At 38.9% G+C, this 144,179-nt stretch overlaps 4 protein-coding genes across 7 annotated transcripts in view; 3 read left to right on the plus strand and 1 right to left on the minus strand.

Annotated features, from left to right (window-relative positions):
• The first annotated feature begins 481 nt into the window (after nt 1-481).
• aqp9b (aquaporin 9b) lies at nt 482-23,918 on the plus strand. The gene is made up of 6 exons (XM_061881938.1): nt 482-675; nt 1,090-1,216; nt 6,445-6,582; nt 9,884-10,002; nt 13,713-13,930; nt 19,734-23,918. The coding sequence occupies exons 1-6, from the start codon at nt 574-576 to the stop codon at nt 19,894-19,896; spliced, it is 867 nt and encodes a 288-aa protein (XP_061737922.1). The 5' UTR covers nt 482-573; the 3' UTR covers nt 19,897-23,918.
• Nucleotides 23,919-41,854: 17,936 nt separating this feature from the next.
• Nucleotides 41,855-73,240, plus strand: lipca (lipase, hepatic a). The gene is made up of 9 exons (XM_061881989.1): nt 41,855-42,775; nt 48,493-48,680; nt 52,432-52,611; nt 56,786-56,903; nt 56,966-57,199; nt 66,964-67,206; nt 68,087-68,201; nt 68,355-68,573; nt 69,978-73,240. The coding sequence occupies exons 1-9, from the start codon at nt 42,694-42,696 to the stop codon at nt 70,120-70,122; spliced, it is 1,524 nt and encodes a 507-aa protein (XP_061737973.1). The 5' UTR covers nt 41,855-42,693; the 3' UTR covers nt 70,123-73,240.
• On the minus strand, nt 71,400-104,484 carry adam10a (ADAM metallopeptidase domain 10a). Of its 4 annotated transcripts, none has more exons than XM_061881960.1 (16): nt 104,277-104,484; nt 90,358-90,508; nt 82,605-82,723; nt 82,071-82,190; nt 78,983-79,083; nt 78,611-78,769; nt 77,870-77,962; nt 77,544-77,727; nt 76,392-76,555; nt 76,125-76,299; nt 75,869-76,019; nt 75,200-75,383; nt 75,007-75,118; nt 74,700-74,920; nt 74,459-74,585; nt 71,400-73,759 (listed from the first exon to the last, which is right to left on the minus strand). In XM_061881960.1, the coding sequence occupies exons 1-16, from the start codon at nt 104,326-104,328 to the stop codon at nt 73,656-73,658; spliced, it is 2,217 nt and encodes a 738-aa protein (XP_061737944.1). In that variant the 5' UTR covers nt 104,329-104,484; the 3' UTR covers nt 71,400-73,655. The 4 variants fall into 4 exon arrangements, with proteins under 4 accessions (XP_061737944.1, XP_061737935.1, XP_061737960.1 ...); XM_061881951.1 differs by having other exon boundaries at nt 82,071-82,229; XM_061881976.1 differs by lacking the exon at nt 90,358-90,508 and having other exon boundaries at nt 82,071-82,229; nt 104,277-104,298.
• Nucleotides 104,485-136,230: 31,746 nt separating this feature from the next.
• mindy2 (MINDY lysine 48 deubiquitinase 2) overlaps nt 136,231-144,179 on the plus strand; it is a 59,239-nt gene continuing 51,290 nt past the window's right edge. Inside the window, exons 1-3 of the mRNA XM_061882000.1 lie at nt 136,231-137,184; nt 141,912-141,969; nt 142,477-142,541. Of these exons, the coding sequence (XP_061737984.1) occupies nt 136,345-137,184; nt 141,912-141,969; nt 142,477-142,541 (963 nt within the window). The 5' untranslated portion in view covers nt 136,231-136,344. The remainder of the gene's footprint in view (nt 137,185-141,911; nt 141,970-142,476; nt 142,542-144,179) is intronic.

Genomic DNA, 144,179 nt, shown 5'->3' on the forward strand with positions numbered 1-144,179 from the left:
GTTATTGACTTGTGTGGAGTGCTAAACAGACATATTTGGTCACTGCATGACTGCAAGCTAATCGATGCTAACATGCTATCTAGGTTAGCTGTAGTACATATTGTATCATTATGCATTTAGTTACATTTTAAGTCCTCATATTTAACTGATATCTCATGACACACTATCTGTATGTAATATGGTTTTAATTTTTTGCTGCTCCAGACGGATTTGTTTTTGTATTTTTGGTCCAATATGGCTCTTTCAACATTTTGGGTTGCCGACCCTTGTACACAAAAAAAAGCAAAGCATAGACAAAAAACAATCAGGTTATTATGAGCAATAGTAACCTACAAGTACTGACTGCAGTTGAAATTATGTTTCTTGTGGTATTTGAATGTGTTTCTTTTCAAGTCTGGGACCTATTATTACCCTGGGACGCGTGTACAGGCACAGTACTGCCACTAGCGGTGACAAGTGGGAGTGCACGCAGCGAGTGGGAGGCGACCATCAGCGCTTGACTTCTTCTCTCCTTCTTCTTGTTGTGTGTTTATTGTGTGCGGCGGCAGCACTAACCTGCAGCAAGGGAGCAAGATGGACAGTGAGTGCAGCAGGAGGTGGAAGGCCAGGCTTGCCCTGAGGCGAGACATCTTCAAGGAGTTTCTGGCGGAGTTTGTGGGGATATTTGTCCTGATAGTAAGTACTGTCTCCCTGCACCTGTCATTCAGCTTTAACAGCCGCTTTAAGGCTCGTGCAGCCCGTGTGCAGATAATGACGTGTCTGCTGCTGAACTCACTCTTCAATGCAACACACCGCTTCTCATATTTCTCACCATCTCAGTTAGTTCTACACATTTGTGGGTGTCTTTCACCTCCACCTGTCACCGCCGAAGTTCAATGACTGTGACCTTTTAGTGCAGCCTTCTTATTTGTGGATGACTGCTCTCGCTTTGTTTTCTCCAAACTAAGTGGGGGGATTCTTCATTTTTCTTGAGCTGCCTTTTGGACAAATTGTGCTTGGCAGTTGGACGCGGTTGTCAGAGAAGGGGGCGAGTGTTAAAGGTGCCTTTAATTGGACTTGTTGAAAAGCAGCGTGTTCTGTGTCTCGCAGCTCTTTGGATGCGGTTCAGTGGCCCAGGCCGTCCTCAGTAAGGGGGCGTTGGGGGAGCCCCTGTCCATCCACCTTGGCTTCACTCTGGGACTCATGATGGCCGCCTACATTGCAGGAGGGGTGTCAGGTAAACGCACCATCACCTGGGAACACATTGTGCAGCATTATGTCTCATAAGCAGGGAGTTTTATAGCGTTCATTCTGCCCATTATTGGACTGAGTGATGTTTTTTATGTGATTATCAATAAAGATCCAATCAATCAAAGTTAAAGTACCAATGATTGTCTCACACACACACACTAGGTGTGGTGAAATTAACCTCTGCGTTTGACCCATTCCCTTGTTCACTCCATGAGAGGTGAGGGGAGCAGTGAGCAGCAGCGGTGGTCACGCCCGGGAATTATTTTTTGTGATTTAACCCCCAATTCCAACCCTTGATGCTGAGTGCCAAGCAGGGAGGTAATGGGTCCCATTTTTTTTTTGTAGTCTTTGTCAAGTCTTGGGTCGGAATAGCTCGGTTGGTAGAGTGGCCATGCCAGCAACTTGAGGGTTCCAGGTTTGATCCCCACTTCCGCAGTCATACTCGTTACCGTTGTGTCCTTGGGCACCGCCTGCTCCCAGTGCCACCCACATTGGTTTAAATGTAACTTAGATATTGGGTTTCACTATGTAAAAGCGCTTTGAGTCTCCAGAGAAAAGCGCTATATTAATATAATTTATTTAAATTCAAAAGCAGTCTTTGGTATGACTCGGCCGGGGTTTGAACACACAACCTACCAGTCTCAGGGCGGACACTCTAACCGCAAGGACACTGAGTAGGTGGTCTGGCTTGATCACTACTTGTGTTTAGAGGGGTGGGGGGGTCTCCTTGCGATTGTTTCACTTCCAATACCTATATTGGAGCCTTGAGTGTTGGTGGGTAACGATATAAATCCGATACGATATCAGCACAAATCATACTACATACTTTTATTATTTTGTAGTGTGGAAGGCTATTAGAAAAGGTTAAATCAAGTGAAATTACACTAACATAAACGGTAACCTTATGACAGTTTTATGCCTTAAAAGTGTGGTGCTAATTTTGGTTTTGGGGATATCTAAAGGTCATAATAATTCTTTAAATTAAGGGCATGATGGAGTAAGTTCAATGATGCAGACATCTTTTGTTACTTAATACTTTCTAATATGCCTCTGCCTTGGAGACTTTGTATATGTAAGTAATATACAACTATAACTATTTGGAACATGTTTCTATTGACAAATGTCATGTTTAAGACCACAATATTGTTCAATTAAGGACACTTATTTCGTACGTCTAGCTTGTGTGATATTGTGTGCTAACCTGTTGTGTAGCTGCTAGCTGTAGTAGTTTACCGTTTTTTGATATGCATTAAGGGTTGGAGTTGGGGGTTAAATCACCAAAAATGATTCCTGGGCGCAGCACCGCTGCTGCTCACTGCTCCCCTCACCTCCCGGGGGTGGTCAAAAGTGATGGGTCAAATGCAGAGAATAATTTCGCCACACCTAGTGTGTGTGTGACAATCATTGGTACTTTAACTTCACTAAAATACAAGAAAAAAAACCACTGTGTGTGCTTGTTGGAGGAAATTCAGATGTTGACTGGCTGTAAATATGGTCATGCAGGACTGCTTGTATCAGAGATTTTAGATGCATGCCGATACCATCCGATTGTTTTTGCTGATATACGACCGATATCTGATACTAATATCGAATCGGGACACCCCTACTTATAATTTCCTTTATTCTAAAACATGATGGATACATTGTTATGGCTTTATAATATGGATTCAAAGCCACCACACACAAATATTCCCACATCAGAACGTGCTAGAAAAAATCTTAGACACATCTGCACAGTGTATTGAAATACGATATCACAAAGATGATATTGGTTGAATTCAAATATGTTTACAAAACATTCATTGGTCCAGGTAAGTGTCATGTATTATTGATGATTGATGATTTTTAGCAACTGCGATGAGGTGGCGACTTGTCCAAGGTGTACCCCGCCTTCCGCATGATTGTAGCTGAGATAGGCACCAGCGCCCCCCGCGACCACAAAGGGAATAAGCGGTAGAATATGGATGGATAGATGGATTTTTAGCAATTGTCTGTCAATATAGTAGTGTAGTCATGTACTTCACTGCAAACTAGAATGGTAAAAACATATGGATAGAACATTACATAACATGAGAATATTTGTTAAAGCAGGATGTATGATACATCTCATGCATTAATAATGCCACGAGTTTATGCAGGTGTTCCTAACAAAATCTTAGTTTTTTAGTATATTCTACAATATGTTTGCCTCTAATTAAGCATTTTCAAGCATAAAAAATGCTAAATGAACCAAAAAAATCAATAGTACAATAGTATTAGCCATTAGATGAGTCCAAACCAATCACTGCGCACTGTTCAGTATTGTGGCCACTGATTGGCTCAGCCTTAGACAGCATTACTATTTTGGATTGAAAGAATATAAAGGTGACTAAAGTAAAGTACCACTGACACTCACACACACACTAGGTGTGGTGAAATTACTCTCTGCATTTAACCCATACCCTTGTTCCACCCCCTGGGAGGTGAGGGGAGCAGTGAGCAGCAGCGGCTGCGCTAGGGAATCCTTTTTGGTGATTTAACCCCCAATTCCAACCCTTGATGCTGAGTGCCAAGTAGGGAGGTAATGGGTCCCATTTTTATAGTCTTGGGTATGACTCAGCCAGGGTTTCAACTCACGATCTACAAACCCCGTTTCCATATGAGCAGGGAAATTGTGTTAGATGTAAATATAAACGGAATACAATGATTTGCAAATCCTTTTCAACCCATATTCAATTGAATGCACTACAAAGACAAGATATTTGATGTTCAATATCATAAACTTTATTTTTTTTTTGCAAATAATAATTAAATTAGAATTTCATGGCTGTAACAGGTGCCAAAGTAGTTGGGAGAGGGCATGTTCACCACTGTGTTACATCACCTTTTCTTTTAACAACACTCAATAATTGTTTGGGAACTGAGGAAATTCATTGTTGAAGCTTTGAAAGTGTAATTCTTTTCCATTCTTGTTTTATGTAGAGCTTCAGTCGTTCAACAGTCCGGGGTCTCTGCTGTCAGATTTTAACCTTCATAATGTGCCATACATTTTCGATGGGAAACAGGTCTGGACTGCAGGCAGGATAGGACTGTTTTTTTACGAAGCCACGCTGTTGTAACACTTGTCTTGCTGAAAAAGGCAGGGGCGTCCATGATAACGTTGCTTGGATGACAACATATGTTGCTCCAAAACCTGTAAGGACCATTCAGCATTAATGGTGCATTCACAGACGTGTAAGTTACCCATGCCTTGGGCACTAATACACCCCCATACCATCACAGATACTGGCTTTTGAACTTTGCGCCTATAACAATCCTAATGGTTATTTTCCTCTTTGTTCTGGAAGACACCACGTCCTCTGTTTCCAAATATAATGTGAAATGTGGACTCGTCAGACCACAGAACACTTTTCCACTTTGCTTCAGTCCATCTTAGGTGAGCTCGGGCCCAGCCAAGCCGGCGTTTCAGGATATTGTTGATAAATGTGTTTTGCTTTGCATAGCAGAGTTTTAACTTGCACTTACAGATGTAGCGACCAACTGTAGTTACTGACAGGGGTTTTATGAAGTGTTCCTGAGCCCATGTGGTGATATCCTTTACACACTGATGTCGGTTTTTTTATGCAGTACCGCCTGAGGCATCAAAAGTCCGTAATATCATCGCTTACGTGCAGTGATTTCTCCAGATTCTCTGAACTTTTTGATGATTTAACGGACCGTAGATGGTAAAATCCCTAAATTCCTTTCAATAGCTCGTTGAGAAATGTTGTTCTAAAACTGTTCGACAATTTGCTTACAAAGTGGTGACCCTCACTCCAACCTTGTTTGTGAATTACTTAGCATTTCATGGAAGCTGCTTTTATACCCAATCATGGCACCCACCTGTCACCAGATAGCTGCACACCTGTGGGATGTTCCATATAAGTGTTTGATGAGCATTCCTCAACTTTATCAGTATTTATTGCCACCATTCCCAACTTCTTCGTCACGTGTTGCTGGCATCAAATTCTAAAGTTAATGATAATTTGAAAAAAAAAAAGTTTATCGGTTTGAACATCAAATATGTTGTCTTTGTAGTGCATTCAACTGAATATGGGTCAAAGATGATTTGCAAATCATTGTATTCCGTTTATATTTACATCTAACACAATTTCCCGACTCAAATGGAAACGAGGTTTGTACCAATCTCAGGTCGGACACTCCAACCACATGGCCACAGAGCAGACTAAAGGGTGTTATTACATGTCGAGAGGGTTCTCCTAATGTTGCTGTAAAAACATTAGATTTCTAATTAAAGATTTCTACTTTGCCTGCGATGAGGAGGCGACTTTTCCAGGGTGTACGCCGCCTTCCGCCCGAAAGCAGCTGAGATAGGCTCCAGCACCCCCCACGACTACATGCGGTAGGAAATGGATGGATGAATTTCTACTGTGCAGAAATTCATTTATTGCGGCCATGCCTGGAACCAATTAACAGCGATAAACGAGGGATTATTGTATCTAGTTGCTCTCTTTACGGCTAACGAGAGGGCGATTGCAAGGCTTGAGAGGACAAGGAGGTTAATATATGGAGGGATTCTGCTGCATGACTGGGCCATTGGGCCGCGGGGTCCACAGCGCAGTGGGTAGCTTGTATGGGACGACATCTCTGAAGATGATCATAGGTATTGGACTAATGAGCTTTAGTGGGGCATGGGTCTCCAGAGAAGTAAGTAGTAGGGTGCGGGGGGTCAGGTGTGACGAGCCCGCCTTTTCAAGGCTTCCCTGGCGGGGAGTTTCCCGGTCAAAGAAGAAAACACAATTGTCTTCCCTTTGTAGGCTCCTATTTTGGCCGACAGAGTAGCGCAAGTGTGACACATCCTGGTCACTCTAATGACCCGCGCTCTACGTGTGCCTTAAGCCGCTTCAGACAGATTATGTCAGATGCAATTGGGCCCGCTGCTTCTGGCTGGTTTGTGGCGCTAGGTGTTTGTGAACAGGATGGGGAGCGGAACAATGGCTGCATGCTTGATACCCCCCCCCAGTGGTGTCACCACAGCGAGGTCAAAGCTGAGATCCCAGAGTGTTAAATAAATGAGCCCACACTGTCAGCACAGGATGGGAACTTCTGGGTGGAATTTACCAATACATATTTTGGGGGAAAAACATGTTGAGCCGTCACTATGAATAATTGATCATTATCATTTTAGCCACTTAGATGATTCTTTCAAAACACTTTGTTGTTGTGTTTCTGCAGGTGCACATGTTAACCCGGCAGTCTCTCTTGCCATGGTGTTGCTCGGCAAGATGTCCTGGAAGAAGTTTCCTGTGTACGTGGCCGCACAGTTTTTGGGAGCCTTTGTTGGAGCCTGTTGTGTCTATTTTTTAAATTATGGTGAGTTTAAAGACCCTCTACATCAGGGCTGCCCAAACTTTTTCCAGCGAGGACGACATACAGAAAAGTTATATTGACATAATGTCATGGCTGTCTTTAGTTTTCAATCATTTCTACAACTCTTATTGTTTTGTGATAGAATGATTGGAGCACATACTTGTTGGTCCCAAAACACATTCATGAGGTTTGGTTCTTTTTTGAATGTATTATTACTATTTAATGATAGTTTACTGCATTGATAACATAACATGTAGATTGATACTGAAATATTTAAGTAAGATGGGATAAAAGCTCAGCAAAAAGGAAAGGCGGTAGGTGGGAAGTCGAGAGGCCCTTTTTCAATGTCTGTTAAGTAGATGTCACGGTATGAACATTTCTTATCACGGTTATCATGATTATCTCTGTATTTTTAAATGCTCTCAAAATTTGAAAAAATTACTTAAACTGAAATCTTAATTTGAAAAAAACACATTGAAAATTATTTCCTTTGAAGAAGAAACATTATTGGAGATAAAAACACTGTTTCATGGACCTCAAGTAGAAATTGAATGTGCATATAAAATCAACACAAGCATTACAAACAAAGTAATATGGCATAAAAAAAAAAGATAAAATAAATGTGAACATTGTGCAAGAGAGCAGATTATGGACATGAGATAAAAAAAAAAAAAACAATTTCAGAATTTTGCAAGGTGGCCTTAAGATGTAACTGCACTTTTTGTCCATGTAGATCAAAATGGTGTTAATGTATGAGATTTACTCTTACATGTAGGGCTGCACAATTATGGCAAAAATAATAATTAAGATGATTTTTTATCAATATTGAAATCATGATTATTAATTTTGTGAGGTAAAACAGGCGTGAACGCGACGCCATCATGTAATTTGTAATGTCGAATAAAAAGGCTATAGATACACGTTATCCATATATCTAAAAACAAAACCAAAATGTTTTTCCATCAACATGTCATCTTTTTTTCATTACATGATGCCTTTATCTCTATTTTTACATTCTGATAAAGAGGTATTCTTTAAGTAATGTACATTTATGTGTACATGTTGTATTGGAACAGATCCATTCAGAGTTTGTGCAGAAATGTGTTGTATATGAACTATCTACACACCATAAAATATGCTATGTCACATGAATGTTTTTTAAGTGAATTATATTTTTAAAATAATTACTTTATGAAATGAAAAAAACACATGTATTGTAAAAAAATAAAAAAACTTGCCGTTTACTTTTTGATATCAAAATAAAACACAAAGCAGTTTGGCTAATGAAAATAAAGTCTAATAAACAAGCTTTGTTCTTCAACAACACCAAGAGTTTAGTCAATAAAAATAAACAGGAGTGTTACCTGTCACATCGAATACACAATCTTCACAGCCTGCATTCAATTTATTGCGATGACAAAACATTAAAGCTAACATTTATGTTATTGGTACACTGATAAAGTTTACAGTTAAATAAAGAACGAGTGTGCCTCCCAGTAAACAAACTTAAAACGTTCTAAACAAGTTGTAGCAAAGTTCCCTACAGATTGACTGCAGGATTTTTCCTCATGTCATTACCTCTGTCACAGCTGATGGACGCTGTATTGAGAAAATTAAAGCAACATGAATTAGTTTTCTCCTTCGCTGTATACTTTTAGTGTGGGGACAGATGCATCTATTTCCAGTATTGTCCACACCTGTCGCCATCCAAAAACAGCAGTGCGCTGTTAAACGCACGCCGAGACTCCAGGGAAATGAAGCGAGGAAACAAATCTAGAAACTATTATTGGTATTGTTGGCGACTGTAGTCGTGTTTAGAGACTCTAGACTAGACTAGATTCTGTCGTACCATGACTGTGACGAAAAGTGAGCGCGACGTCAGACTTGCTTCCCGTTGCTGGGAGCCTTTCTCTCATTAAAAGTCGCCAGTGTCATTTTAAATTGTGGAGATCGCTATCCGCGGGTGTATCTGGAATATATTAAAGCACTGTACGTCCACAGCATGGACACGCTGCCTCCGTTCCAGACAACCCTGTGTGCATAGCGTACGTCATCACGGTCTCAGGAGCACTGTTCTGGTGATTAAAATACGCGATTCGATTATAAATCGATTTTTTTGATTCAACGCGATTCTCGGTTCAAAAACGATATTTTTACAATTCGAAACAATTCTGTATTCATTCAATACTTAGGATTTCAGCAGGATCTACCCCAGTCTGCTGACATGCTAGCAGAGTAGTAGATTAAAAAAAAAAAAGGTTTTATAATTGTAAAGGACAATGTTTTATCAAGTGATTGCAATAATGTAAATTTGTTTTAACTATTAAACAAAACCAAAAATATGACTTATTTTATCTTTGTGAAAATATTGGTCAAGCTTATGAGATGTGATGCAAGTGAAGTGAAGTGAAGTGAATTATATTTATATAGCGCTTTTCTCAAGTGACTCAAAGCTCTTTACATGGTGACACCCAATATCTAGGTTACATTTAAACCAGTGTGGGTGGCACTGGGAGCAGGTGGGTAAAGTGTCTTGCCCAAGGACACAACGGGCAGTAACTAGGATGGCACAAGCGGGAATCGAACCTGCAACCCTCAAGTTGCTGGCACGGCCACTCTACCAACCGAGCTATGCCGCCCCAGTGTAAGCCACTGTGACACTATTGTTCTTTTTAAAAAATTTTTATAAATGTCTAATGATAATGTCAATGAGGGATTTTTAATCACTGCTATGCTGAAATTATAACTAATATTGATACTGTTGTTGATCATTTTCATTTTTGTTTCACTACTTTTGGTTTATTCTGTGTCTGGTTTGTGTCTTCTCTCAATTGCTCTGTTTATTGCAGTTCTGAGTGTTGCTGGGTCAGGTTTGGTTTTGGAATTGGATTGCATTGTTATTGTATTGCTGTGTATTGTTTTGCTGGATTGATAAAAAAAAAGAAAGAAAAAAAAACGATTTTTAAAAAATGAGAATCGATTCTGAATCGCACAACGTGAGAATCGCGATTCAAATTCGAATCGATATTTTCCCATACCCCTAATATATATATATATATATATATATATATATATATATGGTATGTGTATATATATATATGGTATGTGTGTGTATATATATATATATGATATATATATATATATATATATATATATATATATATATATATATATATATATATATATATATATATATATATATGGTATGTGTGTATATATATATATATATATATATATATATATATATATATATATATATATATGGTAATGTAACCTGATTTTCTTATGTGTTTTCTTCTGGCAGATGCTTTAATGGACTACAGTAAGGGAGAATTTCTCGTTACTGGAGACAACGCCACAGCTGGCATATTTGCATCTTACCCTGCTAAACATCTCTCCATCCTCAATGGATTTATGGACCAGGTAATAATAAAAACAATATAATGATAATACACCTGACATGGCATACGCGACTAAATATCATATTATTGTTGTACTGTATATTACACATAAACTACTGAACTAGGTAGGACATTGCCACAAAATCTGTGTAGGAGAATTTGGCCAAAGTCTGAATGCTCATGTTTTCCATATGATGTGGTGTGCAAACAACATTATGCAACAATGAGCGTACAGTGTGTAGAAACTACTAGAGCATGTGAGCATAAAAAGGGCACACGTGTAATGTTTGCTGATGAATGAACAATTGTGCACGATGCTGAAAACAACTATTTGTCCTCGATTCGTACGTTAGTATCTGTGTTTTAAGACATTCAAAACCGTATAGGGGAATTTTTTTTAACCATTCCTTTTAGAAGATTGTGAGAATATGTGTTCATAAACTCTACTTTGGCAAGGTATGGAACATCTGCACTTGCTTTTCATTCTCTCACACGTCCAAATCAGCAGCAAAACACCTAATATTCTCAACACACATTCTGTGCTTTTAGAACATTGTACAAAGCATAAAGACATGTAATGTCAAATACACCAAACACAAAAAAATGCTCTGTCGTTTCTGGTCAATCAAATTGCAGCTAAGCACATCAAGTCAGATATCAAACTAAATATTTCAATGAGGGCTTATTATTTTGCCATTAAACTCTGATATGATGACAGTAACCACAAATTCCCAAAAGGTGACTAATTTCCCATGAACAAACATGGACTCATTCTACATACTATATTGACCCGAATAGAAGATGACCCTGAATATCAATCGATCTCTCTTTTTCAAAACTACTTTGTGTGGGAGCAGCTTCACTCTTTTGTTTACAAACTAACCCACCTTAAGGTGGAGCTACAATTAGTTTTAACGCTGAGCTACTGCCCTCTGCTATGGGCTACGAGAAAAAACAAAAAAGGTAGCATAAAGTATTATTTTTAGATAATCTTGGCATGCGCATAATAATCCTGACAGGTGACATGCAGCAACACAAATGCTGATAAAGGTACTATTTTTATGCAGAGTCCGATCCGATCCGAGAGTGTGCATGTGTAACTATCCATCCATCCATCATCTTCCGCTTATCCGAGGTCGGGTCGCGGGGGCAGCAGCCTAAGCAGGGAAGCCCAGACTTCCCTATCTCCAGCCACTTCTTCTAGCTCTTCCCGGGGGATCCCGAGGCGTTCCCAGGCCAGCCGGGAGACAGAGTCTTCCCAACGTGTCCTGGGTCTTCCCCGTGGCCTCCTACCAGCTGGACGTAACTAATGTGAATTTATTTCATGTTAAGAAGTTTATTTTCGACTGTGTCTGGAAAAAAAAATGGTGGTGACAAATTTAAGCTATATATTTAAACAGTGTACATTTTCAAGGGATAAACTTTGTTAATATCGGAAAAGGTGGGGCCTTGTTTCATTTGCAATCTGGGTACTCCTCCACAAACAATCATCTTGCAAAAAGGCTAAAAAATTAGGTTATAAATGTCACCGTGGAGCAAAATGTACACCAAAGCATATTATCTATACCACAAAGGAGTGTTTTAAATGTAGATTAAAATCATGGGCCCCTTCTAAATACACTTTTCACCAAATGAAAAAATATGAATCCTTATTTTTTTGCTTATCTATGACTAAAAGTAAACACACATGCTTTTTACCAAAGAGGTGTACGTTGTTTGTAGCCCACAGCTAGTTTGGCTAATGTTGACAGCCTACTTAATGCTATATATGAAACAGAAAAATAGTATTTTATTCAAATTTACCAGTCTGAAAATGCTGTAAACACTTGCCGGGTGATGGTGTTAAAAGTGATATTTGGTCGTCTCTTTGTTAGCTCGCCAATTATGAGTTCCTTAACTTTGTTTCTGTGCTGGAAATGAGAAAAATCTCACTTTTTTTTTCCTGAAGCAGTCATGTGAATGATTATGGCAGTTACTAATGTAGCAGGTTCGTGCCATGTTATGAACTTGTGAAAGAAAACAACAAAATTTAAGGACAGAGTCTTGCATTCAGCCATGTAAATAAGCTATAAAGATGCCCATAAAACCCACAATGCATTGTGTTTACCACTTCACCCTTTCAAGCCCTATACTATTCTGCGAGTCAGTATTCATAGTTCATGTTGGGCCAGCGTTTAGCAGCTGTGTTAAATAGCAGTAAATAATACGGTACATTTCTAGATTGATTGATTGATTGATTGATTGAAACCTTTATGAGTAGATTGCACAGTTTAAGTTTAAGTTTATTTCGGTCATATAATCAATCAAATCAATCAACCATTTTGTGTGATCAGTTTTACAGTACATGTTATATGTATACAATTATGCACATTTACACACGAAAGAAAAGAAAAATAATGACCAAAAAAGGAATAGGCTGAAGCCAAAGTTTATATTTGCCTATCCTATACCTTCACTGAAGATTAGATTGCCTGGAACATCAACGTAAAAAAAAAATACAAAAATCAATGGGATGAAAGTAATTGTTACTATATTTTATAATTTTCAATTATTTCATCTTTCAATGTTTTCTTAAACCTTACCAAAGAAGTGCATGTCTTCAGCTCATCACTGAGCTTGTTCCACCATTTAACTCCTAAAACTGTAATACATTTGTATTTTATATATGTTCTCGCTTTACCTATTTCAAAAATCGATATCCCCGTAAATTATAGTTTTCTCCTCTAAAAGGAAATAGCCTGAGAATACAAGCTGGAAGGCTGTTGTTCTTTACTTGAAACATAATTTCCATTGTTTTTAAAAACACAATGTCTGAAAATTTTAATACATTTGAACTCATAAATAATGGATTGGTATGTTCACTACATATTCCGTACAATTGACCACTAAATGGGTACACCCGAATAAGTTTTTCAACTTGTTTAAGCCGGCGTCCACGTTAATCAATTCATGGTACAAATATATACTATCAGCATAATACAGTCATCACACAAGTTAATCATCATAGTATATACATTGAATTATTTACATGATTTACAATCCGGGGGGTGGGATAAGGAGCTTTGGTTGATATCAGTACTTCAGTCCTCAACAATTGCATCAATAGAGAAATGGACATTGAAACAGTGTAGGTCTTACCTGGTAGGATATGTACAGCTAGCTGAGAACATGGTGAGTTCAGATAGCATAAGAACAAGTAAATACATTAGAAAAACATTTGACTATTTACATTAGGTTATTTACAATCCGGGGAGATGGGATGTGAATGGGGGAGGGTATTAGTAAAGGGTTGATGTTGCCTGGAGGTGTTGTTTTTGAGCGGTTTTGAAGGAGGATAGAGATGCAGTTACTTTTACACCTGTTGGGAGTGCATTCCACATTGATGTGGCATAGAAAGAGAATGAGTTAAGACCTTTGTTAGATCGGAATCTGGGTTTAACGTGGTTTGTGGAGCTCCCCCTGGTGTTGTGGTTATGGCGGTCATTTACGTTAAGAAAGTAGTTTGACATGTACTTCGGTATCAGGGAGGTGTAGCGGATTTTATTGACTAAGCTCAGTGCAAGTTGTTTGACTCTGTCCTCCACCCTGAGCCAGCCCAGCAACAGATTCAATGGGACTCTGTGTAATAATCTTTGACAAAATTATATATGGCAAAAGTCAACAAAAACTGGGAATAAAAGCAGTGTCAAGTTTGTATCGTTATTCATCTTTTGACTGTTTTTGTCCTGTCAGGTGGTGGGGGCTGCTGCGTTAATTCTCTGCATCCTCGCCATCACCGACTCCAAGAACATAGGCGCCCCCAAAGGCATGGAGCCCCTCTGCATCGGCCTGGTCATCATGGCCATCGCCGTGTCCATGGGCTTGAACTGTGGCTATCCCATCAACCCAGCCAGAGACTTAAGCCCACGACTTTTCACTGCGGTGGCTGGATGGGGCGGGGACGTGTTCAGGTACTCAATACTCAATCTCAATGTTTTCACCCCTGCTAAACTCTTAACCAAATCCGTGAAAACTACAATAGGCTTTGAAAATGAAGTGCATTATTCTAGTATCTAACAGTAATTCAGAAGAAGATTCTTTCACAGAGTTCATTACACTCTCCCTGGACTGATCATGAATGGGGTTATGTGAACCACTATACTACCAATAACCAGGAGCCTTACACAAGACTCCTAAAGGGCCCGCCATCCAACCCAACCCACACACATACACACACACATAGTATATTTACATGCACTACAACACTAATTATTGCACAGATTTGTCAGGGATGCATCGTGTGAGACGACGAAGGTTCTAGTGATTTTAAGTGCAGACGAACGAGGAGGCAGTGTGCAGTATCCATCCATCCATCCATCCATCCATCCATTTCTACCGCTTGTCCCTTTCGGGGGCACAGGGGGTCGCTGGAGCCTATCTCAGCTGCATTCGGGCGATAGGCGGGGTACACCCTGGACAGTAAAAAGGGTATTCAATCAAGTTTACTTCTCAGATCAGCCCACTTGATATTGTCAGAAAAAACACACTGACGGGAGTTCTCGTTCGATAGCGTCACACATCACAACATTATTGTGAGAATTTTGAAACCAAAATAACGCAATATTTACAATAATGTTGCATCGCTCGTTAAGATCCTTTCTCATAGGTTTTGTTTGCTGCTGTGTATTTACTAATGAATGGCATTGTTTATCACTGAAGTTCCACACTTTCTTTTTATAGTGTGTGTTGTATTGTGATGATTTACTACATTCAATATTGTGGATTATGTGTTACCACAAACACAGAAGATATGTAAACATGAACTACAGTGCAATCAAGATTTTGAAAATAAAAAGTAAATGCATTCCATTAGCTGGATTTGTATAAACAAACAAACAAAAAGCGAAAGCAATGGGGACAGACTATAAAGACAACAAAACGGAATGCTGGAACACAGTAAAAACACTTACAAAGAATGTGGAGCAGACGGCGTCCACAAATTTTGTGCGTACTTGATCTCAGAATGGTAAGAATCATCAACAGTGGCCAGTAAATAATGTCTCGACAACCAAATGGTGTCTCTAGCTCCACTTAAATAGCGCAAATTAACAAAAGAAAACAGGTGAGGGGAAAATAGATCAAAGGCAGACGTAAAGCTGCTGCAGGAAAGGAGAACACAAGAAGTGAAAAACCAAAATAAGAGCGCAAGACCAGAACTAAAACTACAAACAGAAAAATACCAAGAAACTCAAGATAAGGCACGATCTGATTCAACAGATCATGACAGGATTTGATTGAAAGCTTCTTTTTGAATTACATGTAAAAATCCGGTTTTGACTTTTAAATATGGGATTAACATATCTAGAACATACAATATCTAGATAAACCCACCCCTGAAATAATTTGATTTCGTTTTAAAAGAAAAGGTAATTTGTTTTTTATTTTTACAAAAAATAGCCAGCAAATTCAATATTAATTAATATTAATTTAAATAATTATATAACCTGTCATTCACTTAAATGGTAATGATAAAACTGTCAAGTTTTCCTTTGCTTCAGAGAGGAAAGTAGAGATGTGTTGATGGGGTTTTTGCACCCCCCCCCCCCCAACCTGTAACACCCCCGGCCTGAAAACAGTTTTGAAAAAAAATAATGATTTTACTCAACAGAACAGCATCAATGTAAAAATATAATTCATTTTAGAAATAATTTAATTAATTAATACATGCCCTTGGTGATGGGCACATGCATGTATGTGCAAGTATAACAGAAGCTAATCAACTTCCAAGAATTGTGCTGGCGATCTGGGAGATTGCCTGTGCTTTTAGCTCAAGAGTCGCCTCTCACACCGTCCCTGATCAGTTGGTGATACAAATCATAATAGTGAAGTGAATTATATTTATATAGCGCTTTTCTCTAGTGTCTCAAAGCGCTTTACATAGTGAAACCCAATATCTAAGTTACATTTAAACCAGTGTGGGTGGCACTGGGAGCAGGTGGGTAAAGTGTCTTGCCCAAGGACACAACGGCATTGACTAGGATGGCGAAAGCGGGAATCGAACCTGCAACCCTCAAGTTGCTGGCACGGCCGCTCTACCAACCGAGCTAAACCGCCCGCGAGTTAAGTCTCCCCAAATCTTTAAGAACAGTGGTGCTTCTGTTTCTAACTTTAATCGAGGGCTTTTGAATGCACCACAGTTACAGGCAATGAAATGCAAGAGGGAAACTTGTCCATAACTTTCTCCTATGTTGCCAGATAGATTTATTGTATTTACATTTTGTCCATAAACATTTTGCAGCTATCCAGGTTGATCGAACCATTTTGTATTTTTGATAGGAGGTGTAGGAAATCTTAGACATTCTTAATTTGATTCAATCAACTCTATTATTGAGCTTCCACAGCTTTATTCATTGTATAGTAACATTTATGACGTTTTGTTTGAATATAAATCACCTATTTAAATGGCAGACAAAAAACATTCAATTTTCACAAAAAACCTAGTGGCCCACCTGTGCTTGGGGCCCCGGTACATTATCCACACTTTGACGTTTCTGCCAATAACACAAGTGTGTTCATCCAACACCAGATCACATCCAAACCTTGGTGTTGTGCAGGTTCCCTGCTTGAGGCCACTCCCATATGGAGGACACTACACACTGTGTTACGGCTCCCACTTGAAGCCAAGCATTCACAGCCCCATCTCTTCCTTTCTGACTATATTTATTAATATTTCAAACGGCACTCGTGCATTTTGAAAATGTTCTGTGAGCTTGGGGAGAACAATATGAAACAATATGAAATATTTACTGATGCGTCTCAGAAATAAGGCTCAAGTATTTGCCCTGCAGTCATACAGTATCTTGACAAATTGGAGCGAACACTACATGGTGCACAGATGCTTTACAGAGAGTTGTGCCACCATCATTTCCCTAATATGGACAGTTAAAGTGCATTACAAATTTAAAGGATAGGGAGCAGATACTACCCCCAAAAAATTGGGCAATACATTCTTCTAATTGTCTGTGTAACTCCTGAACACAAAACACAACACAAACGCTTGAAATGATGAAAAACACACTTGGTTGTATTTTTTTTAAATTATTTTCATTACAGTCATTAAACCCCAAAGTTTGATTCCATAAGTCTGATAGACTTGAAATTTCTCTCGCAGCTCAATGCCTTCAAGGACCGCTGAACAGAGTAGGACACAACACCTGCCACGAGTAATACATATTTATAATAGATTTTATTTTTACGCACTTTTCACTTCAATAAGTCTTAAAGCGATAAAATACAAACCACCATTTAAACAATAACAATTTAGCCATTAAAACAGATAAAATACTAAGACTAAAACACAATGAGCAAAGCATAAGAAACACAAGACATGCAAAATAGTATTTTGTAAAAATACAACCAACTTGAAGCACCACCTGCAGACTAACCATCAAGCCCAAACTAATATTTCTGAATGACTCATACCGTACTAAATTACTGTTACTGTAAAAGACAATAGAGAAGGAGCAAGACCGCTTACTCTACCACTACTTTTACACCACCACTACTTTTACACCATGGATTACTTTTTCCGCCAATTTAATAAGCTAAGATTCCCGTGCAATGCACTTAAATGGATGTCCTCGGTACATTGTTCAGTTAATTGCACATTTTGACACCAAAATACCAGATTTGTCATTTTTCAAGCTACCACACAAATAAAGACAGGTATGTGATATACTGTATGTGTGTGGTACACATTCTAGTTTTATAACATTGCTTGTTTTATTTAAAGGGGACCGTGGCCAAGTGTGCACGCTTTGTGTAGTTAGTTGTATACAATACAGAATTCAACACGTTTGTTTCTTTATATGACCTTATTCAACATTTTTTTAAAAACATTTCCTAATTTCAGCTAAAATATTAACACACAGTAAGGTTAAATGTAAAATGTACTAATCGTTTTTTTTTTTTCATAGAGTGCAGGTGCTGTTGTAAATTTTGTTTTTGAGATGCGACGCAATAAGGAACTTCAAAGATGCATTATCATTTATACTTTATATTTTAGTCAACTAAATTGTCATAATTTGGTGGATTAAAACTAAATCAATTCAGATTACTTAAATATGACTGAGACATAGCTTCGTAAAAAAGTTATGACTAAAACTAAATATAAAATTGCTGTCCGAATTAAAACTGGTGCACCATGATTCGTTAGGCAATTTCATTGTTTTGATGTGACAAGGCTGAATTTATTGGAGGCATGTGAAAGCTTCTGAACCAGGGAAAATCCATAAATTATCCGCAGCTTTGTATATAAAGCGCAGGGTTCTAAGCGTTGGAAAAATGTTGCAGCTTATAGTCGGGAAATTATGACATGAACAGTGTGTGTGTGTGTGTGTGTGTGTGTGTGTGTGTGTGTGTGTGTGTGCGTGTGTGTGTGTGTGTGTGTGTGTGTGTGTGTGTGTGTGTGTGTGTGTGTGTGTGTACGCGTGTGCGTGCGTGTTTTACGCCAAGGCAAATGTATTTCCTTTTTTTTAGAGTATTGATAAAGTTTTGAGATATATTAAAGTATTTTTTGATGGATTATTAATAACTGGACTGGTAGATAATAGGAGTGCAAAAAAATATATATTTGATTCATATCCGAATCGCAACTTTTTTTTATTCTGATTCATTATCGATTAATTTTTTTTTTCTTTTTAAAAAAATAAATTTTTAAAGACTTGTTAATTAAGCGGATTTACTAGCTGTGCGTATACGTCATATGCTAGCTTCCAAGCGGAACTGTTTTGCAAAGGTTTTTATTATAATTTCTATACCAAATAATACATTGCAAGAATCATGTGAAATGAAGAATCGATTCTGAATTAAAAAGTCATCCCTGAAATTTGGAATCTAATCGTGAGTTGTTCTAAGATTGCCATCGTTACAAGATAATATAAAAAAAAAATAATGATAAATTGTGACACTAACACAGTATTCAATTTAATTAAATGTTTCTACTTTGTAAATTAAATTTGCAAAGTTGATAAACTTGCAGTCGTTTGTAATTGAACCAACAAAGTAAAAACATTTGAAATAGCTCATTTATTTAATATCTCATTATTTTGAAACACTTTGATAGTAAAAGTAAACTTCTGCGTTATCTCAAAGTGCAGTGCTGCTCTCTGATTCCCATAATGATAATAATAATCACCAGCTGACTTTAAATATAGTTTTATTTATTTCACAAAATCTGTTAGCTCTTGCTTCTATTTCCCATTAGTACATTTAATCTTATATCCAATGAGTCCAATGCATATATGTAATGCAGACAAATCTCAGCTCAGGCATGGAATTTATTCTTATTTCTTTCCCATGTGAGTGTGAAGTGTGTCGTCACAGCGACAAAGTGACCCAGTGGGTGTCTCCTGTCTCCAGGACAGATCACCTTAACTGAGGCCGCACATAAGTGGATAATCCAATGGCATCTTGCCTACAAAGTGTGTGCTTCCTGGGCGGCGCCCCCTGTGGCTTGTTGACGTTTAAACCTGTATGCGTCTGCTTTCACCTGCTGAGCCACAATGCTGTAGCGACTCATCGTGGTTAGCCAGAGTGACAGTGAGGACACATGCTGCACATACAGACCTGCTTATTAAGACTTTACGCTAAACTGGGATAAAAGGCCCTTTAACCCAGGAAATATTGACAACAACATTCCTGCACACTGCACAGGAAGCGTTCCTGATTGTTGTGTGACTGAGCACGGGTTGACGTTATGTGCTTTCATTACAGGGCTGGGGGATGCTGGTGGTGGATCCCTGTGTTTGGGCCCATGGTGGGCGGCGTGGTGGGAGCTGCTATTTATTTTTTCTTCATTGAGTTGCACCACACAGACGTCCCGGAACAGGAGGAAAACAACGTCCAGCAAAAGTATGACATTGTAACTTTAACTTAAATGGACCATATATGCTCACTTCAACTTCACACCTCATATAAAGCAGAAAAAGCATGTCGCTTCTCCCAGCCAATTCACAAAGACAAGCACTTATGATAATGTAAAAGTTTACTAACATATATATATATATATATATACATACTGTATTTTTACCAAATTTTAATGCACTATTGATTTTCTGCGGTTATTCCAATGATTGATTGGTTTATCAACAGTTATAATGAAATGTAGAAAATCGACCTTCAATGCATTCACAATGGGAATTCTTTATTTTAAAAATCCCATAAAATGTGGTAAATTTATATATTTTTTTAAGTTTCTGAAGATTTTTGTTGTTATTGAAGTAGATTGACGTTACAGCTATATGTTGGCACTATAAAATTGAATACAGTACATTCGGCTGGTGTTGTAGTCAAAATTTAGTAAGAGCAAAAATTGTATTAAATCATGTAATACAGGTATATTATGTAACAATGTAACACATTTCCACCACATTGTGTAACAACACCGCATTTTTTCATAAAATTCTTAAATGCATTCTCTTTTAAACGTTGACCCATTTTGTATAACTTATTTGATATTGCAAAAGTTATTACAAAATGCAGGCGTTGTACCTTTTTTGAATGAAAGGTAACGCCCTAAACTGTCAGAGCAACACAAAATATTTCATCTTCATTAGAATTAATTTGAAGAATCTACACTGGTACAATGTTTTACTGGTCAAACCAAAATCAAATGTAACTTTATTGATATTAATGAGGAATGTAATTGCAAGCCAGAGACAATTGTAACACTAATGAAGTATTACAGACATGAAAATGAGATGTGCACAAAAATGTTGGAAGACTGACACTCATGCAATATAGATTATGTTATGATAATACTATACTATGCATCAGGGGTTCTCAACCTTTTTGACCTCGGGCTCAAACTTTTCTACTACTGAGGGGCCCAATCAAATATTAACAATGCATTAGTAATCTTACCGGTACTCTTGATTTTAATTGTATTCATTAATGCGGACGCTGTATAGATCCGTTGTGGTGAAGAATAGCTGAGCCGGAAGGCAAAGCTCTCAATTTACCGGTCGATCTCCATTCCCATCTTCACCTATGGTCATGAGCTTTGGTTTACGACCGAAAGGACGAGATCACGAGTACAACTGGCCGAAATGAGTTTCCTCCGCCAGGTGACGGGGCTCTCCCTCAGAGATAGGGTGAGAAGCTTTGCCATCTGGGAGGAGCTCAAAGTAAAGCCGCTGCTCCTCCACATCGAGAGGAGCCAGATGAGGTGGTTTGGGCATCTGGTCAGGATGCCACCCGAACGCCTCCATAGGGAGGTGTTGTGGGCACGTCTGACCGGTAGGAGGCCATGGGGAAGACCCAGGACACGGGAAGACTATGTCTCCCGGCTGGCCTAGGAACACCTTCGTCCAGCTCTTCCCAGGGAAGAGCTGGACGAAGTGGCTGGGGAGAGGAGAGTCTGGGCTTCCCTGCTTAGGCTACTGCCCCCGCGACCTGACTTCGGATTAGCGGAAGAAGATGGATGGATATTTAACTTACTTACAGTTTACAACCATGTCAAAGGATATAAAAGCATGTGTTAATCACAAAGTTGATTATTTATTTAAGACATAAACCTTAGGGTTATGTCAGACATATTAAAAAAAATAAGTACTAACCAAATATACTGCATAAGAAGGAACGCAGTCATACCGTTAATAACTACCAAAAAAAATGTACAAATAATTATGCTGTGCTAAAATACATAAACTAAATGAATAATACATTTTTCCTGACTAAACTCTCAAAAAATGAAAATGCAAATGAAAATAGAGCTTCTCCACTTTAGTCATAATTATTGCGCTTGAGAAACTTCTCTGTGGCTTTAGTTCCTGACTTCTTCTGTTTGTTTTATATTGTCACTACTGCCACAAGTGGCAGAAAAGTGTATTACAACTGAGTACCACTGCGGACCTAAGGAACAGATCATTTTTGACAGCCCTCGAGCCGTTAAACACTGCGAAGCACGAAAATAAAAGTAAAACACTAACACAGAAATACAGATCTATAAGTATTATGTATTCCATTAATGACCAATTGCATGTTGCTGTGCTTCCAAAATGTTGTGATAGAAATCTAAATATTTCATGCATTGTGCATGGAATCAAATTCAATGGTTTGATGAAATGCACCAAATTGTTACCTTTTATTGGTTTTAAAAGGGCAACACCCTCATTCTGTAATAACTTTTACAATATATAACAAGTTATTACAAAATGTGTCGAAGTTTATCACAAATGCGTTGAAGAACTTTATTATACAAAATGTGGCGTTATTACATAATGAGGTGAAAATGTATTGCATTATTACACAATGCGTTTTTACAAGGCTGGATTTTAGTTATACACCTTACATTGTATTTTAGGAATCACAACTTTATATATCTGCCAAGTTCATTGTACAGTATTATGACTGCTGTAGCGAGCATGAGATATACCACTTAAATATCTAGTAGTTGTGGTCGTCTGTTGTTGTAGGAATGAGGTTTTTTCATGTGTTCCATCGGTTAAAACTAGTTGGAGTTTTGATTTTGTTGGAAAAACTCCAGCCTTAAAGTATACATATATGTATATATATCATTTTTTTTTTTTTTTTGTACCTGTCCTGTTCACCCATGTGGGCAAATAATATTGTTGCCTGCGTCTGCAGCACATATTTACTGTACAAAAAAAGAGAAGTGTGGGATACTTCTCCTGTTGCATTATTTGTGTTTAACTTCATTAAATGTTTGGACATATTTAGTAATTTGCGCAACCAAACCAGATCACCAGGGGATAGAAAAAAAAAGAAGGGAATTGTGGTGACAAAGCAGAGAAAGACAACAACAGCACTCAGCAAATACAGTAAATATGAATAACACATTGATATTATAAAAAATAATATTGCAGTACTGACAGTTATTATTACCACACTATAAGTATGTTAATATTAATACAGTCGTCCCGTCTATATCACTGTTAATTGGTTCTGGGCATGACCGCGATAAACACATTTCCGCAAAGTAGTTATCAATCATCGAATATGTTCATAATTAGGGCATAACAAACTGTTTACAACCTTCTAAATATGATTAATATTATGAGAACACTCTAGACATTAAATCAAATCCTTTAGTCACCTTTACACTTTTTTAATCCAATACAGTAATACTTCCAGGGTCGGAGCCAATCAGTGGCCACGATACTGAACAGCGTGCTCTGATTGGATTGGTGTCCTCTGGTGGCCACTACTATTGCAGTTATGATATTTTGACTTCATTTACACATTATATTATAAAACAGTGGTTCGCAACCTTTTTTCAGTGATGTACCCCCTGTGAACATTTTTTTAAATCAAGTACCCTCTAGTCAGAGCAAAGCATTTTTGGTTGAAAAAAGAGATAAAGAAGTACAATACAGCACTATGTCACCGTAGAAAATGGATGGATGGAAATCGTATTACAGTGCAAAATATTGCCTATTTCTAGTGGTCTTTCTTGAAGTATTTGAAAAAAAAAGATATTAAAGTAACTAAAAACTTGTTGAAAAATAAACAAGTGATTTAATTACAAATAAAGATTTCTACACATAAAGTAATCATCAACTTAAATTGCCCTCTTTGGGGATTGTAATAGAGATCTATCTGGATTCATGAACTTAATTCTAAACATTTCTTTACAAAAAAAGAAATCTGTAACATCAATATTTATGGAACATGTCCACAAAAAATCTATCTGTCAACACTGTATTTCTTTTCACAGTTTATGAACTTACATTCATATTTTGTTGAAGTATTATTCAATAAATGTATTTATAAAGGATTTTTGAATTCTTGCTATTTTTAGAATATTTAAAAAAAATCTTACGTACCCCTTGGCATACCGTCAAATACCCCCAGGGGTACGCGTACCCCCATTTGAGAACCACTCTTATACAAACATCTTTTCCATATGAGTTGGGAAATTGTGTTGGATGTAAATATAAACGAAATACAATGATTTGCAAATCATTTTCAACCCATATTCAATTGAATGCACTACAAGGACAACATATTTGATGTTCAAACTCTTTAACTTTGTTTTTTTTTTTAAATAATAATCAACTTAGAATTTCATGGCTGCAACACATGCCAAAGTAGTTGGGAAAGGGCATGTTCACCACTGTTTTACATCACCTTTTCTTTTAACAACACTCAATAAACGTTTCGGAACTGAGGAAACTAATTATTGAAGCTTTGAAATTGGAATTCTTTCCCATCCTTGTTTTATGTAGAGCTTCAGTCGTTCAACAGTCCGGGGTCTCCGCTGTCGTATTTTATGCTTCATAATGCGCCACACATTTTCGATGGGAGACAGGTCTGGACTGCAGGCGGGCCAAGAAAGTACCCGCACTCTTTTACTACAAAGCCACGCTGTTGTAACACGTGGTCTGGCATTGTTTTGCTGAAATAAGCAGGGGCGTCCATGATAACGTGGCTTGGATGAAAACATATGTTGCTCCAAAACCTGTATGGACTTTTCAGCATTAATGGTGCCTTCACAGATATGTAAGTTACCCATGCCTTGGGCACTAATACATCCCCATACCATCACAGATGCTGGCTTTTGAACTTTGCGCCTATAATAATCCGAATGGTTATTTTCCTATTTGTTCCGGAGGACACCACGTCCACAGTTTCCAAATATAATTTGAAATGTGAACTCGTCAGACCACAGAACACTTTTCCACTTTGCATCAGTCCATCTTAGATGAGCTCAGGCTCAGCGAAGCCAGCGGCGATCCTTGGTATTGTTGATAAATGGGTTTTGCTTTGCACAGCAGGGTTTTACTTGCACTTACAGATGTAGCAAACAACTGTAGTTACTGACAGTGGTTTTATGAAGTGTTCCTGAGCCCATGTAGTAATATCTTTTACACACTGATGTCAGTTTTTGATGCAGTACCACCTGAGGGATCAAAGCTCCGTAATATCATAGCTTACGTGCAGTGATTTCTCCAGATTCTCTGAACCTTTTGCTGATTTTACGGACCGTAAATGGTAAAATCCCTAAATATTCCTTGCAATAGCTCGTTGAGAAATGTTGTTCTAAAACTGTTCGACAATTTGCTTACAAAATGGTGACCCTCGCCCAATCCTTGTTTGTGAATTACTTAGCATTTAATGGAAGCTGCTTTTATACCCAATCATGGCACCCACCTGTTCCCGATTAGCCTGCACATTTGTGGGATGTTCCAAATAAGTGTTTGATGAGCATTCCTCAATTTTATCAGTATTAATTGCCACCTTTCCCAACTTCTTTGTCACGTGTTGCTGGCATCAAATTCTAAAGTTAATGATTATATGCACAAAAAAAAGTTTATGAGTTTGAACATCAAATATGTTGTCTTTGTAGTGCATTCGACTGAATATGGGTTGAAAATGATTTGCAAATCATTGTATTCCGTTCATATTTACATCTAACACAATTTCCCAACTCATATGGAAACGGGGTTTGATGAATATGCTTTAAAAAAATGTTTTAAACCCGTGATTTGGTGAAGCCGTAATATTTGATATTTAAAGAAGCGAGGGATGACTTTACAATAATCAATATTGACAAAGTGTTTAAATTACCATGTCTGTCACCTTAAAAGTACCAATAAGAGAATATTTGATACATTTGTAAATTATGAGAAACGTTTTATATCTGTGTCCCGTTTTTTACTAATGAATTTCTAAGATACACAGTCATAAAAATTGACACATTGAATGTTGATGAATTCAACTCCTTTGTTACTAAAAATCCATACCTTGAAAACACATACTGTATATGGAATCACTTATTATTTGCAAGTCTGATGCAAAATATCCACGTTTTGATTTGCTTTGGAGAGGGACCATTAAGTAATTTCCATGTGTGTACGCCTTCCATTAATTGACAATAAAAATGCAGATGGTAACTACTGTACTGTAAAAACAGAGCAAGTGATCATTAAAGCTTTTATGTGATCCCTGCAGACATACAATATTCCAAAAGTGAGCTACAGCAACTTCCTCCCTGCCTCTCAGTGGCGGAAGAGCAACATTATTTATAATCTCATGCACTCAACAGACTTTTAAATAGAGAATCAAAAGGAATGTTTTATATTAGATCAATATCACACAGTAATGGTGGTTGAAAGTGTGTTTGGGAAGTGTCTTAATATTGTCTGGAGTCACTTACACCGAGTAAATAAATGTATGCTTGTATTTTAGGCCAGCGGTCATGGAAATTCGTCATTCTGAAAGCACCCTAGGTAATACCAACTAGGGTTGCAAAATTCCTGGAATATTCAAAGTTGGAAACTTTCCATGGGAATTAACGGGAATATATGGCAATTAACTGGAATTAATGGGAATAAACATTGAATGCAACATGCCAGATCTTGCAGCATGATTATTAGCTAAAACAACCTGATTTAATGCAAAATCAGTAGAATTTCAAACCCTGCACGGTGCATTCCTCCATCACGTGTGCAGTGCATTCTTCCATCACATGCACAGATAATTCCCAATATGCTAAAGTTAAAGTTAAACTACCAATGATGGTCACACACTCGGTGTGGCAAAATTATTCTCTACATTTTACCCATCACTCTTGATCACCCCCTGGGAGGTGAGGGGAGCAGCGGGCAGCAGCGGTGGCAACGCCCGGGAATCATTTTTGGTGATTTAGCCCCCAATTCCAACCCTTGATGCTGAGTGCCAAGCAGGGAGGTAATGGGTCTTATTTTTATAGTCTTTGGTATGACTCGGCCGGGGTTTGAACTCACAACCTACCGACCTCAGGGCGGACAGTCTAAACATTAGGCCACTGAGTAGGTCACCTACTCGGTGGCCTACAGACTACAGGAGGGTAATTGACGCCACACTAGTATTTGAGCCCAAGGACTTCATCCAGTCAGGTAGGTTTAGATGTGTAATTGCTTTTTTACTGTATGACTATAGACTAATCCAGCAGACTTCCAATCAAGCTAGCTAGCTGTTCCTGTACTTGTTAAATGATTTTGGGGCCAATATCTCTAGCTAGCAAGGTTTATGTACCACCACAGTCTCATAATGAACCAAAAATATTTCTCTGTTAGCCGTGATGCTAATTTTCTATATGTTAAATCCCATTCATTTATGCTAACAACGTTAGCGATCCGAATGTACCTTTTTTGTGATCTGTAAATGTCAGGGCGAGAGTCAACTTAAAGCGGTTCGTTCTCCCGGAGTGCAACACTGACATCTCCGGACGAAGGCGAGAAGATAGAATTTGATTTATTTAACATAAATCACCCTACTACCAAAATACAGGCAAACAACAAAAAGGTAAGCATGCCCATCACACGTGAAGCTAGGACTTAGCATAGGCTATGGCAGGGGTCGGCAACCCAAAATGTTGAAAGAGCCATATTGGACCAAAAATACAAAAACAAATCTGTCCAGAGCCGCCCAAAATTAAAAGCCATATTACATTCAGATAGTGTGTCATGAGATATCAATTGAATTATGAGGACTTAAAGGAAAGTAAATGAGCTCAAATATACCTTCAAATGAGGCATAATGATGCAACATGTACATACAGTTAGCCGAGATAGCAAGTTAGCATCCATTAGTTTGCAGTCATGCAGTGACCAAATTTGTCTGATTAGCACTCCACACAAGTCAATAACATCAACAAAACTGACCTTCGTGCATTCATGCACAACGTTGAAAGTTTGGTGGACAAAATGAGACAGAAAAAGAAGTGGCATAAAACACGTCTTAGAAAGTCGGAGAAAGTTATACATGTAAACAAACTATGGTGAGTTCAAGGACCGCTAAAATGAGTAGGACAAAACGGCGCTCGCCAAATACTCGAATCAGTAAAGCATATGTAATACAAACAGTGTGCTTTACAACAATTAGGGAGGTTTGTGTCATGTTTGTCCTCCTAGAGAAACATATTAGAACAAAAAATATGTTTTTCCCCCTCATCTTTTTCCATTTTTCATATATTTTTTAAAAAGCTACAGAGAGCCACCAGGGCGGGGCTAAAGAGCTGCATGCGGCTCCAGAGCGGTAGGTTGCCAACCCCCGGGCTATGGCATGGAATGAACCAAACTTACTTGGCATAAACGTGACGCAAACAATGAAGCCAGGACGAGTGATTAACAAAGGAAGGCTTAAATAGTGTCTCTTGATTACAAACAGGTGTGTCCCGAACGCAAGAGGCAGGTGAAAATCATAAGTAACCCCGGTGACTCAACTCGGGAGGTGCAAAAACAGGAACCAGGAGTCCAAAACAAACAGAAAGTAACAAAAACATAATCCAGACCACCGATCATGACAGTAAAGTTCAACTAGCAAATACTAAATCAAAACGTGTAGTTTCCTCTGCCTTCTGTTCTGCTAGCCATTCTGTTGTCATACAAGAATGTAGGTTATAGTTTGATTTAGCATGCTGATTGAGTGTTCATTTATTCATCGAGCCTACTTCTATTCATTTGTGCATCAGTTGAATATTTTTAAAGACTACTCCAGTTGTTTAGCTGACTATTTATATCTGTGTGTGGCATTGCATTAGTGTTTTACAAGAATAAATGAATACAAACAGAATATTGCCACGTACACCATGTGATGTGTGGAGACATTTTACCCCAACCAATGTAGGCGCAAAGGCTGTGTACATTTGCAAATACTGTGCAAAGAGCTACGTCAAAAAATTCCACAATGTTGCAGCAGCATATAGACAAGTGCCCAATAATATAGAATTATTGTAATTCCCCATTAATTCCCATATATTCCCATTAATTCCTATGGATGGTGTCCAACTTTGAATAATAAAAAAAAAGGTCAATATTTCCAAACTTCCCGAGCTTGACTTCCCGTGGTAAATTTCCGGAAAGTTTCCGCAAATTTACCGGAAACTTTACACCCCTTTGCAACTCTAATACCAACCCAAAAAATCAATAATGCCGTTATTCTGCATAACTAAGAATGAGACCAAAACGCAGAATGCGTGCTGTGCGTGGGGCCGAATAAGTTTTTCAACTTGTTTAAAGGCCTACTGAAACCCACTACTACCGACCACGCAGTCTAATAGTTTATATATCAATGATGAAATATTAACATTGCAACACATGCCAATACGGCTTTTTTAGTATACTAAATTACAATTTTAAATTTCCCGGGAGGTTCGTCTTGAAAACGTTGTGTAATGATGACGTGTACGCGTGACGTCACGGTTTTAGGAAGTCGTCTGCTTTAACGGCATAATTACACAGTATTTTGGACATCTGTGTTGCTGAATCTTTTGCAATTTGTTCAATTAATATTGGAGAAGTCACAGTAGAACGATGGAGTTGGGAAGCTTTAGCCTTTAGCCACGCAAAAACACGGTGTTTCCTTGTTTAAAATTCCTGAAGGTGAAACTTTACTAAGGTTCACAGCGCGGTCAAGCAGACATGGATCCCAACCGAATGTCAACCAGCAGGTTTCGGTGAGACAATTGTGGTTAAAAAGTCAGTTCTTACCGGATAAAAGCTGAGTTTGTGCCGTCCATAGCTGCCGTCGACTCGCCTGAGACACTGGCGTCAAGACACCCGGCCGTGGACACACTCCTCCGACTATCAGGTACTATTTAACTCACTAAAACACTAGCAACACAATAGAAAGATAAGGGATTTCCCAGAATTATCCTAGTAAATGTCTTTAAAAACATCGGAATACGTCCCAATGCTATCGCGTTTTTTTTTTTTTTACTCGTTTTTTTTTTTTCTAGTACGTCGCTATCAATATCCTCAAACACAAATTTTTCATCCTCGCTCAAATTAATGGGAAAATTGTCGTTTTCGCGGTCCGAACAGCTGTTTTTGTTGGAGACTCCCATTAAAATCAATGTGGATATATGAGGAGCCATCAACATGTGACTTCATCGTCTGCAACTTCTGGTGAAGGCGAGGCTTTTTCAGGATGTACCAAAATGGGCGAACTTCATCGTCGATTTTCTCTACTAAATCCTTTCAGCAAAAATATGGCAATATCGCAAAATGATCAAGTATGACACATAGAATGGACCTGCTATCCCTGTTTAAATAAGAAAATCTCATTTCAGTAGGCCTTTAAGTCGGGGTCCACGTAAATCAAATAAATCAGTTGTGTTGATGTACAGTGATATGCAAAGTATTCACAGCGCTGCACTTGTTCCACATTTTCTTATGTTACAGCCTTATTCCAAAATGGAACAAATCCACCTTTGTCCTCAAAATTCTACACAGATTACCCATTATGACAAAGTGAAGTTTTTTATTTTGCAAACTTAATAAACATACAAATTCACATGTACAGCCTTTGCTCAATACTCTGTTGATGCACCTTTGGTAGCAATTACAGCCTCAAGTCTTTTTGAAAACGATGCCACAAACTTGGCACACCTTTTGGGATTTTCACCCATTCCTCTTTGCAGCACCCCTCAAGCTCCATCCGGTTGGATGGGAAGTGTTGGTTTTCTTCTCGGATGTCTCTGTACATTGTTTCATTGAGCTTGTGGAAAAATTTGAGTGCTGTAAATACTTTGTGGATGCATTGTATGCATTAAACCGCAGTGGTCCGAGGAAGGCGTAAAATTGAACAGAGAGTTTGAAATGTGTCAGCAAAAAAAAACACAAGAAGTTGACTTTTTGATAGTTTGAACTTTAGGATGAATGATAATAATAAAAGTAATGAAGGCTTTTAAAGTCATTCATTTCCATCCATCCATCCATCCATCCATCCATTTTCTACCGCTTATTCCCTTTTTGGGGTCGCGGGGGGCGCTGGCGCCTATCTCAGCTACAATCGGGCGGAAGGCGGGGTACACCCTGGACAAGTCGCCACCTCATCACAGGGCCAACACAGATAGACAACATTCACACTCACATTCACACACTAGAGCCAATTTAGTGTTGCCAATCAACCTATCCCCAGGTGCATGTCTTTGGAGGTGGGAGGAAGCCGGAGTAACCGGAGGGAACCCACGCATTCACGGGGAGAACATGCAAACTCCACACAGAAAGATCCCGAGCCTGGATTTGAACCCAGGACTGCAGGACCTTCGTATTGTGAGGCAGACGCACTAACCCCTCTGTCACCGTGAAGCCGTCATTCATTTCATGCATTATAAACATCGATGAGGCGATGCCCATTCAAATATATAAAACTTATATAAGATCATGGAGAATGTATGAAGAGTGCGCACGGCCTCAGCTCATCTAAAAATAACAAGTTTACATTCTAACAGGACACGTCAGCTATTATGGATGAGCGCCTTGCTTCTTCACTATGCCTTTTTGCTGTGTTTCTCCTCCAGCTACAGAAATCACTTTTTACATTTTACAACAGATTTACTGTACATTAGAGTTATTCAACCAGCAGCCTTTTGGACGGTGTTTTTGTAACTCTGACCAAAGAAACAGACTAAAATTCAATGTCCCTGTCGAGGCAATGGACATTGAATGTAATATTCCTGCTTCTTACAAAAGATGAATGGTACACTATAAAAAAAAACTGAAAAACTGGCAGTTCAGTCGCCAATCATTTATGTTTTTGCACTAAATTACTGTAAATTAAAAAAAAAAGGGATTAGTGCGTCTGCCTCACAATATGAAGGTCCTGGGTTCGATCCCCGGGCTCAGGGGTTTTCTGTGTGGAGTTTGCATGTTTTCCCCGTGACTTAGTGGGTTCTCTCCGGGTACTCCGGCTTCCTCCCACCTCCAAAGACATGCACCTGGGAATAGGTTGATTGGCAACACTAAATTAGCCCTAGTGTGTGAATGTGAGTGTGAATGTTGCCTGTCTATCTATGTTGGCCCTGCGATGAGGTGGAGACTTGTCCAGGGTGTACACCGCCTTCCGCCCAAATGCAGCTGGGATAGGCTCCAGCATTCCCACTACCACAAGAGGGACAAGCCGTAAAAAAATGGATGGAGGAATGTACAAAAAAAAATTCTAACACTGTTATTTTTACAGTGAAATTCTGGCATTTGAGTTGCAATTTTTACTGAAAATTCTACGATTGTTATTTTCTTACAGTACATTCCTCTAAATGGAAAAATGGGACTGTTCTTTTTTTTAACATTGCAATGTTGGTGAATGAGTTGCCAGTTTTTTTTTACCATAAAATTTGCTATCGTTTTTACAGTTCATTACTATTAATGGAGAAACTGTACCACTGTTGTTTTTATGGTAAAATTATGGCGACTAAGTTGCCAGCTGTTGTAAAATCTAAATTCAGTCGTTTTTACAGTTCATTACTGTAAATGAAAAAACTGTGCTATTTTTATTTTTACAGAAAATTCAGACAGCGGAGTTACCAGATCCCCTTGTGGAATCTGCAATCTGTGTTTTACAGTGCATTACGATAAACTGAAAAATTATACCTTTTTTTTTACTGTAAAATACTGGCTACTGAATTGCCAGTATTTTACTGCAAAATCCAGTTGTTTTCACAGTGCTTTACTCTAAATGTGAAATTAGTACCAGAGTTATTCTTATGGTAAAATTATAGAGACTGAGCAGGTTTTTACCATAAAACCTGCAATTGTTGCTTTTACTGTGTACTACTGTACATGGAATAATGCTGCCGCTTTTTTTTAACGGGAAAATTCTAGCAACTGAGTTGCCAGTTGTTTTTACTATAGAACCTAGTCATTTTTAGTTTGTATTACAGTAAATTGAAAAGTAGAATTTCTTTTTTTACAGTAAAATTCTGGCGACTGAGCTGCCAGTTTTTACCATAAAATGCAAATGTAAAAAGGTACCACTGTTATTTTCATGGGAAAATTCTGGCAACTAAGTTGCCAGCTGTTATTGTGAAATCTAAATGTACTCGTTTTTACAGTGCATTACTGTAAATGGAAAAATATTACCACTGTTATTTTTACGGGAACATTTTGTGTTGCAAATTTTCTATATGTAAAATCTAGTCATTTTTACAGTGCATTATTATAAATGAAAAAAATGCTACTTTTATTTTTACAGCAAATTCAGACCCCTGACTAACCAGAATTGTCCCCTGTAAAATCTGTAATCAGTAAGTTTACAGTGGATAACTATAATCGGGAAAAAAATCACCTTTTTTACTGCAAAATTTTGGCGACAGAGTTGCCAGTATTTTACAGTTGTTCTTACAGTGCATTAATGTAAAAGGACAATTGGGACAAGTGTTATTTTTACAGCAAAATTCTAGTGATTGAGTTGCAAGTTTTTTACCATTAAATCTGCTATCGTTGTTTTTACCTTGTATTACTGTAAATAGAATAATGGTACCTTTCTAAATGGCGATTTTTTTTTTTAACATACTGTAAAATCTAGTTGATTTGACAGTGTATTACTGTACCGTATTAGTTTAAAAGGGACAACACTACCACTCTCATTTTACAATAATATTTTTGCGACTAAATTCCCAGTTTTTTACCGTGAAATCTGTGGTTGTGTTTAAAGTGCATTATTGTTAAGTACTTTTATTGTTACGGTAAAATCCTGGCGACTGAGTTCCATGTGTTTTTGGGTTTTTTTTTTTTACTATAAAATCTGCGATAATTTTTACTGTGCATTGCTGTAAATTGAATAATGCCATTGTTTTTTTTTTCCTTTAAAATTCTGGTAACTGAGTTGCAAGTTTTTATTGTTTTTTTTTACATCGAGAGGAGACGGATAAGGTGGTTCAGAAAACTGGTCAGAATGCCCCCCAGACACCTCACTGGGGAGGTGTTTAGGGTAAGTCCACCCGGTAGAAAGCCACGTGGAACACTTTGGGATTCCGAGAAAGAGCTGGAAAAAGTGGCTGGAACTGGAAGTCTGGACATCTCTGTTAGACTGCTGCCCCTGCTACCCGACCTCGGATAAGCGGAAGAAGATGGATGGATGAATGGTATTGCCTTTTTTTTTTTTACAGTTAAAGTGAAGTGAAGTGAATTATATTTATATAGCGCTTTTCTCAAGTGACTCAAAGCGCTTTACATAGTGACACCCAATATCTAAGTTACATTTAAACCAGTGTGGGTGGCACTGGGAGCAGGTGGGTAAAGTGTCTTGCCCAAGGACACAACGGCAGTGACTAGTATGGTACAAGCGGGAATTGAACCTGCAACCTTCAAGTTGCTGGCACGGCCACTCTACCAACCGAGCTATGCCGCCCCATTCTTGCAATTGAGTTGCCAGTTTTTTACAGTAAAATATTCCATCAATTTTCTAGCGCTTATTCCCTTTTGGGTTGCAGAGGGTGCTGGAGCCTATCTCAGCTACAATCGGGCGGAAGGCAGTGTACACCCTGGACAAGTCGCCACCTCATCGCAGGGCCAACACAGACAGACAGACAACATTCACACTCACATTCACACACTAGAGCCAATTTTGTGTTGCCAATCAACCTATCCCCAGGTGCATGTCTTTGGGGGTGGGAGGAAGCCGGAGAACCCTGAGGGAACCCACGCAGTCACGAGGAGGACATGCTAACTCCACACAGAAAGATACCAAGCCCGGAATTGAACCCAGGACTACTCAGGACCTTCGTATTGTGAGGCAGACACACTAACCCCTCTTCCACCGTGTTGCCCACAGTAAAATATTGTCTTTAAATGTAAAAACAGTATCACTTTAATTTTTACAGTAAAACTCTGAATTCCCAGTTTTTAACCGTAAAATCGTTTTAACAGTGCAGTACTGTTAATGGAAAAATGGTATCCCTGTTATTGTTACGATCAAATTCTGGCAACTGAGTTGCCAATTTTTTACTGTAAAATCTGTAGTTGTCTTTACAGGACATTACCGTAAATGAGAAAATGGTACCGCTTTTTTTTCCAACTGTTAAATTCAGACGACTGAGCTGCCAGTGTTTTATTGTGAAATATACTGTCTTTTTTTGACAGCGTACTGAATGGAGAAGTCTGGCCTTCCAGTCCATAGCTTTCTGGGAATACGGCCATGCACGTACATGCACGCACCCACACACACACAAAGCAAAGGTTGATAATGTTTTCTGGAACCAACCTGCTGATGTGACATCACATATTCAGCATACAGTACATTAACTCTTTCGCTCCGGATAAATGTGATACATAAACACTGCGCTTGACCTTTTCAAAACATGTGTTCAGAGTTACACTTGCAAAAGGAGCAGGTGGATCAAATAGTCATTTGGTCTGTTTAATTTGGGTCATTGGTCCTTGGGAGAGAAAAAAAAAAAAGGTACAAATGCGGGCATTGCCGTTGCACAAAAAGATAATTCAGTGACCTAACTTGGCAATAATCCAGTGAAAAGGTCGCATGAATTTGCTGCCTCACCACAACACTATGCGGCTATTACACCGCAGAGCACAGCTTCCATAGGAGTGAGTTCAGGGTTCTACCCTAAACTGATCCCACACATTTGAATTCATCCAACATGTCTTTTTAAGACACCATTTGAGTTTTTGAAGTGAATAAAGATTCTATCTAGATAACTTACTGTTATGTCCAATGACTTTTGACCATAAGAGAGGTTACAGGAGTTGTCCAAATTCATGTCGAGGGATCGTTTATTGCCTACAACTTGATTTTGGTTTATTTATTATTTTATTTTTATTTATTTTTATTTGTCCTGTCCAGCTTCTCAGGCAAATCATAGTTGATGTAGATGCCCATATCGGTTGTTCAGAGTTATTTTACAAAAGAGAAGTGTAGGATACTTCTCTTGTTGCCTTATTTGAATTTGACTTTATTAAATGTCTTTATATTATTTGGTGTAGCCGGGCCGGAGTAGGAGGGGATAGAAAGAGAAAAAAAAGGAAGACAGAGGGGGAATTGTGGGGATAAGAGGGGGATTAGACAGAGAGACAAAAACAACAATAACAACGACAACAATAGAAAAACATCAGCACATACGATATCAACAAATGATGGTAAAAGTGATAGCAAAGAAGCAGTAAGCGAAATAAATAATAATACAAAAATGACAACGAGCATTTTTACACTATAAATGGAGCATTACAAATACCAATAGAAAATAGCTCTATTGATAATGAACAATACCAGTAATTTTCCTCTATTATCAACAATACAGTAGTTCAAATGCAACAATACATAAACGTAATGATAACGAGAGATAAAAAATGAATTGTTTTTTTTTTTAACGGCCCTGGCACATTTGAAAAATGTGATTTGCTTGGCCCGTATCAGAACATATAAAAGAAGAATCAGGACATTACTAACTGAAAAGGAAAAGGACAATGTTAGAAGAAACAGTTTGAAGAGGATCTATGATTATTTTGCACTACATTTAAAACACTTCCTTTTGGTTGAGATCAGTGGTTACCAAACTTTTTTCACCAAGTAGCACCTTAGAAAACACTTGGATCTCCAAGTATCACCATAATGACCAACATTAAAATACAGTAGTGTAATACATCTAAGTATTAATTACAACAAGGCAAGGGTTTTATTCAACAAGTATATTTAACATTTTGGCCACTGAAACATATCACACATTGTTTGAACAGTAACACTGTGTTTAAATATAGGAAAATAAAACAATGTACTTTTAAGCAAGTGATTCTTTAGCGTACGGCGGAGCCCACGTACCACAGTTTAAAAATTACTGGTCTAGTGTGTGAATGTGAGTGTGAATGTTGTCTGTCTATCTGTGTTGGCCCTGCGATGAGGTGGCGACTTGTCCAGGGTGTACGCCGCCTTCCGCCCGAATGCAGCTGAGATAGGCTCCAGCAACCCTTGTGACCCCGAAAGGGACAAGCGGTGGTCATCTGGTCATCCCATTAGGTACACCTGCAAACTCTCCAATGGATTCAGGCTCTGCTTGAAAATGTTTTAACAGAATTTTTGTCACTGTATGTTGCAAATTGTTTTTTGTGCAAGGCAAGGTTAAATGAAAATAATAAATGTGAAAATAAGTACATCCACTTCACACAGAAGTATCCAAAACTGCGTACAAGCTCATGCTAAAATGCACGAACCTTATCATGTGATGATTTGCCATTGTTTGACACGAGTATCCGACATTGTAACAACATTTATAAGCCAAAAAAGACCAAGTTCATCATAAGTCCCCTTTAAATGTGAACAAATGATTCCACATTAATACTATTAAAATCTCAGCAGTCATGTTCCCTAAATTACTTACTTGATATTTTGTTGAACCGTTAGAACAGACCTGGGCTGTTATTTTGACTCTGGGGCCAAATTTAGAGAAAAAAATGTGTCCGGGGGCCGCTATATCTGATTTTTAGGAACACTAATACAAAACCTCACAATAATGTCTGATTGAATGCTAAAAACGTTATGACAGACCACCTTAAAAAACGTAATGGAATTTTTTATTTTTCTATGAAGGGTAAAACACTGAATATTGACAACACATGAACGTCACACCCCTTTCGATCGACATATTTTACAATCAAGTGAAACGCAACAGAAATGCAACAAATAGTGAAACATGAACGCAAAGGGTTCAAAATAAACCCACTTAAAATCTGATACATCTGATATTTGCTGAATTTCTTATAGGGATCAATAAAGTACTTTGTATTGTATTATATTCTATTGTATATATCACTAAGCTTAAGAACTTCCATCCATCCATCCATCCATCCATTTTCTACCGCTTATTCCCTTTGTGGTCGCGGGGGGCGCTGGTGCCTATCTCAGCTACAATCGGACGGAAGGCGGAGTACACCCTGGACAAGTCGCCACCTCATCGCAGGGCCAACACAGATAGACAGACAACATTCACACTCACATTCACACACTAGGGCCCATTTAATGTTGCCAATCAACCTATCCCCAGGTGCATGTCTTTGGAAGTGGTAGGAAGCCGGAGTACCTGGAGGGAACCCACGCATTCACGGGGAGAACATGCAAACTCCACACAGAAAGATCCCGAGCCCGGGATTGAACCCTGACTACTCAGGACCTTCGAATCCGCTTTAGAACTTTGTTGTGAAAATCTCCGTTCGCGTCTGTGGAAACGCTTCTCGCTCACACTGCTTGGTGCCTCGTCTGAGCTGCTGTGACGTAGATGACCATAGCAACTAATTAGATGACCATAGTAACTAGTACATCATCCATAAGCGCAAATTTCAAGCATTAAAATACTTTGTATAGTTGAAGACTTACAGTCGTTATAAAACATCACTGCACATCATAGACGCAGTTACACTATCCAACTTAAAAATCTAAAAAAATTATTTAGGAATGTACGGCGGGCTGGATTGAAAAACTCAACAGGCCGCACATGGCTCCCGGGCCTTAATTTGCCCAGGTCTGCGTTAGAATGTGCTTAGCGTTGACATGCTATAAGCGTAAATGTCGTAATATGTTCAATAATCTGATCGTAGGAAACTAGTATGTACTGTATTTGCTAATTCTATGCTAAAACGCACACCTGTTACTTTCAGTCCTGTTACCCAAATGATTTATCAGTTACTTTTGTTACGAAAAATAAATATTTGCTTGAGATAGACCCGGGGGCATAGCACCAAATTCTGGGCCAATATACACACGACTCCTAAAGGGGCCCCCACCCTGCCTTAAACTCAAAGTACCCGCCTCATACACACACTATTGGAATGTTTAGATGCAAAAAAAAAAACTTTTATTGCAAGGATTTGGTTAAAACCAGATTTTAAAACACATGTAAAAACCTTAAAGCAGCCCTAAGTAACTTTTCAACCTTCATAAAATATGATCATAAGATTTGGGACAATACATGGACTTACAACTAATTGAATGACACCTCGGGGGGTGGTATAGCTCTGTTGGTAGAGCAGCTTGAGGGTTCCAGGTTCGATCCCCATTTCTGCCATCCTAGTCACTGCCATTGTGTCCCTGGGCAAGACACTTTACCCACCTTCTCCCAGTGCCACACACTGGTTTAAAAATGTAGCTTAGATATTGGGTTTCACAATGTAAAGCGCTTTGACTCACTATAGAAAAGCGCTGTATAAATATAATTCACTTCACTTCACCTCGCTCACGGCCTGAGGGTGCCTGTATCGCTTTTGCTGGCACTTAACGACATTGAGGAGGGTGCCAGGAACCCCGCCACACAAAAAACTACAAATGTGCTGCTTTGCTTTGCGGCATACGTCACTTCCCCTTTAGCCCATCCATTGCAAAGACAGAATCGACCATGTGTGTGTATGTTCTGACCATGGCAGACTTGGTAACAGACCACACAGACAACTATTTTTTAACAAATGAGGATTCACAACCTTATACTTTCGAAGCTAAATATACTGCTGCTTATAGACTTGAGCATGAAGGAAAACTGAGACGTTGGTGGGAGAAGGGGATGAAGCAATTTTGACACTATAAATATAGAACTTGGAGCCAAGCTATTTCAACATAAATGGAGTGCTTACCCAAAACAACAGGAGACGACCCAGGCCAGCTGGACCAGACAAACGACTGTCCATTGAGTGAGTCACGTTAATTTTGATCATAATACACGCAGCACACCATTCGTGTTAGGACAACTACAGTACATACGCTGTCTGGCTCGCTGTGTACAAACAAAACTTGAAATGTTGGCTAATAGTTTACAGATACTGTAATATGAGTGTTCATGTTTTTCAGTCAATACAAACTAGTGTCGTATCGCAGCGTTGTTCATTACAAACTCAAACACGTTTTGTGTTGATGTAGAAGGTAATTTATCTCTTGCCGTAGTTAGCTTTTACGGCTAATATTGTAGCATGCCGATGTGTTACTAGGCTAAAAAAAAAAAAAAAACGAGTTCCTCAGTGTTCGCTCTTACAATAACAATGTTGCTAAAGCTTGGGTATTATACGAGTTATGGAATGTAAATGAAGTATTGTTGACTGTTTTTGAATGCATTTTGAAGTGATTTAAAGGTGGAATTGAGCTCATTAACTGCATTGCTAATCACCTGGAACGACCCAATTTGTATATGTTACAATGAAAAAAGAAAAATAGTCTCTCATAATGATTGTGAATGATAGGCAAAATCCCCCCAAAAGTGCAGTTCCCCTTTAAGAGGGGCTCTAATTAAGTTTTTTAATTTTTAACGATAGGATTAACATATCAAGAAAATACAGTATCTAGCTAAACTCCCCCTAAATATTTTGGTGTTGTTTGGGAAAAAAAGAATTCCAACAAATTTAATATAAAAGTTGCTAGAACATGGATTTAAATAATTATATAACCTGTCATTTTTAAATTACCTAATCTTTAAAGTGTTCCTTTACTTAAAGAGTGTGAGGTAGTGATTATTTGATAAACATAGAATTATCATGAGTCGATAATACAAATCATAATAATACATCATTAGTATTTTAATTGTATTATTTATATTGTATCTCCTGAGAGTTAATTCTCCCACTGTCTTTAAAGACTAGTGTATCGTATTTTCGGACTATAAACCTCACTTAAAATACTTCCATTTTCTCAAAAATCAACAGTGGGTCTTATAACCGGGTGCACCTAACGTACGGAATAATTTTTGTTGTGCATACCGACCTCAAAGCTATTTTATTTGATACATAGTGTAATGATAAGTGTGACCAGTAGATGTCAGTCACACATAAGAGTTACGTGTATACTGCAAGATGACACCAGTAAACAACACCAAAACTTTAAATGTTCCATTGAAAATATAGAATATCTGTCAACATGTTTTTGTACAACTTTGGTGAACTATGAAGCCGCATCGCTTGATGGATTGTCAGACCATTACGACTACCAGCTACATACTCCTCAACATACGAGTATTATTATGGTGTGTGTATAAGCACCTATTAGCAGACATATTACCTGGCATTCTGTTTCTCAATATTATGCAAAACCAACTTGTCTTACCTTCAGGTACATGCCGAGGTGTATTTGGGATCTGCATAAGTCCTGAAAATTGGCGCGGGTCCGCCATTGTAGTCTGTAATGACACCGTAGTCAATAGTCGATAAGATTCTTCTTTTTATCTATCCTTGTGTTGTGGGGCATTCATCCTCTGCTGTTCCCATTTTTAGTATAAAGTAGCATAAAGTTCTAACTTGTTATCTGTCAGTAGTCTCGCTATGAAAGTGCTAAAAACTACGGGTGTAGCGGGTTTACATAATTCCCCCACAGAACTTTAGTTATTAGAGGGTCAGACGTTTTTTCACGGGACACATTTCCATCGTTGTTATTGTTGCATTAGCGAGGCAAGGATGAGGAGATGCTGCTCTGTTATTGAAGTAAAGTCTGAATGTCATTAAAACAAGTAGCTCCATCTTTTGACACATCTTCGACTCCTGTACTTACTCGCTACACCGGTAGAACAAAGAGGAATGGGAGAAGGCGCTGCCGAAGTGGAGGCACTTAAATAAGACCGCCCACAAAACGGCGCATCCTGAAGCAACGGTCAGAAAGGGACTTGAAGATGGTCTGTAAAACATAATTTTGGCAACATTTTGACCACCATCACATGTTATGGAGACCACAAGGAACTGTTTTCAATTTAGAAAAAAATCATTATACAACCCCTTTAATGAGCCTTATAGTCCGAAAAATACGGTACTTTAAATCTGGGGTTCCGTGAATGCACCACAGTTATGCGCGATGATATTCAAAAGTAAAACATGTAGATAACTTTTCTTCTATGCTATTATAACCCCCCCGCCCCCCTCCACTCTAGATGGGAACCGTTTTAATTTTTTATCAAAAGAAAAATGATACAATTAATTAATTTTTCAAACTGAGACTCACTGACTTTGGCTCATTTTCTGTGAAGAACATATATCAGAATACATATGTAATGACCACACACCATACCCCCCCCCCCCCCCACACACACACACACACACACAGAACAGGCCTAGACAGAAGGAGGACAGAGTGTAGGTACACAGAACATCAGAGGGTCAAATGTGCGAGAAAATGAGAGCAGACAGTGTTGACAAACAATATTGCAACAACATATTGAACAGATGTCTATTGTGTTAAGGTAAACATCTGTTCAGTATTTTAATATAAAAGTGTTTGATTGTGAGGCATTAAAAGCCACAAAATGCAAAGGATCCATCAGACCCACACACGCTGACTGAGTAACAACAATATGAAAAATACACAAGGGTTAAATAGTTTAATATGTTAATATATTACATTTAGATTAAAAAAAAATACAATAGTTTGTTTCTTTAGAGAGAGTTTTAACAGGCAAATGGAACCAACTGTGTAGAATGTCCCATAAGTAAAGAATAAATGCAATTTAACCCCACTCGGATGGATGATTTAGTTTTAAGTCACCTACTATATAAACCAGCAGATTACTACAAGATGAAAGTCAATATTGGAATATTTTAAGTGACCTCAAAGATCAAAATAAAGGTCTTTAAAAAAAAAAGTATTTGGGTAGTTTCTTTCCACAGTAAAATACAGTAATAGATACTTGTGTCGTACATGTAGTAGCGAGCAGGTGGGGTTTTTGGTTCCCTTGTACGTTGCACCAAATTCCCTCCCCACTGTTCACTCCGCTGCTATTGCACAACACGTTCGATCTCCATGTGCTGGCCTTAGGCCAATCAGCACTGGCCCAGTCCTGTGTACCTTATTGACAAGTAGTTACCTGTTGTCCTCCTGCTGTTTTGTACGGTAAAGTACAGTGTGCTCTAAGTCGACGTGACCCTGGATTCCGGACTAGATTGACCCATTAGAAGTAGACATCACTGCAACAAGGAGTGTCGCTTAGAGGGCCTTCTTTTATTTGTGAGAGCGTGTGTGTCTGCGAGTGTGTGTGTGTGACGCCATGGCTGTACTCAAAGTGCTGTGCTGCCTGCTGTTAACGTGTCACATGGCACAGGGAAGAAAAGCTAAAGGAAATAGAGCAGGTGAGTGGAACAATGTGAGTCAAGTTTATGGCACAAAAGTAATAAACAGTATCTAATACATTATCAGTTTACTGTTAGTCTTTCATTTATTGTGATAGCAGTTTGCACTACAGAGAGCTGCTTCTAGTATGCAATCCCTCCTGTGTAAGCTAAGTAAAGTAACTATAATATTATAAACTATTTATACTCATATTTCCTCAATAATAAATGTTCACCTATTTTGTACATGGTTATTAAACATGTTTACTTTACATCATGAAAATCAAAAATGAGAAAATCTGTGTTTGGGTATTATATTTGATTGTTACATTAAATGACTTTAGATTTTGTCAGTGTACTTAATGTTGTGTTTTTGAAGGCACACACAATTTTAGCAGCACAATGACATGTCAAATTTTACTTTTTTTTTACACAAAAAATACAAATACAAAATACAAAGAAAATAATTAAAAACATCGTACTAATGTTGTGTTCTTAAATAAAAAATATTGTGTTTCGACACAAACTCAGAAAATATATATTTAACTTTTGTGGCTGTGCAGCGTTGCAAAGTTAAGTTCTTAAAAAAAAAAACTTTGAAAACTCAGGATGCGTGTTTTAGATGTTTTGACATTATTTACTGATGCAAAAAAAATATATAGATCTGACATTCTGTGTTCCTGTTTCTACTTCACATCTGAAAATGTATCAAGCCACTAATGTAATCTACATTGTGCTGCCTGTGCTGAAAGGAAAATAAATATCTCTAGTCAGCTTAAAACAATAACGAGTCATAATTTTTAATTTTCTTCATTTTACAACTGTGTCGCAATTTTAATAACACAATTTGGTGTGGGTTAAAACTTCATGTCTGGAAAAGAAACATTTATCATCTTTAATGTGCAGTAAAGTTTGTACAAACATAATGTAACAAATTGGTAGGAGTGCTAGGACTATTGAAAGTGTCCTGGCTGGTCCACAAAAGTGTTGTAATTTAGATTAATTTATATGTTTATATGAATTTATATATAAAGTCATATGAAGATCACTACCCTAGAATCCTCCCGTATTTATAAACAAAAGTGTACATCCCCATTTTTAGCTGAAAAAGGGACGTTGTTGTGACGATCAGTCACTTCATTTCTGTTGGTTTTCATTGTTTTTGTATTTACTTCCCATCAGTGCTCTTATTTTGTTAAATTTCCTGTTTGTTCCGCGGAGCACTGTTTTCTCCTCACCTGCCGTTGATTGGCAGCCGGTCCACACCGGCTGCCAATCAACATATGTCTATTAATGTTTTCACTTGAGCACTCCTCAGTGCTCAAAGATAATTCTCTGTTTGGAACTTCTGTTTGCAAGACTGCTTCGTGTTTTTGTTTGATGATAATTAAAGTCATCTTACCTGCTCTCATCTCTCCTTGTTCCTGCATCTTGGGGTAACAAAACGGCAGCCATGCGTTTTCCTGACAGTTGTCCCATATTTCTATTACCGTGACAATAAGAAATATTTTGTAAAATGTCAATGGAGTCCATTGACACCAGTTTGCCACAGGCTAAGCCAATTGATGCCAGAGTGCGGGATTGCACACCTGTCAAACTCATTGCTGACTGGCGTCTTTATTTATTTGCCACAGGCTAAGCCAATTGATGCCAGAGTGCGGGATTGCACACCTGTCAAACTCATTGCTGACTGGCGTCTTTATTTATTTGCTTTGTCTTGATGGTCACTCTGCTTCAGCTTGGCGGCAGTTAGTCAGCTAGCTGGCTAACTTGAGTTATTCGCCAAGTTTCTGGTCTTCCTACTCCAAATGTGACATTATACAGCATAGTGACATTTTGTTTTTCAAAAAAAGAAGCAACGTGTTCAGTTAAGAGTGACGGCCATCCCTCGCCACATTCTTCAAATATTCCGGATTTGGAATTTAAACAATTCAAAGCATATCCTAAAACATTTCTGGTCTAAATTCGGTATTTTAAGGCATAAATATAGCTAAATTAAGTAAAAAATATATCAATATTACAGTAGTATTGTCCACTGGAGGAGACCAAACTAATTAAGGGGCTTAGTTGGTAGAGCGGCCGTGCCAGAAACCTGAGGGTTGCAGGTTCGCCTATTGACATCCAAATCGCTGCCGTTGTGTCCTTGGGCAGGACACTTCACCCTTGCCCCCTGTGCCGCTCACACTGGTGAATGAATGATGAATGAATGATTGGTGGTGGTCGGAGGGGCCGTAGGCGCAAACTGGCAGCCACGCTTCCGTCAGTCTACCCCAGGGCAGCTGTGGCTACAGATGTAGCTTACCACCACCAAGTGTGAATGAATGATGGGTTCCCACTTCTCTGTGAGCACTTTGAGTATTTAATAATAGAAAAGCGCAATATAAATGTAATCCATTATTATTATTATTATTATAGAATACTGTTCAGTATTGTGGCCACTGATTGGTTCAGCCTCGGCAGCTTGTGGCATCCTATTCAAAAAGACTTGAGGCTGTAATTGCTGTCAAAGGTGCATCAACGAAGTACTTGAGTAAATACTTCTGTACATATAATTTATTTTCTTTTTTAATACATTTTCAAATAAAAAAAATAAAACAACTTCTCACATTGTCATTATAAGGTATTGTCTGTAGAATTTTGAGGACAAAACATAATTTATTCCATTTTGGAATAAGGCTGTAACATGACAAAATGTGGAAAACGTGAATCACTGTAAATACTTTCCAGATGCACTCTGGCAGCTGTGGTAGTAATGCTAACTCTTTTCTAAAAATGTTCTACAAACTTTGTCTTGTTAAAATAATTAGGTCCTGTCCTAAAAACGATTGTATTGTTGTTTTAAGTTTAGGTTGTTTAATGAACATATAAGCAAGTACTTAGAGATTTTTTTAGATGAAATAACATGTAAAAATAAAATAATTAATTATTTCAGGCAATTAAGTTGCCAACTGTTATTGTGAAATCTAGATGTAGTCGTTTTTACAGTGTAAATGCATCTACTATAAATGACATTTTTTTACCACTGTTACTTTTAGAACAGAATAGAATGTACTTTATTGATCCCTTGGGAAATTCAGCACCACAGATCGCTCACAATAGACAATGATAATAATAAATGATATACTATATTATATATATGATATATAATATATGAATAATATAAATATATTCTACATATATTCTACATCTAAGTGCAGTCAAGGAACATATGCATTATACAGTCTGATGGCTGTCGGTATGAAGGACCTCCTGTGTCGTTCCTTGTTACATTTTGGGAGTCTGAGCCTTCCACTGAACGTGCTCATTCTCTCTGCAAGGTCTGAGTGTAGTGGGTGGGAGGTGTTGTCCATAATGGCTAGGAGTTCTCCTCTCTGACACCACCGGTGTTTTACGGTAATGTTCTGTGTTGCCAATTTTCTACTTTAAAATCTAGTAATTTTTACAGTACATTATTATTATAAATGAAAAAACAGCTACTTTTATTTTTACAGCAAACTCAAACAACTAAGTTACCAGATTTTTCCTCTTTAAAATCTATAAACAGTAAGTTTACACTGGATTACTATAAATGAAAAAATGTTTACCTTTTTTACTGCAAAATTTTGGTGACCGAGTTACCAGTATTTTATAGAAAAATGTAGTTCTTAGAGTACATTACTGTTAAAGGAAAATTGGTACAAGTGTTAATTTTACGGTAAAATTCTAGTGATTAAGTTGCAAGATTTTTACCATTAAATCGTTGTTTTCACCTTGCATTAATGTAAATAGAATAATGGTACCGCTTTTTTTCCAAATGGCAATTTTTTTTAAACATACTGTATAATCTAGTTGATTTGACAGTGTATTACTGTACTGTATTAGTTTTTAAAGGGAAAACACAACCACTCTCATTTAACAATAATATTCTTGCGACTAAATTCCCAGTTTTTTAATTAATTAATCAAACTAAAAGCAAATCATTTTCATAAAATGTGTTCTGTTGTCATATGCACAGCAAACAAAGGCCTGTCACATTTTCTGGAAGACTGTGAGGGGCCAAGTTTGCAGTAGTGTATTTAAAAACTTTGTGATGATAAACTGTAGCATTATGTAGAACAGGGGTCACCAATGCGGTGCCCGCGGGCACCAGGTAGCCCGTAAGGACCAGATGAGTAGCTCGCTGGCCTGTTCTAAAAATAGCGTAAATCGCAGCACTTACCATTGAGCTGCCTCTATTTTTTAAATTGTATTTATTTACTAGCAAGCTGGTCTCACTTTGCTCAACATTTTTAATTCTAAGAGAGACAAAACTCAAATAAAATTTGAAAATCCAAGAAAATATTTTAAATACTTGGTCTTCACTTGTTTAAATAAATTCATAATTTTTTAAAATTTGCTTCTTAAAACTTTCAGAAAGACAATATTAGAAATAAAAATACAACCTTAAAAACGATTTTAGGATTTTTAAGCACATATACCTTTTTACCTTTTAAATTCCTTCCTCTTCTTTCCTGACAATTTAAATCAATGTTTAAGTTTTTTTTTTTGTTTTTTTTAATTGTAAAGAATAATAAATACATTTTAATTTAATTCTTCATTTTAGCTTCTTTTTTTTGGACGAAGAATATTTGTGAAATATTTCTTCAAACTTATTTTGATTAAAATTCAAAAGAAATATTCTGGCAAATCTAGAAAATCTTTAGAATCAAATTTAAATCTTGTTTCAAAGTCTTTTGAATTTATTTTAAAATGTTTGTTCTGGAAGATCTAGAAGAAATAATGATTTGTCTTTGTTAGAAATATAGCTTGGTCCAATTTGTTATATATTATAACAAAGTGCAGATTGGATATTAACCTATTTAAAACATGTCATCAAAATTCTAAAATTAATCTTAATCAGGAAAAATTACTAATGATGTTCCATTAATTATTTTTTTTATTTTTTCAAAAAGATTCGTATTAGCTAGTTTTTCTCTTCTTTTTTTCGGTTGAATTTTGAATTTTAAAGAGTCGAAATTGAAGATAAAATATGTTTCGAAATTTTATTTTCATTTTTTTCCTGTTTTGTACTCTTTTCAACTGTTCAATAAAGTGTTTTTTCCATCATTTATTCTCTACAAAAAAACCTTCCGTAAAAGGAAAAAAAATTTACGACGGAATGACGGACAGATATACCCATTTTTTTTTAACATATATAGATTTATTTATTAAAGGTAAATTGAGCAAATTTGCCATTTCTGGCAATTTATTTAAGTATGTATCAAACTGGTAGGCCTTTGCATTAATCATTACCGAAGAAGTAGCTCTTGGTTTCAAAACGGTTGGTGACCCCTGATGTAGAACAACGTAATGTCACACTGCAATCCTTACAAGCATTACATTGCTCACTTGATGAATCAAAACAATAAAAAGGAAACATTTTGCTGGAGGTGGATCTTTAAGATGTGGGATTTCATGGGGGAAATCATTTGTATGAGAGTAGAGTAGTACTTTTTAGTGAAGACATGTGATTTAGGCTGGAAAAAGAGGTCCTCATGACCTGGAAACACAACAGAGCGCTCCCAAAGAGGCGTTCGCCAGCCCAGTCCCAATGGACTTTTGGAATTGTTGTGATTCCTACAGCACTATTTACTCACGCATAATTGCATCAATGTGTACTCAGTTATATATTTTCTGGAACTCTTCACCTGAGCGCTGACAGTGCGTGCGCCAGTGTGGTACTTTCAGATAAAGTCTTTCTCTGCTGTCTGATCCCTGAGATGTGGCAGTCCCAGACAAGAGAGGCCCCCTAAAGGTGAAAGAGCCTCATGTCAGCAGTTCAGTCTTCAGGCTGTTTGTGGAGGGGGAGGACGACACCTGCACACTGGACCCTCTGCAGCTGCACAGCCTCTCCTCCTGTGGCTTCAACACCACTAATCCCCTCATCATCATCACTCACGGGTGGTCGGTAAGGTCACTTCACCAGCAGCTATAGGAAGCATGGGAGCAAAGAAGTTACTGTGGCTACACCTGCACTACTTAATGAGTTGTCAAATATTCTTCCAATGGTGTAGACGTGTGTTGCAGTGGTGTACAACTGGACTGCATCGTACTGAGCGCTACTTCTAAATACTGTCAAGGTGCAATGCAGTTCTACACCACTGCAAAGTACGACCACAGTGTGTTACTTATTAAAGGAGTACTACAATCAGGAATACATTGCATGAAGATTTAATGGTGACATACTGTTTGGAAGTGTGTGTGTGTATATATATATATATATATATATATATATATATATATATATATATATATATATATATATACATATATATCCATTCCATCCATTTTTTACCGCTTATTCCTTTTTGGGGGTGGCGGGGGGTGCTGTTGCCTATTTCAGCTACAATCGGGCAGAAGGCGGGGTACACCCTGGACAAGTCGCCACCTCATCGCAGGACCAACACAGATAGACAGACAACATATTATGTATATATATATATATATATATAATTAAATATATATATATATATATATATATATATATATATACATACAAACATACATACATATATTTATTTATATATATATATATATATATATATATATATATATATATATATATATATATATATATATATATATATATAAATATATGTAGGTGTGGGAAAAAATCACAAGACTACTTCATCTCTACAGATCTGTTTCATGAGGGGTTCCCTCATGATTCCCTAAATCTCCTGATGATTGAGGGAACCCCTCATGAAACAGATCTGTAGAGATGAAGTAGTCTTGTGATTTTTTCCCACACCTACATATTGCGCTCTACCACGGTATCGAGCACTATTCTCCGGATAATCCAATCAAGACATATATATAAATATATGTATGTATGTTTGTATGTATATATATATATATATACATACAAACATATATATATATATATATATATATATATATATATATATATATATATATATATATATAGCTGAGATAGGCGCCAGCGCCCCCCGTGACCCCAAAAGGGAATAAGCGGTAGAAAATGGATGGATATATATACATGTTTTTTTTCCATGTTAATCCCACGTTTCAGCGCAGTCGTTATAACTCAATTACCTCAATTATTATTTTTTTGATGTTTTTGTTTTATTTTTAAAATACTCTTTTTTTGTCACTGTAATGTGCTACTGTCAGCATGCTGTAAGCATGAATGCAATGTGGCTATATGTCATGTATTTGCTAATTACATGCCAAAAACTCAGTCCAGTAAATTTAGGCAATGAATCTTACAACAACTCACAATTCGACTGAGATACTCAGTGTGATGCTTGAATTAAGCATCGATTCTCATTTGAAACCAATTCTTGTAATACAAGATTTGGTATGAAAATTACAAAAAAACATTTTCAAAGATATTTCACAAGTTACAAAAGCTTGTCTTGTCTGCTGACTTTTGACATTCTCATGCAGCAATTAAGTGCAAAGATGGCCAAAAAATATGGGGACACTAGAAATTACAGCATTTAACATTATTTTTCCACAGTAAAATACTGTAATAAAAATGTACTGTAACATTTCAACAAATGACTGGGAAAATTACAAAATCCTTATATTTAACATCAATGAATTGGTATTTCACTAAAATTGGCCCTAGTGTGTGAATGTGAGTGTGAATGTTGTCTGTCTATTTGTGTAGGCCCTGCGATGAGGTGGCGACTTGTCCAGGGTGTAACCCGCCTTCCGCCCGATTGTAGCTGAGATAGGCGCCAGCGCCCCCCGCGACCCCGAAAGGGAATAAGCGGTAGAAAATGGATGGGATGGATGGGAATTGGTATTTCACAGTAAAATATTGTAATCATTGTCCTCTGCAGTATTACAACAAATTACTGTTAACTCAAACTAATTTGTTTTTTAAAGGGGAACTGCAATTTTGGGGGAAATTTGTAAAATCGGATAAATAACCATTCAAAAAGCGCCAACAATACTCAATTGATTGATTGATTGATTGATTGATTGATACTTTTATTAGTAGATTGCAGAGTTCAGTACATATTCCGTACAATTGACCACTAAATGGTAACACCCGAATAAGTATTTCAACTTGTTTAAGTTGGGGTCCACATTCATCAATTCATGGTAATTTACATTTCATGACTTGAATATTAACCAAGTATTAGTGATATTGTTATTATATCTGTAACACAGACAAACTATTCATAGTGACGCCGTGATCACCAGTTTGTGTCCCTATGTTTACATCAAGTGGTCTTCTGCTGTAAGTTTATTGTACAAACGTAGATCATACATCAAGCAGCATACCTGAAAAGTAGATGGCTGAGGATATAATTCGACACGTTGAGACACTATGACTTTGCACAGTAAGTGATGTTTTATTATGTTTGTTGGCTGTCACAAAGTTTACAATAAGCAGAAATCAGAGATGAAGAAAAACGAAACAAAACATGATATATTTTTTTTTAAATTAATGCTCCACGTATGCTTAAAATGATCAAAATACATAAATTGTTATAAACGTGCCTGTTACTACATTACATATATATTTACATAATGTATATGAAACCCTAATGGAGGTATTTGGATGTGTTTTTAGGGGCTCTATGGGCAGAATTGAATGGCTCCCATAGGCTCCATTGTAAACAGACTTGATCAAATGTATTTGATATTTAAAATGCTTTTTATTATGTCTTTCATAATGATTGTGAACGAAAGGCAAAATTGCAAAAAAAGTACAGTTCCCCTTTAAGGGGTTTGTATACTACATTCCACACTCTTGTACAGTAAGTGGTGATATGTTGTTAGAGTAATAAACTATTAAATTATAACTGTAAAGTTAAAGTTTATAGTTGTAATTTTATTGTAATTTGCTATCAAATTACAATTGTGATGTGACAGCATCTAGTTGTAATGTTTTTGTATTTAACTAATAAATTGCAATTGTGAAGTACAGCATTTTAGTTGTAACGTTATTGTAATTAACTGTAAAACCCCAGCTGTGCAGTAAGAGTAAATTGTGGCAAAGATATTTCACAGTAAATTACCTTATATGTACCTGTAAAAGTCATGCAATTATTAGCCAGTAATTTGCTGTGAACTTACAATAATAAGAACATTTAGATTGGGGGGAAAAAGGCAAAATTTGAAGTTTATTTTGAGAGAGATTGGGAAAAAAGGCAAAAATTGAAGTTTATTTTGAGAGTTAAAATTATCCAATGGCCCCGATTTGGTGGAGAGGCCCACATACCACACGTATTCTACATATGGGGCGGTTTAGCTCGGTTGGTAGAGCGGCCGTGCCAGCAACTCGAGGGTTGCAGGTTCGATTCCCGCTTCCGCCATCCTAGTCACTGCCGTTGTGTCCTTGGGCAAGACACTTTACCCACCTGCTCCCAGTGCCACCCACACTGGTTTGAATGTAACTTAGATATTGGGTTTCACTATGTAAAGCGCTTTGAGTCACTAGAGAAAAAGCGCTATATAAATATAATTCACTTCACTTCACATGTGTTACATGGTGGTAGTTAGACAGTATCATCCAGTACTTTTCTACAAACTACAACTACAATAATAAACGTATTGTTGAATGAATACCTTCAAAGCTGTGCATTATTACAACCTATGTTGAGGTAGAATTTCTGATTTAATTAGATTGTGCAATACCTTTTTTTGGCAGCACTTTGTTTTTTTGCACGTTTCTTCAGATGAATGGCATGATGGAAAGCTGGGTGCTCAAGTTATCCTCCATCCTGAAGACTCATCTTAAGGATGTCAACGTCGTGATCACTGACTGGCTGTCACTGGCTCATCAGAACTACCCTACTGCAGCACATAGCACACGTACTGTGGGGAAAGACATCGCTCATCTGCTGTCCTCACTCAAGGTACCAAACAAAATATACTAAAGTGGAACCTTGATTTACAAACTTAAATGGTTCTTGAACAAGTTTCGCAAACTGAGTTTGTACATTGAAGTAATTTCTCCAAAGGAAACAATGTAAACATGAATAATGGGTTCCAGACACGACAAAAGTCCACATTTGAGTAAAAGTTTGTGCACTTTGAACCCAATATACAAACCCTGTTCTCATATGAGTTGGGAAATTGTGTTAGATGTAAATATAAACGGAATACAATGATTTGCCAATCCTTTTCAACCCATATTCAGTTGAATGCACTACAAAGACAAGATATTTGATGTTCAAACTCATAAACTTTTTTTTTTTGTGCAAATAATAATTAAGTGGAGAGGAGCCAGATGAGGTGGTTCGGGCATCTGGCCAGGATACCCGAACGCCTCCCTAGGGAGGTGTTTAGGGCACGTCCAGCTGGTAGGAGGCCACGGGGAAGACCCAGGACACGTTGGGAAGACTATGTCTCCCGGCTGGCCTGGGAACGCCTCGGGATCCCCCGGGAAGAGCTAGACGAAGTGGCTGGAGATAGGGAAGTCTGGGCTTCCCTGCTTAGGCTGCTGCCCCCGCGACCCAACCTCGGATAAGCGGAAGATGATGGATGGATGGATGGATAATAATCAAGTTAGAATTTCATGGCTGCAACACGTGCCAAAGTAGTTGGGAAAGAGCATGTTCACCACTGTCTTACATCACCTTTTCTTTTAACAACACTCAAACGTTTGGGAACTGAGGAAACTAATTGTTGAAGCTTTGAAAGTGGAATTCTTTCCCATTCTTGTTTTATGTAGCGTTTCAGTTGTTAGACAGTCCGGGGTCTCCGCTGTCGTATTATACGCTTCATAATGCGCCACACATTTTCGATGGGAGACTGGTCTGGACTGCAGGCGGGCCAGGAAAGTACCCACACTCTTTTTTGCTTGGATGACAACATATATTGTTCCAAAACCTGTATGGACCTTTCAGCATTAATGGTGCCTTCACAGATGTGTAAGTTACCCATGCCTTGGGCACCAATACACCCCCATACCATCACAGATGCTGGCTTTTGAACTTTGCGCCTATAACAATCCAAATGGTTATTTTCCTCTTTGTTCTGGAGGAAACCACGTCCTCTGTTTCCAAATGTAATTTGAAATGTGGACTCGTCAGACCACAGAACACTTTTCCACTTTGCATCAGTCCATCTTAGGTGAGCTCGGGCCCAGCCAAGCCGGCGGCGTTTCAGGATATTGTTGATAAATGGGTTTGGCTTTGCATAGTAGAGTTTTAACTTGCACTTACAGATGTAGCGACCAACTGTAGTTACTGACAGTGATTTTATGAAGTGTTCCTGAGCCCATGTGGTGATATCCTTTACACACTGATGTCGGTTTTTGATGCAGTACCGCCTGAGGGATCAAAAGCCCGTAAAATCATCACTTACGTGCAGTGATTTCTATAGAATCTCTGAAATTTTTGAGGATTTTACAGACCGTAGATGGTAAAATCCCTAAATTTCTTGCAATAGCTCGTTGAGAAATGTTGTTCTAAAACTATTCGACAATTTGCTTACAAATTGGTGACCCTGGCCCCATCCTTGTTTGTGAATTACTTAGCATTTCATGGAAGCTCTTGTATACCCAATCATGGCACCCAACTGTTCCCAATTAGCCTGCACACCTGTGGGATGTTCCATATAAGTGTTTGATGAGCATTACTCAACTTTATCATTATTTATTGCCATCTTTCCCAACTTCTTTTTCATGTGTTGCTGGCATCAAATTCTAAAGGTAATGATTATTTGCACAAAAAAAACAAGTTTATCAGTTTGAACATCAAATATGTTGTCTTTGTAGCATAGTCAATTGAATATGGGTTGAAAAGGATTTGCAAATCATAGAATTTCAATTATTTTTACATCTAACACAATTTCCCAACTCATATGGAAACGGGGTTTGTAAATCTGTACACAGTATTGTATATAAAATTAACATAAAAAGAGGGGGATGGATTAACTTTCTGTTTAATAACAAAGTCAAAACAACAATTGTCCTAATTTGCAGCTGTCCTTCCTACATGCACACACACTGTCACTAGCCCTGTGGTGCACTCACAGTTTGAAATCAGAAAACGCTTAAATTCAACAGCCAGGTCGCTACAATAATTAGGAATAAACATGTTATCAATTTTTATCTTGAAATTAAACTTCTTGGCATGCAGCAGAAGGGGGGTGGAGGTGGCAGTGTCGACAACGCTGTGGACACTTCCTGAATGTGTCAAACCCCACACCGCTTGTCCATTGCTTTTTTTGATTTCATAATGAGTGAGCAAAATTCGCAAATTTTGTAAAAAGTCTAAAAAAACAAAAAACAAAAAAAAATGCACACAAAGTAACAATTAGCACAGTAGTGAATGACAGCAGCCCCACCAGTGATGTGTGGTGAACTAAACACCAGGTGAGGCATAGATACTTTGAGGGTTTTTTTTTTATTCTTTTTTTTTTTTACTTCAATTCATATGTGCAGCTCTAATCACTGTTGATTTAGGCTGCACATTAGAGAAACAGCAAAAAGAAAAGGGAGTTATTCGCTTTCATAAAAACGTTATCATGATAATATGATTGGATAAGTGGGTCCTAAAATTATTTGATAAAGTTGTTATTAAATACTTGTAGGTCTCATTTGCTTTTTAACAAAATAAATGTGTATTTTACCTTTCTGTAATTTGTATCTGAAGCAGCAATAGCTATCCTCCATGAAAACGTACTTTGTATGGTCACATTAATTTTGTCCTAAAGTTCAGTTTAGAGAGGTATTTAATCTTGGATACAGTACATAATCCTCCATATTGGCAGACACATTCATTTAATTCAATTTCATTCCAAGCAATAAAACAATATTTTTGCATCTGACAAAACCACCCACACACGCTGGCTTATTCTAATAAAAATGCTATGTTTGTTATAGTTTTTAAAAAAAAGATAAAAGAAAAGGCTGGCTTCCGTTGGACAGACATATGTCTGCTAGCACTTCTCCCAGTGTGGGAGTAGGAATACTGCAGAGGCATTGAACTGCAAGTTGACAATATATCGCCCCCTACCTTGAGGCAGAGGTATTTGCTGCCTCATGGCCTGCCTTCTCCCCGCGGCAACAATCCTGCGCCCCTCGCACGCACGCCCGCCCTCAATACACTTTGCGTGTAGTCGTGGAGGCACCACCTGTGTCTGCCTCACTTCTCGTCTTTTCTGGTATTTTGATCAGGAAACATGGATTTTCCGCAATTTTAAACCATGAAAATTATCAAAATATACAGGAACCACACCACAATCACAAAGAAAGCATGGACCAGAAGAGAAATATTCAAACTTATTTTAATTGATTATTTCCTTTGTGATGATCTCATGGTTAAGCCACCTGGTGGCAAGGTGAGGCACTGCCTCACTTGCCTCACTGAGTCCCACAATGGCTCTGCTGCAGGCACACAAAGAGTAAATGAACCATTTGTTTCAAGCATTTTTCTATCAAGTCTGAGGTTATAAATAAAAGTTTGTACAATCATGGGTTCATAAATTAAGATTCCACTGTATTTGTACAAAAGTCTTAGGACACACCTCCATCCGGTCAATAAATGTTAATCTGCACAGGGGTTAGTGCTTGTGCCTCACAATAAGAAGGTCCTGGGTTCGATCCCCGGGCTTGGGGTCTTTCTGTGTGGAGTTTGCATGTTCTCCTCGTGACTGTGTGGGTTCCCTCCAGGTACTCCAGCTTCCTCCCACCTCCAAAGACAGGCACCTGGGGATAGGTTGATTGGCAATACTAAATTGGCCCTAATGTGTATGTGTTGGCCCTGCGATGAGGTGGCTACTTGTCCAGGGTCTACCCTGCTTCCTGCCTGAATGCAGCTGGGATAGGCTCCAGCACCCCCAGCGACCCCAAAAAGGGAAATGGATGGATGGGTGGTGACCAGATCAGTGTTTCCGTTTAGTTTGGAACATGCTTTTTTTATGTTTTTTTATCCTGGTCTCTGTATGGGTTTGCACTTAAGTGCAATGACAATAAAGTCCATCCATGAAGGGCACCCCGCTTACATCTACAGTACATCTCCATCACACGTACAACAAACCACGCATTCTCATTTAAGCTATATAAATGTCAAACTCTCACAGGAGCACCATGGATATTCATTTGGCAAAGTCCATCTGATTGGTTATAGCCTTGGAGCTCACATATCTGGATTTGCCGGAAGCTATATTCACGGCCCGGAACAAATTGGAAGAATTACCGGTGAGTTATTACATGGTTAATAATTCCAAAGCACATCTTGACTGTAGCTCACCTTTATCCAGGTCTCGATCCTGCGGGGCCCTTGTTTGAAGGAATGTCGCCCACAGACAGACTGTCCCCTGATGACGCCCAGTTTGTAGATGCCATCCACACGTTCACGCATAAACGTTTGGGTCTGAGTGTGGGCATCAAGCAGGCTGTGGCACATTACGACTTTTATCCTAATGGAGGAGACTTCCAACCAGGATGTGACCTGCACAACATTTACGAGCACATTGCCGAGTACGGCCTTCTTGGTAAGAAACTACACTTTGGACGCAACAATGCCATTTACTGTACAATCACCGCAGACAACAGGAGGTACAGTACACCTGCACAATCTGTTGACATCCAATCTATGACAAATTCAGCCTTTTTAAAGACATGTAAGTCACAGGGGTAGTGTAGAATGCACCTTGTGGAGATGTTTGTAATATTTTGATTTCTGAAAGGGATAATATAACAGCGTGTTGCGTTAGTAAGTACAGTTCCACACCGCTGTATATATAATACTAAGTGGGGCCCTATCATTTCCACGTTAACAGATAGCGTACAGAATCACGGAGTTGGCCAATAAAGAGTTTGAAGCGATCAGCTCGGCTCAAAAAAACCCCAAAAAACGTAACTCATTTCACTTTCTTTTTTATCTAGATGTACGATGTAAACTTGCAGCATTTATTGGTACATTGTTATGTTAAAAAATGATTATGCTTTAAATTGAAATACTGTGCAAAATTCTATGATGATGTATTGTATCAATAAATGCAATGATTTTTTGCATTTACTGTAATTAACAGACATTCTATTCAGTGATAGAAAAAAGCTCTACGTTAGAAAAATAAGTGCAAATCAGGGTTGTCCAAAATGTGACCGGGGGCCATGCTAGGACCACGGCGATAGCTAAATGTTTTTGGGCTCTAGACATGTTCTAAAAATAAATGGAATTACAATAAAATAAATACATTTTTAAAAATAGCAACAAAATGTAAAAAGTAAAATAAAACACAATAAATTATTTTTAGATCTTACAGCTGCCTTTGACACAGTTGACCACACAATTCTTTTCTAGCGCCTGAGAGACTGCGTGGGCATTAGGGGGACTGCATTAGAGTGGTTCAGATCCTACCCGTCAGAAATGTCCTCCTCTGTCAGGCTGGGGGACCCCACCTCTTCTTCTGCTCCGCTTTACTGTGGTGTCCCCCAGGGATCTATTTTAGGCCCCATCCTCTTTGCTCTATATCTCCTCCCTCTTGGGGAGATTTTTAAGAAACGTGGAGTGTTTTATCACTTTTATGCAGATGACTGCCAAATTTATATGGAGATTTCAAAAGGTCACGGCCCCCTGACACACCTTCTCAACTGTCTATGCGATGTCAAGGCTTGGTTAGCAAATAATTTTTTGATAATGAATGAGGGAAAAACGGAAATTTAAATTTTTGACTAACTGACTTGGGACCATTGCAAAATTATGTGCGTCCCAAAGTCACCAGCCTTGGCGTCACTATAGACAGTGATTTTAAACTTGACAAACAAGTCAATGGCATTTTAAAATTGTGTTTTTATCACTTTTGTCTTTTAGTAAAGGTTAAACCGTTTTTATCTTTTAACCTTTTTGAACAAGTCGTGTATGCTTTTATTTCAAGTTTCCTGGACTACTGCAATGCACTTTATGCTGGCATTAGCCAAAAAGCTCTCTCCTGGTTGCAGTTAGTCCAGAACGCGGCAGCACGACTTTTAACAGGGGCCAGGAAACGCCAGCATATAACCCCAATTCTTCAGAGTTTGCACTGGCTCCCTGTTCATTTTAGAATTGATTTTAAAACATTGCTGTTTGTTTTTAAATCTTTACATGGACTGGCACCTCAGTATATCTCAGACCTCATCCAAATTTACACTCCTGCGCGCGCTCTGAGGTCCGAGAGCCAGTTCCAGCTCGTGGTGCCCAAGACCAGACTTAAGACCAGGGGAGACAGGGCCTTCTCTGTGGTCGGCCCTAAGCTCTGGAACACTCTGCCCCTCCATGTTCAAACTACTTCCACAGTGGAGTGTTTGAAGTCTCGTCTTAAGACCCACTTTTATTCTTTGGCTTTTAACACTACGTGAGTTGTGTGGTCCTCTGTCCTCTGTTGTCCTCTGTGTTTTTTATAAACCTTGATTTCTATCTTACTGTTTTAATTGATTTTACCCTTTAAAAAATGTTTTAATCATATTTATTTTTACATTGTTTTTATATTGGTTTTATCCATCCATCCATCCATTTTCTACCGCTTATTCCCTTTCGGGGTCGCGGGGGGCGCTGGCGCCTATCTCAGCTACAATCGGGCGGAAGGCAGGGTACACCCTGGACAAGTCGCCACTTCATTGCAGGGCCAACACAGATAGACAGACAACATTCACACTCACATTCACACACTAGGGCCAATTTAGTGTTGCCAATTAACCTATCCCCAGGTGCATGTCTTTGGAAGTGTGAGGAAGCCGGAGTACCCGGAGGGAACCCACGCATTCACGGGGAGAACATGCAAACTCCACACAGAAAGATCCCGAGCCTGGATTTGAACCCAGGACTGCAGGAACTTCGTATTGTGAGGCAGACGCTGTAACCCCTCTGCCACCGTGAAGCCCATTGGTTTTATATTGATATATTTTTTGTTTTTATTCAGTCATTGGTGGAGCATAATATTGTTTTTTAATATTGTTTTTAACATGGCTGTGCAGCACTTTGGAAACATTCTTGTTGTTTAAATGTGCTATATAAATAAAGTGGATTGGATATTAAATTAGGTATATTAGATATGAAGTGAAGTGAATTATATTTATATAGCGCTTTTCACGAGTGACTCAAAGCGCTTTACATAGTGAAACCCGATATCTAAGTTACATTTAAACCAGTGTGGGTGGCACTGGGAGCAGGTGGGTAAAGTGTCTTGCCCAAGGACACAACGGCAGTGACTAGGATGGCGGAAGTGGGAATCGAACCTGCAACCCTCAAGTTGCTGGCACGGCCACTCTACCAACCGAGCTATACCGCCCCGTGTAACACTAACGACTATTGCTTTGTCACCTACAATACAAATGCGCTGATGTTTGGGTTTTTTTCAAAATAGTTTAGCATGAACTGGTACATTATATTAGTTTTAGCATTTTTATTGTAAAAAAAATTTATCAGATTGGCCATCTGCATTCTTTCACTTTTACCAGCCTTTGGAGGACCAAGTTTGGACACTGTACCACAATTAATGGTAAAAAAACTAACAAAACAAAAAACAGAATTCTGGGAAATTAAAACAGAATTTGAAAAAAAATAAAAAAGTATTTCATAGTGCCCTAAAAAAAGCTATCAGTTGTGAGTGTGCGGATGTACCTACAGTAATAGGGCGGTCAGTAGCTGTATATCCCCTGCATACATTTGACAACCAAATGTGTCAAAGATATTCTGATGGGAAGATAGTATTTTCAATTCTATACGTAAATAGAAGTTTAAATAAATAAGGTGAGCATAGTTTTTAGACGATGATAATGAAATATCGTCATGTTGGAGTCTGTGTCTAAAAACAAACATGTCACACGCAGAAGAACTGCTTTGTCGCATCCTCCTCTGCTGCTCTGTCATAACATTTTTTTTCTTAATTGGTGCCGCCACCTCAAAAACAACAGTCTGAGCGACCAGGATGTGCTGAGCCGGTTCATCTTTGCCGGTGTTGACAGTTTCTAGTTGTGTGCGTTCAAGCAGATGAATTTAATTCCCTCCAGCTGAGAGCAAGTGGCTCGCTGATTTGTGGTGTTTTGGTGCCCCTCAATGCAAAACGCATCCGCATGAAATGACAGCGAGCGCCACATTAAAGCATCTGTCAAACTAAGGAGTTAATTAGCAACATGTGCCTTTCTTACTTCCTCTCGCCTCTCCAGCCGTCTGAGGCAAAGCTGCCTCCGGGAGGCTAGGCTGTCTGAGAAATGAGGCCTTTAAAGAGGAAATATTGATGTCGTTAGGGGAGTGACAACATGAAAGGATGAGAGGTGTCATCCTTTGAAGATAATGGTGTCAATCTACACATTGACACCCTTTATGGCCAGCTGTGGTCACACTAAGAGTACTCAATCATGTACTTGTTTTTTTGCTCAAGTACACAAACCCCTGTTTGTGCAAAACATACACAACCAAATTTGTGGAGAATCCCCAAGAATACAAATGATGAATATATTTTCTCATTATGCGCTTTCACAATGCCAATGGAGTGCCGTCTGTCTAAATGTTGTACATCACAGGTGTCAAAATCAAGGCCCCGGGTGGCAGATCTGGCCCACCACATTCTATACAGCCAGCAAAAGCCTGAAAATATGCCTCAATAAGGCACATTGGGCCTGATCTACTAAAGCTTTGCGTGTATTAAAACACATGTAAACTTGATAGCGAACCCAAATCAGATCTTTTAAAATTGTGCGCAGTGGATTGCATTTCTTTAGTACGCAAAATAAGGAGCACAATCCATTTCGAGTTTCTGTTTGTATGAATATGCTGAAAAAATGCTAATCATCAGAACGCCCACAATACTGGCAGGAGAAAATTATCAAACGCAGTGTGATCTATCAAGACAAAAACTGTTTAGCGGCCACTATTTTACTTCTATGTTTAGCACGTCTACACAGGAATTGCAAACTGGCCGTTGTGCAGAAATGGCTGTGAAAAAGAGATTGCGCAGCAGCTCCATTCTATGTATGCTTGTCAACATATTTGGACTGTCAAAAACAAAAACATTAGACATATTGTCTATTCAGTAATATCCATCCATCCATTTTTTACCGCTTGTCCCTCTTAGGGTCGCTGGGGCCTATCTCAGCTGTACTCGGGCGGAAGGCGGCGTACACCCTGGACAAATCGTCACCTCATCACAGGGCCAACACAGATAGACAACATTCACACTTACATTCACACACTTGGGACAATTTAGAATTCACATGACCTACTCAGTGGCCTAGTGGTTAGAGTGTCCGCCCTGAGTTCAAACCCGGGCAGAGTCATACCAAAGACTATAAAAAAATGGGACCCATTGCCTCCCTGCTTGGCACTCAGCATCAAGGGTTGGAATTGGGGGTTAGATCACCATAAATGATTCCTGGGCGCGGCACCACTGCTGCCCACTGCTCCCGTCACTTCCCAGGGGGCGATCAAGGGAATGGGTCAAATGCAGAGGACAAATTTCAATAAGGGGTGTTTCGATCCGATATAAGCTGCAATAAAAGCAGCTTATAACCCGCAACCCTGGGGGGGCTGGGGGTTGCCCACATATGCAGTCCCCTCCAAGGTTTCTCAAATTCATTGTCATCGACGTCCCAATAGGGTGAGTTTTTCTTGCCCCTATGTGGGCTCTGTAATGCGGATGTCGTTGTGGCTTGTGCAGCTACACAATAGCTAAGCACCCATTAACACTTAAGCTACGCTTACGTACTTGTTCACAACCTTTTTTCAGTGATGTACCCCCTGTGAACATTTTTTTAATTCAAGTACTGTTGTGGTTTACTAAGTGGAGGTGACGGCAGACACCAGAGGGCGGTAACGTTCAAATATTATTATATATACTAACCATATATATATATAATAATCAAACAAATGAAAATAAACAATGGAAATGGAGTGTTGCAAAATCCAAGAGTGTGTATGGTGTATGACTGTGTAGCATGTAACCGAAGTGTGTGTTACCAAGTGTTGAACGAGAGAAGAGGAAGTCCAGGGGGCGGAAGCGTAGTCGAGAGGCAGGAGCGAGGCGTCGTTGTCCAGGGGCGAGTGAGGAGTCGAAATACCATGAAGCGCGAGGGAGGCAAGGAAGATCTGGGAGCACAAGAAGCACAGCTTGACTCAGGGATACACACAGGGAATTGGTACAAATGACTATACTCCGGCGCTCGCATGCAAAGCTGTGCCGGCTTATGAAGGCAGGTCCTTCATTACTGGCAGGTGTGGTGATTGTCGGGGAATGAAAACAGCTGGTGGCTGCTGCAGGGCGGAGACGCGCGCCCAGGGCGTGTCCCTGAGGTGCGCTCACTAAAGCACACAGACGGATGAGCGCCGTTGGCAAGGTTCCGAGCCGTAACAAGTACCCCCTAATCAGAGCAAAGCATTTTCGGTTGAAAAAAATAGATAATGAAGTAAAATACAGCACTATGTCATCAGTTTCTGATTCATTAAATTGTATAACAGTGCAAAATATTGCTCATTTGTAGTGGTCTTTCTTGATCTATTTAGAATAAAAGATACAAAAATAACTAAAAACTTGTTGAAAAATTAACAAGTGATTCAATTATAAATAAAGATTTCTACACATAGAAGTAATCATCAACTTAAAGTGATGATTAATGGTTGTTAGTGTTGGTTAGTGTTTTTCATGCCTCCCATTTGTTCTGAGTGATTTCACTTGATCAAATCTTTTCTAATATTCCACACTACAAAATAATGAAAGTATGTACAATGATTTGCGCTGACATCGTAAGATTAATACTCATCGCTCTAATATCTGTATCGCATTGGAAGTGAAAAAGTTGTATCAGTTCACCAATAATTTATGTATTTATCCCTGCATAACAAAATCAGGGCAGCACGGTGGAACAGGGGTTAGTGCATATGCATCACAATCCAAAGGTCCTGAGTAGTCCTGGGTTCAATCCCGGGCTCGGGATCTTTCTGTGTTGAGTTTGCATGTTCTCCCCATGACTGCGTGGGTTCCCTCCGGGTACTCCGGCTTCTTCCCACCTCCAAAGACATGCACCTGGGGATAGGTTGATTGGCAACACTAAATTGGCCCTAGTGTGTGAATGTGAGTGTGAATGTTGTCTGTCTATCTGTGTTGGCCCTGTGATGAGGTTGCGACTTGTTCAGGGTGTACCCCGCTTTACGCCCGATAGTAGCTGAGATAGGCTCCAGCGCCCCCCGTGACCCCGAAGGGAATAAGCGGTAGAGAATGGATGGATGGATAGATAACAAAATCATGTACGCAATATCTTGTTGCATAATAAGATGTTTATAAAGTTTAGAAGATATGCAATTACATGCAAATCTTTTTTTTTATGTCAAAATTTAAATAAAATTTAGCAATGATGATGAAGTACTTTATGAACGCACATATTTTGCCAAGCTTTTACAGGCCAGATAAAATGTTGTGGCAGGCCATATTAAGCCTCCGAGTCTTGAGTTTGACACCGATGCTATGCAGTGAGAATGTAACAGGGCAGAGTGCTAACCTCCGCTATCTAAAACATTTAAAAGATTGATTTCTGCCTTTGTGTTTAGTTAGCAGGCTACTTCTTGGTTAGCAGAAGTTGACAGGTGTTGTTACTATACAAACCCTATAACTAGTGAAGTCGGCACGTTGTGTAAATCGAAAATAAAAACAGAATACAATGATTTGCTAATCCTTTTTAAACTATATTCAATTGATAAGACTGCAAAGACAAGATACTTAAGTTTTTTGCAAATATTAGCTCATTTGGAATTTGATGCCTGCAACATGTTTCAAAAAAGCTGGCACAAATGGCAAAAAGACTGAGAAAGTTGAGGAATGCTCATCAAACACTCTTTTGGAACATCCCACAGGTGAACAGGCTAATTGGAAACAGGTGGGTGCCATAATTGGAGAAAATAAGCAGCTTCCATGAAATGCTAAGTCATTCACAAACAAGGATGGGTCGAGGGTCACCTCTTTGTGAACGAATGCGTGAGCAAATCGTCAAACAGTTTAAGAGCAACATTTTTAACAAGCTATTGTAAGGAATTTAGGGATTTCACCATCTATGGTCCGTAATATCATCAAAAGGCTCAGAGAATCTGGATAAATAGCTGCACGCAAACGATAATATTACGGACCTTCAATCTTTTTGGAAACATTTTTGTTGTTTAAATGTCTTCCATCTTCAACCGCTTATCTGGAATCGGGTCGCGGGGACAACAGCTCTAGCAGAGACCCCCAGACTTCCCTCTCCAGAGCAACATTAGCAACTTCCTTCTGGGGGATCCCGAAGCGTTCCCAGGCCAAAGAGGAGATGTAATCCCCCATCTGGTCCTGCCGCAGGGTCCCCTCCCAGTGGGACATGCAATCAGGACCCTAGGGAGACGCTCGTGAGGCATCCGCACGAGATGCCCAAACCACCTAAGTGTGCTCCTTTCAAAAGCGAAGCAGCAGCGGCTCTACTCGGAGTCTCTCTCGGGTGACTGAACTTCTCACCCTATCTCTAAGGGAGATGCCAGCCACCCTTCTGAGGAAACTCATTTCGGCTGCTTGTATCCGTGATCTCATTCTTTCAGTCATGACTGAAATAATATGATCGGTCATGACCATAGTTGAGAGTAGGAATGTAGATAGCTAGGTTGAACAAGAGCTTTGCCTTTTGACTCAGCTCTCGTTACGTCACAACAGTGCGGCAGAGAGACTGCAATACTGCCCCAGCTGCTCCGATTCTCCGACTGATTTCCTTCTCCATCTTTCCCTGACTCATGAACAAGACCCCGAGATACTTAAACTCCTCCACCTGGGACAGAGTCTCGTTCTCTACTTTTTTAAATATGCTATGCATATAAAGTGGATTGGATTGGGACTGCATCAATAAGTGACATCAGTGTGTAAAGGATATCACTACATGGGCTCAGGAACACTTCAGAAAACCACTATAAGTACCTACAGTTCGCCGCTACATCTGTAAATGCAAGTTGAAATACTATTATGCAAAGTCAAAGCCATTTATCAACAACACCCAGAAACGCTGCCGAGTTTGCTGGGCCTGAGCTCATCTAAGATGGACTGATGCAAAGTGGAAAATTGTTCTGTGGTCTGACGAGTCCACATTTCAAATTGTTTTTGGAAACTGAACGTGGTGTCCTCCGGACCAAAAAGGAAAAGTACCATCCGGATTGTTATAGGCGCAAAGTTCAAAAGCCAGCATCTGTGATGGCATGGGGGCGTATTGGTGCCCAAGGCATGGGTAACTTACACATCTGTGAAGGCATCATTAATGCTGAAGGGTACATATAGGTTTTGGGGCAACATATTTTGCCATCCAAGCAACATTATCATGGACGCCCCTGCTTATTTTGGCCAGACAATGCCAAGCCACGCGTTACAACAGCGTGGCTTCATTGTTAAAGAGTGTGGGTACTAGGCTGACCTGCCTGTAGTCCAGACCTGTCTCCCATTAAAAATATGTGGCGCAATATGAAACCTAAAATACCACAATAGAGACCCGGACTGTTGAACAACTTGAGCTGTACATCAAGCAAGAATGGGAAATAATTCCACCTGAAAAGCTTAAAAATGTGGTTGAATGGATGTCTTTGCAGTCTATTCAATTTAAAATAAGTTGCAAAGGATTTGTAAATTGTTGTATTCTGTTTTTATTCACAAATTACACAATGTGCCAACTTCACTGGTTTTGTAATTCTATTCTATGTTCCCCACCAAGATTTTATTTATAAAACCCCACTGCAAGTTTTGAGGGAATCAGTTTTGTAATGTTTGTATAATCTTTCAAACAGTCCTATTATTTACTACGTCAAAACAGGTTGTATAAAAAAAAAAAAGTCTGTAAAACAACAAAGCTTGTGGCCTTAATGATTGGGACGGTGTGGCGCAGTGGAAGAGTGGCCGTGCGCAACCCGAGGATCCCTGGTTCAATCCCCACCTAGTACCAACCTCGTCATGTCCGTTGTGTCCTGAGCAAGACACTTCACCCTTGCTCCTGATGGGTGCTGGTTAGCGCCTTGCATGGCAGCTCCCTCCATCAGTTTGGAATGTGTGCGTGTGAATGGGTAAATGTGGAAGTAGTGTCAAAGCGCTTTGAGTATGTATGTATGTATATATATGTATGTGTGTATATATATATATATATATATATATATATATATATATATATATATATATATATATATGTATGTACATACATACATACTTTGAGTACCTTGAAAGTAGAAAAGCGCTATACAAGTACAAGCCATTTATCATTTACAATGACAATGTCACTCTTCCATTCTGTCCATCAGGCTTTCAACAAACAGTGAAATGTGCCCACGAACGTTCCGTGCATCTGTTCATTGACTCACTTCTCAACAAGGACGAGCAGATCATGGCCTACGGGTGCAGGGACAACAGAGCCTTTCTCAAAGGCGTCTGTCTGGACTGCCGGAAGAAACGCTGCAACACGCTGGGCTACAATATCAAGACTGTTCATACTGGCAAAAGCAAGAGGCTCTACGTGAAAACACGCTCCAAGATGCCCTACAAGTGTATGTGCAGCTCACCACCATCTTTACACATCTCTTTAGTTGTCCCTTTTGAAAAAGATGAAGCAACTTTGTTAGATGAATGGGATTATGTACTCAGTAGTCACACCCACACACAACATTGGATGGATCTCCACAATCCAAAATGGTCAATACAACATAGCTGCATACAAGATATGCAGTTGTCCCTCAAATTTTTTTGGTTTTCCTAAACATATTTTTCATTATGTTTGCCCTAAAGTAAGCATTTCCACACATAGCAGGGGCAAAATGAACTAGAAAAATATCAATGCTACAGTAATATTAGCAAATCGGCCAGACAAACCCAATCACATCACGCTATTCAGTATAGTGGCCACTATTTGGCTCAGGCTGTCTAGAAAGCTCTCATGATGTTGAAGATTGATTTAGAAGGGAGTAAAATGGCTATTTGATTTATAATTCCTACTTTGAAGAAATTAATTCATCATGGTCATGCCTGGAACCAATTAACCGCAATACACTAGGGATTACTGTACTGTGTATTGATGTTTATTATTTTTGGCTGAAGTTTTTGCAGTGGTGTACAACTGCTACACATCATACGGGATTTAAGTTTTTCTAGTATTTTGCCCCTCTCACATAGCTAAATAAGGAAGCAGTATGAAGCATTGTACATTTAAGTGTTTAAAAAAATATAATATGGTTTAAAAATACCTTTTTAACTCTTTGGGTTTCACTGCTCGCAGGCAAAAGTTCCCGACCCTTGCATATAGAGTTATGTTTTTTTTTTAAATAACAAACTTTTAAAAAATATAGAGACACAAAAACAAACTATATAGGTGATGGTGAATGGAAAATATACAAGTATAACAAGTATTCTACCTTCTTCCCTGCTGTGTAGTTTATCACTACCAGTTCAGGATCCAGTTTGTCCAGTCCATGGAGAGCCCGAAGCCTTTGCTCAGCATCTCTCTCACTGGTACCAAAGAGGAGAGTGGAAAAGTTCCCGTCACCTTGTGAGTACCACACTCCATCGCATGCAATATGCAGCCCTGTTCACATCAAAGGGGAACATTTAACAATGAATAATTCAGTCATGTATGTGCATTATTCTTTTTCAAGCCTACTATCCTTCTTGTTCAGAGTATCAAATGGTTTCTCTCGCCCAGTACAGAGCATGTTTTCGGGAATAAGACCTATTCCTCGCTGATAACCTTGGACAGACATTTGGGGGCTCTAATGTTGCTCAAGTTCCAATGGCAAGGATCAGCTCTGTGGAAGCACATGTGGAATAGGGTGCAGACCATCATGCCTTGGAGTGGACACCAGATCCAACCTCTGCTGACTGTAGGCAAAATCAGCGTCAAAGATGGTGACACACAAAAGCGGTATGTTAAGATTACCAGTGTTACATTGCTTCTCACATAGTAGAGCTGGGGTGAAGGAGTGTCAAACTCATTTTCATTGCGGGCCACATCGCAGTTCAGAGAGCCATTGGTAACACTAAAGACATATATGACTACACAATTGCAGATGCATTTCATTGTGTTTTAAGTACGCTTGTAAAAATTCTGCAGATTTTACAGATAAAAAAACGGGCAGCTCAGTTGCCAGAATTTTAACAAAAAAATGACAATGGTTTTTTAACAGCATATTAAGTTGTGTTTACATTTTATTTCTGTATATAGAAAAAACAAAGTACCACTTTTTTATATATATATATATACACACGTATATATGTGTGTGTATATATATATATATATATATATATATATATATATGTGTATATATTTTATATATATATACATATATATATATATATACACACACATACATATACACACATGTACATACATCTATATATATATGTATATTTACCATACTTGGTCTGTCTGTCCGACATAAATACCACATTTTCTTTTCCTTGCAGTAAAATTATGGTGACTGGGCTACTATTTTCATTTTATAGTGAACAATTTGATAGATAACTTTAAAATTAATAGTCAAACATATTTAAGTAATTATTTTCATTTTAATAAATAAATGATAAATGGGTTGTACTTGTATAGCGCTTTTCTACCTTCAAGGTACTCAAAGCGCTTTGACAATACTTCCACATTTACCCATTCACACACACATTCACACACTGATGGAGGGAGCTGCCATGCAAGGCGCCAACCAGCACACATCAGGAGCGAGGGTGAAGTGTCTTGCTCAGGACACAACGGACGTGACGAGGTTGGTACTAGGTGGGAATTGAACCAGGGACGCTCGGGTTGCGCACGGCCACTCTCCCCACTGCGCCACGCCGTCCCAATAAATAATAATAATAAAACATGTTTGGAATGTATGGCCATAAAACATTTGTTGTATTATAGTATAATATTCAAGTTCAAAATACATGTAGTAGTAGCAGTAAAAGTATTGTTTTTTTGTTTGTGTCAAATGGAAAGAATAAATACATTAAGAAAATGTACATCAAGACATTATTTCCAGGCTTTCGCAGGCCATACAAAATAATGTGGCAGTCCAGATTTGGCCCCCAGGCCTCGAGTTTGACACCTGTGCACTCGAGTAAAGATATGGAGACACGACAGAAAGAAAAGTGAAGTAAATCACACCAAGTGAAAATATGTCAAGTAAATCACACCAAGTGAGAATATGCCATTTACTGAGTCTCTAGCCTGCATTGTCATTGTGGGACTTCAACACCACCTAGTGGTTCCATCCTGCCTCTATACAACTGGTCTTCAACATGTTTCCCTTGTGTGCATTTTTTTTTTACCACTTAGGACATCCTTTTGTCCCATGGAAATTGGTGCACAGCATGTGCAAATGTCACAAGAAACAGTGTTTGTGAGATGTCAACAGGACCCACCGAGGCACCACCACAAGGGGAATCACTTCAGAGACTCACCTGTTCATTCAAAACACTGATGTGCTCTTTGGGTTCCACCTCACATCCAAATGATGTGCAGTGCAACACCCGGAAAGGTCTGAGGATGTTCCTGCTCCTGATAAATAAGACAATGTGTCATTTAATGTTGAGTGTAGAAACATTTGTAGTGCATCCGAAAAGTATTCCTATAGGTTACAGCCTCAATACAAAAGTTCTTGTTTTTTCTTAATACTCTACAGACAATATCCCCTAACCACAATGTTTGCAGCACCTCTCGAGTCCCATCAGATTGGATAGGAATTGTTGCTTTTCCTCCATGATGTCTCTGTACATTCATCTTAGTTTTGTCAGGAAAGTGACTAAGAACCAGATGGTCACTGTCAGAACCACAGCATTCTTTGGAGAGAGGGGAACTTTCCAGTAGAACAAACTCTGCAGCAATCTACCAATCAGGACTGTATGGTATTGAGCAGACGAAAGTCATTTCCGTAAATACAACTGAGAAACAAAATTCTCTGGTCTGATGAGACAAATGATTGAACTCTTTGTGTGAATGTCAGGCATCATGTTTGAAGGAAACCATGAGGCAACACTCATCACCAAGCCAATATTGCCGCTACAATGAAGCATGGTGGTGGCAGCATCATGCTGTGGCGATCGTTTTCAGCGGCAGGATAGAGGGAAAGATGAATGCAGTAATATACATAGACATCCCCGAGGAAAACTAACACTTCCATCCACTTTTAATGGAGCTTGAGAGGAGCTACAAAGAATGGGCAACAAAGACATGCCCAATGATAGGTGTGCCAAGCTTGGTGCATTGTTTTCAAAAAGACTTGAGGCTCTAATTGCTGCCAAAGGTGCATCAACAAAGTATTGAGCAAAACCAAAGGTGCATCAACAAAGTATTGAGCAAAAGCTAGGAATACTTAAAAAAAAAAAAAAAAAAAAACACTTTTTACATTGTCATTGTGGGATATTGTGTCTTGATTTTTGAGGACAAAAATTAATTAATTCCATTTTGGAATGTAACAACAAAATTTTGGGAAAATGTTAAGTGCTGTGAATAATTTCCGGCTGCACTGTAATATTGGCAAGTTCAGGGAATCACAACACTTTACATCAGAATGTTTTGTAAAGTTGTCACAAATTACAGTAGTGAATCAAAATGAAAAACCTATGCAAAAAATAAATGTCATAATCTTTGTGGTCTCCAGTACATGCTGGACAAACCACTTAAGCAGTTTGTGCTGACTTCCAGGGTGACATCAGCGTGCGGTTGACCTCATTGTGTAGAAATGTCATACATTAAAGCTGTACGTGAAGATGATTTATTAATGCATTTCAAATAAAGCAAATACTTAGGTAAAAAGCAAAAACCATTGAAGTTACAGTAAAACATAAAATCAGCACTGCAGTATACGGACATAAGTCCTTTTAAACCCCAAATAAGTGTTGCATCAAACAGAAATTGAAAACCCCCACATTGTTACAACACATGAATGCAAAACAAATGCATGAATTTGGTGGAAAACATGAATGCGTCACTAACATCTCTAAGACATCATCAAACGCACCAACCATTAGCTGAGGTGTTACATGTAGACTGAATGGACTTGATATTCCAGAAGTGAATTTTATTCAGCAAGAGGCATTAAAAGACTAAAAACAAAGTTTTTGTCACATTTATAACATACTGTATTCACATACAAACCAAAAGTGAAGACAAAACCTAAGTTGTGGGGTCACTGACAATACGCCTCAGCTTAAGTTGGATCTGCTGTCAGTGGGCACATTAAGTACAAAAACAAAACAGAATTGTAAAGATTGGGTAAAAGTTTGCTTGCAATTCAGTCAAAGTTGTCTCAGTGACAAAAAAACAGCCAACTCCCTCACCCTTAACACAAAAATCACATAACAAATTTAGATAAATAGTCCATTCATCTATTTTCTACTGCTTGTTCTTCTCGGGATCACGGGGGTGCTGGAGCCTATCCCAGCTGCACTCAGGCTGAAATCGTTGTACACCCTGGATAAGTCACCACCTCATCGCAGGGCCAACACAGAAAGACAACATTCACACTCACGTTCACACATTAAATACCATTGAATATGCCCCACATAATGCACTTTTTTTTGCACATTCTAAACTTACTTATCCATAAAGCTTTCGGGAGGCACCATTTAGGAAATAACCTAACCATTCTTTTCTGTTTTATTAATCCTGAGAGAAACAATCACCATTGAGAGAACTGTACAAGCTGAAAGAATAAAGGCAATACATTAGAAAAAGTTTGTGTTTCTATGGCTTTTCATTTAGAACCTTGTAAAATAACATTGGCAGCACAAGTGTTTTGATTGGTGGTCAAATTTAAATGTACTGTAAGAATATTTCAAGAGATGGGCCTTAAGGTAAGCTGCCAGCTTCCCCTGGTATAAAACAAAAAACAGCCCAGTGAAAAAATGTTACGATCAAGACCGCATAACAGAGCTCAGTGAACTTCTCTTCTGGCTCTCAGGAGCACGAAGCGTGCTGTCCAGTGACGATTCAGTTGCAATGTGAGTTCCACCTCACACGTAGGCATAGAGTAGTCCGTTTGATAATAATAATGACGATGATAATACATCTTATGTATGGAGCCCTTTTCAAAAACTCAAGATGCTTTACAGGGTAAAACATGTAAGACAAGTGCGAAAACAGAAAAGCTTTTTAAAAATACATACAGAAAGCAAGATTAAAATGTTGTGATGTGATGTATTACCAAATTTGAAAGTTTCAAAAAGTTTTGCGTTAAAAGCAGTGTGGAATAGGTGTTTTTTTTAAGTTAGTATCAAAGGTAGTAGTGTCAGCAGTTGTCACGGATGTGTGGGGAAAGCAAGTTCAAGAGGAAGGGTGCGGCAACGGAGGGTTTTGCACCCCCCAGGTCCACTGCTTAGTGTCCTTGTAAGGAGGTAAGGAAGTTTCTTCACAGAAGGTGTAGGGTAGAGCAAGTCTTGACGTAAGAGGGGGCCTGGTTTACTGTAAAGGATGACTCCAAGGTTCCGGTGGTGGGGTGCGGGTGAAGGGTAGCATTATTTAAGGAGAATCAGAACTTTTGCTATAGAGGTGAGGGAATTTGGACCTATTATGAAGATGACAAATTTGGTACACTTAAGTTTAAGGAAATATGTTTGCATCAAGAAGCTGATTCAGAATGACAGTTTAAGAGGGTAGAATGAGTCTTAGGGTTGATGGATTTTGTGGATATGTTGAGTTGAATATCATCGGTATAACAGTGGAATTGGAGACCAACGCTATGAATAATCAGGGTGAGGCTGAGGAGGTGGAGGATGAAGAGGTGAGGACAAAGTGCCGAGCACAGCGGGACGCCTTGCGACAAAGGGGCCGTCGAGGAGGAGCAGTCATAAAAAGATGAACAGTTTCCTGTCTGTGAGATAAGCTGTCAGCAAGATGAGGGCTTCATTTGTAAATTGACTTTGGACACTATTCCTTTGCTTTTGGCAACTCCATTTCTTCCAGTGTAGGCGCTAGAAATTAGCAAGTGACGACTTGTCATATGCTCCCAGTCTCTCAATACCTAATTTCACCCATTTGATAGTTTTCCCTTTGGTGCCGAAAGTTCACCGGCATCCCTTGTGAGTCTCTCTGTTGGTGTCTTCTTCTCTTCAGGGTACCTACAAGGCAACAACAGATCAAAGCTTTGTTTTAGCAATAGTCAAATGCTAGCATAAAGTCATTTTGCGTGCTATACACTGAATATTGACTTTGAGTTCACTTTAACACTTCACTGCTCTTTGGGTACACATTTATCATTATTTTTTTCGTATTTTGCCAGTTTCAATTTCAAGTTCAGTCTTTAAGGCGTGGAGTATGGTCCTGTTTTGAAAGACCAGTGTACGCTAGGCTGGCTCACTCACGCTAAGGCATTGGGACCATAAAGGCTGCGAATTGTCGGCCTTTTTTAATGGATTTCTTGTAGACTCATTTGTGAACTGCTCCTCTGATTTCAGATCAACATTTGCAATATATCACAGTGATTACTTCCAGCTCCACGAGTTGAAGTTGCTCACTGAGTTGACTTCAGGTGGAGTACTTATAAAATGTGTTCATGCTTGGCAGGTCTTTAAGTTTGATTTATAAAAAGCTAAATAATGTTTTGGGGGATCTAAATGTGCCAGCAGGAGACCACTCGCTGCTGTTCTCAGAGCCCGAGATGGTTCATATGGTTCTTACATGTCAGCAATGTACTTTGGCATGATTTGGACACTAGTAGAGTGGTTTTAAAGTCGATTATCTGAGCGATAACATGTAATTCTAAGGTTCTGCTCAGCTGATTCCAATAGGTAGATATGCACTGTCTGTATTGTGTATACCTGGTAGTGGCCTTGGAGGAGGCAGTTTTGGGTTGCTGCTTGGAGTGTGCACACTGCAAACCTTGATGAAGCCAGCCATTACCAATATAAGCGCGATGCACATCAAAAGCACTGCCCACCAGTGATCCTTGACGAGAGATATAAAAATGATATACACTTACACACTCCAATCAAATATAGGATGTATCATTATCTGCAGTGAAGATCTGCATGAATGTGTCAATCTATTTTAGACACTCACCACTATCCACTCAGCAATTGTTTCATACAGTTCTAAATTGAATATGGCATTCTTAAGCCTCGCCAGAGGCCCATCAGCATCCACCAGGCGGCACCTCATGAACACATCACAGTAGCCCCTAAAGTTATCGCACGGTGAGCCGGGCTGCATATTTATGACCTTTTTGTTGAAAAACGGGGCCCATTTCTCTGAGCCCGAGCTGCTACAGGTGCTAGGGTTCACTGCCGACAGAAAGAGAAGTGAGTTCTTACAATGATGGGAGCCGGGCATTCTAAACTTTTAGCGACTTTTGCAGCTTGTCACCCACTTTTCTCCATGCAGCATACGTGACAGAGTTCAGCCGCCTCATTCTTGCTATTTTCACTGGCACAGGTGCAAACTTCAAGACCGTACTTCTCACAAATGGAACCACTGCAGACCTGCATCAAACAAAAGTAATATGCTTAATACAGTAGTATTAAGAATGAAACAAATTACAAGTCAAACTGAAGCTAACTTACTCCATTGAGACAGACTTGTGTTTCTTCATTGCAAGAGGTGAGGTTGTCCTTTGATTGAGAAGTAGGACACCCAGCAATCAAACCGTTGCACGTTCCGATGTTGGCACACTCAGACTCCTTTCTACAAATTTCTGTTGAGTCTTTAAAAGAGCACTCCTCCGTGCAGCATGGGCCTTGGCTTGGACTGCAGGAAATAAATCAAATATTATTCACATATTTCAGAAACATAGTGGGCATCACAGTGACTACACAACAGTAAATTGAAGAACTATTTTTGTTCTTGTTCCTGGCTTTTCCAAAAACTAATTTGTTTGAAAACATGTTTATATTTTGACCAATCCATGCATTGCAGTGCATTAAGCTTCACCTTTTGTGCTATATATATATATAATTAACTTTCTTGAATGCCTTTACAAATATGGAAATTACATTGAAATTAACAGCTAATTTGATGGCTTTAAAGGATTCTCTCTACCTTCTTATTGAATACACCTTCAGTGTCTATTATTGTTTTTACCTTCACATGTTTCAACTTGAAACAAGTCAAGGTAAACAAAGTTTACATCACTACACCTACACCTTGTCTAGATAGAATAAACACAAAGTATGGTCAATTGGATAACATAAGACAGGGATATAAGTATATACAATAAACAGAATACATCTAACCTGCAGTTCTTTCCAGGTTGGAGTTTGCACCTGGTGCCGTCCGGTTCGTTGGCATCATAGCAGCAGGGATCTTTGCATTGATCACTGTAGCCACAGTCACATTGTTCTCCCTCTTCCACAAGTCTATTGCCACAGATGGGTTGTCCAGATACTGTACATTTACATACATACACACAATTGAATCACAACTGGAATCCCAACCTTGCAAAACATAACTTACTAAAGCAGGACCAAAAAGGTAAAATGCAGAATTTACCAACAAAACAGATGTCCTTCTTCTTTACCAGAACCGCACTCATATTTCGGATGCTGCAGTCTGAAAACTTGTTATTGTTGGGCTTGTCTCCAGAAGTGGCGCTTGAATACATGATGTAATTGCCCGCTTCTTTATCTCTGGATACTCCAGGGGTGCACTCAGTCCCGGAGTCATGCTGTGAGTGCATACACATGTTTTGAAAAGTTAAATGTGAAAAGCAACGTTCAGAGGTGCATAATTTCCAGTGGTTAATGAGATAAAACTTACAGGAGAGCCAAAGTTGTGGCCAACCTCATGGGCGAAAGTGATGTGAGACACCTTTAAAGGGACGTGTGAGGCATAGTTCTTCACTGTGATAATACCAGTGTTCAGGGACCTCTTCCTTCCATCAGAGTAGACTCTACTCTTCTCACATATGCCTCCAGAGCTTGCTGTGGTCAGAGTGTATTATTGATTGACAAAGGCCATATGCTGCCATTGGCTGCTTAGGGGCCATAATGCTAGGTCACTACCTAACTAAAGTTTAAATAAAAAACAAAGTACAATTTGTTCTCGAATCCAAGTTAAAGCTTATAATTTTTAATTAACAAAATAAATAATATTTAGTCAAACATTTTGATAGAACTTTACAAACATCTTTAGCAAAAGGCAGCATGTGCATTTATGTTTTTCAGCAGGGGGCAGCATTGAGTGGCCAAAGTCGAATGAACACAAAGCAGGTTATCTTTCAACATACAGTAAGGGGTTCAGTGTTTAATAGTAAATGTCTTAAAAACAAAGCAACTCTCTCAGCCTGTTGTAATAAATAAGTTAACATGATGGGTACAATTTACAGCACTGCCGAAACTGTTATAGGGAGCAACATCAGAAATAGCATTCAGAACGAGACACTTCAGCGCTTAAAACATTAGCAATGTGTATTTCATCTCAGTGTAGTCCATTTATGTATACGATGTGGTTCTCAGGTCTGTAAATGTAAGGAAATCTCCCACCAGCATTGATTTTTTTAAGAAAGTAACAGTTTTGTATCAACTGAGCATTACTATATATTTTTTTCTATTATGGTCTGCTTTACTTTTTTTTAACCATGCAATAATGATTACACATTTTGGAGTTTCCCACCATGTGTTTTTTTTAGCTGAAACAATATTGTTAAACACAGAAATACTTGCATTAAGTTATCCTACATTCTTCTCCAATAGTTAAGCATTACTAAAAGTACATTATTACTTTTTACTAGATTGTGAAGATAATGAGTTACCCCTTCCCAGGGAGGAGTGTGGGCCGGACCCCGGGTCCTTCATTAAATTATTAAATTAAAAGTAAAAGCAAATAAGATGCTTTGTTCAAGGTGTGTGGTTACTTCCCGTTCTAAGTATGACACAGAAAGTTACTGATACAGGGCTTTGTGTGACCAACCTGCAGGAGAGGCGACCCAGGCCAAACCAAGGACGCCTTCGTCAAAGTCCCTGTCAGTGAATACGTAGGCAAGGCAATAGTCATCGTGATTCTGTTCAGAGTTCAGCTCTAAAAACTTTTCCACTCCGATGTTGGCAAAACGAAAAGGATTGGTAATGTCTTTCACGTTTGCTGTGGTGTTTATCTAAGGGGTAGCAGATCAATCAGAAAGGAAGGTGAAGGTTCTCACACAAAGATAACCTGCCATTGGCTAAAATATCAATATATTGTTTTATAAACGTCTTGCATACGAAGACTCAGAATAGATTTGAAAACATCAAACTCACCCTGACTCTTTTCACCATGAAACCTATGTCTCGAATGCCCAAGAAGTTTGTGGCTTTGTAAATGGAGTCAGCAGCCTTAACATGGCTGGAGATCTGTGGCCAAAGTTAAAGTATGGATTATTGCTCATTCATGTATAGGGCATCAAGAGGCAATGTTGTACACTAGTATATATTGTATACCCTTAATTCCTCCAAAGAATAGTGAGCGAGTGATTAAAAGTGTGTTCACACAATGCCAGATTAGATGGCGGTTTGAGAACCGTTTTCCACTGATGACAGAAAGCCTTTCTGAACACAGCACCAACGTGGATTGGCACGGTAGGACCACGGATCTTCCTGAAAGTGGCGGAATCCTGCACTCTTTACTCCGCATAAACTGCAGTCCTAGGGTGTGAGACCGTGATGATTCTGTGTTTATCTCCACCCTCTCCGTATTCACAAGTGAAGATTTAGGAGCAAAAAGTGACTGACGACATAATGGCGGTATTAACAGTTTTATCATGGATCTAGTGTTGCAAACACAGAGGCTGCTGTTCTTTACACGGTGAAAGGTGTTTTAAACAAGATCCATTTCAAATGGTGTCTCCTTATGACGGATGAGTGACAACCAAGCAAAATTTGTGTACGGAGATCACATTCTTTGACGGAACATGGCGAATTGGCATGAACGGCCATCTAAACCAGCAATGTGTGAACGCCCCTTTTAGAACATTAATTATTTTTGTGTATGTGTGATGGTACCTGTGCCAGGACAGCCTCTCGACTGCCGTAGTACTCGTGGAACAAGTGATCGGTCTGAATAAATAATAGGCAAATATTTTTGTCTTTTCCTGTTGCCCTCTTCTTCCTTAAAATCACAGGACCATTGGTGGGCTCCTCTTTTAATGTGCTCACTGCCCTCTGCATAAATAAACAGCATCAGTTGAACATAAAAATAAGCATAATGATAAAATCATCTTAAAGATAATTGAAAAAAGGAAAATTATGTTTTGCATACACAAATAATCAACACACAGGACAAACACAGTATAGGGTACACGAGTGAGACAGTTTGTCGACAAATAAGGATTTATTTCATCAGGTGAAGGGCTTTGCAGTGATGTTGGCACTTACTTTGGCAGGCTCATCTACTGCAGTTGTCTGATACTTCTTCATTCTCTCAAACACGGAGTGGTCAGCGCAGCCTCCACCAGAGCCATATTTATGAGGATAAGCTGATAGAAAAAAAGTACTTATCAAATACTGCACTATCAGTTTCTATGGAAGAGGAAGCAGTGATCTGGGAGAAGTCACACAAGGGAAAGTCTTCAATCAAAAGCATATTCACCAAGGGCTTGTCTCACCACAAACCAACAAATCTATTTCTCAAAACTTCACAAAGCAGAAAAAGATACACCTTTACCACTACAGTACTTAATGACAAACTTGTCTTCAGGCTAGCACAAACTGCATTAATCCTGCTTGTGTGCCGAATGGAACAGTGAAGCGCCACTGTGCCAGCATGAGGAGCTCCACAGCAAAAGAAAAGCCAGAATGACAAAGAAAATAGATCTGAGCGTATGTGCAAGGCTTAATTTGCAAACACAATCTGTGCGTATTAGCAGTGACATGAGCAGTTACAATTAAAAACACATTGAAAATATGGTTCTGAACTAGCGGTGCAACAATTCGCCATTTAATGTTCCTGGCACTGACCAAACAACAAAGATTCTTTGTTTTTATCAGCTATTTGCTTGCTTTGAAATAGACATATCTTCAAAACAGTTATAATTTTTCTAACAGCCCAATGAGCAACACAGTTATAGTATAAATAAATATCTATGAAAAAGTATTGTAGTTTTAGATTTACTGTTAGTACTTGCCTTAAAATATCTTAAGCTGTATTTAGAAAACCAATGACTAGAGCCGCTGAATACATGTATGTTTCATAATCCTATTTGTTGACTAATCGCTAAGATAGTTGATGACGAGTCATCTATCAAAATAATGCGAGTTGAAACCCTAGCCTCAAGGCTACTTACCTACACCTGGAGTGCACATGGTGCTTAATAATGTGTGAATGTACACTTTAGCAGTATAATTTCTGGTAAATAATTTTAATGGACTGGACCTGGATTTTCCTTGCTATCACACTAATGAATTTATATTCATGGCGATATGAATATAAAAATAAACAACTCGTTATCGGTAATTTTATATCCAAATAAAGATATCACTATATAGTATTTTTTCTAAAAATTCTAAATATATTACACACATGAAATGAATGCCAATGTTGCTTATATTTTATATATAACAACTAGACAAAAAATTTAAAAAATATATTTTTAATATCGGCACTTATTTCAACATTGTTTACTAGGCCACATGAATCTAGATATTGAATCTGTCATTTCTATCGGCACTTATTTCGACATTGTTTACTAGGCCACATGAATTTAGAGATTGAATCTGTAATTTCTGTGTCTGCAGGACTGCTTGTCATTCAAGCTGAATTTGGACGACTACATCAAAATCTTTGGTGTTTTTCTTTTTATCACATCGTGATTTTGAGGTAATGTTAGTACTTTGTCGCATTTTAACAATGTCTTTGCACTTAATGTAGTGTCTTCAAGTGATAGAAAAGAACATGTGTTCAAGTAGCTAACAACAGCTCAGTGGAGGCACGTTTTACGGATTGGCCTGCCAATTTTTTTGGTTTGATGTCTTGACTTTCTTAATTAAAATTAAATAGGGACCATTTCCTCTTCAGGTCTTGTTGATTTAACCACCGTGGTGTTTTGCATCCTTGCGACATTGTTGACATCCATGCTCCCGCCGGCTCTCACCATAAAGTTTTTCAAGTGACATATAAATATTGCCCCAAAGTAGCAGCATTATATTAGCCACAGTGAAGATGTTGAAATAACTATACAAACAATAGTTATATCATACAATAACATTTTTATGTCATACTACAATACATATTGTAATATGGAACAGAATTATTTTAGAATTATTGTAATTATTACAATGGGAAACATTGAAATAAACAGTTAAGTTAGTTGGCAACATAACTCAAAATATTATGGGTTGATTTTCATGACAACTTTAGAAAATGTCTGAAATAGGATAAGAAACACAACCTGTTTGGATTTTGGGCCTCATCCGGCTTATTTCTATTATGTTACCTTGCGAGTGTTCACTAAATTTCTTCCATTCCACTATAGATGGCTTAAAAATGTATTGGTTTTCATATAACTGTGGGGAAATGTCTGAAAATGGGATAAGGAGCAATTCATTACATTTTAGGGCTGATCCAAATCACTTCCACAACATTATTTAATATTTACATTACAAGCTACTACTGTGTAGCGTTCCTTCCTCCACCCACAGAGACAAAGACATTGGATGTCTGACAGGAGGTTTCACTACGATTCTGTCTTCCGCTATAGATTGGCTCAAAAAGTCATGGTCATATTTTGATTCATCTTTTAAAAAATGTCAGAAATGGGATACAAAAAAAGTGATTACTTTTTGGGAGAGATATGGATTACCATCTGGATTTACGCATATCGGGATGTCAGCACTCACCAAATACTTTTCCTGGTTGCATTGCCATTGTCATAAAAGGAATTGAAAAACTATGAGGCTGCAGAGTACATGGCTGAAGACAAGATGCATTAATCCCAAATCTATCGTTGAATACACCTCATAAAGATCAATTGGCAAACTACAATACAGTATAAGGATGGGGAAATGGAGCTTCTGTTAGCATAGAGACAGACAGTTCAAGACATGAGTGGATAGCGTTGTCATGAATAGCGTTATCAGGTCACAATAACATTTCCCAGAATACCAAAATAGTTGATTGGCTTTAATGTAATTTGCAAAATATATTGACAGTCTCCCTATAATCCTATTATTAAACCAACATGGATCAGGTTATTCACCTTTGAAATAACAGTCAGCTGAGGCAGGGTGGGGCTGTGTGTTCACTGCTATTTGCGATTTTCTTATTTTAATGTTTATCATGTTTACCCACTTATATTCTACTTGACTTCTACCTACTTATTTGTGGTTTTAACATTACATGGCTGTTAGAGAAGATAATGTAGCTCTTTATATAGCTCTATATATGCATTTCAAGCCATTTCTATAAAAATGCCCCACTAAACTCTTGTATATCATACCGTCAGGAAAACCGGAATCATATACTTACTGATATCATCCTCATGATAGATAATGGAGTGGAAGGGCACATTGTTCTCCTTAAGGTACCTTTCGGAGGGTTCAACAAAATATGTCCCTTGGTTGGTTTTAATGAAGCCTTCAAAGCGCCCTTCAATCACAGAACCATGGGTCAGCGTGTCCTTTTCCCCTTAAAAACATAATACACTAAATGATCCAGAGTGAAGATAACATTCTAGTCATCGTAATGACTATTTTCACAACAAATATACTGTTCTTGGCTGAACATAAAATCATTGCTAAAAAGCAATGTTTTATATCATCCTGCACTACAGCAAAGATAACCTGATGATAAATGTGGTAATATAACACCAAAAAAAATCATTTTCTTATGTGTGATTGGCACGCACGCAAGTACACAAGACAAAGAGGTGGTCTGAGTCATATTAACTCTGCAAGAGACAAGACAGCAGGAGGTCATTCTGAAGTGAAGTCGATCAAAGTTGTAAGAAGTTGCTCAAAGTGCTGTGATAGAATGTAATACTGTATGACAAAGGAAACGTACCCAAGAGCTCGCCACTGTAGATATGTGACGTATCAATGGGTGCTTCCTCTCCTGACACCTCAATTTCGAGATCTGGAGAAAATACCGAAGTGTCTCTCCTCATCCGCAGGTTGAAATGCCTGAATGTAGAATATAAGTTAAATATGCTAACAAATTTAAAAAAATCTAAATACAAAGCAGCACACAATATGGCTTATTCATTTTAATTCAGTGTACAATTTGGTCTAAAACCAGTCAAAATGTTCCTAAGGTCAAGGCACCTTAAAAAATATCCACACAAAATGTCCAAGGTTTTGAGATATTTAAAATGTGCCAGGAAAATATTCCCATCTGATAAAGGGTAAGGAGAACTTTTGATAATAAATGCATACCGAATATTGTACATATCACATATCGAGAGGGTAATCTTTTATATGATTAGCGAATGGTCGAATGCAGGTCACAAAATTAGGCGTCGGGAGACGTTTAGACGATTTATTTTCCCAAAATATTTTTAGGGACATAGAATTGCAATTGATTACCTAGGCGTCGGGAGACGTTTAGACGATTTATTTTCCCAAAATATTTTTAGGGACATAGAATTGCAATTGATTACCTATTGGGGAATATCCCTTCATAGCAAACGGCCATAGATGCAAAGTTTCAACGGCCATAGATGCAAAGTTTCCGCCCGCTCTTAGTGTCCGGATGCAAACATCCCCTGCAACGTATGATTATTTCCTTGCCATCTTTGATGGGGGCAATTCATCAAAACATTTTCCTAAAAAAATACAGTGAATATAGAGATCAGGTGTCGGCAACCTTTACCACTCAAAGAGACATTTTGACCCGTTTCACATAATAAAGAAGACAATGGGAGCCGCAACCATTCTCGCGAATATCTGCTGGTGGTCATCCAGACAACAATAATAAGGGCGTGCTATAAAGCCATTGTCCTTGACGCCTTCTACAACATGTACAAACTGCTTGCCAGTCCAGCAAAATGTTGTATGTGGCTTCCGCAGATACACGTATACGACTGCAAGGCATACTGGGTGATACATTTTACACTGACGGTTGAGATACAAACAACTTTAACACTCTTACTAATATGCACCACACTGTGAACCCACACCAAACAAGAATGACAAACACATTTCGGGAGAACATCCTCACAGTAACACAACATAAACGCAACACAACAAACACTCAGAATCCTTTGCATCCATGACTCTTCCTGACTATTTTTTACACCCCCGCACCCCCAACCCTGCCCACCTCAAACGGCGCACGGGGGGGCTGGGTTTTGTGCTAGCGGGGTGTATAATATAGTCAGGAAGAGTCATGGATGCAAAGGATTCCGGGTATTTGTTGTGTTGCATTTATGTTGTGTTACTGTGAGGATGTTTTCCCGAAATGTGTTTGTCATTCTGGTTTGGTGTGGGTTCACAATGTGGTGCATATTAGTAAGAGTGTTAAAGTTGTTTATATCACAACCGTCAGTGTAAACTGTATCACCCGGTATGCCTTGCAGTCGTGTACGTGTATCTGCAGAAGCCACATACAACATGTTGCTGGACTGGCAAGCATGCGTCCGGTCGGCACGCAGGTAGCATTGCGTGAAAGGCAGGCGCAATGACATGTTGTAGAGGACGTTAATAGTAAAACGATCACGGCATGCCCTCAATGTGGTAGTCCGAGAGAAAAAAGGAAAACGTTGACCCCAGATGATGTCCGGGAGAGGCACCAAAATCCAGAATCCCCCCGTAACAGTCTGGGGTGTCGGCGATTATGCAGTTGAGCTGCATTAGAGATGCAAAGGAGCCGCATGCGTCTCCGGAGCCGCGGGTTGCCGACCCCTGATATAAATCTATGACAAAAATGACTAATACATCATATACACAAGTACAAACATTTCAAACCAGCTGTCTGCAACAATATTCTGTAACTGATCAATATGCTATTTAAAGGGTGAAAAGTACATTTGGAGGAAATGTTATCTTTCTTTTAAAGGAATTGTGTTAGCTTTTGCCCAAAATGTAATGACATTTGCAAACGGTTTTGGACTTTACGCATTTAAACTACATCTTCAAAAGAACACCAAAGAAATTACAAAAAATGTACTGTTTATGAACGGGGGTTGCCACTGCAAATGTAAGGACTCGACTCATGACAACTTTATCATCAAAATGTTAATGTATGGTATATAGCTGTTCAGTATTGTAGTGTTCAATACAAATATGTCACGAGGATAACCACAAGACCATTTCGGCATAGTCAGTGTTCAGTTTTCATAATCCTCCCTGTAAATCACAAGAAAGCATGCATCACATGAGGTGCACATGAGTCCCCAGCTTACCCAAACTCCGGCAATGCAGTGACTACTCAACCAGGCATCATTACCCAGATTGTAGCAGACAACCAGCTGGAAAAATACTCATCTGATCAACATCCCATTTGTGCAATGAAATGTCTCAATCAGTATTTTGAAACTGTGTAAAGAAAATCCTGTCAGGATTTCCACAAACCTAAAGCTGCTGTGTGCACTGCACTTCTTTTGGGGTTTGTATCCTAAGTGAAAAATGGCACATTGATCTTCGATGTTATACAAGCTTCTACAAAGAGAAGCGAAAATATTAAACATGAAAAAAAAGAATGAGTAATGCAAACCAATGCATTTGCAATATATTTATTTTACAACTTCTGACTGATGAATTATTCAGACAAAAGACAATTGCTGAAACCACAAACATTTGACATTCAGACTGCTATGAATAAAATAACTACATCCAGTCAGGAGGCTAAGACTCAGTGATTACATTAAACTCTACAGTAAAGGTGGCTGTGAACTACTGCACCACCAATGTTTATAGACACTACCACACCATAAAAAATTATAAAAGTAAAATAATTTAATATGGCCAATCAACAGTTTAATTTACATAGTGCTGCACAGTACATACGGTCTTTGCCCCAAACTACAGATTCTTACATTTACAATCCCCGTTTCTATTTGAGTTGAGAAATTGTGTTGGATGTAAATATAAACAGAATACAATGATTTGCAAATCCTTTTCCATCCATATTCAATTGAATGCACTACAAAGACAAGATATTTGATGTACAAACTCAAACATTTTTTTTTTTTTTGCAAATAATAATTAACTTAGAATTTTATGGCTGCAACACGTGCCAAAGTAGTTGGGAAAGAGCATGTTCACCACTGTGTTACATCACTTTTTCTTTTAACAACACTTAATAAATGTTTGGGAACTGAGGAAACTAATTGTTGAAGCTTTGAAAGTGGAAATCTTTCCCATTCTCCTTTTATGTAGAGCTTCAGTCGTTCAACAGTCAAGGGTCTCCGCTGTAGTATTTCACGCTTCATAATGCGCCACACATTTCCGATGAGAGACAGGTCTGGACTGCAGGCGGGCCAGGAAAGTACCCACTCATTTTTTACAAAGCCACACTGTTGTAACACATGCTGAATGTGGCTTGGCATTGTCTTGCTGAAATAAGCAGGGGCGTCCATGAAAAAGACGGCGCTTAGATGACAACATATGTTGTTCCAAAACCTGTATGTACCTTTCAGCATCAATGGTGCCTTCACAGATGTGTAAGTTACCCGTGCCTTGGGCACTAATGCACCCCCCCATACCATCACAGATGCTAGCTTTTGAACTTTGCGTTGATAACAGTCTGGATGGTTCGCTTCCCCTTTGGTCTGGATAACAATGTCGAATATTTCCAAAAACAATTTGAAATGTGGACTCATCAGACCACAGAACAGTTTTCCACTTTGCATCAGTCCATCCTAGATGATTTCGGGCCCAGAGAAGCCGGCAGCGTTTCTGGATGTTGTTGATAAATGGATTTCGCTTTGCATAGTAGAGCTTTAACTTGCACTTACAGATGTAGCAATGAGCTGTTTAGTGACAGTGGTTTTCTGAAGTGTTCCTGAGCCCATGTGGTGATATCATTTAGAGATTGATGTCGGTTTTTTATACAATGCCGTCTGAGGGAAGGTCACGGTCATTCAATGTTGGTTTCCAGCCATGCCGCTTACGTGGAGTGATTTTTCCAGATTCTCTGAACCTTTTGATGATATTATGGACCGTAAATGTTGAAATCCCAAAATGTCTTACAATTGCACTTTGAGAAACGTTGTTCCTAAACTGTTTGACCATTTGCTCACGCAGTTGTGGACAAAGGGGTGTACCTTGCCCCATCCTTTCTTGTGAAAGACTGAGCATTTTTTGGGAAGCTGTTTTTATACCCAATCATGGCACCCACCTGTTCCCAATTAGCCTGCACACTTGTGGGATGTTCCAAATAAGTGTTTGATGAGCATTCCTCAACTTTATCAGTATTTATTGCCACCTTTCCCAACTTCTTTGTCACGTGTTGCTGGCATCAAATTCTAAAGTTAATGATTATTTGCAAAACAATTTTTTTTATCAGTTTGAACAACAAATATGTGGTCTTTGTAGCATATTAAACTGAATATGGGTTGAATATGATTCGCAAATCATTGTATTCCGTTTATACTTACATCTAACACAATTTCCCAACTCACTTGGAAACAGGGTTTGTAGGTACACCTCCACACTCGCCAATTGATTCAGAGTACATGAAAAAAGCTGTTTTAGCATGTCACTGCATTTTTTGTGTACATCCCATGATTAAATGAAAATAATACTTTATCCTACCTTTTTAGTGTTTTCTCATGGCTTGAAGCAGAGACTGAGAGCTGGACTCAATGTCTAAATAAGTACATCCACCTTGTAGTGCCATCATGACGTAGCCAGAATGCAAAACTGACTAGAAGTGTCCAAAACTGTCTACATGCTCATACCAAAATGCATGAACTATGATTTGATATTGTTTAACACAAATAAACAATATTGTAACAATATTTATAAGTCAGAACAGACAACATTCATCATAGTGCCCCTTTAACAAGTTTGGTAAATACTCTTGAGAAAACTTTTTTTTTTTTTTTTTTTTCTGAGAAAACACTCCTATTCATGTCATTATCTGATTCCACCACTAAAATGCTGTTGAGCACACATAGACAAGAACGCTTTTTAGGCTTAGAAGAAAAGTCAGAGCAAGACTAATAGACAGAAAACTTGTGCTACAAGGGAGTCCAGGCTTCAATCAAATATAAAAGTTTTTGTCTTACTATGTTGGCTCTGTGATGAGGTAACGACTTGTCCAGGGTGTACCCCAACTTCTGCGCCCAGGTGCAGCTGGGATGGGCTCCAGCACCCCCCGCGACCCCGAGAGGGACAAGCGATAGAAAATGGATGGATGTTTCTTTTAGACCTCAAACAACATATTTTCAAGGGGTGGCGGTAATAAAATTGTGAAGGCGGTCCGCCACATTCAAGTACATTAAGGGGAAACTTGACATACATATACAGTATATACATATATGTAGGTATATATACATGCATATACAGTCGTGGTCAAAAGTGTACATATACCTGTAAAGAACATAATGACGAGGTTGTCTTAAGTTTACAATAATTTCTATAACTATTATTTTTTTGTGAGAGTGATTGGAGCACATGTTTGTCACAAAAAAACATTCATGAAATGTTGTTCTTTTTTGAATTTATTATGGGTCTACTGAAAATGTGACCAAATCTCCTGGGTCAAAAGTATACATACAGCAATGTTAAAGGCCTACTGAAATGAGATTTTCTTATTTAAACGGGGATAGCAGGTCTATTCTATGTGTCATACTTGATCATTTTCCGATATTGCCATATTTTTGCTGAAAGGATTTAGTAGAGAACATCGACGATAAAGTTCGCAACTTTTGGTCGCTAACAAAAAAGCCTTGCTTGTACCGGAAGTAGCAGACAATGTGCGCGTGACGTCACCGGTGTGATGGCTCCTCACATCTTCACATTTATAATGTGAGCCACCAGCAGTAGGAGCAATTCGGACCGAGAAAGCTACGATTTCCCCATTAATTTGAGCGAGGATGAAAGATTCGTGGATGAGGAAAGTTAGTGAAGCACTAATAAAAAAAAGAATAAAATAATAAATAAAAAAAAGAAAAGGTGACGGCTCTTAGCGGCGGCAGTGGGAGAGTTTCAGATGTAATTAGACACATTTACTAGGATAATTCTGGAAAATCCCTTTATTGCTTATTGTGTTAATAGTATTTTAGTGTCATACCTCAAAGTCAGATGGCTGCGGTGAACGGCAGTGTCTCTGAGAGAAGCCGAGGAGCCAAGATCACAGCTGCCTTTTTGAGCTGCAGGATGAGGTCACGTAATCCACTCAAGTCACCGGTAAGAGCAGACTTAATATCACAATTTTCCAAAACAAAAACTTGCTGGTTGACGTAGAGAAACATGTTCGCTTGACCGCTCTGTGTTAAAGCTTCGCAACAAACAAACACCGGCTGTGTTTCGGTGCTAAAGGCAGCTGCAATCCACCGCTTTCCACCAACAGCATTCTAATTTGATGTCTCCATTATTAATTGAACAAATTGCAAAAGATTCAGCAACACAGATGTCCAAAATACTGTGTAATTGCGCGATGAAAAGAGACGACTTTTAGCCGTAAGTGGTGCTGTGCTATTATGTCCCTTCCAACCAATGACGTCACAAACACGCGTCATCATACGCGGCATCATTCCGCGACGTTTTGAACAGGAAACTCGGCGGGAAATATAAAATCGTAATTTAGTAAACTAAACCGGCCATATTGGCATGTGTTGCAATGTTAATAATTCATCATTGATATATAAACTATCAGACTGCGTGGTCGGTAGTAGTAGGTTTCAGTAGGCCTGTAATGTTTGGTTACATGTCCCTTGGCAATTTTCACTGCAATAAGGCGCTTTTGGTAGAACATTCACAAACTTCCAGCAAGCTTCTGGTTGAATTTTTGACCACTACCCTTGACAAAATTGATGCAATTCAGCTAAATTTGTTGGTTTTCTGACATGTACTTGTTTCTTCAGCATTGTCCACACATTTAAGTCAGGACTTTGGGAAGGCCATTCTAAAACCTTAATTCTAGCCTGATTTAGCCATTCCTTTACCGCTTTTGACGTCTGTTTGAGGTCATTGTCCTGTTGGAACACCCAACTGCGCCCAAGACCCAACCTGCGGGCTGATGATTTTGGAAGTAATCCTACTTTTTCATTGTCCCATTTACTGTCCATAAAGCACCAGTTCCATTGGCAGCAAAACAGGCCCAGAGCATAATAGTACCACCACAATGCTTAACAGTAGACATGGTCTTCCAGGGATTAAAGGCCTCACTTCTATGTACATATATATATATATATATATATATACATATATATATATATATATACATATATATATTTATATATATATATACATATATATATCTTTATACATATATATATATATATATGTATATATATATATATATATATATATATATATATGTATATGTATATATATATATATATATATATATATATATATGTATATGTATATATATATGTATATATATATATATATATATACATACATATATATACATATAATGCATAGATATATAGATACATAAAGATTGACAGACATATACAATGACCCTATTCAGCACCAATCTAATCTACTGTTTTACAATAATCTACATTGTGTTGACGATTGACATTGTCGATCAATTTGAAACCATCCAACCCATACAGCCACAGAACTCAGGGCAGAAAAAGGCTGAGAAAAACTGGTGGTGGTTTGAAAGTACTCGTGTGGACTTGAACAAAATAACTGACCTGCCGTGGGAATGGAAGTCCAGGTGCACGGTTCCATCATGAGGAGAGAGCGCCCTCTTTGCTCTCTGGTGACTGTTTTGCAGGGCTTTCGTGTCATAAGATAAACCCTCATAATGGCGAATGAATTTGTTCAAGGGTTCTCTGAACAGAGCTGGAAGAAAGATCATCGAATGTGTCAAAAACATGTTTATTATCTTTTCTATTAGACAAAAACATATGTAAGGTATTGTGTAAGTAAAATATTAGTACAGACTATTACAATTTTTATTTCAATTGTTTTGACTTTTCTGTTTAAAAACGTCATACATAAATGGATATCAGGTTATTGGTTTGGTAGGAATATTTTTGGGCCCAAATGTCTGTTGGTAAAAACTTAGCAATACCAAACTACTGTGTAATCATCTTGTGATGGCCATGTCAAGCGGAAAAGCAATGCTTTATGCATTTCAAAATTGTTTAGTGAATGAAAAAATTGGTTCACTTTATTTAAAACCCATCCACACCTAAAAGGTAACGTAGAAAACTATTGGGATTTTTGGTAATTAATGGGGACTGCACTTTCGCCTATAATTTAAAATCCCTATGTAAGACAATAAGACATGATTTTCTTTATTTCATGCATTTTAATTCCTAATATACGGCTAATACGAGAGGTGAAGGAAAATGGAGTCATTTATTCTACCCATAAAGTCCTTTAAATAAAATTATCCAAAAACAGCCAAAAATACTTCATCTACATTTCTTGACCTACATAATAACCAAGTATTAGCGAAATTGTTATTATAAGATCTAACACCATGGAACTACTTTTAGCAGCGCATTGATCACAGTTAGGTAACTGATTTACGCAGCTATTGGCATGAGCTTCTGCATGGCCTCTGAGTTGGTGAACGTTTAAGCTGAATTATAAATCATGCCTCACACATGTATAGTAGAAGGCATACTTGCCAAGCCTCCCGGATTTTCCGGGAGACTCCCGAAATTCAGCGCCTCTCCCGAAAACCTCCCGGAAGAAATTTTCTCCCGAAATTCAACCGGAGCTAAAGGCCACGCCCCCTCCAGGTCCATGCGGACCTGAGTGGGGACGGGCTTTTTTCACGTCCGCTTTTCCACAATATAAACAGCTTGCCTGCCCAATCACGTCACAACATCTACGGATTTTAATAAAAAAAACTGCACACACAAGGAGACGAATCAGAAGAACGAGGAAGTTACAGCCATGGCGACGCCGTCGACGAGCAAAATGAAGAAATACGCTTGCAAGTTCCAAAACGATTGGAAACAAGAATTTCAGTTTATCCAGGAGAGTTCGAAGGGGAAGGAGTATGTTGCCTGTAAATTTTGTAGAACAGACTTCTCCATTGAACATGGTGGCCGAACGGATATACTCAGTCATGAACGGTCAGCGAAGCACAAAGCGTTCGCAGCGCAGCATCGTTCACAACCCAGTATTACGGGCCACCTCGCAAAATGGAGACACGATGGTGTAACTTATGCTGAGACAAAGATGGCTATGCTGATAGCTGGAAGCAACATCCCATTTTCCTTTGCGGAAGTCTACAACAAATCCGTGAAGGCTATGTTCCCGAATTCGGAGATCGCTCGCCAATACGCAAATGGCAGAACAAAGGTCACTCAAATAATGAAAGGTAAGTGTTGTTGTTGTTTTTTAGTAACCAGCAAGCACAGTACAGTTAGTAGAACTGTGTTTTTATTACTGTATATTTGATAGGTGCCGTCTGAAATTCAACTATTTCTTTTATTTATATAGATAATAAAATAAATATTTATAGCTGAATTCACTGAAAGTCAAAGTATTTCATACAATAAAATAAATTAAAAAATAAAATTAAAAAAAAAAATATATATATATATATATATATATATATATATATATATATATATATATATATATATATATATATATATATATATATATATGAAATACTCAAGTTGGTGAAATGTAGCTGTAAATATACTCCTCCCCTCTTAACCACGCCCCAACCACACCCCCCGCCCCACACACGACCACGTGTGGGCCAAAAGCATTGCTACAAAAAGTAGCATTACTGCTAATATTTAGCATCATTTGAAAAGTCACCTGCTAGAGAATGAGGAGTATTTACTCCGCATGTCAACAAACCACGTTTGGTGCCACACGCCCACACCATCAAAATGCTGAGGCAAATATTTCCAGATCAAAACCGTATGAAAAAAATAAGTCAACAGAATTTAATAACGTCCGTAGTAACCTACCACATAGTGAAGGACGAACACTATTTGATTTCCTATTATGCAACTCATTTTTTTTTTCACACTTAAAATGTCTCTGACAATCTTGCACTTTCTGTTTAGGAAATTACATGAATGTTTGTGCCATTGCTTAATAACTTTAATAAATACAGTTTTGGTAAATTGACTTAGTTGTGATTTCCTTCTGTGCATGAAAGTTTCAAATGAGCATATATTAATGCAGTATGAGCAAGAATGTTATCGCCCAGCTCTACTCCAGAGGTAATATAGAAGGGCGGAACAGTGCACAATTTTACAGAACGACGACGATAAACGCAGCTCACACTCCAGTCCAGGGTAGCAGAGTCAAAGAATGTTTGCAGTGATCACTTCGTTAAAGGTTTGTTTGATAAACTTTTAATGTCTATTTTTTCCATTTAGTATTATCTTGACGTTTTTTGTATTTCTTAAACACATGTTTGCTTTGAGTGTTTTCAATACCACTAAATTGGCAAATTTAAATAAAAGAAAGCAAATGTAAGCAAAACCTAAAAGAGTTAAGCTATTACCAAAAGGCAACAATCATAAAAGAAGCTTTCAGCACTTACACAATCTTGACATATTTTAATAAAGATGGGTAAAAAAAACAGGACACGTGCGCGTGCAACAGCAACAAACATGGCAGTATACGCAAAGTGAAATCATGAAATGCAACCGTACCCCAGCAAAAACGATGCATATTTACCCAGGAGACTCTTGATACCAACTTCCCTGACCTAGCTACACACAAAGAAGTTGTAGACCTCCATGATTTTCCAAGTTTTTGTCGTGTAGAATGGCGTCTGGAGCACAATAGTTTGATATGTCTGGGAAAGAGACCGGCATATAATCCTTGAAATCGCTCAAATATTTTATTGATAAAGTATATGGATTGATTCCATTGGAGTTTGATTTTTTTTTGGTTGTATCTGCAGGAAGATTTAAGCTTCTTTTGTACTAAATATAGTTCTCGCGCTGCTTGCATGCAGTAAAAACAGCCATCTTGGCTTGGTTGACTACCACTGGTTTTCACTCCCGGGAAGAAGTCATGTAATGAAATACAAGCAATATACTCTGGACTAGTGGTTAGAGTGTCGCCCTGAGATCGGTAGGTTGTGAGTTCAAACCCCATTACCTCTCTGCTTGGCACTCAGCATCAAGGGTTGGAATTGGGGGTTAAATCACCAAAAAATAGCTGCCCACTGCTCCCCAGGGAGTGAACAAGAGGATGGGTCACATTTCACCACATCTCATGTGTGTGTGGTACTTCAACTTTAATATACAGGACAGTCTCAGAAAATAAGAATATTGTGATAAAGTCCTTTATTTTCTGTAATGCAACTAAAAACATGAGAATATCATACATTCTGGATTCATTACACATCAACTGAAATATTGCAAGCCTTTTATTATTTTAATATTGCTGATTATGGCATGCAGCTTAATAAAACTCAAAAATCTTATCTCAACAAATTAAAATATTTCCTCAGACCAAGTAAAAAAAAAGATTCATTACAGCAAAACCAAATAAAAACATTTGAAAATGTCAATTAATGCATTTAGTACTTAGTTGGGAATCCTTTTGCACGGATAACTGTATCAATGCGGCGTGGCATGGAGGCAATCAGCCTGTGGCATTGCAGAGGTTCTATTTACATGCTAATCAACTTTACATTACAGACCACAACAGGACTGCTTTTGGAATGAACAACAATTTAATTGGAGCTTTGCTAAGAAGGTTACTACAGCGAACTTCAAAAGATTAATTGTTTCTCTTGAGAAATGGAAGAAACAAATGATATCTACAGTACTCCCAAAGGCAATGAAATTCCACCTATCTGCTTCTGCTGCTTTATTGGCTGTAGTGTAAAGCTTCTGTTGGGCTCGTAGCAACTTGTCCATGGAAGCACAGAAAAAGAATTACCGCAGAAAGACTCACGTTCCTCACCTTAAGAATGACGGAAACGCTGTCAGCAAACTGCTACTTTGATTAAAGAAGAAATCAATGATTTTCCCAAAATGAAAATAAAAATGCTACCACATAATTCAGTCTGACCAAACAGATGGAGTTTTTTAGCATTGATTCTCTACCTAAAAAAAATAAAGTTCAGATGCTATCACAACATTCTTTCACAAGTCCAACAGCATTTCTTTGAAAATGCACAATTCAACCTTACATTACAAATATTTGAGTTTGAGTTTATTTCGAACATGCAAGCATACAACATGATACATCACAATTTTCCACTTTCTCTTTTCAACATGTTCAAAAAGGAGTAGGAAGAAGCACAGTTTATTTAATCCTACCTCTTTTCTTTTACATAACAGTTGCTAAAACTTGTGTTCACTTTCCGTTCTCAAGTTATTCACAATTTACTCCATAAGTAATTACAATAAAAATATTAAAATATAAAAGATTGGGGGCGGCATGGCTTAGTGGGTAGAGCGTCCGTGCCAGGAACCTGAGGGTTGCAGGTTCGCTTCCCACCTATTGACATCCAAATCGCTGCTGTTGTGTCCTTGGGTAGGACACTTCACCCTTGCCCCCGGTGCCGCTCACACTGGTGAATGAATGATGAATGAATGATTGGTGGTGGTCGGAGGGGCCGTAGGCGCAAACTGGCAGCCAGGCTTCCGTCAGTCTACCCCAGGGCAGCTGTGGCTACAGATGTAGCTTACCACCACCAGGTGTGAATGAATAATGGGTTCCCGCTTCTCTGTGAGCGCTTTCAGTATCTAACAATAGAAAAGCGCGATATAAATCTAATCCATTATTATTATTATTATTATTATTATTAATAAATAAATAAATAATACTCGGTGAAGTAAGTTACATTTCATATGGTGAGATGAGTGAGATTGTTTGGAAAATGAATGGATGGATTAAATAAATTCAGAATGTTTATCATGGTTCTTCTTCTTTGTACACAAAGTTTGAAGAGTTTCTTGAAGTGGATCATATTAGTACATTGTTTGATTGTTTTGCTTAATCCATTCCATAATTTAATTCCACATATCGATATACTGAAGGTCTTAAGTGTTGTACGTGCATACAAAAGTTTCAAATTACATTTCTCTAAGATTACATTTCTCCTCTTTTTTTGATAAGAACTGTTGTATATTCTTGGGTAGCAGGTTATGGGTTGCTTTGTGTATAATTTTAGCTGTTTGCAAATTCAATATGTTGTGGAATTTCAGTATTTTTGGTTCAATAAAACAAGGGTTTGTATGTTCTCTATATCCAACATTATGTATTATTCTAACTGATCTTTTTTGTAACACCGTTAATGAATGAAGTGTACTTTTGTAGTTATTTCCCCATATTTCCACTCTTAACTCAGATATGGTAACACTAGCGAGCAGTACATAATATGACGTGATTCTTGGTGTAGAACATATTTTGCTTTTTTCATTATTGATGTTTTTCTTGCTATTTCATGTTTTATATTTTTTACATGAGATTTCCAGTTAAATTTTTCATCAATCATTATACCTAGAAATTTGGTTTCATTTACTCTTTCAATTTCTATTCCATCTATTCGTATTTGTGTTTGACTTTCTCTTCTACTGTTACCGAATAGCATTATTTTAGTTTTACTGGGATTCAAAGATAGTTTGTTTTTGTCAAACCATATTTTCAATTTGTTAATTTCTTATTTTATATGTATTATATTCCGTCTGTTCTCTCCTGAACAAAATGCTGTTTTATCATCCGCAATTAATACTAACTTTAAATCTTTTGTAACTTTACAAATGTCATTTATATAGAGGTTGAATAATATTGGTCATAGTATTGATCCCTGAGGTACACCACAGGATATATTTAGCGTTGTAGAACTGTGTTCGCCTAGCTTCACGTATTGTTTCCTGTTCGTTAGATAACTTCTTATCCAGTTTAAGACTAACCCTCTGATGCCATATCGTTCTATTTTTTTTTTTGTCCTGTCCAGCTTCCCAGGCAAATCATATAGTTGATGTAGATGCCCATATCGGTTGTTCAGATTTACTTTACAAAAGAGAAGTGTAGGATACTTCTCGTGTTGCCTTATTTGAATTTGACTTTATTAAATGTATTTATATTATCATTCGGTGCAGCCGGGCCGGAGCAGGAGGGGATAGAAAGAGAAAAAAAGGAAGACAGAGGGGGAAATTGTGGGGATAAGAACAACAATAGAACAATACCAGCACATACGATATGTACAAATATGATTGTAAAAGTGATAGCAAAGAAGCAGTTAGTGATATAAATAATAATGTAGAAATGACAATGAGCATGTTTACACTACAACTGAATTAATACAAATACGAATAGAAAAAGTGCTATTGATCATGAACAATACCAATAGTTTACCTCTATTAACGATACAGTTGTTCAAATGCAACAATACATATACATAATGATAACTAGAGAAATAAAAAAAAGGAATATCGAAAGATGGAGGGGAAGAGAGAGGCAACCTATATTAATTTTGTAGATTGTTATAATAACAATGGGTTAAGCTTTGTCAGTGTGCCATGTGTTACCCTGTTTACCCTAGGGAAACAACGTTGATATATGTTTGATGAAACGTGATTATGTGCATGAGTGTATGTATGTATATGTATTTGTATATGTACAGAATGTGTATATAAATGTTTGTACAGTAAATGTATATGTACAGTATGTGTATATGTATGTGTGTACAGTGAATGTATATGTACAGTATGTGTATGTTTGTACCGTGAATGTGCGTGTAGATGGACGTTGGAGTATGTAGGTATGAACTGTATTTGTGTATGTATGTGGGTGCGTAGGTACCTATGTATGTATCGTGTAGTTTTTTGATTAAAATATTGTGATTAATTGTGTCAAATGCTTTAGTTAGATCCATAAACACTGCTGCCGCACATGTTTTACTATCTATTGCATTGGTAATTTCTTATGTAATTTCAAATAAAGCCATCGAAGTTGAAATAATAACTCTGTATCCATATTGGTTCTAATCTAGTATTCTATTTTTGTTTGTGAAACTCTCTAATCTGTTATTGAACAATTTTCCAATCATTTTAGAAAATTGTGGAAGTATAATTTCTAAATTGGTGTTTGTCTCCAGTCTTATAAATTGGTGCAACTAAAGCTATTTTAATTTTGTTTGAAAATGTACCTGTTTTAAATGATAGGTTACTAATATACATTAATGGTCCTGATCTTTTTAATAACCTCTTTTAATTGTTTCCATATCAATTCCAATACAATCAGTTGAAGTCTTAGATTTGCATTTTTTCATGATTGTAACTATTTCCTCCTGCGTCACATTACTGAGGAACATGGAGTTGGGATTTCGCTCTATGGAATCATTATAGTCCTCAATTGAAACTGGGTCTGGAATCTATCCATCCATCCATCCATTTTTTAGCGCTTGTCCCTTTCCGGGTCGCTGGAGCCTATCTCAGCTGCATTCTGGCGGTAGGCGGTGTACACCCTGGGCAAGTCGCCGGCTCATCACAGGGCCAACACAGACAGACAGACAACATTCACACTCACATTCATACACTAGGGCCAATTTAGTGTTGCCAATCAACCTATCCCCAGGTGCATGTCTTTGGAGGTGGGAGGAAGCAGGAATACCCGGAAGGAATCCACGCAGTAACAGAGAGAACATGCACACTCCACACAGAAAGATCCTGTGAACTCAGGACCTGGAATCCTTTCTTACAATTTCGGTCCAATATTTACAAAGTAATTATTGAAGCTTTCAACTACTTCCTTTATGTTATCATTATTTTTGTTTGCGTCTAAGAAGTATTGGGGGTAATCCTTCTTGGTACCATTTTCAATAATGCTATTGAGGATGCTCCATGTTGCTCTCATATTGTTTTTGTTCCTGTCCAATAATTCACTGCAATATTATTTTCTACATGATCACAGTATGTTTGTTAGCTTGTTTTTATACTTTTTGTACTTATTTTCATATCTTGTTTGTGTTCTGTTGTTTGTTTCTCAAATCTTCTTTAATTTATTTACAAACCCCATTTCCATATGAGTTGGGAAATTGTGTTGGATGTAAATATAAACGGAATACAATGATTTGCAAATTATTTTCAACCCATATTCTGTTGAATATGCTACAAAGACAACATATTTGATGTTCAAACTGATAAACTTTTTTTTTTTCATATAATCATTTATTTTAGAATTTAATGCCAGCAACACGTGAGAAAGAAGTTGGGAAAGCTGGCAATAAATAAAGATAAAGTTGAGGAATGCTCATCAAACACTTATTTGGAACATCCCACAAGTGTGCAGGCTAATTGGGAACAGGTGGGAGCCATGATTGGGTATAAAAACAGCTTCCCAAAGAATGCTCAGTCTTTCACAAGAAAGGATGGGGCGAGGTACACCCCTTTGTCCCCAACTGTGTGAGCAAATAGTCAAACAGTTTAAGAATGACGTTTCTCAAACCGCAATTGCAAGAAATTTAGGGATTTCAACATCTACGGTCTATAATATCATCGAAAGGTTCAGAGAATCTGGAAAAATCACTCCACGTAAGCGGCATTGCCAGAAACCAACATTGAATTAACGTGACCTTCGATCCCTCAGACCGCACTCTATCAAAAACCGACATCAATCTCTAAAGGATGTCGCCACATGGACTCAGGAACACTTCAGAAAACCACTGTCACTAAATACAGTTCTAAAGCTCTACTGTGCAAAGCGAAAGCCAATTTTCAACAACATCCGAGATCATCTAAAATGGACTGATGCAAAGTGAAAAAGGGTTCTGTGGTCTGACGAGTCCACATTTCAAATTATTTTTGGAAATATTCGACATCGTGTCCTCCGGACCAAAGGAGAAGGGAACCATCCAGACTGTTATCGATGCAAAGTTAAAAAACCAGCATCTGTGATGGCATGGGGGTGCAATAGTGCCCAACACATGGGTAACTTACACATCTGTGAAGGCCCCATTAATGCTGAAAGGTACATACAGGTTTTGGAACAACATATGCTGCCATCTAAGCCGTCTTTTTCATGGACGCCCCTGCTTATTTCAGAAAGACATTGCAAAGCCACTTTCAGCACGTGTTACAACAGCGTGGCTTTGTAAAAAAAGAGTGCGGGTACTTTCCTGGCCCGCCTGCAGTCCAGACCTGTCTCCCATCGAAAATGTATGGCGCATTATGAAGCGTAAAATACAACAGCGGAGACCCGGACTGTTGAACAACTGAAGCTCTACATAAAACAAGAATTGGAAAGAATTCCACTTTCAAAGCTTCAACAATTAGTTTCCTCAGTTCCCGAACCTTTATTGAGTGTTGTTAAAAGAAAAGGTGATGTAACAGTGGTGAACATGCCTTTTCCCAACTACTTTGGCACGTGTTGCAACCATGAAATTTGAAGTAAATTATTTGCAAACAAAAAAAAAAAGTTTATGAGTTTGAACATCAAATATCTTGTCTTTGAAGTGCATTTAATTGAATATGGGTTGAAAAGAATTTCCAAATCATTGTATTCCATTTATATTTACATCTAACACAATTTCCCAACTCATATGGAAACGGGGTTTGTAATTTCTTCTTTCATTTCTTCTTTCATTTCCTCTTTAATTATTTTCCCAAGTCAAGGAAAAGTTTTTGTAGTATCCCTTCTTGATTCTCATCATGTCTTGTGTCCAACCTCCAATCTTGTTCCTCCTGGTGTCCTGTGTCAGCGGACACCAAACTTTTTAAGATTTCAGTTTTTCCTTTAGCTTTTGGCATCTCAGATGGGCGCTGACGTCAGTGCCTCTTGTGTCTTAAACAGCAGTTTCTTCTTTAGCGACTTGCGGCACTTTTAACTTGTTTGTATCAAAAATGTTGTACTTTGTGCCGTTCGGAGATCAATTGGAGGTGTCAGCCTGTCAACATATATCACTCTGCATCGTATTTGTTGTAATCCTAATTCTAGATTACATAAAAACCACCACACACCATTAGTTGGTCCCTCCAAAATTTTGCTGGCTTTTTTTGTGATTGTTTTAGCCTACAACGCCTGAATTCATTTTCAGAAAGTTGCAGTAAAAATTGCAATGTTGTGAGGCTTATTTTTCGGTAACACTGAATCAACTTGTACTTTTAAAATGTTGTGTTTCCTTGTAACTTTTACCTCAAAATGCACAGGATTGCAACAAAAATTGTGAACACCGCATTGATGTCTTTACTCATTTTATACCAGACTTGAAAGTACATACTGTATTTGGAGTTCATTTTCAAATTAATGTACGGTTTTAGTTATAACCAACAATAATATTAATCAATTATAATAACAGAAAAATTCCCATCCAAAAGCTTCCTTAGTGTCCGCTGTCAGCTGTCATCCACAGGTTGCAGATTTTGGAGACATTGTATGTTTTACACATGCAAAGTGTATGTTCATCCAAAAAGTCAACTTATATTCCATCACATCTACATCGGCACGCTAAGAGCATTTGTGAACTGTGGACAACAATTTATAACACTAATCTTTGTTGGTAAATAAGAATTGATAAAGGCTTATCATCACTCTACATCTCTGTCATATAAATGCAACTTTTTCGCTAAGTGAGCATTGCAAATTAAATCTTGTTCTTAACTGCCTCATCCTGGATAAATAAAGGTTAAATATACAAATACATTTTAAAATACATGAGAATGTTTTTAAACTTCATTACCCAGAAGGCTTAGCATCATAGACTGGAACTGGCAGTAGGTCTGAGCTAAGTGGAATGAGTTGAGTGGAATGTTAGAAATAGTTTGCTCAAGTGAAATAACCAATGGCAGGTATCCATCCATCCATTTTCTACTGCTTATTCCCTTTTGGAGTCGCGGGGGTGATATACATATTTGATATACATTTTTTAAATTATTAACTGTCTGGAATGGAAATATGCTGTTTTTATAAGTTGATCATTTATTAAAATAAGCTCATGACACAGTAAATTGAATAATGCGGACACGTTTCATTTAATACTTTTTCCGGCTTTTGAGACTTTGTATTTGTAAGTAATATGTAAATATTTGACATGTGTTTCATTGGCTAATGTGGTGTTTTAGACGGCAATGTTGCTCAATTAAGGACAAAAACTACATACTGTATGTCTAGCTTGTGTGCCAACGTGTGCATAGCTGTTGTGTAGCCTTTAGCCTACCTTGTTTACCTTCATTTAATGAATTAACAAAAAAACAAGAAAAAAAACAACCTTGTGTGCTTATTGGAGGATATTTAGGAGAGATAACTAGCTGTCCAGGTTTGCACTAGTAAATGCAATGTAGAACTGCTTGTATTGAAGATGTTACATGCAAGCACATAATCCCATACTTGTTTTTTGCAGACCGATATCTTATGTAAATATCCGAATGGGACACCACTAATTTCAAGCGCAAAACACAAGTAGCATAATAAAATAAGTTCCCAACCTTAACGAGCCAAACGAAACTATATGTTTTGCAAACCAGTAATTATAGTCTGCAAATGATGTGTTGTTGTTGAGTTTCTCTACTGTCTGGAGATTGGCAGATTTACCACGTTATACTCTTCCATATCAGTAGGTGGTAGCCGGTAGCTAATTGCTTTGTAGATGTCGGAAACAGCGGGAGGCAGCGTGTAGGTAAAAAGGAGTCTGATGCTTAAACCAAAAATAAACAAAAGGTGAGTGCCCCTAAGAAAAGGCATTGAAGCTTAGGGAAGGCTATGCAGAACGAAACCACAACTGAACTGGTTTACAAAGTAAACAAAAACAGAATGCTGGATGACAGCAAAGACTTACTGTGGAGCAAATACAATGTACATCTGAACATGACATGACATTCAACAATATCCCCACAAAAAAAGATAAAAATAACTGAAATAGTCTTGAGTGCTAAAACAAAGTAGCTGCGGGAAACATCGCTCAAAGGAAGACATGAAACTGCTCCATGAAAATACCAAAAAAAGAGAAAAAAACACCAAAATAGGAGCGCAAAACAAGAACTTAAACACTACACAGAAAAAAAACAGCAATAAACTCAAAATAAGTCAGGGTGTGATGTGACAGGTGGTGACAGTACACCTACTTTGAGACAAGAGCTATATTGATGCATGCTTGGTTTTGCTTTAAAGTCATATCCAACAATTGCAACAACTGTTTTACTGTCAACTGAGTTTCGTTTTTTAATGATTTCTGCTGGTGGTGTGCTTCCGGATTTTTTCAACGCAAAAAATGTGCCTTGGCTCAAAAAAGGTTGAAAACACTGGGTTAGAGACAGTCTGCTCTCATGAAGCTCAGTAAAGTAACCAATATATTAGGTTTTTTTTTAATTGAATTTATTGAAACTTGTATTAGTAGATTGCACAGTACCGTAAATATTCCGTACAACTGATCACTAAATGGTAACACCAGAATACGTTTTTCAACTTCTTTAAGTCGGGGTTCAAGTTACCATATTTTTCGGACTATAAGTCGCAGTTTTTGTCATAGTTTGGCCAGGGGTGCGACTTATACTCAGGAGCGACTTATGTGTGAAATTATTAACACATCACCGTAAAATATCAAATAATATCTCGCTCATTCACGTACAGTAAGAGACTAGATGTATAAGATTTCATGGGATTTAGCAATTAAGAGTGACAGATTGTTTGGTAAACGTATAGCATGTTCTATATGTTATAGGTATCTGAATGACTCTTACCATAATATGTTACGTTAACATACCAGGCACCTTCTCAGTTGGTTATTTACGCGTCTTATAAGGTACACTTATTCAGCCTGTTGTTCACTATTCTTTATTTATTTTAAATTGCCTTTCAAATGTCTATCCTTGGTGTTGGGTTTTATCAAATACATTTCCCCAAAAAATGCGACCTATACTCCAGTATATATGTTTTTTTCCTTCTTTATTATGCATTTTCGGCAGGTGCGACTTATACTCGGAAAAATACAGTAATCAATTCATGGTACAAATATCAGCATAATACAGTCATCACACAAGTTGAAGGTGCTCAGGGATGGACGGCTGTTGATTAAATGCAAAAATGGAGAGCAAAAGAACAAAGCAATGCGTTTGCAAAAACTGTGCAAAGAAATAATGAAGGAAAAAATAGAAGTGGGAGAATGAAGAGGAGTCGTGACAGGAATCCCAAGAGGAGAAAATGTAGATGATTTGAAAAGAGAAATAAAAGGAGGAACTGTCACTATGATCATCACAGTATATATATTGAATTATTTACATTATTTACAATCAGTAGTAACACATTTCAGTGTGATGCACTGCATTTCTGCGCACCACAATATAAAACTAACTTTTCAAAAAGCCATTAAAATGGTTTATTTCATAACGATCTTGTATTTACTCACATTTCCTGGTGTAGGTTTAGAAAATACATTGAGGGCGACTATACATTAGCACAACGCCATGTTTAAATGACTTTCCCCGGTCGTTATTTTTGACGGATTGTCTTTGAACTTCTTCTTGATCAATTTGAACGTAACAAAGAAATCTTAGGAATGTATATCCGGCTGCGTATCAAGTTGAGAATAGGAAGAGCCATGGCCAAGCAGTTACCATATTCACTATTAGCCACCTAGCTGCTCAAATGAACGCTTCTAGCGAGGTGTAAGGCGTTAACTTTTATTGACTACATGTAAAAAAAAAAATTAAAAAAAACTTACCTATGGTATCAAGAAGGCAGCAAAGAAGGAGAAGCAATTTAAAAAATATCATATCGAAGATCCTGGTACATCCAAAAAACAAAAAACACAGGCGACTTTATATTTGATATAGTTGGATTTTGCTTCTTTGGTTACAAAAAGGCACTGGCGCTTCCTACTTCGCCCACACTGTCAGGCTTGTCAGCCTCCAGGCAGGTGACGTCATACACACACACGAAAAGGAGCGTCGCCCCTCCTTCTCGCCGTCTTGTATGACGGAAGCTACTATCATCACGTCCTTGTTCCGAAACGCTGAACAACGATCAGAGGTCTCGTACGATGATTGACATGATGACATCACAATTAGTGACAAATTATTACAAACTGCACCGTAGCTTTTGTTTTACGTTTTGTTTTCAGGAATCACTCCGCCGTAACGTGTACTTCCGTGTATCCTCATTTCCGGGTTCAAGAACCTTTGAAGGGTCCTTTTCAACTGGGTGTTCTTACAGCTTCATTTTATTTCGACCAACTATAAAATTTCAACATGATGAATCGCATATTTTCATTTCTCTTTTTAACATGCCTGATGAGGAGTACAACGAAGCAAATTCTACCCAATTTCCACTTCATAGCAATTATTTACACATACAGTATGTAATTAATGACAGTGCTCTTAATACACAGTTAAAGTCAGTTATGATTTTAATGAGGGCAGCACGGTGGAGGAGGGGTGAGTGCCTCTGCCTCACAATACAAAGGTCCTGAGTAGGGTTGGGTATCGTTTGAATTCGAACGATTCCGATTCTTTGTTTCGATTCCGATTCCTGACGATTCTCGATTCCGATTCTTCTTGTACCATGCCAGGATCAATGTGTTTGCCAGGTAGTCCCTGGAAGGTGGTATGTATTTTGGGTTGAGAGTTTTCACCATATCCCTGCAAACATAAACAAACATGTAATGTTGCTGTTACTGTTTAGCCCAGTATCAATTAGCTTGGCTCTAACGTTATTGCTTAACTATCCTAAATGTTGGAGATTCCACCTCTGAAAAGGGATGCAGTCTTTTGACTATGTGTGCAGTGACCTTTCTGTGGCACTCTTCCGTCTGTGACACTGACATCTTCCCCATTGCTGCTACGGTGAACGGAGTACGCTGAGCACATCGCGGATCCTGGGTAGCAGGTTGTAAGGTGTCTATGAAAAAATATGCGGGCTAATTTGTTAGCTGCTTCAACGTTGGCGCAAAACACATTATTTATTGCATATATATTGTTTTACTTACCGGATTCGGACTGCAGTGCAGTCACCAAAGTGCCAGGCTGGGCGCCGGAGCCAGAGGAAGAGTCAGAGGAAGACGGTCGGCGCAGCACGTCAAAGACGGAACACGCATTTATGTGTACTCCATGAACTCGGAGGTGCTTCATCATGTTCGACGTGCACCCTCCTAAGCACAAAACAGTCCTGTCGCACGTGTTACATTTCACCAATATTTCATTTTTTTTAGTAAAATAAAGCCACACTTTCGACTGCCGACGCCCACTATCCATGCTTGACTGACTCGCTCGGCTACATAGGCTCGGCTATGCTAACACTTCCGGCGGTGGGCGCTTCTTCGTTGGTGTTCAGCGGCTTCTTCTGGTCGGCGGACTGGGTATAGAAACTAGGAATCGAAATTTAATCTTTTGAACGATTCAGGGAGAATCGGAAAGTTAGTCCCGGTTCCAATCGATACTCGATACCCAACCCTAGTCCTGAGTACTCCTGAGTTCAATCCCAGGCTCGGGATCTTTCTGTGTGGAGTTTTCACGTTCCCCCGTGACTGCGTGGGTTCCCTCCGGGTACTCCGGCTTCCTCCCGCTTCCAAAGACATGCACCTGGGGATAAGTCGATTGGCAACACTAAATTGGCCCTAGTGTGTGAATGTTGTTTGTCTATCTGTGTTGGCCCTGCGATGAGGTGGCGACTTGTCCAGGGTGTAAAACGCCTTCCGCCCGATAGTAGCTGAGCTAGGCACTAGCGCCCCCCGCTACCCCAAAAGGGATTTTTGGGGTACATATTTTTAAAAAATTCAATATGTAGCTTGAACAGGCTAGGCTCTTCAACTGGATGAATTTTGTACAATGTTTGATTTTCCTGCGATGAGGTGGCGACTAGTCCAGGGTGTACCCCGCCTTGCCCCTAATGCAGCTGAGAAAGGCTCCAGCGACCCCAAAAAAGAGACAAGCGGTATAGAATGGATTGATGGATGTTTGATTTTCTTGCTTAATCCATTCCGTATTTTAATTCCACATACTGAGATACTAAAGGTTATAAGTGTTGTACGTGCATACAAATGTTTTAAGTTACATTTTTCTCTGAAGTTATCTCCTCTTTTGTCAAGAAGAATTGTTGTACATTATTGGGTAGCAGATTATAGTTTGATTTGTGCATAATTTAAGCTGTTTGCAAATCCTCCAAATCATTGGATTTCAATATTTTGGATTCCATAAATAAAAGGTATGTGTGTTCTCTATATCCAACATTATGAATTATTCTAAATTATTTTGTAACTCAGTTGATGAATGAAGTGTACTTTTGAAGTTATTTCCCCATATTTCTGCACAATAACTCAGATATCGTAACACCAGCGAGCAGTATAGAATATGGAGTGATTTCCAGTCTTGGTCTTCAAGTCTGTTTTTGTCAAACTATCTCTTTAGCGTGTTCATTTTTTAAAATGTATTATTTGTATTAGTTTATGTGTGCTCTCTGGACAAAATGCTATCACGTCATCTGCAAATACTATGAACTTTTAAGTCCTTTGTAGATTTACGAATTTTGCTTGTATAAAGATTGAACCGTTTTTAGTAGCAGTATAGTATTTATCCCAGTGGTAAACCACAATATACATTTAGCGCTGTGGACATGTGTTTTCCTATCTTCACATATTGTTTTCTGTTAGTTAAGTTGCCTTTTTTGATTGATTGATACTTTTATTAGTAGATTGCACAGTTCAGTACATATTCCGTACAATTGACCACTAAATGGTAACCCCCGAATACGTTTTTCAACTTGTTTAAGTCGGGGTCCACGTTAATCAATTCATGGTAGAATGCCTCTTGCCCAGTTCAAGACCAACATTATGACATACCATTCAGAATTGTTGATAAACATATATTATAATTTATTGTGTCAAATACTTTAGATACATCCATAAACACTGCAGCTGCACACTGTTTACAATCTATTCATTGGTTCTGAAATGTCCTCAATACCTTTTTTAGCGCTTTCATATCGATTCATTCACAGTCATTTGAGGTCTTGGATTCGCATATCTTTACAATTTTGAGTATTTCCTATTTTTTCACATTATTGAGGAACATCGGGTGGGGACTAATTGGTCTGTAGTTGTTGATGTCTTGTTTATTTCCTGCTTTATGGATTGGGATGATAGTGTCAGTTTTTAACATTGTAGGGAAAGTGTTTTCTGTTATTGATTTATTCATCAATTTTGTTATAGGAGCAGTAAGATTATCTTTATACGGAAGTGTCCAAACCGTATATATCTCTAGATCGTGAGTTTGATAGTGCAGAGAGGATTTTGTTTACCTTTGTTTCATTTGTTAATTCTAAACTTAGGCCATCCTGAATAAATGGCAATTATTTGCACTGATTTTGAGGAAATTTTTTATTCAGGGTTTGTACAGACTGAATGAAATGTTCATTAAAATTATTACTTATGTCATCAATCAATCAATGTTTATTTATATAGCCCCAAATCACAAATGTCTCAAAGGACTGCACAAATCATTACGACTACAACATCCTCGGAAGAACCCACAAAAGGGCAAGGAAAACTCACACCCAGTGGGCAGGGAGAATTCACATTCAGTGGGACGCCAGTGACAATGCTGACTATGAGAAACCTTGGAGAGGACCTCAGATGTGGGCAACCCCCCCCCTCTAGGGGACCGAAAGCAATGGATGTCGAGCGGGTCTAACATGATACTGTGAAAGTTCAATCCATAGTGGCTCCAAGACAGCAGTGAGAGTCCCGTCCACAGGAAACCATCTCAAGCGGATCAGCAGCGTAGGGATGTCCCCAACCGATACAGGTGAGCGGTCCATCCTGGGTCCCGACGAGCGGTCCATCCTGGGTCTCGACTCTGGACAGTCAGTACTTCATCCATGGTCATCGGACCGGACCCCCTCCACAAGGGAGGGGGGGACATAGGAGAAAGAAAAGAAGCGGCAGATCAACTGGTCTAAAAAGGAGGTCTATTTAAAGGCTAGAGTATACAGATGAGTTTTAAGATGAGACTTAAATGCTTCTACTGAGGTAGCATCTCGAACTGTTACCGGGAGGGCATTCCAGAGTACTGGAGCCCGAACGGAAAACGCTCTATAGCCCGCAGACTTTTTTTGAGCTCTAGGAATCACTAATAAGACGGAGTCTTTTGAACGCAGATTTCTTGCCGGGACATACGGTACAATACAATCGGCAAGATAGGCTGGAGCTAGACCGTGTAGTATTTTATACGTAAGTAGTAAAACCTTAAAGTCACATCTTAAGTGCACAGGAAGCCAGTGCAGGTGAGCCAGTACAGGCGTAATATGATCAAACTTTCTTGTTCTTGTCAAAAGTCTAGCAGCCGCATTTTGTACCAACTGTAATCTTTTAATGCTAGACATGGGGAGACCCGAAAATAATACGTTACAGTAATCGAGACAAGACGTAACAAACGCATGGATAATGATCTCGGCGTCTTTAGTGGACAAAATGGAGCGAATTTTAGCGATATTACGGAGATGAAAAAAGGCCGTTTTAGTAACGCTTTTAATGTGTGACTCAAAGGAGAGAGTTGGGTCGAAGATAATACCCAGATTTTTTACAGAGTCACCTTGTTTTATTATTTGGTTGTCAAATGTTAAAGTTGTATTATTAAATAGAGGTTGGTGTCTAGCAGGACCGATAATCAGCATTTCCGTTTTTTTGGCATTAAGTTGCAAAAAGTTAGCGGACATCCATTGTTTAATTTCATTAAGACACGCTTCCAACTGACTACAGTCCGGCGTGTTGGTCAGCTTTAGGGGCATGTAAAGTTGGGTGTCATCAGCATAACAGTGAAAGCTAATACCGTATTTGCGTATGACGTCACCTAGCGGCAGCATGTAGATGCTGAAGAGTACAGGGCCAAGGACCGAACCCTGGGGAACTCCACACGTTACCTTAACATAGTCCGAGGTCACACTGTTATAGGAGACGCACTGCATCCTATCAGTAAGATAAGAGTTAAACCATGACAGGGCTGAGTCTGACATACCAATTCGTATTTTGATACGCTCTAATAAAATATTATGATCGACGGTATCGAAAGCAGCGCTAAGATCGAGGAGCAGCAACATAGATGACGCATCAGAGTCCATCGTCAGCAATAGATCATTAGTCAATTTTGCGAGGGCTGTCTCAGTCGAGTGATTTGCCCTGAAACCGGATTGAAAGGTTTCACATCGATTGTTAAACGCTAAGTGCTCATTTAGCTGCTCTGCAACAATTTTTTCGAGGATTTTCGAAATAAAGGGAAGGTGAGACACCGGCCGGTAGTTTACCATGAGGTCAGGATCGAGGTTAGGTCTTTTAAGGAGAGGATGAATAACCACTTTTTTGAATGCAATGGGAACAGTGCCCGAGGAAAGTGATAAGTTTATAATATTTAGCACTGATGGACCTAATAATACATAAAGCTCCTTGATAAGTTTCCCAGGAAGTGGGTCAAGTAAACATGTTGTTTGTTTTATTCCATTTACACGTTGTAACAATCCTTCTAATGTTATTTCATCAAAACGAGAGAAACTATTTTGGATATTTGCAGTATCCGCCGTATATACAATCGTATCTGTGTTACTATAACCCCGTTGTAGCTGGGACGCATTGTCTTTAATCTCCTTTCTAATAAGTTCAATTTTCTTATTAAAGAACTTCATAAAGTCATCTGCCGAATGGGTGGAGCTACTGGAAGGAGTCCCTTGTTGGGTTAGCGATGCTACTGTACTAAACAAAAATTTTGGATCGTTTTTATTAATGCGGATGAGATTTGAGTAATAATTAGTTTTAGCTAAGGTAAGCATGCGTTTATAAGTTATTAAACTATCACTCCATGCTTGATGGTGCATCTCAAGTTTAGTCGTGCGCCATTTGCGTTCCAGCTTTCTACATAATAATTTCTGAGCTCTAGTTTCTTCAGTAAACCATGTCCAGACTGTCTGTGACAGTAGTGCCATTGATATCTAATGTTATAGTGTTGTTTCCTGTTTGTTCTCTTCCAGTGAGTTTGTCAATGGTTTTCCATAACAGTCTAATGTTCCCTTTTGCAGCTTTGATTAATTCTAAGTGAAAGTCAGCCCTACCGGTCCGCAGCAGCATTGTAACTTTGTTCGTCAAACTTTTAAAAATCATATGGGCCGTATTTAGACCTGTTTTAATTGCTCTTTTGAGAGCTGAGTCACGATTTTTCATCAGAATCCAAATTGTTTCATTTATCCACGGTATTTTTATTTTAGCACTTTTCTTTTTGGGTTTTGTTTTAGTGTATTTACAGATAATCTCTTTGATTTTTGTCATTAGGTCATCACAGGCATGTTCAGTGCTTATCCAATTTATGTCCCTCCATGGTACACTTTTAAGTTCATTCTCTGGTAAGTGTTGGTCTTTTTTGTGCACCTTTTTGGCTGTGATGCCTAAATCTTGCCAACTTCCGTGTTATCAATGTGATGTTATGGTCTGATAAGCCGGTTAGTAAATTGTAAGGTTTTTTTAAGCAATCAGGTTTATTAGTAAATACCAAATCCAGCAAGGTTCGGGAGGAATGTGTATTTCTAGTAGGGCTGCTTATTATTTGTGTCATGTTGAAGCCGTTTATAATATCTTTAAGTTTCTTTCTACGTGACATATTTAGCCAGTCCAGATTAAAGTCCCCCATAACGATTAATTATTTCATACTGTGCTGCTTGAGGATGTCTGAAAATGAACTGAGAAAAATGTCTTTAGCTCTGGGTGGTGGGTATGATACAATTACCTTGAAATACATTTCTGAGGACAATGTGATTTTAATTCAAACACACTCAAGATTATCTACTGGGAGGGTTATTTATTCACTTTTAATGTTTTCCCTTACATAAATCACAACTCCTCCCCCTCTCCCACTAAATCTGTCTTTTCTGTAAATCTTGTACCCTGGGACATTAATTAGAGCCAAAGGTTTTGTTAGGTTTCAACCATGTCTTTGATAGACAAAAAGTAACTGCTGGTATAGTTCAGTCTTTTGGACAACACTTCTAATATTAAGGTCCATCCATCCATTTTCTACCGCTTATTCCCTTTTGGGGTCGCGGGGGGCACTGGCGCCTATCTCAGCTACAATCGGGCGGAAGGCGGGGTACACCCTGGACAAGTCGCCACCTCATCGCAGGGCCACTTCTAATATTAAGGTGACCCCCAAATATTCCATTGGGCTTTGAATTTTGGTCCCATAATATTTGTGCATGGTTTACAGTTTGAAACATCTTTGTAGCTTGTTTGGAAGCAGCTGCGTTATTTGGAATCTTAGTTCAAAACTGTTTACAGGGCCCAGTATTATCAGCATTACTTGATTCAGTCTTCCTCACGCCTGTGTTGGTATCGACCAAATGCCTAGGCTTGCATCCCAGATCTGGAAGATGAGCGCAGATGTCATCAATTTGTTGTTGCGAGCGTCTTCCACGTGCTTCACCTGTAGTCGAGCCGCGACGCCCGCCCGGGCCACGACGCAAACCCGGCGCGTCGGATTCGCCGCTCAACAATCACCGCGACGGCTGTCTCCAACCTCGGGCGCCCCCTGCGGCGAAGCAGGATGTAGAGCCGGCAAGCTCGCAGCGGCGTCTCGCGTCGTCACTCCACTCCACTCCACGATAGATGGATGGATGGATGGATAGATAAATAGATAGATAGATGGATAGATAGCTAGATAGTACTTTATTGATTCCTGAAGGAACTTTTAAGTCCTTTGAAGATTTACAAATGTTGCTTTTAAGACTGAACCGTTTTTAGTAGTAGTATAGTATTTATCCCAGTGGTAAACCACAATATATATTTAGCGCTGCGGACATGTGTTTTCCTAACTTCACATATTGTTTTCTGTTAGTTAAGTAGCCTCTTGCCCAGTTCAAGACCAACATTATGACATACCATTCTAAATTGTTGATAAACATATATTATAATTTATTGTGTCAAATACTTTAGATACATTCATAAACACTGCAGCTGCACACTGTTTACAATCTATTCATTGGTTCTGAAATGTCTTCAATACCTTTTTTAGCGCTTTCATATGGATTCAGTCACAGTCAGTTGAGGTATGGATTCGCATATCTTTACAATTTTGAGTATTTCCTATTTTTTCACATTACTGAGGAACATCGAGTTGGGATGTCTATCTAAGATATTATAGATTTGGTTCAATTTTTTACAAATATTTGCTTACTGAAGCTTTGTACTACTTTGTTCATTTTTTAACTTTTTTTGTTTCCGCCTAAAAAATATTGTGGGTAACCCTTAGAACCATTTTTAAAAATGCTCTTTAGTATACCCAATGTTGCTTTCATTTCATTGTTCCTGTCTAAAAATTGACTGTAATAATATTCCCTACATGTTAATGAGATACTGGTTAGCTTTTTCTTATATGTTTTGTACTTATTTGCTGCTTCAATAGCTATTTGTATCATAAATGTTCTGGATAATGTGTTCTAGTTCCAAACATTTTGTAGTCCCTTTGTCATCCATGGTTCAGTGTTCTTTTGATTTTTACCAAGTTGTTTCCATGGACAACATTTGTCATATAGCATCAGTTTAAAAAAAAAAAAAACATGTGTCATCAACATTATTTCCACTGTACACATTGTCCAAACTTTGAACATTCTTAGAAGTGTTCACACTTTTCTCTGTGCCTAGTCTTTGAAATGTATTTTTGTCATCCATGTTCGTTTTCTGACGAACATGGACCCATGGATGGATGGATGGATGGATGGATGGATGGATAGATAGATAGATAGATAGATAGTACTTTATTGGTTCATTCAGGAGAGTTCCTTCAGGAAAATAAAAAATTCCAGGAGCAGTGTACAGAGTTGAGATCAATTAAGCAGTAAAAAGTAAATAATAGGGTTGTAATGGAAACAAAATTGAAAAATATTACAATAATAGTAAAAAGCAACAATGAGAATAAAAATACAACAGTAAAATAAGAATATAAGAAGAGAAACTATAGGCCGTAGTGACCATGTTATGAAAACATATTGCACTGTTATTGTTTTGCATCCCCTGTCATCCTAGTCTAATGGCGTGTGGGACAAAGGAGTTTTTGAGTCTATTAGTCCTGCACTCGGGATGAAGCAGTCTAGCACTGAACAGGCTCCTCTGGCTACTGATAACTAACTGTATGCAGTTTCATTCCGATCGTAGAACCGGCCTGCCTGATCAGTTTCTCACGTCTGGAGCTGTCCTTCTTAGATGTACTGCCCCCCCAGCACACTGCCATGTAGAACAGAACACTGGCAACCACGGACTGGTAGTACATCCACAATAGTTTTTTGCAGATGTTGAAGAAGCGCAGCCTCCTGAGGAAATACAGCCTGCTCTGTCCTTTCCTGTACAAGCGGTCCGTATTAACAGCCCAGCTTATTGTCCACCCAAACCCCGAGGTACTTGAATGAGTCCACGGTCTGTACCTCGACTCCCTCGATCACAATAGGTTGTGACCTTGGACTCGACCTACCAAAGTCAATGACCAGCTCCTTGGTCTTTGACGGATTGAGTTGCAAGAGGTTCCTGTAGCACCAGACAGGCAAGTCCCTCACCAGGCTCCGAAACTCCTCCTCTCTGCCGTCCCTGATGCACCCGACGATGGCTGTGTCATCCGCATATTAATATTTTACTGTTAGATACCCAAGTATTTTTAATTTTTTGTTGTTTATTCAAGTGTTCTGCTTTTTTGGCAATGTCGGCATTCTTTTTTATTAGATGTTTATTTATGTATACAGTTTTCAAATTGTGTCCTTGTCTCATGAGTGCAAATTTGTATTTTATGTTCACAAACCTCATTATGATAACTGTTCTTTCATTTGTTCTTTTGGGCAGCTGGTGACAAGCCTCAGTGCTTTGCTGGTCCTCCATTATTCTTTTGCGTTGCAGGTATTTTTTTGACAAATTATTCATTCGCTAAGAGATTTTTATTTTTATTTGTCCTGTCCAGCTACTCAGGCAAATCATATTGTTGATGTAGATGCCCATATTTGCTGTAAAGATTTACTTTACAAAAGAGAAGCGTGGCATACTTCATTGTTGCCTTTTTTGTATTTGAATTCATTAAATGGATTTATGTTTGGCAGAGCTGTACCAGAGCAGGAGGGGATGGAAAGACAAAAAAAGGGGGAGAATTTGCGGAGACAAGAGAGGGATAAGATGGAGACAACAACAACAAGAGAACAGCAGCAGCAGATAGGTTATGTAAAAATGTGATACGAAATGTGAGAGCAAAGAAGCAGTTAGTATAGTAAATATTAATAACAGAAATGACAATGAACATTAATAGCTCTACAAATGTAACAATAAAAATACCAATAGAAATTGCACTCTTGATAATGAATAATAACAATAATTACCTCTATTATCACCAAAACAATTGCTTCAAATGCAGCAATACATATATGTAATGATGACCTGAATCAAAATAGAAAGCAGATAAATGGAGGGGAACAAAAATTGTAGTAGTAAAAGGTTAATCTTTGTCAGTGTGCTTTGTTTTAGCCACTTTCCCCTAGGGCAGGGGTAGGGAACCTATGGCTCTAGAGCCAGATGTGGCTCTTTTGATGACTGCACCTGGCTCTCAGATAAATCTTAGCTGACATTGCTTAACAAGGTAAGTAATGAATAATTCCGCTGGTAATCACAATGTCAAAAATAACGTTCAAAATATAAAACATTCTCATGCATTTTAATCCATCCATTCTCTTCAAGAAGTCGCATTAACGGTAAGAATGATTTTATTTATTGTTGGTTAGCTTCAAAATAACAATGTTATTAAAAAGAATAAGAGACTTATTATACTCTAAATATTGGTCTTACTTAAAAATGCATGCATTTAGTTGTATTCAGTGTTAAAAAAATATATTATATGGCTCTTACGGAAATACTTTTTAAAATATTTGGCTTGTATGGCTCTCTCAGCCAAAAAGGTTCCCAACCCCTGCCCTAGGGGAACAATGTTAAAATGTTTGATATAATGTGATTATATGCATATGACTGTAAGTATGCAGATGTGCTTTATACGTACAGTATGTGTACAAGTATGTTTGTACAGTGAATGTGTGTGTGGATGTATTTACCGTGAGTGTGTGTATGTACTGTATTTGTCTATGAATGTGGGAGCGTAGGTACCTATGTATGTGGGCAAGTACCAATGTGTGCGTGTATATGTATCAATGAATGATTATATGTATGTATTAATATTTGTGTTTTTGTGAGTATGAATGTATTTGTATGTAAGATATATTTGTCTCCAACTGTGCGGGAGCCAAAGTGCGGGAGAGAGACTGATTGATGGATTGATTGATTGATTGATACTTTTATTAGTAGATTGCACAGTTCAGTACATATTCCGTACAATTGACCACTAAATGGTAACACCCGAATAAGTTTTTCAACTTGTTTAAGTCGGGGTCCACGTTAATCAATTCATGGTAGACCCACCCAAAACCCAGAAAGATGTGACGCACCGCCCCCAGGGGCCCAGGGACTCCCCGCAGCCAGACCAAGTTCCTTCATACAACAGGAGCACTCTTGTAATTATATTATGTTTAATTTACTGCAAAAATGTAAGCCTTTTTAAAGTTTTGAACTGAACTCAGGTCAGTAGAATAACCATGCATTCACCTCTATACTTCTGCACTAATCAAAATATGGCTGCATCTTATAATCATTGTATATAGTGTCTGTATTTTATATTTACACATTTATCATTTCAATACCTCCACTTGGTGCCCCAATTTAAGATTGTTTTGAGATGAGAGCTGTCTCTCGGCTAATTATTATGCTTTTAATAACAAGTACAAATCTAAGTTACAAGCATCTCCACCATTAGTTGGCGTAGCAAATGTCACAGTGAGATCAGCTCAAAACATCTGATCTTACTAGAGATGGAGATAACTCTGTTTTCCAACTGTGGCAAGGAAGAGAGTGAGTGTGGAGGACAGTGCTGAGAAAAAGAGTGTCACACCTGGGTGAAGTCTTGTCTGGGTTTCGTCTGGTTTCATGTTTTTTCATTTCCTGTTTTATTTTGAAATGCTGACTCTGCCTCTCGTTTCAGATCACTTGCCCTTCCTCCTGTTTCACTGGTCTGACGTCCTTCCTGATTGCCTGATTGTGCCCACCTGTATCACCCTCCCTCATGTGTATAAATGTCTCACCCTCCTCATGTCCTGTGCCAGAGTGTTTCGTATCTTTTGTGCGTACCTCCAGCGTTCCATGTCCACAGTCATTGCCACGTTTTTGTACCCTTTTGATCCACGGGACTTTATTTGTTTGTAAACCTTTTTGTCAGGTAAGATTAGCTTCTTAGCATTGCCTCCGTTGGAGCGCTTTTTGTTGTATTTTGCATTTGGTATTCTTAGCACCTTTTTTCCCACCGCTGCTGGAGCGTTTTGAGTTTATTGAGATTTTTGTTAGTTTAGAGGTTAGGTAAGCTCTGTTTTGATAGCCCGTTTAGTTTCTCCCCTTTTGGACCCTTTCCCTTATCCAAATAAATATATTTTCTTAAAATCCTGCATCTGTGTTCAGAGTCCTGTTCTGGCCGTGACAAAGAGTTGGACAATAGTCATTCAATTAAAAAATAAATAATCAAACATGATTGCGTGTTTTACTAACTTGGCAAAGCAAATTAATCTAATTATTGATCGTCTGCACCATAATGTAATAGAATGAGTCTAACCCCAGCCAAAAATAAATCCAAAAGGTGGGCATTTATCCATTAAAATATAAAAATGCTGCTGATGGTGTGTTTGGCGGAGAAGCAGCTTTTTATTTATTTATTTATTTTTTCCCTCCGTGATGGCGCTGCTGTAGTGCCTGCTTTTGGCAGAAGCTCTGTGCTCTTGTGTCATCCTTTTGTGTTTCTGTTTCCCTTTTGTTTTCATGTGGGGGTTTTTTTTGCCTTTTGGTTCGGGACTCTTTGGGACTGTGTGACAAGGCTGTGGCACTTTTGTGGCTTCTATGGTGCTTTTTTGTGAACTTCTAAATAATAATCAATACATTTTACTTATAAGGGAACTTTCTAGGCACTCAAGGACACTGTACAAAATAGAAACAATAAAATCAATTGGATAAAAAGAATAAAGATCGATATGATTTACAATGAATAAGCAGTCAGGGATAGGTGTGTTTTGAGTCTTGATTTGAAGAGGCATATTGAGTCTAAGTTACGAAAGTCTGAAGGTAATGAGTTCCAAAGATGAGGGGCACAGCGGCTGAAAGCTCGGGCACTCACGGTGGACACAGATCTTAGAGAACGTGAGGGCGTGGCGACATCGAGCAGGTCAGAGAGATAGCTTTGAAAGTGAGGACAAATATTTTAAAGTGGATACGGTGTTTGATGGGTAGCCAGTGGAGTTGCTGCAGAACAGGGGTGATGTGCTGGATTGTAGGGGTTCTGGTGATTATCCGGGCTGCAGAGTTCTGGAGAAGCTGAAGTTTGTGAAGTGACTTGTGAGGGCAACCAAACAGGAGAGAGTTGCAGTAGTTCAGGTGAGAGGTGACAAGGCTATGGACTAGTATGCCAGCAGTATGTGGGGTAAGGGATGGACGAAGTCAATAAATGTTTCGTACATGAAAGTAAGCAGACCGGGTAATGTTGTTTATGTGGGCTTGAAAGGAGAGTGTGCAGTCGGGGATGACACCCAGACTCTTGACTTGGGAGGAGGGTGAGACAGAGGAATTGCCAAGAGTAACGGAAAAGCTGTTAATTTGGGAAGACTGGATTGAGTAACAAGTAAGATTTCGGTTTTATTACTATTGAGTTGAAGGAAATTGGATGAGAATCACTGTTTGAATTCACTGAGGCAGTCTGTAAGGGAGGAAGAGAGGCAGTTGGTTTGGTTGAAATGTAGACCTTGGTGTCATCCGCATAACAGTGAAAATGTATTTTAAATTTAGGGAAAATATTGCCAAGGGGAAGAATGTAAATGATAAAAAGCAGGGGACCAAGAACAGAGCCGTGGGGCACACCAGTGGAAACGGGAGACGGAGGGGATTTGAATGAACGGAGTTGAACAAACTGAGTGCGGTTGGAGAGGTCTGCTTCCTAGGAGCCTTTTAGACATGGAGAAGAGCTGCTGGGTCTCTGCCACACCAGAATCCATTTGGAGGGACTGGAGGAGATGTGGATGAAGAGACAGGGCTGCGGAGCTGGCGCTGGCACGAAACGGACAAGCTTCACAGTGTCTTGGCTGAGTGAGCGGGTATCGTGTCACATTCGGAACGCATTGTGATGCGCAAAGATGTCACCCCCAGATGCAGTGGGACCAGACAGGCATGATTGCAGGTAAGAAACTGATTTTAATATACAAAAGATAAAAGAACACTGGTGCAAACACAAAAGAAAGTGCGTGCCTATGCACAGAAGCTAACGCTAATATTAGTAGAGAGTACAAACCGTCCAAAAGCGTGTGCCGAGTGCCCGAAAGGTAAGATGAGACTTAGCAAGCAAAACAAGGACTTAGAGAAAACATACGAGACTGTTGTGTGTAGCAAACCATGAGCCAAGAACGAACTGAGGAAGAATGCAGGCTTAAATACTAAAACAATAATCAAAAACAGGTGTGCGACAGAAAGTCAGTGAAGGTGGAGCAAATGAAGTCACCATGGTAATGAATACAAAAAAGGAAGTGCTCAAACAATGGGATCGGAAGAGTCCAGAAATAATCAAAACACAAAAAGGGACTCAAACATAGACTAAAGATGTGATCCCCCACCCCCACAACGAGACAGTCCAAAGGTGAAAGGAGGGAGGAGGAGGGACCTGGTGGAGGGTCGCCGAGTCCTGTGTCTCCGAATCCACCGAGGACACGACAGGTGGCGGCGGCGGGTGGAATGCCGCTGCAGCAGAAGTCTTGGCAGCCGGCCCCACAGAGGCCACATCCGTGGCTGACGAGGAGATGGGTGCGTCCTGTGAGCAGGACGCCCGGGTCAGGACGAGGAGCAGACGCTGATGCCGGCCTAGGAGCAGGTGCTAATGCCGGCAGAGGAGCAGGCGCTGATGCCGGCAGAGGAGCAGGCGCTGATGCCGGCAGAGGGTCAGGCGCTGGTGTCAGCCGAGGAGCAGGCGCTGATATCAGCCGAGGAGCAGGCGCTGGTATCAGCCGAGGAGCAGGCGCTGGTATCAGCCGAGGAGCAGGCACCGGTATCAGCTGAGGAGCAAGCACCGGTATCAGCCGAGGAGCAGGAACTCGTACTAGTCGAGGAGCAGGCACTGGGACCCTCCTAGGAGTAGGCACTGGGACCCGCCGAGGAGCAGGAACTGGAGTGTGATCCAGACCAGGACTACGATTATAACTGGGACTATACCTTGGGCAAACACTACGTCTATGACTAGGACTGGGAATATAGCTACGATTAGGAACGTGACTGGGAGTCAGCCTAGGACTTGGGCAAAGACTTGGGCAAGGACTAGGACTAGCAGTCATACTAGGGCTTGGGCAAGGACTAGGACTCGGACTATGCATCAGTCTACGAGTCCGACTAGAACTTGGACTGTGACTACGACAGGGACTAAGACTGAGACTACGAGACAGACTACAACTACGACTAGAACTATGACTAGGACTTGAACTCTGACTATAACTACGACTACGATTCTAACGTGAAGAGCGACTAGAAGTACAACTTGGACCGGAACTCTGACTACACATCAGTCTACGAGTTGGACTAGAACTTGGACTACGACAAGGGCTAGGACTGAGACTACGACTAAGACTGGGAATAAGACAAGAACTAGGTATAGGACTATCACTATGAACAGAACTGGGGCTAGAACTAAGACTCGGGTCAGGACTCGGATCAGGTCCCGGACCAGGACTCGAACCAGGACTCGGACCAAGACTCAGACTACGCATCAGTCTACGAGTCGGTCTACGAGTTGGATCAGGGGTCGGTCTACAGGTTGGACCAGAAGTCGGACCAGGACTAGAACTAGGGCAAGGACTGAACACAGGTGGAGGTGGTCTAACAGGTCGTTGCGGCTTGGTGGGTCGCAAGACCGGAGGTGGAGGTCTAGTGGGTCGTTCAGGCTTAATAGGGAGGAACACCGGTGGAGGAGGTCTAATTCGTGGTTTAGGCTTAGTGTTTCGCAGCTGTGCTACTTCCGTAGCACAGCTACTATCACCAGCCCCCCCCCCCCCTCTCAAGACACGGATCCCAGACACGCTCCTCGTGGCCAGAGACTGACCCCAAGAGAGGGAGGTGGGAGGTCAGGAGGGGAGTAGACTGGGTGGGAGAAAAACTTACAGAGGGAGGGGTTTGAAAATCATGGGACTGAGGAAAACAAAATTTGGAACAAAATCTGTCATAAGCATTATTTTTAGAACAAAAATCCTTAGTGGGGGGCTTACAGAGGGAATAATTTTCATGTAAAATAAAATCTTGGTGGATAACGTCATCCCTAGTGGGAGGGGTGACGTCACCACCGGGAAGTGAAACATTGTCTATGGAGGCTGACGGTAGTTTTTGCCACACAGCCCAATAGATAGCGGGTTTGGAAAACGGACAGGAATAACCAAACCTTAATGGGGAAAACTGGGCTGGAGTTACTGCTGTCCGCGGAAGGAGTCCTCAAAAGCGGCGCGGCTTGACGAGGAGGTGACTCCAGGTGGTCCCCCGCGAGGTGACTGGTCTTAGCTTGGCTCATGCTGTCACATTCGGAACGCATTGTGATGCGCGGAGATGTCACCCCCAGATGCAGTGGGACCTGACAGGCAGGATTGCAGGTAAGAAGCTGATTTTAATATACAAAAGATAAAAGAACACTGGTGAAAACAGAAAAGAAAGTGCATGCCTACGCACGGAAGCTGACGCTAATATTAGCAGAGAGTCCAAACTGTCCAAAAGCACGTGCCGAGCGCACGAAAGCTAAGACGAGACTTAGCAAGCAAAACAAGGACTTAGAGAAAACATACGTGACTGTTGCGTGTAGCAAACCATGAGCCAAGAACGAACTGAGGAAGAATACAGGCTTAAATACTAAAACCATTAAAAACAGGTGTGCGACAGAAAGTCAATGCAGGTGGAGCAAATGAAGTCGCCATGGTGATGAATACAAAAAAGGAGGTGCTCAAACAAAGGGATCAGAAGAGTCCAGAAGTAATCAAAACACAAAAAGGGACTCAAACATAGACTAAAGATGTGATCCGGGAACCGGATCACAACATATCAGACACCTCGGTCTCCTTAGACGCTTTCTTGCTCATCCATGCGGATTGGACACCGGCCGAGAGTTGGTGGTGGGCGGCCGAGAGTTGAGACGGCTCTCTTGGTTACTTTGTTGGGTCATCTCCTGTCTCTGGCCATGCTCCACCCACCCCAGCAGACGATGGCATGTAACACCGCAGAGGCCACCATAGTGTATATGTTTTTTTTATATTGTTGTTGTTGTTTTACTTTTGTGGCCGAGTGTACAATTGGCTGGTTGAATCAGCTCTGCTTTTTTAATGTCTTTAATGTCCTGTGTTTTCTTTGATGTTTCCCTCTTACACATGTTTATAAATGCTATTTGAAGTTGTGTTTTTTTCCTTGGCCTCAGTCTGAACCAGGGGCGTCGCCAGACAGATTTCACTGGGGCACGTGCCCCAGTGTTGATCAGCAGTGCCCCAGTAAACATTTCACCAATAAGAAAAAATGCTTCAGAGTTTTAAGTTTATACAACATAGACAACAGCGCACATACTACTTAGTATGGTAATTGATTGCTACTGTATTCACTCCACGTAACAATGAGCACATGGCTACTTAATATGGTAATTTATTCACGTGTGGATCAAGACTTCGGTTGAGAGAGAGAGAGAGAGAGAGAGAGAGAGTAAGAGAGAGTCAGAGAGAGAGAGAGAGAGACAGAGAGAGAGAGAGGCTGCAAATCACTGCTGAGGTAGGTAACGTTAGCCAAAAACAATTTGTTGATTATATTATTTTGATTTTGATTTTACTCAAACTGTAACTCCTAGATGGATATCAGAAAGTTATTCGCCCGCAGCAGGGAAGAAGCAGCGAGGAATGAGAGATGTAAGTGAAGTCCTAGCTAGCTAGGCAACATCATTGTCTTAAGTTGATGCTAAGTTAGCTAACGTTATTCCTTGTATCAAGACAAACATATTCATTTGCTGTATGAGCTGTCGGGGGAATTTCCAATGAACATGAAACATTATGTTGGTTATTGTCTGCTGGTTCTGCATCAATGATGATTTGTAGTAAGCATGTGTGAGTTGAGTACTTCTCAAATGGTTTATCTTCAGGAAGAAAAACATTTTCCATATCAAGTCGTGAGCCAAATTTTTAAATAATTCAAGTTTATTTCACAGAAAAATAGCACAGTAGACTTGTCTTGTTAATCGGTGTGACTTTGACTAAAATAATCTTGTTTTGTCACCAGAAAAATGGCTACAGCTAAAGCATCTGGTTTTGTTTCCAGAAAAAATATTAACATGTCTGTATTTGTTTTCAGAAAGATGGCTGAAAATATCGGGTTTTGTTGCCCCATTTAGATTTTTTTTAAATATATTTCCATGTCTGTCCTGAGTCCTCCTCCAACTTGTTAGTCGGTTTGCCTTTTGCTAAAATACTCACTAATAGTCACTAGAAAAATGGCTGAAAAATATCTGGTTTTGTTGCCACAATTTGATTTTTTTCTCCCTAAACTTTTTTTTTTCATGCATCTGACTGCGACTCACTGAAAATGACACACAATCCACTTTTATGTCACGACCTAGCAGTTGGGAACCACTGGTCAACTGTATTACAGTTACTGTAATATTTCCATGTCTGTCCAGAGTGATTGACCACGTTGCAAAAATGAAAACGAGACGTTACAGTTTACTTCTCAGAAAATGATTCCCTGAACAGACACACAACAGTTGTTCATTTATTCTACTGCTGTGGCTTTATTGTTTTGTGTATATTTTATAGTTTTGTGTATCTGAAATAGGATTAGCCACATTGCCATAAATGGAAATTAAATAATATAAAAGAACCTGGAGATGTAGGGGTGCTTTATTTTTTGTTTTACTTTTGTAGATGTTAAATTTGCAGATGATTACTGCAATAAATATTTCAAAAAGATTTATTGCTCTTCCTTTTTGCTTTTACCAGTAGCAGTTTACAAGTCTGGAGTAAAAAAGTGCACAAGTAGGTCAAATGCATCAGCTAATTACAGGTGGTTAATCAAAAATCCATACAACATAATCTAAAATGATTTCATAGTTTAAAGCACTATATATGTATTTTTTATGATAAATAAGTGCTAAAAATGTTTTTGCTTGCGCGCTTTGCACGCTCACATGAATTATTTGTGCCCCAGTACAGTATTAGGTCTAGTGACGCCCCTGGTCTGAACCCCTTCTCCAGGGGCCCAGGCTTAGACTGAGCAGCGTTTACCTGTTTCTCACCTTTTTTGTAAGGGGCGCCAGAAGTTGGCCGACTCGTCAGCGATCCTGTTCTGCCTCCCTGTAATGTTCGTCTTCTCTTGAATGGGATTGTGTTGAAAATGTTAATATCTCCTCGGGGATTATTAAAGTATTTCTGATTTTGGAAGGCAACACCATAGAAGTCCACTCTCCATGTTAAATGATGTAAAAGTACATTATTATAACATTACTTTCTAGAATTACTGTATTTCTTCGTACATTATATTGTGTTTTATAAAATATTTCTCATTTAGAATGTAGATTTTCTCTTTAAAAGGCATGTTACATGTTAAAAATTGGGGATGTTGTACCTGGGCCCCAAACACACGGGTTCCTCTGGGCCAGGGGTCGGGAACCTTTTTGGCTGAGAGAGCTATGAAAGCCAAGTATTTAAAAATGTATTTCCGTAAGAGCCATATAATATTTTTATAACACTGAACACAACTAAACACGTGCATTTTTAAGTAAGACCAACATTTCTAGAGTATAATAGGTATCTTATTCTGTGTAATAACATTGTTATTCTGAAGCTAACTGTGGTGGGGGCGTGGCCTGTGGGCCTGCAGCAAACTTGGGTGTCCCAGGACCGGCCTCAAAATCAGCGACAGGTGCGTAGATGGCCCACCTGGGCCTTGTTATCTAATCACCTGTCGCTCTGTTATAAGCAGCAGCCAGGAGGAGAGACGGGGTGGAGGCTGGAGCCAGAGCGCGAGCGAGAGAGAAAAATACAATTGCTGGAAAGCAACTGAGGGACTATTTGAAAAATAAAACAATAATGTAACCCTGAAAGGGGCTCTCATGTCGGTGCTTGGTGGTCTGCAGAATCCCCAGGAGGGCAAGCCCCACACTAACCAATAATAAATAAATTACTACTTACGATTAACGCAACTTCTTGAACATAAAAAAACATGAGAATGTTTTATATTTTGAACGTTATTTTTAACACTGTAATTACAAGTGGAATTATTCATTACTTATCGTGTTAAGGAATGTCAGCTCAGATTTATCCGAGAGCCAGATGCAGTCATCAAAAGAGCCACATCTGGCTTTAGAGCCATAGGTTCCCTACCCCTGCTCTGGGCTATTGGAAAGTTTTTTTTCTGCCACTAAAGGAATAGAAATATGTGAAATATTTTTTATAAAAAATGACAATAAATTAATTAATAGGGTTTTTAATTTAGTCAAATTAAGAATATCAAAGATTATATAGTATCTATCAAAACACAAAATGGTTTTAATGTCATCAAATCTCACATTTAAGCATACACACCCAGCACCAACATTTTGGTGCGTATCTCAGCTACATTCGGGCGGAAGGCGGTGTACACCCTGGACATGTCGCTACCTCATCCCAGGGCCAACACAGATAGACAGACAACATTCACACTCACATTCACACACTAGGGCCAATTTAGTCTTGCCAATCAACCTATCCCCAGGTGCATGTCTTTGGAAGTGGGAAGAAAGCCGGCGTACCCGGAGGGAACCCACGCAATCACGGGGAGGACATGCAAACTCCACACAGAAAGATCCCGAGCCCGGGATTGAACTCAGGACTACTCAGGACCTTTGTATTGTGAGGCAGACACACTAACCCCTCTGCCACCGTGCTGCCCCAAATCAATGCAATAATTAGTTTTTTTTCGGTGCATGTAAACATACCAAGTGTGTGTGTATGATGCGGCAATGTTAGTTTAGGGTGGCATGGGGTGCCTTTTTGGAGTCTTGTGTATGAACTTGGTGCTTGGTCCCTGGTTACAGTTGTATTGTACCTGAATGAATAGCGACTGTTTTTCTTAACATGTAATTGCAGTTCAATATATATATATATATATATATATATATATACAGTATATATATATACAGTATATATATATATATATATATACTGTATATATATATATATATATATATATATATATATATATATATATATATATATATATATATATTAGGGCTGGGCAACGATTAAAAATTTTAATCGAAGTTAATCGCACTATTTCTCCGATTATTCGCGATTAACTGCATTGTATATGCAAAGCCCAATAATGAATTCAAAAGTAGTGTGTAGTGCACCTTTATTGGAATATTCTCCCACATGAACAAAAGTGCCAAAACATTTGTTGTGCAAACACAATTTAAATCAGTCCTTGTTATACAGTAGCAGTTAAATAGCATATTTTATGAAAATCAACTCAAAAAATGTAAATACAAACATTTGAGCTTATTGCCACTGCCATGGTATTTAAGTTATCCTGTTTGTTATGGAAAATAAATATAATCTACATACAAATCTCTGAGCCACAATCATAACATCTGAACAGGCAATTTCTGAGGTAACAGCAGAATTTTTTTTTTTATCAGGGATCTTATGTTTAAAAAACCTATATTATAGGTAGTGGGCTGTTTTAGGAAATTTTTGATCAAATTATCTGTAGTAGCAATATTAATAATGTTGTGTTTATTCTGCGTAGTGCACTTAAAATAATTATGACCATATCTAGGAATTGATATGATGGGAATTTTCCGATTGTTTGCTTGGTGCTTTGATAAATTGAACGCATCATATACATGGTACTATATTGTGATGTTATGAGCCAGGGAAAAAAAGAACTACCCTACCCAGCATGCAACAGGAGTGACGAGCATGCGCGGTAGCCCGGTATAGGATGTGTCGCCATGACGGCATCTTGTATGTTGTGATATGCACGCTCTGAAAGCAAACGTTAAGAACTCAGCCAACACTCCTCGTCTGCATTATTCATGAATAGACAGACAACACATACACTCCGCTGCTTCACAAGCCGCTGGATGTAGCCGGCAAAGTATTCCCATGCTAGCTAGCCGGTCTAGCAAGCACGCGTCATTCAGTCCAAAACGGCCCGATCTATCCACATTCAGAATTGTCTGGCAGTCGTAAGTGATCCCGGAGTGACCAGGCTGTAAGCCAGCCAAGAAATTTGCAGAATTGTCCGGTATTTTTGCCAAATGTTCCATCTTTACCAAGAGCTCCTCAACGCCGAAGCCCGTCCGGGTGACGCCATCTTGTTAAGAAAAGGCGTTAACAAAATAAAAGCATGTAAACAACATACGCAAATGTGCGATAAAATAATTGTCGGCGTTAATAGATTGATGAATTAACTCGTAATTAACGCATTAATTTGCCCACCCCTAATATATATATATATATCAGTGACGTGCTGTGAGCTATACACCAGGTGAGGCATAGATACTTTTGGAGGGTTTTTTTCTTATTTTTTTTTACTTAAATTCATACGTTCAGCTCTAATCACTGTTAATTTAGGTTGCACATTAGAATAACAGGAAAAAGAAGGGAGATATTCGCTGTCATAAGAACTTCATCATAATGATATTATGATATGACAAAGGGGTCCAAAAAGTATTTGATAAAGTTATTAAATACTTTTTAGTCTCATTTGCTTTTAACAAAATTAATCAAGTATTGTGAGTGTGTCACACATTTCTGTAATTTGTATCTGAAGCAGCAATAGCTATCCTCCATGAAAACGTACTTTGTATGATCACATTCAAAGACCAGTTTAGTATTTAATCTTGGATACAGTATATAGGCTGTACACTAAGCGGAAAGAGGGAGGATGAGGGCTCTTGAGCGTCAAGGCCATAGTCCTGGATGAAACATCAAAAATTTGAGAATACATATAGAAAAAATGGCCCAGAAGGATGAACCACTAAGTTAATGTCTCAGGCAGGAGAACCCTGATGAGAGTACAGAGGAGGAGGAGGAGCAGAAAACCTAGACAGACACGCCCCTACATGGCATATACCACCGTTAGTTATAGGAAGTGGCTGATATTAAGAAATCCGACCAGTGGCTGGAATATGCAGGACTGGCAGACAGCACAAATGCCCTAATCAGAGCAGCACAAGAACAGGCCATAAGCACAAGAGCAATAGAGGCCAGGCTCTACAAGAGTAGATCAGACCCAAGAGGCAAACTGTGCAAAGAAGCCCCTGAAAGAGTCCAGCACATAGTAGTAGGCGGTAAGATGCTAACTGGATCAGCGTACATGGAGAGGCACAACCAAGTAGCTGGATAGTATACAGAAACATCTGCAACCAGTATGAAATAGAAGTACTCAAATCTCAATGGGCCATACCAGAGAAGGTGGCTGAGAACAACAGGGCCAAGGTTCTGTGGGACTTCAGCTTCCAGACTGACAAACAGTTTCTGGCTAACCAACCAGACATAGTGGTGGTGGACAAAGAGCAGAAAAGGGTGGTAGTGGTAGATGTGGGAATCCCAGCTGACACTAACATTAGGAAGAATGAACACGGGAAACTTGAGAAGTACCAATGGTTGAAAGAGCACCTGGAATGGATGTGGAAGGTCAAGGCTAGCGTGGTCCCGTGGTAGGGGGGGCGCTCAGAGCAGTGACCCCCAAAATGTGAGAGTGGCTCCAACAGATCCCAGGATCAACATCCGAAGCCTCAGTCCAGAAGAGCGCAGTCCTAGGAACAGCCAAGATACTGCGCAGAACCCTCAAACTCTCAGGCCTCTGGTCGAGGACCCGAGCTTGAGGATGACACAGGATATATACAAACCCCGTTTCCATATGAGTTGGGAAATTGTGTTGGATGTAAATATAAACGGAATACAATGATTTGAAAATCATTTTCAACCCATATTCAGTTGAATATGCTACAAAGACAACATATTTGATGTTAAAACTGATAAACATTTTTTTTTTTTTTGCAAATAATCATTAACTTTAATATTTGATGCCAGCAACACGTGACAAAGAAGTTGGGAAAGGTTGCAATAAATACTGATAAAGTTGAGGAATGCTCATCAAACACTTATATTCAAGATTCAAGATTGTTTATTGTCATATGCACAGTTAAACAGACAGTTTGCCGTACAATGAAAATCTTACTTTACTAGTCCACCCTTCAACAAGTCACACGGTACTTAGCTAAAAAATAAAAAATAAAAAAAGTATATACAAGGCACAGTAAGTAACATAACATTATTGCACATTCTGATTGACAGTCAACAGTATAAATATGGAGGTGTCCTTGGGTCACAGCAGCAGTTAAAGTGTCTTTAGTGATCAAAGGTGAAAGGTGTCTACAGTGATGGTTCACAGTGCGAGGGTGGTCAAGGTAGCTGTCTTTTGTTCAAAAAGACAAAAGTAAAGACGGGGGGGTTGGGGGGAGCTAGCATTCACAAGTTAGCATTCACAAGCCTGATGGCCTGTGGGTAGAAACTGTTTGTCAGTCTCGTAATTCTGGATATCAGGCTCCTGTATTGTCTGCCTGATGGTAGGAGGCTGAAGAGACTGTGCTGGGGGTGTATACTGTCCTTTATGATGTTGTGTGCTCTCTTGGTGGCCCTGGTAGAGGACATGTCCTGTAGTGAGGGGAATGTTGCTCCTGATATGTACTGAGCAGTTTTAATCACTCGCTGGAGTGCCTTCCTGTCCTTTATGATGGTAAGGACACTCTCAACCGTACTTCTATAGAAGTTGCAGAGAATTTTGGGTGGCATACCAAATTTTGTCAGCCTTCTTAGGAAGTACAGTCGCTGCTGGGCTTTCTTTATTGTTTGTTGAGTGTTGTGATCCCAGGTGAGGTCCTCGCTGATATGGGTCCCGAGGAATTTAAAGGTTTTCACCCTGTCCACCTTTGTCCCCCCTATGTACAGAGGTGTGTACTGTGCACTCCTTCTCCGTGGGTCAAAATTAATCTCCTTAGTCTTGTCTGTGTTCAAGGAGATATTATTAATATTATTATATGGAACATCCCACATGTGTGCAGGCTAATTGAGAACAGGTGGGTGCCATGGTTGGGTATAAAAACAGCTTCCATTAAATGCTAAGTAATTCACAAACAAGGATGGGGCGAGGGTCACCAATTTGTAAGCAAATTATCGAACAGCTTTAGAACAACATTTCTCAACGAGCTATTGCAAGGAATTTAGGGATTTAACCATCAACGGTCCGTAAAATCATCAAAAGGTTCACAAAATCTGGAGAAATCACTGCACGTAAGCGATGATATTACGGACCTTTGAGCCCTCAGGCGGTACTGCATTAAAAACCGACATCAGTGTGTAAAGGATATCACCACATGGGCTCAGGAATACTTCGGAAAACCACTGTCAGTAACTACAGATGGTCGCCACATCTGTAAGTGCATGTTAAAACTTTACTGCTCCGCCTGCAGTCCAGACATGTCTCCCATCGAAAATGTGTGCCGCATTATGAAGCGTAAAATATGACAACAAGACCCCGGACTGTTGAACAATTTAAGCTGTACATCAAGCAAGAATGGTTAAGAATTCCACTTTCAAAACTTCAACAATTAGTTCCCTCAGTTCCCAAATGTTTATTGAGTGTTGTTAAAAGAAAATGTGATGTATCACAGTGGTGAACATGCCCTTTCCCAACTACTTTGGCATGTGTTGCAGCCATGAAATTCTAAGTTAATTATTATTTGTAAAATAAAATAAAGTTTATGAGTTTGGACATTAAATATGTTGTCTTTGTAGTGCATTCAATTGAATATGGGTTGAAAGTGATTTGCAAATCATTCTATTCGTTTATATTTACATCTAACACAATTTCCCAACTCAAATGGAAACGGGGTTTGTGTATACTGTATATATATATATATATATACACATATACATATATATATGTATGTATACATATGTATGTATATATATATACATATATATATATATATATATATATATATATATATAAGGGCGATATATCGACATACGTATATACACATATACATATATATATGTATGTATACATATGTATGTATATATATATATACATATATATATATATATATGTATATATATATGTATATATATATATATATATATATATATATATAAGGGCGATATATCGACATACGCGATATATCGCGGGTTTGTCTCAGTGCGATATAGAAAATGACTACTCAGTGGCCTTGTGGTTGGAGTGTCCGCCCTGATATCGGTAGGTTGTAAGTTCAAACCCCGGCCGAGTCATACCAAAGACTATAAAAATGGGACCCATTACCTCCTTCCTTGGCACTCAGCATCAAGGGTTGGAATTGGGGGTTAAATCATCAAAAAATTATTCCCGGGCGCGACACAGCTGCTGCCCACTGCTCTCCTCACCTCCCAGGGGGTGGAACAAGGGAATGGGTCAAATGTAGAGGACAAATTTCACCACACCTAGTGTGTGTGTGACAATAATTGGTACTTTAACTTAACTTTAACTATATTGTGACATTCAAATATATGTTCACACACAATTGTTTTTAGCTGCGGGCATTAAACTGCATGCGTCTCTCCCTCTTTCTTGTCTCTCCTTCTCACAAAGACTTAAAACAAGCGCACCTTCTTCTCATACATCACGCGTGCAATGTCACACGCCCTCCCCGAGCAGAGAGGTAGCGGCATGGGTAACGTTAGCTGTGATGCTAGCGAAGTTGTGCAAGGGGTAATACAAGAAAAAGAAGGTGTGAATCTGGTAACAAATGGAGGAAGAATTAATCCCCAAGAAAAACAGCAGGGGCTCCACTGTCTGGCGGTCATTCGGCTTCAAGCTGGAAGATGTCGAATCGACAATTTTAATTCGTCAAGTGTGGGGCACAAGCGTTGCTACCAAAAGTAGCATTACTGCTAATATGTAGCATCATTTAATAAATACAGTTTTGGTCAATTGACTTAATTGTGATTTCCCTCTCTGCATGAAAGTTTAAAATGAGCATATATTAATGCAGTATGAACAAAAATGTTTTATTGCAGACACATAGAATCATCATACTGCTGTGATTATATGTATCAAGTGTTAATTCAAGGCTAAGGCAAAATATCGAGATATATATCGTGTATTGCGACATGGCCTACAAATATTGAGATATTAAAAAAAGGCTCTACAAATAATCACAAATAATCAATTCTCAGTAGAAAATAATACAGTACATTTAAAATTAACCAAATATTATAGCAGTAGTATTGTTGCACGTGCAACAGTGGCAATGAGATGTGTGTATAGCTGGTGTATGATAATGGAGGAAATTCTGTCCCCCAGCGTCTGTAGGTCGTTACTGCATGTAATTAGATTTGTTGATGCTAAGGAGAAAATGCTTAAAGTGAAAAAACTAAAAATAAAATAGTGATTAAAGTAGACATGATCCTACAAGAAAAAAAGTTTTAAAAAATCGTAATTTTCCTCTTATTTGTGAAAACAGAAACAATAATGTAGACCAGTTCAATATTTTGAAATGAATAAAACTATTGTTTTGGATACACACCGTTTTACATCTGGGTCAACAATGGGGACAACATAGCCATTGTAGCATCATCATATTTTATAATATCATAATTATATGTATGGGGGGTCCTTGGGACCCCCCTCCCTCCAAAAAAAATTAAATAAACCTTTTTTTTTGTATAATGTGGTCTTCATCTTCATCTGTTGCCTGATGACATAATGCTTTGCTCCCTGTTTCTTATCGTAGTTCCTCAGTGATTAGCCTTATTCTGCACAAGTTATACTGATTATTTCACTATACATACTGTGTCAGGTAAATAATTGCATTTTCGGTGTTGAGTGTTCCACATTGCAGATCATTTTCAGAAGATTTAAGGATTCATTTTTTATAGCTTTGATCATCCATCCATCCATCCATTTCCTTTTGGGGTTGCGGGGGGGGCGCTGGCGCCTATCTCAGCTACAATCGGGCGGAAAGCGGTGTACACCCTGGACAAGTCGCCACCTCATCGCAGGGCCAACACAGATAGACAGACAACATATATATATATATATATATATGTATATATATATATATATATATATATATATATATATATATATATATATATATATATATATATATATACATATATATATATATATATATATATATATATATAGCTTTGATCGGGTTTATTTAAAATTGTAAAATACAATGCAAAAAAGTATGTAACTTTTAGGCTTCAATGTTAGCAAACATTTTTGGGAAGTCAATAAACAAACCTGAGTCATTTATATACTTTCTGTGGTTGAAGCTATGACTGTTTGGCGTGCGTCCTGATATGATTATGCAAATTATGCTTTGTTCATCACAACAGAGGGAATTCCCTCAACGCTAAAGTTGGATGGATGACAAACACAGCTCAAATCCATATAAGTGATCAGACAAATTATGTGTAGTTTGAAATGCATTTCATCAAATTGAGAGCTATTTTTGAATACATTTCTAATATATTGGCTTTCTCATGTGGCCAAATGAAGTAACTACAGTATTACAATATGCCCAATGTGTATGGCCTGCAAAAGCCTGCAAATAATCTGCTTATGTTTTTTACTTAAAGTATTCATTCTTTGCATTTTGACGGGAAAATGCACATAATTTATGCAATTGCACATCTTTTAAACTTCCATCCATCCATTTTCTACCGCTTGTCACTCAGGAGGGTACTTGAATATTATATAATAATACAACATATTTTACATACATACACCAGTATCATATTATAGTACATTTCCAACATTTTATTTTCCAAAAATACTTAAACATCTGCCTGACCTCTGATTTTGAAGTAAGTTATTCAACAAATTGTACATGAAAATATATATACTGAAAATAACTAGGCAGTTGCGTAATAATATATAATATAATAAGTATATTATGAGGCGATTAAACATTTGTATTCATATATCCATCCATCCATTTTCTACCGCTTATTCCCTTTTTGGGGTCGCGGGGTGTGCCTATCTCAGCTACAATCAGGTGGAAGGCGGGGTACACCCTGGACAAGTCGCCATCTCATCGCAGGGTCAACACAGATAGACAGACAACATTCACACTCATTTACTGTTAAACACAGCCTTCTGAGTGCAGCCATAACTGCAATGTGGCCTTCAATGAATACAAGTTTGAAACAGACAATAACCAATAAGAAAAAAGCAATTTGCTTTGATAAAGAAGGATGCAAATTACAACCATAAAAATAAACACATTGTGTCTGCCAAAATTAAAATTAGCAATGAAAAATGTTTGTGTGTTGGCTTGATTGTTCACTTATTTATTTAATGTGTTAGTATGACGGGCTTCACGGTGGCAGAGGGGTTAGTGCGTCTGCCTCACAATACGAAGGTCCTGAGCAGTCAGGGTTCAATCCTGGGCACGGAATCATTCTGTGTGGAGTTTGCATGTCCTCCCCGGGAATGCGTGGGTTCCCTCCGGGTACTCCGGCTCCCTCCCACTTCCAAAGACATGCACCTAGGGATAGGTTGATTGGCAACACTAAATTGGCCCTAGTGTGTGAATGTGAGTGTGAATGTAGTCTGTCTATCTGTGTTGGCCCTGCGATGAGGTGGCGACTTGTCCAGGGTGTACCCCGCCTTCGGCCCGATTGTAGCTGAGATAGGCGCCAGCGCCCCCCGCGACCCCAAAAGGGAATAAGCGGTAGAAAATGGATGGATGTCCAGGGTGTACACCACCTTCCGCCCGATTGTAGCTGAGATAGGCACCAGCGCCCCCCGCGACCCCTAAGGTAATAAGCGGTCGACAATGGATGGATGGATGGATGGTGTTAATGTGACACATTGGGCACAGGGAGTGAACAAACAAATGTGTTAGAAATTGCTACGAGATGGAAAAGGGGTAAGGCTATGCTTCTTCCTACTTCTTTTTGGATATTTTGTAATAAGAAATTGGAAATATTAGACATGCCCTATTGTAATTGTATGTGTGTTCAAAATAAACAACAACCATAACCATACTCAGAAGTAATCTGTCATTGTGGATGTACTAACTCATGTTCACGTTTTGCTTTTTCCTCTATTCACTGCTGCACTATTATTTATAAGCTTTGTACGTATTAGTTATTTATGTACTTGTTTATATGCTTTAGTCCAGGGGTCACCAACCTTTTTGAAACCAAGAGCTACTTCTTGGGTACTTATTAATGCGAAGGGCTACCAGTTTGATACACACTTAAATAAATTGCCAGAAATAGCCAATTTGCTCAATTTACCTTTAATAAATGCATACATACACACACACACACACATATATATATATATATATATATATATATATATATATATATATATATATATATATATATATATAAATGGGTATTTCATGTCTGTTATTCCGTCGTACATTTGTTTTCCTTTTACGGAAGGTTTTTTGTAGAGAATAAATTATTTAAAAAAAAAACACTTAATTAAACGGTTTAAAAGAGGAGCAAACACGAAAAAAATGAAAATTTAATTTTGAAACATAGTTTATCTTCAATTTCGACTCTTTAAAATTCAAAATTCAACCGAAAAAAATGAAGAGAAAAACTGATTAAGATTCATTTTAGAATTTTGATGACATGTTTTAAATAGGTTAAAATCCAATCTGCACTTTGTTAGAATATATAACAAATTTGACCAAGCTATATTTCTAACGAAGACAAATCATTATTTATTCTAGATTTTCCGGAACAAAAATTTTAAAAGAAATTCAAAAGACTTTGAAATAAGATTTAAATTTGATTTTACAGATATTCCTGATTTGCCAGAATAATGTTTTTGAATTTTTATCATAATAAGTTAGAATAAATATTTCACAAATATTCTTCATTGAAAAAACAGAAGCTAAAATGAATAATTTAATTAAAGTTCATTTATTATTCTTTACAATAAAAAAAATAAATTTACTTGAACATTGATTTAAATTGTCAGGAAAGAAGAGGAAGGAATTTAAAAGGTAAAAAGGTAGATGTGTTTAAAAACCCTAAAATCATTTTTAAGGTTGTATTTTTTCTCTAAAATTGTCTTTCTTGGTTGTTATAAGTTATAAGAAGCAAAGTAAAACAATAAATGAATTCATTTAAACAAGTGAAGACCAAGTCTTTAAAATATTTTCTTGGATTTTCAAGTTCTATTTGAGTTTTGTCTCTCTTAGAATTAAAATTGTCGAGCAAAGCGAGACCAGCTTGTTAGTAAATAAATACAATTTAAAAAATAGAGGCAGCTCACTGGTAAGTGCTGCTATTTGAGCTATTTTTACAACAGGCCAGCGGGCTACTCATCTGGTCCTTACGGGCACCGCGTTGGTGACCCCTGCTTTAGTCACTCTGTAATATGTACCGGTATCTTGATTCTAAATATCCGCGAAAGGGGAGTAGTCAAATATACGAGGGTCGTCAAACGCAACACCACCTGACTGTTGTATCTCGAGCGCCCCCTACGAGGTCAGAAATCAACTCTTTCTGATGACGTCACCAGTAGAGTTGTCATGGCGTCTTTTGGACCGAATCTACTGCTGCAATTTAGCTAGAATTCGGTCGACAGTCGATCAACCGAAATGGAGAAAAATGCAGCCGTGCATCGAGACATTGTCGGAAGCACCGCCATCAGGGCGGACACTATCGACGCTGCGCTCGTGGGAGGCGTGAAAGGAACGGCCGAGAAATGCACAAATAGTGAGGCTTCTCACACTACTTTGCTTGATAATAACAGCACGGTGGATCATCCGAGCCCCCTGATTTTGAACCCCAGTGTGGGAAAGTGCGAACTAGCGGACCTGGTCGAGGACCAGACCGCGCAGGAGGAGAAGAAGTACGCCGAGGAGATCGGCTCCGGATCCGGGGAGCAGATCAGCAACGGGACGGGGACTGAGCCAGCCCTGGCCGCGGCAGATAAGGAGGGTGGTGCCTCAAAGTTAGTAAACAACCAAAGCGACGGGCCGTCTTCACCTCCCGCGAAGGACGGCGCAGGTGTGCGGGAAAGCGAGACGACTCAACTTGCCAAACCGACCCATCTGTGCACAGCCACAGCGAGCCGAACCGCCCCACAAGCCTTATCGGAGGAAGCGGCCAGCGGCAGCGACCCGGATGCCAGCCTCGGTGGGTGCGAGTCCCGCAGCCTGGATTCTCTGGAGTCCTTCTCCAAGCTCAACTCCTGTCCCAGCTCGGACCTGAACAGCGAGGGCCTGGAGGAGCCAGGACTGGCCCTGGCCCTGCAGAGTGACTTGGGCCTGGATGGCACCAAGGCTACGTGCTCCAAGGACCGGGTGGCGGGTCAGTCCATATACCACATCAAGTGGATCCAGTGGAGGGAGGAGAACACGCCGATCATCACCCAGAACGAGAACGGCCCATGTCCGCTCCTGGCCATCATGAACGTGCTCCTGCTTGCTTGGAAGGTACATAAAAAACAACATAGGAAATGCATTAGCTCGTCTGAGCCCCATTATTTCATGTATACACACCATAAACTAACACAAAAGTGACTACACATCTTCTCAAGGTATTATAGTACTTCATACTCCTTTATCGCTGTTAGTTGGTTTCAAGCCTGACTGAATTCAGTTCCGTTCAGTCTCGCATCACACAATTCCAGTGGTTTCATTACAGCACGTCCGAAAAAGGAAAATTAATTTTCGTAAAATTAGGATGAACTCATTATAAATCGATTATTCTTATAGGTACAGCATAAAAAACGTTTACGACATATTTGCCAACATTGAGCATACTTGCCAACCCTCCCGGATTTTCCGGGGGACTCCCGAAATTCAATGCCTCTCCCGAAAACCTCCCGGAAGACATTTTCTCCCGAAATTCAGCCGGAGGCCACGCCCCCTCTAGCTCCATGCGGATATGAGTGGGGACAGCCTGTTTTCACGTCCGCTTTCCTTTTATATAAACAGCTTGCCTGCCCAATCACATTACAACATCTACGGATTTTAATATAAAACTGCACATACAAGGAGACGAAGCAGAAGAACGAGGACGTTACAGCCATGGCGACGCAGTCTGTAATAGAGTGATTCTATGTTGTCTGTTGCCATCTCCTGGTGAATGTTGGCTATAGCGTTATGGGGTTGCTTTTTGATTGGCCAACGATTTACGTGGTGTTGTGCACCTGAAGGCAAGTGATTCTCGCCAGTACGCAAATGGCAGAACAAAGGTTACTCAAATATTGAAAGGTAAGTATTGTTTTTTTTTTTAAGTAACCAGCAAGCACAGTACAGTTAGAACAACTGTGTTTTTATTACTGTGTATTTGATAGGTGCCGTCTGAAATTCAACTATTTATTTTATTTATATATATAATTAAATAAATATATATAGCTAGAATTCACTGAAAGTCAAGTATTTCATACATATGTATATATATTTATATATATATATATATATATATATCAAATATATATATACATATATGTATATGTATATATATATAAATGAAATACATATGAAATACTCGAGTTGGTGAATTAAACTCCTCCCCTCTTAACCACTCCCCCACCCCACCCCCGACTACGACCCCCACCTCACGAAATCAGAGCTCACAAGGTTGGCAAGTATGATATTGAGACCTCCGAATTCGGGAGATGAAAGGGGAGGGGGGAGTGTGGGGTTTGGTGGTAGCGGAGATGTATATTGTAGCATCCCGGAAGAGTTAGTGCTGCAAGGGGTTCTGGGTATTTGTTCTGTTGTGTTTCGGTGCGGATTTTCTCCCGAAATGTGTTTGGCATTCTTGTTTGGTGTGGTTTCACAGTGAGTGGCATATTTGTAACAGTGTTAAAGTTGTTTATACGGCCGCTCTCAGTGTGACCTGTATGGCTGTTGACCAAGTATGCTTTGCATTCACTTATGTGTGTCTGTAAAAGCCGCATATATTATGTGACTGGGCCGACCACACTTGCCAATCCTGGCCGACACACTGTTTGTATGGAGGAAAAGCAGATGCTAAAGGCAATGCCTTTAAGGCACACCCCCGTTTTTGTTGTCCGGGTGGAAATCGGGAGGAATTCAGGAGAATGGTTGCCCCGGGAAATTTTCGGGAGGGGCACTGAAATTCGGGAGTCTCCCGGAAAAATCGGTAGGGTTGGCAAATATGGTTTATAACCTTGTAAATCTTTTTTTTTTTAACATTATCAGACCCCTCTAATCATGAAAGTCGTCCCTCGCCACATTGCGCTTTGCAGCATTGTAGATTTTTATATATATATCCATATATACGTTAGGTCAGAAAAAACACAAAGACTATATCATCCCTACAAGCCTGTTTCACATTAAATCCCCTGACAAGCAGGGAAACTTGCGAAACAGGCTTGTAGGGATGATATGTGTTGTTTTTTTTACCTAATGTATATTCATTCCGCTCTACCCCGGTATTGAGCATTGTATAAAGAATAAACCACAGAAACCTCGACTATATCCATATATATATATATATAATTTTAAGCATATTCCAAAAATATTCAGGGCCTAAATTAATCATTTTCAAACATAAAAATGGCTCAATAAACTAAAAAAATATAGTAGTATTGGCCATTTGAGGAAACCAAAACCAATCAAAGTATGCTGTTTAGCATTGTGGCCACTTATTGTCTCAGCCTCAGACAGCATTACTATGTTAGATTATGGTAATGGTAAATAGGTTACACTCGTATAGCGCTTTTCTACCTACAAGGCACTCAAAGCGCTTAGACACTATTTCCAGATTCACCCATTCACACACACATTCACACGCTGAAGGCGGTAGCTGCCATGCCAGGCCGTAACCACGACCCATCAGGAGCAAGAGTGAAGTGTCTTGCCCAAGGACACAACGACCGTGACTAGGGTGGTGGAAGCCGGGATCGAACCAGGTGGCTGGCACGGTCACTCTCCCAAAACGCGCCACGCCATGCAGAGTGTAAAGGTGACAGAAATGTGTTATTTTATTTCCAGATGGCTTTTATATTGTACGGGAGCCTGTATGGGACTGTGTGTTACCTTTGGGCGATGCTGTAATTATTCACAATTTACCCAATAAATCTAGTCTAAAAGAGAGTGAGAGAAGACGCCTTATATTGTTAAACAATTTACTATACACCACATAAACATACAATAATAAAAAAACACATGTAAATTATACTCATACACTCATCCCCACTTATACGCTACCTCCCCAGTAGAACCTCCCGCACTAAACCAATCACACAACAAACACACACAGTCCATCCTGTGCCCCTTGGCTGGGCCAGAAGATTGTCCATTGCGGTCCTGCTGAATCAGTGGTGCACGAAGGGGTGGGGTGGGGTGAGTTGAAACTCAAAATGTACGGGAGCCTTTAAAGGACTGTAACCAATAACCACACAATAATAATAATACGTTAACAGAAATTATGTCCTATCTGCAGAACTAAAGGGAGAATTACATAAATATGCAAGCCTTCAGAACACATATTGTTAAAAAACATATTTACAAGCAATTCTACCATGAATTGATTAACGTGGACCCCTACTTAAACAAGTTAAAAAACGTATTCGAGTGTTACCATTTAGTGGTCAATTGTACGGAATATGTACTGAACTGTGCAATCTACTAATAAAAGTTTCAATCAATCAATTAATAAATGAATCAAGGTTTTTTGATGCTCTATGAACGCTTTAATAGCTTGAATGTACTTTATAGAGATCACAAACCAATCAAATCTTTTGAAAGGCTCTGTTATTGTGAACGATGAGAACTGATTGCGAGCCCTATGTTTGGGAGACGTTTTTAATGCACACGCACAAGTAGAAAATGAGTCATAGAAAACGTAGCAGAATTTGGAGTCACTTCTGGTTTATTGTTCTGATGTGGATTAGAGTTGCGCGATATAAGCAAAATTAATTGACATAAATATGGCCGATGTTAGAAATGTTAATACTATTTGTACATCGTGATAATGCATCTTGATGACACATACTATCTGTGTGACGCAAATTTGACAGCAACAAGCGAACAAACACACCCTCAACGCAATGTAGCGTCCTTGCGAGCGGTTAACATCCATCCATTGTGCAAAGACACTTCTAAATCAGCAATCCTCGCTTCCTTGGAGGAAAATATACTATGTATATGCTCTTTTATTTAATTGTAGATTGAATCATGTTACAACAGAAGATAACCAGATATTAACATTATATTAGCAAGTCGATTAATAATAGTTTGCAAAAATAACTCATCTGGAAATTACGCAATATGTTACTGCATATGTCAGCAACCGAATTAGGAGCCTTTGAAATGGTTCTATTATCATTTATATGCCTAATAACATATTGTGAAACATATCGTTATGGAAGAGGCCTGCGTATTGAAATGTTAGTTTATCTAGCCATTTTTGGTTGAAAATGCTTTTTTTGCAGCCCAAAAATTGTAGAATATGCTTTAAAAAAATGTAAATGCCATCATTCCATCCATTCCCTTCCGCCTATCTGAGGTCAGGTCGCGGGGGCAGCAGCCTAAGCAGGGAAGCCCAGAGTTTCCTCTCCTCAGCCACTTTGTGTAGCTCTTCCCGGGGGATCCCGAGGCGTTCCCAGGCCAGCCGGGAGACACAGTCTACCCAACGTGTCCTGGGTCTTTCCCGTGGCCTCCTACATGTCAGATGTGCCCTAAACACCTCAGGTGGCATCCTGACCAGATGTTCGAACAATTTCATTTGGCCAAATGTCAAAAAGAAAATCCGCGATGTGGTAAAGACGCAATATTTGAAGCGCAATGTGGCAAAGGAGGAACACATATCTAAATTTAATTTAGTATTGTCCCTTGATAAGATATGATAAAAAATGGTTGCTGAAACTGTGAAACATGAGGGGTGTACTTACGTTTGTAGGAAACTACATTAGTAGAGTCAGTATAGCTCTGTTGTTCGATTGGCCGTGCCAGCAACTTGAGGCTTCCAGGTTCGATCCCCACTTCCGCCATCCAAGTCACTGCCGTTTTGTCCTTAGGCAAGACACTTTACCCACCTGCTCCCAGTGCCACCCACACTGGTTTAAATGTAACTTAGATAATGGGTTTTCACTATGTAAAGCGCTTTGAGTCACTAGAGAAAAGCGCTATATAAATATAATTCACTTCACTTCACTTAGTAAGAAATTCATGTTTTTTCACAGGTTAAGATGCCTCCTATGATGGAGATTATTACAGCCGAGCAACTGATGGAGTATCTCGGTGAGTAGCCATTCAAACTTGAATTCATCACAACCTACTGTTTTAAGAATATATTTCACTCATCAGCCACAACATTACAGTAAACCACACTTGTAATATTTTGCCTCCTCGTGCTGGAAATGACTGTAAACTACTACCAAAACTCATGACTCTGTGAGAGTGTACCTAAGAGTGTGTGTGTGTGTGTGTGTGTGTGTGTGTGTGTGTGTATGTGTGTGTGTGTGTGTGTGTGTGTGTGTGTGTGTGTGTGCGCGTGTGCGTGTGCGTGTGCGTGCGTGCGTGCGCACCTGCGCACCTCATGCGTCATGCTTCGTGAAATCCAAATAACTAATGTATCTCTTCGGAATCAAAGCAAAACAGCCATTTGGTTATAAGCAAAAAAAGTATTTGTCGCAGAATAAGGGGCTGGCAGAAGTCTACCCTATCTTATGAAAAACTCTTCATGAACGAGGGGAAGGAAATTGGCTCCTTTTTCTGAACTGAACAGTCTGTACGTGCCCCTTGCAGGAGACTACATTCTGGAGACCAAACCTAAAGAGATCTCCGAGGCTCAGCGGCTAAACTATGAGCAGGTAAGTCCTACAGTAGGTAGACACCTGCACATCTGAATGAAATCCAATACGAGAGATGGAAAATTCTGCCTTTCAGGAAAGGTGATAGTGTTTAGTTTGTAGTAGTATACTACGGGCGGTGCGATTTATACTGAGAGCTTTACAGAGTTTATCAATTTTCGGTAAAGCTGTGATAGAAATGTTTTTAAACACCTGAATAGTTGCCAATACAAGTCACTCATGCAGTATTACTTAATTAAATCAATTACAGACTCAGTTATTTTATATGCATTGATAAGCGCGCTTTCTTGTGATTATTCAAAGCAAAAGCTTAGAGCTCTGGTTTCAATTTCATAGTTGAATGCAATAATAGAATGTTACTCTACTAAGATGGCTGAAGGTGCAGGATTTTTAAGTAGAGCTTTTTGTAGTTGTCAGTTGCTGAGGTGTAGACAGAATGGCGCTCTGTCATACCTTTTTGTTAGGGATGTTCTGATCAGCGTTTTAGGCTGCCGATTCCGATAGCGACAATCCATAATTGAGAATACCAATACCAATCACATGTCATAACTGTACATTTTTAAATTTGATTTCCGTGCTATAGAGCGTATCGGGATTTATGTTGGACACACCAAATTTGAGAAGAAATTTATATTTTTACATGTATTAGCCACACCAGACCATAAACCACACATATGTAACGGTACAAAATGATTTTGAAATTGTTTATTTACTAGGGCTTTCAAGGGATTATTTTTTTAAATCTGATCAGTCACACTCTTGGATCACGATTAATCACGTTGTTATTTACCGCTTGTCCCTTATGGCAGTGTTTCTCAAATGGGGATACGCATACCCCTGGGGGTACTTGAAGGTATGCCAAGGGGTATGTGAGATTTTTTTTTAAATATTCTAAAAATAGCAACAATTCAAAAATCCTTTATAAATATATTTATTGAATAATACTTCAACAAAATATGAATGTAAGTTCATAAACTGTGAAAATAAATGCAACAATGCAATATTCAGTGTTGACAGCTAGATTTTCTGTGGACATGTTCCATAAATATTGATGTTAAAGATTTCTTTTTTTGTGAAGAAATGTTTGGAATTAATTTCATCAATCCAGATGGATCTCTATTACAATCCCCAAAGAGGGCACTTTAAGTTGATGATTACTTCTATGTGTAGAAATCTTTATTTATAATTGGATCACTTGTTTATTTTTCAACAAGTTTTTAGTTATTTTTACATCTTTTTTTCCAAATACTTCAAGAAAGACCACTACTAATGAGCAATATTTTGCAATGTTATACAATTTAATAAATCAGAAACTGATGACATAGTGCTGTATTTGACTTCTTTATCTCTTGTTTTCAACCAAAAATGCTTTGCTCTGATTAGGGGGTACTTGAATTAAAAAAAAATGTTCACAGGGGATACATCACTGAAAAAAGGTTGAGAACCACTGCCTTACAGGGTCGCGGGGAGTGCTGGAGCCTATCCCTGGATAAGTCGCTACCTCATCACAGGGCCAACACAGATAGACAGACAACATTCACACTCACATTCACACACTAGGGACCATTTAGTGTTGCCAATCAACCTATCCCCAGGTGCATGTCTTTTGGAGCTGGGAGGAAGCCGGAGTACCCGGAG

This window comes from Nerophis ophidion, linkage group LG02 (genome assembly GCF_033978795.1).
Source record: "Nerophis ophidion isolate RoL-2023_Sa linkage group LG02, RoL_Noph_v1.0, whole genome shotgun sequence".
Taxonomy (NCBI): Eukaryota; Metazoa; Chordata; class Actinopteri; order Syngnathiformes; family Syngnathidae; genus Nerophis; species Nerophis ophidion.

What these genes read in the sequence shown, in the direction of transcription:
- aqp9b (XM_061881938.1), top strand. Translation starts at nt 574, where the DNA reads ATGGACAGTGAGTGCAGCAGGAGGTGGAAGGCCAGGCTTGCCCTGAGG. An exon ending in TGTCTATTTTTTAAATTATG is followed by an intron (nt 6,583 to 9,883) that starts GTGAGTTTAAAG and finishes TTCTTCTGGCAG; the next exon opens with ATGCTTTAATGGACTACAGT. An exon ending in TCAATGGATTTATGGACCAG is followed by an intron (nt 10,003 to 13,712) that starts GTAATAATAAAA and finishes TTGTCCTGTCAG; the next exon opens with GTGGTGGGGGCTGCTGCGTT.
- lipca (XM_061881989.1), top strand. Translation starts at nt 42,694, where the DNA reads ATGGCTGTACTCAAAGTGCTGTGCTGCCTGCTGTTAACGTGTCACATG. An exon ending in ATCTGCTGTCCTCACTCAAG is followed by an intron (nt 52,612 to 56,785) that starts GTACCAAACAAA and finishes AAACTCTCACAG; the next exon opens with GAGCACCATGGATATTCATT. An exon ending in TGCCGAGTACGGCCTTCTTG is followed by an intron (nt 57,200 to 66,963) that starts GTAAGAAACTAC and finishes TCTGTCCATCAG; the next exon opens with GCTTTCAACAAACAGTGAAA.
- adam10a (XM_061881951.1), bottom strand. Translation starts at nt 104,328, where the DNA reads ATGATATTTTTTAAATTGCTTCTCCTTCTTTGCTGCCTTCTTGATACC. An exon ending in CTGGGTCGCCTCTCCTGCAG is followed by an intron (nt 76,556 to 77,543) that starts GTTGGTCACACA and finishes CTCTGACCACAG; the next exon opens with CAAGCTCTGGAGGCATATGT. An exon ending in GAAGGACATCTGTTTTGTTG is followed by an intron (nt 76,020 to 76,124) that starts GTAAATTCTGCA and finishes GTAAATGTACAG; the next exon opens with TATCTGGACAACCCATCTGT.